This window comes from Chrysemys picta, chromosome 3 (genome assembly GCF_011386835.1).
Source record: "Chrysemys picta bellii isolate R12L10 chromosome 3, ASM1138683v2, whole genome shotgun sequence".
Taxonomy (NCBI): Eukaryota; Metazoa; Chordata; order Testudines; family Emydidae; genus Chrysemys; species Chrysemys picta.
The window spans coordinates 170,048,504-170,192,682 of NC_088793.1; the positions used below are offsets into that span (position 1 = coordinate 170,048,504).

The 144,179-nt window shown below is 43.3% G+C and overlaps 1 long non-coding RNA gene across 2 annotated transcripts; it reads right to left on the minus strand.

Annotated features, from left to right (window-relative positions):
- Positions 1-34,698: 34,698 nt before the first annotated feature.
- On the minus strand, positions 34,699-113,234 carry LOC135982514 (uncharacterized). 2 transcript variants are annotated; one of them, XR_010599910.1, is made up of 3 exons: positions 113,113-113,234; positions 94,263-94,361; positions 34,699-34,869 (listed from the first exon to the last, which is right to left on the minus strand). It is a non-coding gene; the product is annotated as an uncharacterized LOC135982514 (long non-coding RNA). The 2 variants fall into 2 exon arrangements; XR_010599911.1 differs by lacking the exon at positions 34,699-34,869 and adding an exon at positions 94,032-94,172.
- Positions 113,235-144,179: the final 30,945 nt, after the last annotated feature.

The following is a 144,179-nucleotide window of genomic DNA, read 5'->3' on the forward strand; positions in this document are numbered from 1 at the left end:
GGGTCGGCCGGGCCCGCGGGGAGCCGGGCCGGCCGGGCCGGCGGGGCCCGCGGGGAGCCGGGCCGGCCGGGCCCGCGGGGAGCCGGGCCGGCCGGGCCGGCGGGGCCCGCGGGGAGCCGGGCCGGCGGGGAGCCGGGTCGGCCGGGCCCGTGGGGAGCCGGGCCGGCCGGGTCGGCCGGGCCTGCGGGGAGCCGGGTCGGCCGGGCCGGCGGGGAGCCGGGCCCGCGGGGAGCCGGGTCGGCTGGGCCGGTGGGGAGCCGGGCCCGCCGGGAGCCGGGGGGTGCGCCGGGCCGCCGGGGGCCGGCAGTGCTGGGCGGGCCGGGGGTGGTCGGCCGGGGCCGGCACCCCAGGGCCCGAGCCGACCCAGGCTGGAAACGCCGGGGGGCCAGCCTGGGCCGCGCCTCCTCCCCCCACACCCCCCTTACCTGCTTCAGGCTTCCCGCGAATCAAATATTCGCGGGAAGCAGAGGAGGGGGCGGAGACTTTGGGAAGGGGGCGGGGTTGGGCGGGGGTGTGGGCGGGGCTGGGGGCGGGGCCGGGGGCCGTGGAGTGTCCTCCATTTGGAGGCACAAAATATGGTAACCCTAGTCAATGGAAAGATCTACTCGATACGAGTAAGAGTTGAGATTTTTAGTTTTGCCTAAGTAAAGACTGAAGGATTTGGCCAGTACTTTATTTGTACTGCACTCACCCTCTTGCCAGAGTTTGTGAGATATTTTCTTGTTTTATTTTAAACAAAATATAAAAGAGTCCCTTATATTCGTTGTGAATACACAATTATTCATAGGGAATGTAAAACATCCAATGCAGACTGTTGACAGAGCTACTCTGCTTTACCTCCCTGTCCTTTCAGCCTGTATATTTATCTCATTGGCTTTCTGAGACATGTTGTCTCTCTTTGTTCTGATAAGAATAATCCTTTGATTCTTGTCCTTCCTCTGCAGTATTCACACAAAGGCTGGTGTGGGCTAACATCCATATAGCTTTCATCCCACTGAACGACAGTAAACACGCTGCAGTACTATGGAAGGGCAGATCAGCTGGAAGGCTTCTAGGAAAATAGGCCTGTATCACACCGCTCAAACTGCCATTTGCTTTCATGTTACAATGTATTCAAGTTTTAATACTTGAATATATACACTTTTTCTAATGCACCCATTGAGCCACAGTGAGAAAGGCTCTTCTGCTGGAGTGTTTAAGTATCCTCCCCCTTGCACAGTCCATGCTGTGTTTAAGCATCTCAACCCCCCCACCCCCCCACCCCGAGTTCAGCATGGCACAATAACAAATTCCTCCCCGGTGTAATTCTGCTGACTTGAATGTCCCCATGCACTTTAGCACATCCTCTTGGAAGCCAAGAATTGAAATGTATTGTTAACTATTCTAATATTCCTAACAGTAGGGTTAGGGTTATACAGGGTAGGGCTTCCCAGCCTACGGGCAGGGCTATAAACGGTAGAGCTACTCAGGCAAGGGTGAGTGATATAAAGGATAGCGCTCCTCAGGGTAGAGTTCAGGTTATAAAGGGCATGGATCATCAGGCGAGGGTTAGGGTTTTAGAAAGTAGGGCTCTTTGGGCAGGGATTAGGCTTTCGAAGGACAGAGCTCTCCCGGCTAGGGCTAGGGTCATAAAAGGGCAGTGCTCTCCTGGCTAGGGCTAAGGTCTCAAAGGGTAGGGCCCCCACTGATAGGATTAGGGATGTAAAGAGTAGGTTTCTAGGGCAAGGGTTAGGATTATAAAAGGTACAGCTCCTTTGGTTCCGGTTAAAGTTATTAGGGGTAGGGCTCCTCAGGCTCTGGTGATAAAGAGTCGGGCTCTGCAGGCATTGGTTAGTGTTATAAAGGGTAAAGCTCTTTGGGATAGTGTAATGGTTTTAAAGGGGAGGGCTCCTTGGGGTAGGTACAGGGCTATAAAAGGTAGGGCAGGCCAAGCTAGGGTTAGGGTTATGAAGGTTAAGGCTGCTCAGGCTAGGGTTAGTGTTATAAAGGGCAGGGCTCCTTAGACTAGGGTTAGGGCTTTAAATGGTAGGGCCCTTCTGGCTGGGGTTAGGGTTATGGAGGACAGCGTTCCACTGACTAGGGCAGGGGTAGGCAACCTATGGCACGCGTGCCGAAGGTGGCATGCGAGCTGATTTTCAGTGGCACTCACACTGTCCTGGCCACTGGTCTGGGGGGCTCTGCATTTTAATTTAATTTTAAATGAAACTTCTTAAACATTTTAAAAACCTTATTTACTTTACATACAACAATAGTTTAGTTATATATTATAGACTTCTAGAAAGAGACCGTCTAAAAACGTTAAAATGTATGACTGGCACACGAAACCTTAAATTAGAGTGAATAAATGAAGACTCGTCACACCACTTTTGAAAGGTTGCCGACCCCTGGACTAGGGTAAGGGTCCTCCTGCTACTGTTAGGATTTCAAAGGGTCGGGCTCCTCAGGCGAGGGTTAGGTTTTAAAGGGTACAGCTCCTAAGGCTACAGTTAATGTTATAATGGGTAGGGCTCTTTGGGCAAGGCTTTGGATTTTCAAAGGGTAGGTATACTCCTGCTAGAGTTAGGGTTTGAAATGCTAGGGCTCCTCGGTTAGGGTCGCAAAGGGTAGGACTCCCCAATTAGGGTTAGAGTGTCAAAGGATAAGGTTCCTCCAGTTATGGTTATGGTTTGAAATGGTAGGGCTCTCCTGGCTAGGGTTAGTATTATAAAGGATGGGGCTCATCTGGCATGAGTTAGGTTGTCAAGGGTAGGATCCTCAGGCGAGGATTAGTACTAAAAAGTGTAGGGCTCCTGCAGCCAGGATTAACGATATAAAGGGTAGGCTTCTTAGGCTAGGGCTATTGCTTCAAAGGGTAGAACGCCTGTTGGGGTTAGTGTTACGAAGGGTTGGGATCCTTGGGGCAGGTTTAGGGTAATCAAGGACAGGGCGCCACTGGCTAGGTTTTGGTTTTCAAAGGGGAGGGCTCCTCTGGCTAGGGTTAGCACTTCAACGTTTACGGTACCTCCAGCTAGGGTTAGAGTTTCAAAGGGTGGGGCTCCTCCAGCTAGGGTTAGTGATATGAAGGGTAGGGCTCCTCCAGCTAGGGTTAGTGTTGCACAGGATAGCGTTCCACCAGCGAGGCTTAGTGTTATAAAGGGTAGGTCTCCTCTGACCAGGGTTAGGGTTTCAAAGGATAGAGCTCCTGTGTTAAGGGTTTCAAAGGATAGGGGCTCCTATGGCAAGAGTTAGGCTTTCAGAAGGTAGGGCTCCTCCAGCTAGGGTTAGGGATGTAACTATTAGGTTCCTGGGGCAAGGGTTAGGATTATAAAGGGTATGGCTCCTCTTGTTATGGATAGATTTATTAGGGATAGGGCTCCTCAGGCTCCGGTGATAAAGGGAGGGCTCTGCTTGACAAGGTTAGGGTTTCAAAGGTAAGTCTTTGTGGTGCAAGGTTACGGTCACAAGGGGCAAGGAACCCCTGGCTAGGGTTAGGGTTATAAAGGGAAAGGCTCTGCAAGCTAGGTTAGGTTTTCAAAGGGTCAGTGTTTTTGGGGGAAGGTGAATGTTATAAGGCAGTCTTTCTCAAACTGGGGTCACCACTTGGGTAGGGAAAGCCCCTGGCGGGCCGGGCCAGTTTGCTTATCTGCCCCGTCCGATCGCGGCTCCCACTGGCTGGGTTTTGCCGCTCCAGGCCAATGGGGGCTGCTGGAAGCGGCGGCCAGTACGTCCCTCAGCCCGCGCCGCTTCCAGCAGCCCCCATTGGCCTGGAGTGGCAAAACCCAGCCAGTGGGAGCCACAATCAGCCAGACCTGCGGATGGGACAGGTAAACAAACCGGCCCGGCCCGCCAGGGGCTTTCACTACACAAGCAGCTGCCCCAGTTTGAGAAACACTGTTATAAGGGGTAGGGTCAGGGTTATAATGTGTAGGGCTCCTATGGCTAGGCTCAGTACACACTTTCTGCAGCAAACATTTTCGCATAAAACTATGGTGGTGAAATCATGTACATTGCACCTTTATATATAGCTCTGGCTATATAATTAGAGCTAGCTGAAATAGTTCAAACTTCCATGAAAACTGAAATTTCAATAAAAGATGGGAGAAATTGAAGCATTTTTTCTTTTTACTATCTCTTAAAAAAAATCCCTGTCACAACTATGCTACACATTTAGAACTCAGGAAATGTTTAGCATAACTACCTTAACTCTGCCCCTTGTTTATATGCACTACAATACAGTCTTTAATTATATCATCATATGCTATTTCCCCAATAATATGAAACACCAGACAAATTATTTCTACACCCTTACAAACAATCAGAGCAACATTCACTGTTTAATAGCACAGTCAAATCAAAATCAATGTTCAATATTTCCATGTCAATATTTCCATGCCAAATTTCAGCTTTCTACTGTTGCTTCAGCTATTAAATAAATAAATACAAATTATAATGGGGAAAGTGTTTTTCTACCTCTCCTCATATTCCCTGGACAATTTTTGCTGAAACTTTAAAGAACAAATTACAAAACATGTTTAAAATCCTAAACTACTTACTTACGTATCTAGCCATTTTGTGCTACAGCAACATCCATATATATACAAGACAAAAAGCTTTTGCTAAACAAGTTTGGTTGTTTTTTTTTAACTCATTTTCATCAAAATTTCAAAACACTGTGACCACTTCTGGAATTTACTGGAAAATAATATGACTCTACCATTTTAGGCCCTGATCTTCAAAGTTGATGGGACTACTCACCTGCTTAAAATTAAGCACATGGTAAGTGTTTGCAGGATTGGGATAAATGCTTTACCCTCTACTGCTTATGTTTAACAACTGATATTTAACAGCCTGAACCTTGTAATTACCCATTTACAATATTTAGCTGTATAGCTACATACTTATGTACTTGTAAAGCTGTTCAATTATCCGTTTCAAACAATGTACATGTTGAATTTAACCATGTTGGAAACAGATTTTTTCCATGTGCAGACTATCTGTTAATATATCAAAGTTTTCACCATCTTTCCCTCTGACTGCTGCTTTTGCTGGTGTTATTTTTTTTTATTACTGAGAAAGCCACTGTTCACAAAACACTCTTCTAGTCTCTCCCCACTCCCCAATACCATCACTCCCAAATACTCAGAAGTATTTTATTACAGGTGGAACAGGTAGCACGACTTCTCGTTAAGGTTGTCCAATGCTTCTCATTGTAAGACCTTAATGTCAGTTCCTTAAAAAACTTTGCCAAACGATAACTGTTCAAGCTACAATTTTTCATGCCAGGTGTCTGCCTCAGGCTGACTTTTTAAAGTTTCAGCTAAAACTGTTCAATTATTTCCAAAAATGAGGTTAGAGAAAAATACTTCCCCCCCCCCATGTTAAAGAATTCTTCCAAATATTTCCATTGAGAGGCTCTAGTGCCCTCATGCATTGGAACAGGAACTTGAAATTTGGCAGGGGAGTTTCACTGGTGCCAGTGATGCGTCTCTTCCATTCCTGTGAAAGTCTTCCTAAAATTGGCCAAGTTATAAGCCTATTGTTAGAATTTGGCAGTTAAATTCTTCAAAGATTCATCTGTACTGAGCATGCTTCAGTCCCACACAGCTCCTGCATGCTGACTGGACTGCATATGTGCCATCCCCACAGAGCAGCTGAGCACGCTCTACCTGGGGCTGCAAAGGCTGAGCAGGACTTTCCCTGCATCCACTCCTTGGGGGCAGCCATGGCTCAGGGCATCAAAACTGAGAGCAGGCAGACTCTCCCAATGCTCCTCCTGCTGGTGCCTGGGCAGAGGAGAAGGAGGAAGCCACCTGAGATGAAGAGCAGAAGGCAGGAGGGCAAAAAGTTGAGTGAGAGAGTTGAGGAGCAGAGTGGGAAATGGACAGGAGAGCTGGGGAGGCAGTGATAGGAACAGAGGAGCATGGAGGGAACAGAACCAGAGGGAGGTAGAGCCAGGAGAGGGGAAACAAAGACAGGAGCTGGAGAGTGACCAAGGATAGAAACCAGAAGGACGGGATGGATAGGAGCAGAGGGAGTAGAGGCAGGAACGGGTACAGGTGGATAAGAGTGGGGGTGGAGTGAAAGGGGAAGGGGGCCAGGAATAGGAATCAGTGATAGCGTAGCAGATAGCAGCAGGAGACGGAGACAGGCTGCCGGTGATGGTGGGGGTCAGGCAGACAAATTTATAACACCTGCAGTACACTCTCCTCCAACACCTGGAATTGTACCAAAGGCTTCTGAGTCTCACCATTCCTCTGCTGTCAGAAAACAGCTGTGAAATCCACTGGAAAAGAGAGAGGATAATAGACTACTGCTATCACTTACTCTTTTAGCTCCAGTGGTAGAAGCCAATGTCATCCATCTAAAGGTCTCAATAGCAATGTAGGGGGATCAATATGGTTCCATATTATGAAGTTCTATGTGTTTCGATTTTCTTATTAAAAACACTTAGGACATTGCATAGTATGTGATTACAATTAAAGACTGGGTGCAGTATGATATACCTGGAGGAGTGGGGTGGGGGTCTTAATTCTGGCTTTCATAACTTTTCAGTGTTTGACTTCACATTAACATTATTTTAGCATATTTTATTGTCAGTTATAACTGTGTGTGTGGGAGAGGGAGGGAGATAATCACTTCCAACACCAAAACATGTGCTTACACACAATAAGCTTGTTTCTGTGTATATAGGTCAGATTAGATGATCACAGTGGTCCCCTCAGGTTTTATAATCTATGAAGGTGAATACTTGTGTTTGCACAAACACAGTCTCCTCCCAAGCAGTTGTGGAAACAAAATCTAGTTTGCACAAATGTTCAGGGAAAAGCAAAAGCCAGGCCAATTCTAAAAGCCTTGCCGAATTTGCTGCAATATTCCTCACTTGCTCAGCTCTTTACCACGCTGGCCCTACTCTCCTTCCTTGCACATTCGCTGCTTCACAGCATTAAATTAACACCCTTTTAAAACACAAATAAATAGATAAAACAGAAGGGATGTGGATTCTTTTTGTCTTTTGGGATTGCGATGCTCTACATTCACATGGTCCCAGAACAAAGATAGTTGATACTATAATAATTCAGAGTGCCAAAGCTGCCGTAATTGGGAAGGGATAACCTTTTAACCCGTATCAGGAATAATATTCAGGGCAGCAGGTATCTGTCACAGCCAATGTCCCTTGGAACTGACTGTATGACAATCTGGGTCCTTCTGATGGAAACACCAACTCAATGTCCTCATTAGCACAAAGCACTTTGGTAGCAGCTCTACAGGATATTTGGCTTGGCTGGTGCATCCAAGGTAGCTGCATGGATCAGCAACCTGTGGAACTAGACCTGGGACCATGGAGGTTCTGGGCTGCCGATGCTCATGCATCACAATTGGAAGCTTAGGCCAGATTTCTGCTGGAGGACCCTGTGAAGCTAGGTTTCAGAGGGTAGCCGTGTTAGTCTGTATCAGCAAAAAGAACGGAGAGTACTTGTGGCACCTTAGACCTTTGTTAATCTCTAAGGTGCCACAAGTACTCCTCATTCTTTTTCCTGTGAAGCTAGACGCTGCAGGAAATACCATCCAGCAAGGTCCGAGTGGCAGCCCACTGATTGGCTTATATAGGTATATAAACTGGGATGCCATCCTGGGGAACTACCTAAGCAATGATGCAGACTACCTGCTTGCTTCTCCTCCAAACCTTGTGTAGCGGGGTGGTCACCTGCTCCTGCCCTGAGGGGTATAAAGACAGCCTGGGAGAGGGCTGTTGCAGGGGGAAGCAGCTACTAGGCTGATTGGGGAAGCAGCTGCAGCTGGGCCACACCCCAATCAGGCCTCAGCTGGCCCTATATAAGAGGCTGGGAGCCAGGAGCTCAGCAGTCTCTCTCTAGCTGTAGAGGGAGACAGACCTGGCTGCAGGGACCTGAGCAGAGTAGCTGAGTGGAGCAGGGCTGGGGAAAGGCAGAGGAGCTGGGGAGTCTCCAGCCTGGAAAGCCCCAGGCTGCGGCCTAGCAGAAGGCCAACGGGTACTGGGGATTGCAGAGGGCAGCCCACGGGTAGGCAGAGGCAGCAGGTCCAAACCCTCCTTGCCTGCGATGAGTGGCTTATACTGCAGTCTGCCCCAGGGAATGGGGGCTAGTTGGTGACTGGCAGTAGCCTACGACTGAGGCGAGGTGGGGATAGGGGGTGGGGGTTCCCCAGGGAGGTGAGACCCTGAGACTGAGGCGTGTACGGTCAGGGGGCAGCACTCTAGATAACAGGGCACCGGGTCCAGGAGGGATACTGGGGCCAAGCGGCAGCGGGACACCGGCCTGCAGAGGGTGCTCTGGAGGCTGGACGAGCTAATTCCCAGAGACAATCAGCAGGAGGTGCCGCAGGGGTGAGTCCTGCATCGCTACACCTTGCCTTGCTGTGGGCGGCCTCTCAACTCCACCTTCTGACCTTGGTTCATCTCCAACTCTGCTATTTGCCTCCTGTCTGTAAGCTGGTGCCTGACCCTGACTTCCTGGTATCCTGATCTTGCTAGATCTCAACTCTGCTACTTGCCCCCTGACCGCAACTTGGTAACTGCTGCACACAGGCCACCCACAGCCTGGCCCCGACAATGCCCATCCTCCCACGTGGTGTGTATTGTGCCCCAAGGGGTGTACAGAAAGAAACCGCAGGCAGTGCAGTTGTGTCATGCAGCTCTGCAGGGCACCTTTTCCCAGACAATACTGCACAGCAGATAGCCCCACCCTCATCGGCTCAGTCTATGGATCCCTGAACATTGTGTCCATATTGGAGGTGGAAGGGAGTATAACCAATGGATTTATGTGAGATCTTCTTGCAGTCAAATACTTAACCCAATCCTCTCAATACTCATCTGCAAATGCTTTGAGCACAGCCTAGAGACAGGGCAAACCCCTGAAGGCCCTTTGATTGGGCCCCCCCTCACTGAAAGGTGCAAGGATTCAATGCACATTTTTCTTCCTAAACCATCTTCTAGTTACTATTGCATGCCAGGTTAGGGGGAAGGAACAGAGACATAGGTGATGCCCCCAGAACTGCATAACTGAGATGTGCATGGATGCAGGCCTTCAGGGCAGTCATAGGGTGAGATTTCCAGTTACTCTGGAGAAAGGGAGGAACCGGTGATGGACCCCAGACAGGGGCACTAAAGGCACTGATTCCTTACAGAACTAAAGTTATCATCACCACAAAGCTTTGTCTGCACACGGCAGCTCATTCTCCACACCATGAGGTGCTGGATTATGAGTGATGAATACCAAGCTAGTGCTGGTGGGCTGTTCTATAACCTGGGGAACTCCTGCAGCTACGGGTTTAGCAGCATTGTCTGAACTCAAGAGTCTCATTGCCTTACTCCTTCCAGACACTGCTGACGAAATGCCCTTGAAATGACTGCGAGCATAACAACGTTTTGGATTTCTCCTATATCAGTGTAGCACATATCTTTTTGAAATTAAGAGGTATCATGTTAATTGAAATCCACATGGGTAAAATAAGCTTACGTAACTCTTGTTTCACTCATGACTCGCTGCAGGATACAAGGAGTCTTGGCTCGTGATGATGGAGAGGCTCAGAACAGCAGTGGTTGTCATTTTCTAAATCTTGCTCTCATAATATGTTTTCTGTTTACACAGTTGCAATGAACATTCTCCACCGGCTTTAATCCTGCCTGATAAATAAAGCACAAGTCTCCAGCTAACCTTGGATACTCTCACAGATAGTGCTTGGTTGATCTGACCTGCATTTTTTCTTGGGTGCCTTTGGAAACTGTCCAAGGAGCTCTCCCCAGGGGTTAGGAAGCATTGATGTTGATTGCTTAAAATTTCTCCTAACAGTTATTGGCTGGGTGTGATTTTTTAGCTACATATTTAGCTGGTTTCTTTAAATCTATATACAAAGCTCAGAGTTGAGAGATAAGCAATATAGAAAATCCTTAGCCATAAAGAGAGACAGACCCGAATTATGTTTCAATCTCTGCCTCTACATTGCTATGTGCCTTTGTGCAAATCACAACCTCTGTGTCTCAGTTTTCCATATATAAAATGGAAATAAAGGGCCTGATTCTTCTCTCACATATACCTGTGTAAAACAATAACACCACCACTGGAATTAAACCAGTGCAGGGACAGAATCAAGCCTTCTCCATTTATCTACCTCACATGGGTGTTGTGAGACTTAGACTGGTCTACACTAACCCCCCAATTCGAACTAAGGTACGCAACTTCAGCTACGTGAATAACGTAGCTGAAGTCGACGTACCTTAGTTAAAACTTACCGCGGTCCAAACGTGGCAGGCAGGCTCCCCCGTCGACTCCGCGTACTCCTCGCGGCGAGCAGGATTACCGGAGTCGATGGGGAGCACTTCTGGGTTTGATTTATTGGGTCCAGACAAGACGCGATAAATCGAACCCAGAAGTTCGATTGCCTGCCGCCGAACCAGCGCGTAAGTATAGACAAGCCCTTAGACATTCATGTTTGTAAAATGATGGAAAGCACTATAAAGCCCCAAACAGAATTGCTATTATAATACCGTTTCTGATACTCTGTGGTGCTAATGTGCACTACTAGTAGATTTTCTAGGCATTTCAGAATAGTGCATCATCATTGTCACAAGAGAAACATTCCAATCATCTCAAACTAGCTTGTGCTATTGCTATGATGCTATTAGTAAGGTGCACCAAGTAAAGTAATTACTCCAGGGGAGAACAAGGAGGGATGCAGCCTCAATGACACACAACACCTACCACAGTTCCCAGTTGCACTGGGTGGAGTGAGGGGCAGAGAATAATTTGCAACATCTCTTTATGTGCAGCAGCATATTTCTGCTTGTGTGCAGGGAGGTGGGGCCATTTCCCATCTAATCCCTATCTCTCCTCCTCCACTTGTTCCTGCCAGGGGAGTATCTGGTGCACAGCTATTGTGCTCCTCCAGATACTCCAAACTGTGATCAGAGCAGCTCTAATGCTAGCTGGACACGGTGGGGATCCTTATACCCTTCTGCTCCCCTAGGTGATCCCCTGAGGTGGGGAGCACAGCCCCGGCTCCAGCAGCCACAGCAGGGGGTGCAACCATGGGGGGCACACAGGGCCAGCCCACTACATTTTGGCACCTAAGGTGGGGAGCTCAAATGACGCCCCTATACCCCCTCGCTTGGGCCAAAACTTTGAAAAGTCTCATTCTGCCTTCTTCCTGTTCTTCTCCTCCCATGGTATTGTTCTGCTACCTACCCCAATAAAGGAGAACTAACAACTTAAAATGCCTTGTTCAAAAATGTTAAGTAACACTTAACTTTCAAACACCTGAACAGCAAATGTAACTTTTCTTGTCTGCATAGTAAACACTGGCATTTTTATCTGTTTGAATAATCAAAGTGGTGCTTTCTGTGCCTTCTGGGTTGCTAAGATTTGAACTGCTTCCTAATGAAGGTCCACAGTCTGGGCCAGCTCATGCTCTATTGAGATGGTAGCAAGGCCCACCAGTCTCTCCTGTGTCATTGTGGAGCGTAGATGTGTTTTTATTAACTTCAGTTTGGAGAAGCTGCGTTCTCCACTGGCAACTGTTACAGGAAGTGTTAGAAGTATGCGCAAAGCAACCAAATCATTTGGAAAGAGGGTGGTCATCTTATTTGTGCACATATATTCCAGAACAGCCTTTGGAGTTGATCCTGCTGAAATGTATCTTGAAAGGGCTTTCAGTGCATCACCTATATCACTTGCATCAATATCGCTCATGTCATCATGTGTCAACACTGTCTCTAGTGCCCTGCATTGCTGGTGTAGGTCTTCTTCAGGTATAGTGAGGCGTTTTGGAATATCATACAACATCCCAAATATACTGCTGTGTTCCTTGAGCTGCATGAAACGTTTTCTTCAACTGACTGTATTGCACAATCTAGCACCTGATTAAAGAATTCAACTTTGAATTGTTGTTTGGGGTCTCTTATGGGATTATCCTGTGCCTCGTAATCAAAATTTTGTCTTCTTTGGTGACTCTTGTATTCTTGAATGGGTGGGAAAATAGCTTCAGTGTGAAGTTCTTCTGCCAACTTCTGTGCACTCTTCAGAACGTTTTGAAATCCCTCATCTGACTGGTAAGACTGTAGGTATGACTGTGCTTTGTCCAGTTGTTCCATTGCTCCAGATATATCAAGGTCAACACCTTGGAGTCTCTTGTTTACAATATTTATTTCAAACAGTATATCATGCCACAACACTAAGCCACACAGAAATTTGAAGTTATGTATGTTTCTGGTGATTCCATTTCCCTCTGCCACTGTTCTCCAATGAACAGTTTCTGTCATAGCATTATCCTCCATAATGGCAACTATGGCATCATCTATCTTCCCAATTTGGTGTTTGATAGGCTATATCGCCTCCACTCGACTTTCACATCATGTGGCACTCAGTGGTTTCAGTGTCAGAGAGGATGTTCCCAGATGTTGCTTCAAAATTTGCCATCTATCAGTTGATGCAGAGAAAAATACATTGATGTTCTTAATTACATTAAAAAATTCTGCAGCCTCACTAGAAGCTGATGCTGCATCACTGACCACCAAGTTCAATGAATGAGAACTGCATGGGACAAAAAAATCTCGAGGGTTTAACTCTTGGATCCCTTTCTGCACTCCTCTGTTCTTTCCTCTCATGTTGGCACCATTATCGTAGCCCTGACCTCTCATGTCAGCTATCGCAATTCTCGTATTTTCCAGCTTTTTAAGAAGCACATTTGTCATATCAGCTCCTGTAGTATCATCAGTGTCAATAAATTCTAGAAAATGCTCTCTGACAGTCACCATTGCAGGGACATTTTCACTAGGTTCTGTTGTCGTTAAAAACACTCCATTAAAGTCATTTGTTCTGTATGGCTGATGTCAGATGTGCAGTCCAGAATAACAGAGTAATATCAGCTCCACAATTTTAAGGAAGTTTCCATTGTTTGGCACATACAGCTGATCCGAAGTGCCTTGCAGTGCTAGGTTTTGGGTAGCAAGCATTCTCACAATGGCAATGAGCCTTTTCAGAACATTTTGCCGGTAAAGAGACTCTGATGCAATCTTCTCTTGATGCTGATCATCTATGGTGGCCTTTAACCTTAGTCTCATCTTAAGCTCTTTCCACCTATGGAGTGCTCTCTGGTGATTTGCTGCCTTCTCATGGCATGCCAGATTTCTAGCCAGATTTTTCCAGTCCTTTGTTCCTGTAGAACCCAATGTGGCTGGAACATTAGACTGGAAGAGTTTGCAACAAAACCAGTATGCAGCATTCTGGGTTTTTGAGTACAGAAGCCATGGCCTCTCCACTTTGTCACCATTGGGGATTTCACGCCAGAAATGTCTATTTTCATTGTCTTTGGGGAAAATGAAGTTTTTCACTTGCTGTGGCCCATGCAGTACAAGGAAGTCCCTCAGACTACTGCTCAAGTGGATCCACAGTCCTGGATCATCTAGACTTAAGGAACTAAACTCAGCAGCAGCTGTTTCTTGTGCCTCCACCACACTCTTCTATGATCTACACTTTTCTTCAGGAATGTGCATGGTTACATCCATTTGAGATGGAGATATAGATGCTGCAGTAGCTGCCAGGTCACCTGCACTCTGACTAACTGGACGATCAGGCATCTCCTCACCACTCACATCCTCACTGGGGCCGGAAGGCTCACCGTGAACATTTGTGTCTATGTATCTCAGGAGAGCTCCTTCCTGCTTAGATAGAAAAGCTTCCTTTGCTTTCTTTCTTTTTCTGAATGCTGCCCCAGAGGGACGTTTTCTTCTTTCACTCATGACTGCTGTTCTGTGCCAGCTATAGTGGCTCTCAACACTCAGTTGAAGGGGACAAATAAGCAGGCTGGTAGCAGGGCCTGAGTGAGGGAAGATATCAGCGTCTTAAGGGCCTAACTGGCTCCTACTACTTCAGTTGACTGCCTGTTCTCCTCAAGTGGGTTCAGGGAAGCAGCAGGAAACAGGAAGCTCCCTGAGAAGCTGGTGTTAATCAGTCCAGGCTCCTGGAGATGCTAGAGAGGTACATAAGAGACTCCTCCTCTTCCTCTCTCTCCCTGCAGGTCCTGCATCTTTCTGTTATTCCCTCTCACTTTATCTCCTGCCTGCCTGTTATGTCTCTTATGCCCTCCTTCCTCCAGCACAGCACTCCACCATCTCTGTGCATCTAGAGCAGAGAGAAAACATATGCACCACCAGCAGACACAATTTTCTACACTCTGGGTCCTAGTGGCACCCCCGCACAGTCTGGCACCTGAGGCATCCGCCTCAGTTCGCCTCATGGTAAGGCCAGTCCTGGGGGCACATAGCCCCCGCTCCGGAGCTGGCCACTGCTGCGGGACAGGGATGCACAGCCCAGCTGCAGCCCCTGCCAAGCCTGAGTGGCAGCTGGGGGGGAGAGCGGCACACAAAGCTCCAGGAAGCCACGAGGGGGACACGTGGCACCTTCTGCAGCTGCTGGTCAGGGGCACATGGCCCCAGCTGCAGCCCCTGGCGGAAGCTGTGGGGCTTGGGCACAGTGGGGGCAGGGCCGGCTGCAGGCACCAGCCCACCAAGCTTGTGCTTGGGGGGGCATCTGGAGGGGGGCGGCGGGCTGCTCCGGCTCCGGCCGCCGGGGAGAGCGGGGCCACGGCCGGGGCTCGCCGCCAGGGAGAGCAGAGCCCCGAGCGGGCTCGCCGCCCTCCCCACGGCGCTCTGGCCGCCGGGGACAGCGGAGCCCCGACCGGGACTCGCCGCCCTCCCCCCGGCGCTCTGGCCGCCAGGGGGAGAGTGGAGCCCCGGCCGGGGCTCGCCGCCGGGGAGAGCGGAGCCCCGACCGGGACTCGCCGCCCTCCCCCGGCGCTCTGGCCGCCCTCCCCTGTGGGGGTGGGGGGCGGCCGGAGGCTTTTTTGCCTGGGGCGGCAAAAAAGCCAGAGCCGGCCCTGGTGGGGGACACAGCCACAGAGGGCATGCAGCCCCCACTCTAGAGCTGGGGCCCTGGGATGCTGAAAGGGGGGGCGCAGGGATGCTGAAAGGGGGGTGCAGGGCCCCGGCTGCAGTCTCCAGGGGAAGCTGCAGGGCTGGGATGAAGGGCCCCGACTGCAGCCCCCGGTGGAAGCTGCGGGGCTAGGGCATAGCGGGGAGCTCACAGCCCCTGCTCAGGAGCTGGCAGCAGCTGCGGGACAGAGGCACACAACCCAGCTCCTGGTCCCCCTCTCCCCACAAGCCTCAGGGCAGGGGCTGCAGGATTCTGGTTCCAGCCATTCAGCCCCAGTTGCAGCAGGACAGGGGCGCACAGTTCGGCCTCCAGCCCCAGCTTCAGCTGCTGACAGCTGAAGTAGAAGAAGTCACGGAGGTCCGGTAAAGTCACGGAATCCATGACTGCCCTGACCTCCATGACTAAATCGTAGCCTTACTCATATGTTCTGAAAGCAGACAGAAAACACAGCCCTGGCTTCATTTCACTCTGCTCATCTGAAAACCTGATCTTTTCCACATGCAAAACTCCTAGAAAACTCACACCAATTCTCCCTAAAGAGGAGAGGAAGGATGGGCCAGTAGTTAGAGCACATTAGCTCTGCACTTGGGAGCAAAGAATTCAGTTCCCTGCTTTGCCACAGATTTCCTGGGTGACTTTGGACAAGCACTTGGCCTCTCTGTACCTCAGTTCCCCACCTGTAAAAATGAGGATCATTACCTCCCAGGGATATTTTGAGGATAAATACATTAAAGATTATGAGGCTTTCAGATACTATGGTAATGAGGGTCATATAAGTACTATAGACAGAAGAGGTCCTGCATTGCTAAAGTATTTTCCAAATAGACTAGCACACATTTGCTACTATTCAATGAAATACCACCCCAAAGAATTCATTCTAAACCAAACATACAACATGAGCAAAGTATATTGTTTGCAATACAGAATGGGTACTTATGCTATAATTCTGGCACTTATTCTATAACTTGCGAAATCCAGTAACCTGTGGTGCCTTTCCAATGTCAATTAACCCATTTCTACTGTAACTGGTTTCATTTTGCAGAAGTGAATCCAGGATATCAGCCTCCTTCCTTTCCCCTTCCCTTGTCAAAAGGCCTTGTACATATGAGGCACATGTATTCTTCCTTTTCTATTTGTAACCTCTTTATAGCACATAGTTTGCTAACAAAGAAAGCTGCAGATCAAAAGCATGACAGTTGACACCCATGAAAACAAGAGATGCTGTTGCTGGAATAAAACCAAAGAGCAAAACTGATTCAAATCTTCCACTACGCAACGGGCCAATGATAATCAAAGCTGGCTGCAAGAGTACAATAAAGTGGGAGATAAAAAGCAGAGAAGCAGGAAGGGCTGTTGAAAACCAAGAGCTGCAGACTCATGAAGAAGGAAAATCAGAAGCTGATGGCTGCAGACTTGGGTTTTATCATCAGAAATATTGTAATGCATTTAGAATTTAAGAGAGGAAAGCATTGGCTGCAGTATCAGCCAAAATACAGCAAGAGAAGTTTAAACTGTATTCTGGGAAAACCGAATAGCTTCAGGGATAGGTAATAGGGTAGCAGAACTTTCACCTCTAGGTCACTGGTCTGAATGTTGCCAAAAGCAGGATGGATGGATTGTTGAACCCCTGGTCTATTGTAAGTTCTGGAGCTGGCTGGGCAGCCCGGAAACTGGGTAGGACCAGCTGGCTGCACAGCATCTGGGACATGTGCTGATTCAGTGCATCCGCCAGACAGTTTCCACTGGCAAAGCTCCTACAGAGCTCAGGCTGGAATATTAAAGCTACTCCTCCATGGTAGAACCAACTCCTTGGAATTCCCTGCCTTGGGACAGCTTGCACTGGGGGTGCAGAAGATTCAATTGCTCCCCTTTTATCCATGGAGGTAAATCAGCCTAGTGAGTTATTTGAGTGCTAACACACACTTTTATTTGTTTATTAAAAACCACCACTTCACAACTATTTATGCTGTGTGGCAGAATCAACAATAGGCCCCAGGAATCCTGATTCCTACACCCCTACTCTAACACTAGACCAGACTCTTGCCCTCCAGTTTCTAGGAACTACATAAAATGTGGGTAAACGGGCTTTTTTTTTTTTTTAAATACTACTGTAAAAAACAAATGAAGTTAAACCACAAATATGGTCTGCTTAAAACCACAAAACCAACGGAATTCAGAGATAGGGTTAAAAATTCCATCTTGCATTCTGCCTGTAATTCTTCCTATTGTCTTTAGGTGCTGTAAGTGGTGACCTTACCACGAGAGCTGCTATGACTCAGAACAACGGACTGAGTTAACAACACAATGACATTGCGATGAGGTTTTAAGCACATTTTAATGCCTACTTCTTTAATTCCCGACTTAGCAAAAAAGAGGAAGAAAGTTAAAATCACTAAAGCTTTGGATGACTGAGAAATATGTAGAAGATGAGACTATGTTTGACATCCAAACCCAATGTTTATACCACATACATCCAGTTAATAAAGGATGATTCATTTAAAATGTGAACTACCTGTTTAAGTGCTCCATTCTGCTCCATCGGAGACAACCGTTTTGAAACAGACTTAGTGGGAGCAGAATCAACCCTGAAACTGTCATTCCCTGAATCCAATTCACACAAACTTTTCTGAAGATTTTAAAATATTCAGTGAAATACCTACCAACCTCTCCCCCAGACCGCAAGCTTCCAACATGGTCACAATACCATCCTACTAAACCCTTTCTTTCTACTTCAGTCATGGGTGATCTGAGATGACTACGCCCATTCCAATGTTTTTAGAGAGTATCTGCTCTTTGCTCTGGGACAGAAGAACTCAGTAACTTCTCTGATGAGTTGTGGTGCTCTACCCATTTCAAATTTTAGAAGCTCTCTCAATTTCACGCCTTGTGCGCTCTGTGAGATGCAAAGTCTAGATGATCACAGTAGGACCCTCTCTCACTTCCATCTCATAAGAAGCTCTGATTGTGAGGAAATGGAGAGATTGATTTGAAATATCTGAACCCTGATGTTAACAGGGTTTCATTGCCCCAGAAACAGGTTGCTCAGTTGCCTCCACAAAACATCCAGAGGTTTCTCTAGTCTCCCTTTCATCCAAACTCTCAATTTCCAGTGATATTAATGAGAGTTACACACAGGCACATAAAATAGATCCCTATGGCTTTAAGCAGAAACACAGCCATTTGTACTACAAACAAACTGGCCGGTGAAAGAGAAAGTGTAGTTCATTTGTAATACATCCCCAGTGATGACACATCCAAAGGATGGAATGTGGCGGGGACGACCGGAGCAAGACAAACAAAGAGAAAAGAATACAGATCTGCACTACTGGATCAGATAAATGTGATGAAGTGATCACTGTAGCGATAGGTGCACTTATGTATCTCCTTTGTACAACTATAAACTCTTTTTTTCTTAGAAAGTTTAGATACATTTAAACAGGTGGGCATCTATACCATCTCTCTGTGAGACACTGGAAAAGCTTAAAAAGCGATTTAAGGTGACATAAAACCATGGTACGGTTCACTCACCAGAGCACTGTAAAAGGTGAACATCGGAGGCTCATTCACCACTGCACTACTGCAGTTTTACACTATTGTTACTCCACTGATGTCAATGGAGTGAGTCCAGCATTCAGCTGGACATAGCACACTGGTGAACCAGGTCCATCTAAACAATATGTGTACAATGGAATCCTCTTATAAAGCAGCCCCATTTTTGATCATTATAATTGAATGATCGCCCAAGGTGAATCCATGAAACAGGGAGTTTCCCTATAACAAACATGCACAGCGAAGCAAAATCATCATGATGCAAGGACAAAACAAGTTCTAATATATATTTCAATGCCAAAGTGGATCAGTCATATTATTGTTGGCTCCAACTGGTTCTCTCATAACCTGTAATACACTTTAATCAGAACACTTTAAAAGGTGTAAGACTTTTTCCTGTCTTTGAGACCATCAGAGGCCAAGAAATTATTTCCATCACATCCTTAATAACAAATGCTTACTTATAAGTAGAAGTGAAGGGCAAAAGTATCAGACCCCTGGCATTAAACAAAGTTTTTCTTATTTAAAAGTGGGGAAGAGTGTTATGTTTTAATACCATGAGTGTATCCCTCTGCTCTTCTCCAGAATGACATATTTTTATTTTGTTCAGCTCTCAGCAGTAGTGACTTGTGTACAACCCTATACAAATTTAGCTTGCCTTTGCTGACTGGCTCTTTGCGCCAATCTCATTCTGCTCCTTCCCTTACATCCATTCCAAGCCCCACTCTCACTGCTCTCCATGCCCCTGGCCAGCCTTTCTTTCCACCATTCCAATCCCCAATATGCCTCTTATTTTTCTGTGGTCTCTTCCATTCCCTTGCTCCTACAATGTCATATTCACTTGTTTCCCCTCTCATCCTACCCTGACCCCACATAATACATTAAAAAAGTCAAGCACACATATCACATACATGGAGTGAGCACCATGTAGGACCAGGGCTATGGAACATAAACTCCTTAGGTCAGGGACTGTCTTTTGTTATATGTTTGTACAGCACCTAGCACAATGGGGGTGTCTTTGGAATACAAATAAATAATTATAATAATTCTGTATATTATATATATTATTTAATTATATTCACTGTAGGATTAACCTTTGTTTTGAGTACTTATTAGCTCTGTCAAAACTGGTCTAGGGTCCAAATCTTACAAAGTTTTGGGAGTATTTCTGTTGGAGTATTTATCATCAACAGAGTTAAGGATAACAAAAAAGGAGTTTTTAAACTATATTAGGAACAAAAATAATCCTAACAACGATATCGGCCCACTATTAGATGGAAATGGGAGAATTACCAATAATAATGAAGAAAAGGTAGGAGTATTCAATAAATACTTCTGTTCTGTTTGGGGAAAAGATGCATGATGTAAGTGATATAATATGACAACACTCCATTGCACTAGTATTTCAGGAGGATGTTAAAAAGCATCTACTAATGTCAGACATTTTTAAATCAGGAGGTCCAGATAACTTGCATCCAAGAGTTTTAAAAGAGCTGGATGAGGAGCTTGTTGGACTATTAAGGTTGATTTTCAATAAGTCTTGGAACACTGGGCAGTTCTGGAAGCCTGGAAGAAAGTTGTGTTTTGCCAGTATTTAAAAAGGGCAAATATTTGACATCAATCCCAGGCAAGGTAATGGAGTAGCTGATGCGGGATTAAAGGAGAGTAATATAATTAATGCTAATAAACATGGGTTTATGGAAAATAGATCTGTCAAACTATCTTGGTATCTTGTTTAGATGAGATTACAAGTTTGGCTGATAAAAGTAATAGTGTTGATGTAATATACTTGGACTTCTGTAATGCATTTGACTTGGTACCACATCACATTTTGATTAAAAGACTAGAATAAAAACATGGCACACGTTATATGGATTAAAAGCTGGCTAACTGATAGATCTCAAAATATAATGGTAAATAAGGAATTATCATCAAATGGGTGCATTTCCATTGGTTTCCAGAGGTTTATTGGCCCTACACTACTTAACATTTTTATCAAGGGTCTGGAAGGAAACATGAAATAGTCACTAATAAAGGAATGGTAAATAATAAAGAGGACAGGTTACTGATACAGAGCTATATGGATCCTTTTGTAAACTGGGGTGAGAGAAAATGTGTTTTATTACAGGTAAATGTAATTGTGTACATCTAGGAACAAAGAATGTAGGCCACATTTACAGGATGGGGGACTCTATCCTGGGAGACTGACTGAACAAGATTTTTGTGGGGGGAGGGGCAAGGAGAGAATCTGCTGAACACGAGCTCCCAGTGAGACTCTGTGGCTAAAAGGGCTACTGCGATCCTTGGGTGCATAAACAGGGGACTCTCAAGTAGGAACAGAGAGGTTATTTTACCTCTGTATTTGGCACTGGTGCGACCAATGCTGGATTATTGTGGACAGTTCTGATGTCCACAATTCAAAATGGGTGTTGATAAATTGGAAAGGATTCAGAGAAAAGGCACAAGAATTATTAAAGAATTAGAAAACATGCCTTATAGTGATAAGCTAATCTGTGATTGAGCTCCTTGTGTCTAACAAAGAGAAAGTTAAGGGGTGATTTAATGACAGGCTATGAGTACATACATCAGAACAAATATTTGTATTGGGCTCATCAATGTAGCAGAGAAAGTAATAACATGATCTAATGGCAGTAAATTGAAGATAGACAAATTCAGACTAGAAATAAGGTGTACATTTTTAACAGTGAGGATAATTAACCGTTAGAACAATTTAGCAAGGATGGTTTTAAAATCAAGATTGGATGGTTATCTAAAAAAATCTGCTCTAGGAATTATTTTGGGGAAATTCTATGGTCTGTTTTATGCAGGAGGTCAGACTAGATGACCAAAATAGTCCTTTCTGGCCTTGGAATCTATTAATTACTCCAGCACTTCTCAGGAGGCTCTCAGAATGCCACGGGAACAGGCCTCTACAGACTGAGCCCAGGTAGTTTTACAAAGACATGCACCAGCTGGCATCTGCTGCCAGGGGTGGTTGCCGTACAATGAATACCCCTCAATCCTGACAGATGAACAGCAGACTTTGAGCTATAGTCTCAAGTCACAGTTTTTGCTAGATGAAAATTGGAGACCTTTGATGATTTTCATATGCCATCTGGACATGGCCTAACTATATCCCATAGGAATGGGAAATTTTAAAAATTAATACTTCCACCTTTTGAAACTAAAAGGCAAAGTCTCTAGTGTGCCTGAACACAGCACGAGCTCAGGAACCAGACAGCTTTAATGTGGTGTCATTAATTTGACTTGACCAGAAGGATGTATGGTGTACTATATTGTATGCCCATTGGGCCATATAAATAAAGAGATTTATTTATCAAGCGAAGTCAGAGAAATTCCATCCTTTCTAAGATGTCTCTTCCCTGACGCCAGCCATTCTGTAGCCTCACAGTTAGTCCATGTACTTGTTCACAATTTGAAGTATTTTGCTTTGCTTAATTGTCATTTGCTAAATACACCATTTACTTATCTTGGTGTTGCTTCCCAAATGCCTTGGAATTTCACTAATAAGTCCCTGTATAAATGAAAAGCTAATGAATATTAGAATCATTTGTACTGAATAGTTTGTGATAAATTTAGTCCCCTCATCTTTTTCTTCACATTCATGACTAGATAACAATTTTCTCTGAAGCATTCATTTTATTTTATGAAAGTTTCTACACTCTTCCTCTATTCTATGGCATACTATTTAAATAAGGCTGCTGAGTTGTGATTGGTCACATAGTATTCTGTTAACTACTAAGATTATCAATTCAGATAGGTTTAGGTTTTTGATGGGAATGCTCACGGACAGTCAATTTAAGAAACACTTCCTTTTAGTGATCAAGCACAACAGATTAAAATTCACTTTACATTAGGCTTAATGCTAGTACAACTGAATCCAGTGAGTACTCATGAGAAAACAAGAACACCACAATCATGGATAAGCCACATTCTTTTAAATATTCAAACAAACCTTTGCAGAACATTTTTTCACAGTACTGGCCAGGTTCTACTTGGATCTATTATGATAGGTTTCCCATGTTTATTACTTTGAAATATGATTATGTGTTTAGGAACAGCAAGAAAATACATACTATGGTCTTCAGTACATGAAGATTAAACATATACTTTCACTCATAATAACCTTGACTTTAAATTGAGAAAACAATAAAAAAGAGAACTAAAGTAACATCTCTGTGTCCTTGTCTATACTAGGAAATACAGACACCTACTTAACCACTGGAACTGCTCGATCAATTGCAGCAGCAGCCAACGCCTCTATGTAGACAGGACTCGCATTCTTTACACTGTTAACCCTACTGCACCCTGTCATATAAGCCTTCTGAGAGTAATAGACACAGTGATAAAAACTCCTGAGTAGAGCTGACCAGGAATTTTCCATTTAAACAATTTTTCAACTAAAACAAGTTTCTGTAAAATCAAAATTTTCCACCGTAAAATTCCGATTTTTCCAAAGTTTGATAGTTTTCCATCTGGAAAACCTAAAGTGAATATTTCATTTCATGTTGGTTCAACCCGAATAAAAATAGTTTTGTTTGTTGAAGTGAACGGAAACATTTCATTTTTGACCCAGTTCAACATTAATCTGCCTCTGCCTCTGGTGCTGCTGTGCCTCATGGGCACTTTATGCCCCATTCTCCCTCAAGGGGCAGGCTCCTTGGCCAGAGTACATCTCCCGGGATGCACCATGGGCTTCCCTCTAACCGAATTGCGCGGTGTATCACAGAAGTCAGATCACGGCAGAAGACGTAGCCCAGCCTGGCCCATAGAGAAGAATGGGGCATTAAGCTCTCAAATGACAACTCTCATGAAGCATCATGGCACCAAAGGCAGATACAGTTTAGTGTTGAACTGGCTCAGAATGAAGCATTTCAGTCCAGCAAACCCAATGTTTTGATTCAGGAGTGTAGAGACATTTCATCTCAATCAAAAATGTCAAAACAAAATGTTTAGACACTTCTAAGTCAACATTTTTCCAAACTTTTTTTGGTCTGTGAAAAATTTCAATGTTGTGACTTTTTGTTCTGATTTGGGAGGGCTAGCTCGGTGGTTTGAGCATCGGCCTGCTAAACCCAGGGTTGTGAGTTCAATCCTTGAGGGGGCCACTTAGGGATCTGGGGCAAAATCAGTCCTGCTAGTGAAGGCAGGGGGCTGGGCTCGATGACCTTTCGGGGTCCCTTCCAGCTCTATGAGATAGGTATATCTCCATACATTTAAGCATCAAAGAGTCAAAATTCCTGCCGCATGGAAATCCTGATTTTCACGCAGCTCTATAGCCTCCAGAGTTGCTACACTATCGGTGCTGCTCCGCTGGTGGTGTTATGCTTCTCTATGTTGCCAGTGAGAGAGCGTATACTGTATGTGTCTCTCCGCCCTGGAGCAGGCTGTATCTGAACAAAACATTGCAGCAGCCTTTGTAGCAGGGAGTAGGAGTATTTCCATTTAAAGAAGTACAGAGAAAACAAGTGATAACAAAAATAATCTACATACAAAAATAGGGCTAAGTTTGGGAAACAGTGTAATAATTGGCAGCTCCCATTTCTCACACAACATCTGCTCCAGTGGGTGTATCTCGATGCGGATGGTTAACATGCTTGCTCAGTATGATTCAGGAAGCATGCTCTCTGTTTCACTGAAGGAGCCCTGCTTCAAAGTGCAAACTACTCGTCACAGGAAATAAGAACCTGAAACTTGCAGAGAAAAGGATGTGGAATATACAGAAAGTTGGCAGATGTAACTGCGTGCCAGGGATGATCCCACAAATCCATAAATATTGATGACTTTGCAGTCTCTGAACGTGGATTATTCAGAACAGTGAAGCCTGCAGCTGCACATTCACAGCTTGTTATTCTCAAAAAGAACATTCCTAACCTGGGAATGTGCATATCTTTTCTGTCTCTAAGAGTTCCCCACTGTTCTTTTTAACAGAGCTAAAACAATGCTTTCCCCTCTGTCTCCCTGAATCGATACTTTATCATAATAATGAAAAGGGACCCAAAAAAAGGCTCATGTTCAAAGACTTTTACCCCCTTATTACTAAATACTTCAGAGAGTATGCTGTAAGAATGGGGAAAGAATGTAAAATGTTCAGAATCACCTTTTTCCAAAAGTATGTTTCTTGTGGATAAACAGAGATGCATGATGTCACAGTGATCACAATGGATATGTTACATGTATCACAGATAAATTGGATAGGTAAGATTCAATAATGTCAGAAAACATCTTCTCAATTCATGCACTTCGAAGATGGAACCCAACCAAACCTTTAGATTCAGACACCCCTTAAAACTTTATTCAAGTAAAATTCAGAGATCATGGCTAACTTTATGTAGCCAAAAATATTTACTGTACCATTATGCTGTGGATACCACTCCACAACTGGGTACCTGACTGACCTAATCAAGGATTTCTTGCCTCTGAAACAAATTACATTAGAAGGTAAACTGATTACAGCTCTGAACATTTCAAATGGGCTAGAGATAGCCTGAGCACAGTACTGATAGCCCCGAACTCCCAGACTCTGATCCTAGCTCAGACACAGATTTGTTGCACAACCTTAGTCATATCACTTAAATTCTCTGGCCATGTCTACACTACTGAGACTATAGCGGCATAGTTATGCCAGCATAATCCTATAGTGTAGATGCAGCCTACAACAACAGAAGGGCTTTTTCATCTCTGTAAGACCACCACTACCTCTGGGAGCATTGTTTCATTGACCTTGCTGCTTCTACACAAGGGGTTAGATCAGCATAGCTATGGTGCTCAGGGGTGTGGATTTTTCACAAATGGAAGAAAAGAGAGGAAATATTATATGAAGATCCACACAACTGACCATGAGTGAGGGTTCATTTTGGTGCCACAATGGGTAACTTTTAGGAGGTACCACCAGTCAAGAAGATGGCAAGCCCAAGTTGTCCAGCAAAGCATCTGAGACAAACCAAGATGAAGACAAACCAAAAGGATACAGGGCTGGCAAGTCCCCTCCCGAGTGATTCCCTCTTCCCTCCCCTCCCGAGAGCACACAATCATATTTTGAATGTTTACACACTCTACTGAAAGTGATATCTAATTTTGGTGACTCCAGGGGGTGGAACTTATTTTGTGGCTGGAGTTTGGAAGAGCACCATTGACTCTCCAACTTGACCCCTGGCAAAATGTGGATTAAAAGTACTATCTACAGTACCTACTTCACAGTGGTGGTAAGTGTACTAATTGGATAATGTTTGCCTACTGCCTTGAAGATAAAATCATTAAATAATTAATGTTCTTTTATTTTAATTTCTCACCAGCAGGCTATCACAACCTAAGACTTACAACCTTATCTGGCCACATTTAGTAGTGACTTTCTCTGTGAGTACTCCCACTGAATTGAGTGTGCTCAGAATCTGCTGTGCTCCAAGGAGGTAGGTTCGGGACATCATCTCTCCATCAGTGTCAAAAGCACTTAGGGCCACAAAAGGACGGCCCTGGGTGCTCCAAATATAATCATGTGGTCATGTTTAGGACAGCACTTAAATATGTGCTTACATTTATGCACGTTTAAGCCATACTGACTTTTATGGGACTTAAAATAAGTACGTGCTTAAGTGCTGTCCTGAGTAGGGATGCTTTCCTAAGTCAGGAATTGCAAGTTACAGTACTCAGGAAAAAACAGGGGAGTGGAACTGGACTCATGCACACACCATTAGTGGATATGCAACTAAGCATGTATGGTAATCAATATCATCATACCATAATTTCACCTTAGATATTGCTCCAGAATGCATCAGATAACATGGTTCATTTAGCCACAGTGATTGCTATTACCATGTTTACCAACAGTGGTATCACATATTGGTGTATTTTCATGCATATAGACTAGAAACAAACAGTGGCATCTCAGATACTGTGGTGTGGCAACTGTTGGTAAATGTTGACTTGTAAAGGGAGATCAATATATAAAGAATCACCAATACATCCTGCCTAAGTGGCAGGAAGTTAGCTCATCCAGAGACTTCATTTTAACCATCTTCCAAAATGTGAGGCAGAATAGAATGGATTCTTTGGACTCGTTTTTTGGTGGGCAGATGGTGGTGCTGAAATAATTTTTCATGTTGAAAAACAGATTTTCCATTCCAATAATGAGTTGTGTTCTGTATGAAATCCCAACTAAAGCAGTAGTGATTAATTGGCAGAAAAGTTAATTCAAAATGAGAATGCAGACAGAGTGTCCCCTTCATAGGCAGTAGTGTCTGTTTTAAACTAAGACAGATTTCTCTTTTTAGATTGCCAATCAGTCTTTTAGGGGAAGGTAGTGCTGCTACAGGTAATAAAAACCTTTCTTTAATTATATTTTTCAGGTTTTAAATGTCTTCAGATGTTTGAAAGGAACACCTCCATACAGATGTCTAAGGCATTTGTGTATTATGAATCTTTCTGACTTTTGTTTAAATGAATCACAAATTTGATAGTGAGATTTAGTCTGACTATTGGATTAGCTGTCATCAAGTTGTAGATTTCCTATTATGAATTGCAGGCAGTTAAAACTAAAATGGCCAGCATCAGGATCAACATGAATCTGGGATAGTTTTGTGTAATACATATATTGGGCAATTATCTACATTTTAGAATTTTTAGCATTATATTTTATGTCTGTGGGTATATTCCATTTCACACAGACTTCATGGTATGTTGCTCCCAGGGCACTTCCAGCTCCTTGCAGGATCAGACTTATTGTCTGTGTTTAGAATAGTCATTAATAATGTGGCTAGTTTAGGTTTCTCTCGTTCTGTGCTTCATTGTTCTGATTTTCTTTCCAGATGAGTGGCAGGAATGAACTTAGAAGCTCTTCCTTTTGAGCATATATATATTCAGTGTGGGATTTATATAGGCTATAAAGTTGAAAAAAACACCTTCCATGGACTCACTCCAGCTTACTTCAAACTCTCGCTCTCCCCCCTTTCCCTGCTCCCTTTGCTCACCTTGCCCTAATCTTCTCTGTCACCCTGCAGAAGCTGGCCACTGTTGGTACAAGAGCCCGGTGAGCTACTGCACACCATCAATCCCACTGAAGCCACATGGAGCTGCGGTTGCTCAGGTCTAGAAAGAATACATAATATGCAGCAGATATGCACAGATAACAGACATGGGTCAAGACATGGGGCCTCTAATTTGGGGTGTTGTAATAGTGCACACGCTACTTGGACCCCTGGCATCCAAAAATAGAATCCACTTTTGAAACTTTGGGCCACAGTAATTCATAGTCATTGCCATTAGACTATCCCTCTACAAAAGCCTGACCCTGACATCAATGGGAGCTGCAGGAGCTCAGTACCTCTCAGGATCAGGCCCTAACTCAAACTGCAACCCTTATACACAAGTCTGGAAAAGAATTACTCATGTGAGTAGAGACTACAAGATTGGGCTCTAGCTTTTAATAAACAAACATTCTTAAGAATATAATCACTCTTGCTTTGCACAGTAAAACATTGCGTCTTTCCTTTTATTCCTGACATTTCCTTTGTGCAGTTGCATTAACATTAATTAACGTTTCCTCCATTAACACTCTAGGGCTTACTTAACATATTCCAGCACCTCCAATGAGAGTTTTCTGTACGGATCCAGATGCTCAGATTTGCCTGATGGTAAATGATTAATCCTTTTTTCCTTTAATATTTATTTCTACATTAACTTCATAAGATCTGACACCAGTGTGTTACCATTACAGATATATAAACACAGAAAAATTATTACACAGACTGAATCAAACCTGTGCATAGTGTGTGTGGTTGAATTTTAAACGCAAACAGCTTCAGAGAGCTTATCCACATAAAAGTAATAATTAACATTCCTAAAGTAATAACTAGTCAGTCGGGTTTCGTTCAAACATTTGCATGCTTTCAATATGTGCGTGATATGCTTCAGTCTTAAAGCTGACAAAACACAGCAGGTTACTCAGCATGCATGAAAAGAGCTGACATTACAGTCAACGGTGACATTTTGTTTGAATGATCCTTCATGCAAGATTATTGCAGCATTCTGTGTGTTTCGTTTATGCAAAGTCAGAAGGCAAAATAACGGACATAATTGCACTATTTAACACTGCCGTTGCTTTCTTGCCTTCTGTCCCAGTACTTGATGTGTTGCTTTAGGTGAAAATTGCCACCACTGGATTCAAGTCAACTCCATTACAATCAATGGAGTTGTTCAAAAAATGACTTTGGGCCTTTGTGTTACTACCTTGGACATTAAAGGGGAAAACCCACAAAATTCTGTATTTTATTCACCTGTAATAAAGTCATAAATATTACTGTACATCCCTAGGGCACCTTTTAACCAAAAGATCTCAAAATGCTTTACAATCTCCCACCCTTTCCCTAAACTGCTACTGGTATCTTTCATGGAAAAATTCAAAGCCCCGTGGTGGTTTTTTCAAGATTATCCTCCTTATTCAGCTCCCATTGAAATCAGTCAGGCACTACAAGATGCTACAAGATGCTAAATGTATCTAATCAGGAAAGAGAAGCAATGATTTATGGTAGATTTAGTGGGAGTTAGATGCCTATTTGTCATTTGTGCCTTTGAAAATCTCCCCCGTTATGTGCTCAATCCAGGCAGTTAAAAAAATTGCAAAACACTTACTGAGTGGATTTGAATAACACATACATATCTGGAAATCATGATGATCTGATTGCAGAAAATTCATAGCAGAAAACCACCATAAGTAATAGTAAATTATTGAGTGTGAATTATTCAGTAAGTTCCAGTAATAATCTCTCCGGTTGCTGTTTGATGGAAGAGTTAGAAATAATATCTAGAAATCTTTGATACTGAAATAGTGGGTCCAGGAATTAAGAATCAGTGCCTTTATTATTATGTAAGCTACCACAGCTCCCAGGTTTACTGATTAAAGAAAGCATGAGAAATGTTGACAAATACATATGTGGATATACAAATAAGTATGGGAGACAAAAGGGTAAAAACGGTTTTTTAATACTCTAACATATTAAGCTATTCTATATCAAAGAGTGCCTAATGATTTCATTCCACCCTTATTTGTACAGTACTAAGCCCAGTATCTAAGATGATATTTCATTTTACATCATTTGTTTCTTTAGATGTATTCCATAAAGACACTGTTTCAGCAAGGTCAGCAGGGCTCAGCTATGATTAACAATGAGTGAAGTTGCCAGCTTAATTCCCTTGCCCAGTGGGCTGAAAACTGCAGTGAGATCAAAACTCTTCTGCCTCAGGACCTACATCTAAGAGTCTGCATGTATCATTACATTATCCTGCCCACGCTTTCAACAGGAACAATGGTTCAGTTTTATGTTTATTCATCCTTGGCAGTCAGTTTAAGAAAAGGGGTTTTTAATGTAATCCTCCCCAATTGGGCCAAATCTTGCAGTTGTAATTTAGCTCATGCAAAAATCCCTTTGATTTGGGGGAAGCTCTGCCTGAGTCAGGAGTGCAGGGTTTGGTCCTGTTCTCTTCCACTGTGCTCAATCACGGAAGTATCTGAGCACCTTCCAGCAATGTGGCTAACATCTGTCACGAGTTGTTCTCTCATCCTCTCCCCAGAGGGAAGAGTGTGTGCCCTGGAATATCTTGGACACACTCCTTGTGTCTTGATGATGCATGCTTAGCCAAGTTTGTCAGTGGAAATTTCGACTTGGAAGATTATTACATTTTGCAGCTCAGAGTGAGTTCAGCTATGTATCACTCTCACTATAAATTAGTCTATTGCAGGCGCCTCACTCACAAAAGCACAAGATAAGATGGAAATTAAAAGCAAACAACACATTTTTGAAGGATTAATTAAGATTGCTTTGGGACGAACAAGGACGAAATAATACCACTGAAGTAATAAAGCTTGCCAATAGCATTTTAGAAAAGCACAGGGTAAGAGAAAGTAATTCAGTCATTAGATAACTGATCAACTCTTTCCCACTCTTTCCCCTCTCTTCATTCAGCTCCAGAACACCCACTTCCTACAGGAAAAATCCACAAGTCACTAGCCAATTTAATATATTAAAAAAAAAAGCAACAAAAAACCAAAAACACTTTTACTCTGTCATGCTGCATGCTTGAAAACCATATGATCTTATATATGTTCCTCCCCTGCCTTTTATGGAATCGTGTCTGTTATTAGTTTGCAAGCTACTTGGGACAGGGACCACATTATTATTATTTCTATTGTGGTAGCACCTAGAAGCCCTAGTATGGACTAGGCCCACCCTTGAACAAATGCTCTACAAACAGAACCAAAAAATGGTCTGTGACCCAAGGAACGAGGTTTTTAAGGTCAGGCTTGACGAAGCCCTGGCTGGGATGATTTAGTTGGGGATTGGTCCTGCTTTGAGCAGGGGGTTGGACTAGATGACCTCCTGAGGTCCCTTCCAACCCTGATATTCTATGATTCTATGAATGTATTTCTATTATGAGGTGCCCAGCATACTTTCGGGCATTATTAAAATAGCACAAGATAAATAATAATCCAAAACCCAGATTAAATATGGTTAAAATGATGTGTCTGAGGTTTTGGGACTAGAGCTAGTGAGAAAAATTCTCTTGAAACAGTTCTTTTTCTGTCAGAAAATGCTGTTTTGCTTAAATTGAATTTTCCCAAAAAAATAATCATATAGGTTTCAATGAAATGTCCAACAAATTCCTCCCTCCACCCGCATTGAAACAAAAACATTTCATTTCTGAAAATTTCATTCTAGAAAGTTTTTATTTAGAAATTTATTTTATTTTCACTTTTATATTACTTTTATATAGTTTCTTGATATGTCAGCAGTCGAAGTCCATAATATGATATACCATATCATATCATGTCAGGAATAGTGCATAACATGAAATAACATCATTTATGTACTACCACCACTGCCATATCAAGAAATTATAAAAATACAAATATAAAAAACATTAATTTAAAAATGCAATATTTATTTTTAAATGAAATTTCAAAAATGTTACTAAATAAAATTTTCAAAATCAAAGTTTTTCAGAATTTCCATTTCATGGGAAATTTTAAAGTATTTTTTTGTTTCAGTTTGGAATGAAAACCCATTTTGAAATTTCATAGTTTCCCACAAAGTGAAAATTCTGAGTTTTGACCAGCTCTATTTGGGACATACCAACAAATCTGATTAATTCCAGAAAATGTTATCAGTAGCCACTGGAGTCAGTTAATGGCAGCCCTTCTTATACGATGGGAAAGTTAACCATTTGTAACCAGTGTCTGATGATTAGGGATAGTAAATAAAGTTCAGTCTTACCAGCACCTTTGTATGTTACACTTTTATTAAAGAAATAATCTGTGAAACAGTAAAAATTCATACAGCATCTGCATTGAAACCTGAAATCTGATTGGCTGATGGGAACAGAATGGCTGATAGTGTTTAACCTTTCTTTCTAGGATATCTGAAAAGAACTAACAGTTCTTAGAAATTGTTTATATCTAAACGGCAAAGATAAATTACTAGTGTCCTACTGTAACAGCAGCCAGTTTCCATATTTACATTGGTTGAAAAAAATTGTATGGTGCAGCTACTGCTATTTCCTGGCACCATATCTTACTTCCGTTCATTCGTTTTGTCTTATATTTTAAAACATCCAATTAAATTTTATGCTTCCCATGAAAAAAATCCAAAGAGGGAAAACAAAATATTATTTCTTACACTGATATGCTATTTTCTCTAGACTGTGATGTTATAGACTCATGGGGCTAAACTGAGCCCAGTGGAGTTATAGCAGGGATAAATATGCACCAAAAACGGCATTACAGTGTGGTTCTACTCTGAAAGAAACTAAAAATGACACATTCTCACTCAGATATTATCATATTTATTTATTTGTATTACCATAGCATCTGGAAGCCCTAGTCATGGACCAGTACCCCATTGTGCCAGGTGCTGTATAAACACAGAACAAAAAGATGACCCTGCCCCAATAGACTGACAATCTACCCCTGTGTGTCACATCTGATTGCTTTAGCAAAAAACAGTAAATCTTTTCTGCTTCTTACTCCTGTCCGAGAGCAAGTTGGATTCTGTTCCTTCTTGTGCATCAAATGTGTTTATTAAATTCCAGTCACTTACACCAGTGCAAATCTATTCAAGGCAATGGGATTGCACAGATAACACTGAGGGCATCATTGGGCCTACAGATTATTACTGTTAATGATGACCGAGGGGCAGAGCACTGCTCAACTCCCAGACACATGCATTGGTCAGGGTGGCACTTAGCAAGATCACCTTTTAATTTGAAAATTGAGCACAGTTGATATTGAAATCACTGGGAGACAACAAAGAATCCCACAATGCCATTTTTATAGTCACTTTTCCAAGCAGAACAGTATTTTATGGGTCTGATCCCACTGAAGTCAGCGGGAGTCTTACCATGGACCTGAATGGGCTTTGGCTCTGGTCATAAAAACCCAAGACAAAAGAACAATCTGATGCTAAAAGAGGGCAGAACACCCAGTGAAAACATTAGTGTATGCACAAGCTAGAGATAAAGTTGAAATAACACAACATTTTAATAACATTTGCAACTTCTATCGCAAAGCTGCCCTCTTCTTCATAACTGAATGCAACCCCAGTTTTAATAGTAGTTTTCCCTCAACAAAAGCAGCTTTCAGCTACCAACTGGAAAAAAATCAGATTTTGTTTTAATAAAAAAGATATCTACAGTACAGAAAAATATGAATTCTGAAAGCCAAGCCTCTGTTTTCCAGCAGGAGGAAGTTCAAGTGTGCCAGTTTCCAATAGTTCTTGGTTTGGATGCTGTAAGCATGCATGGTGTTTATTGACTTCTAAATTAAAGCAGTCAATCTGAAGACTGAATTGAAAAAAGAGGATAATGGAGGCCAGTCTTCCGTATACATACTGTGTGTGTGTAAAATAGCAATGATCAGCAAAGCTTTACCAAATGGATGCCACCAATTCAGATAAGATATTTTGAAAACAGGAAAAAGTATCGAGCCAAACATGCCAGTCCTTCCTTTTGTTTATCTTATTCTACTTTCCTGCTTTTTCACCATATCACTCAATCAATCCCATCCTTCTGTACAAGCAACCCTAGATGTCTCCTGGATTGATTTATACTCATTACTGACTTCAATCGTTCTCCTTCATTTGCTTATTTTTTCCAGATGTCTATTACTAAAGCCGTGTGAATAATTCACTCGGCAAATTTACCTTCTTTTTCTGCTAGGGTTTTCTCAAATGGACTCATTGTGAGAAATTATTCACCACTTAATTACTATGAATAGTTCATCATCAGAGGATTGCTTGTGAGTATTCATGGAACTGGTGAACAGTGGCACTAGCCAGGGAATGGAAACAGAGCTCAAAGTTTTAGTCTTTACAAAGCCCTTTTCTCAGGGCTTTCTTATTATTTACCAACAATCACAAAAGCAAATCAGCTAAAGAAACCACTGGAAAATAATTCCCCAGAGACTTTCCCCCACCTTAGTCAGACGTCTTCCCTTTTGACCTAGCTTCCTTTCCTTTTATACCCCACCCTCAGAGCAGCCACATGACCAAATGGTGCCTATTAACTCTTTACAGGCTGCAGCACCTTCACCTTGTATATCTAACATTTACTAGCATTGGCGTGACTATGCAGCTAAGATGATGTAGTGTTCTTATGAGCGATACAATGCTGCTATATAGGTTAAGCCTCTGAGCATGCCTTGCGTGTATTCAATGTTTCCAGAGGCCTGGGCAGACTAACTGAGCGTAGTGCTTATTCAGTTAATAAAATATTGTACTTTGTCTCCTCACAAACCTCACTCTTGAATGCTTATTAACACACACTGTTGCAGCAGCTTCCCCCTCCCTGCTTTATTTGAGTCCCTGATACAAGCCAAAATTCCTGAACATTAATTTACTGGATTTTATTCATTAAAAATCTATATTCAAAATGAAGCAAATGTCCCAGTGCCAATACTTTTCAAGGCAAGTAATGTATAAATTCACCAGACCTACATTCTAAGCACAGTTTGTCAGCACAAAACATCATTTTATCCTTGTAATGCCACAAGCACATATAACCGTCAGCCATGAAATAAAATCAAAATAGGTCTAAAGGGTGAGTCCATAGCGGGTTTTTTTTTCCCTGTTAAAAAAGTATTTATTGGATTGCACAAAAGCTCCACTGAGATCTGCACTGCTGCAGTATCAATGGGCTGGTGAATTTCAAGGAAACACACAATTCTTTATTTTAACCATCCTTTCCTGTACACTACTTACCTCTATAAGCATATTTGATTTGGAAACACTCAGTTTTCATACCTCCATCAATAATCTGAAATGAACACTGGAGAGCTTTGGGGAAATATGAGGATGACATCATTACCAGGATCCTGAAAATAATTAAAAGTGACAGGTGAGCACAGCTGGGAAAGAGAGCTAAATTGATAACATATTTTGTCTGACTAATTATAACTTTTTAACCTACAAATCAGCATGGAAATATTAAAATACTGCAGTGTAGTTACTCTACTGCAAGTATGACTTCAATGTTCAACTATACCTAAAGGTAAATGCAATAGACCAAATGTTGATAAACATGGGCCCTATCTGGCAAAATTTTAGTTACATAAGTAGGCTTTCCTCATGCAAGTCATCCTACTGAAATCAATTTTACTCATGTGACTAAAGTTTTAAAGGATCCGATCCTATATTTGTATTTCTTGTGTCCCTGAGAGGATACTTAGCTGCATGACATCTTTGTGTTCATCATCATGTAGTTCTAATTTCTTCTGATTGAACTGACTGCGTATCTTGAGTCAAGTATCAGGGGGTAGCCGTGTTAGTCTGTATCTACAAAAACAATAAGGAGTCTGGTGGCACCTTAAAGACTAACAGATTTATTTGGGCATAAGCTTTCGTGGGTAAAAACCTCACTTCTTTGGATGCATCCGAAGAAGTGAGGTTTTTACCCACGAAAGCTTATGCCCAAATAAATCTGTTAGTCTTTAAGGTGCCACCAGACTCCCTGTTGTTATCTTGAGTCAAAACATTCAGAAGAAATACCTACCCAGTATGGACGGTAAGAAAGTTTCACATACAAGGAAATTATTCTGTTTATATGGAAGCAGTATATTACACCAGGCAGTATGAATTACAGGTCATTGAACTTACATATAAACAAACACATTTTTAATTAAACTAGTTTATACTCCTCTTATAAGAAACATTCATGAAGTCATTTCTGATAACTCCTATGGAACAGTTGATCCATCCTATTTGGAAATATATCTGAAACCTATCCAAGATTTTATGACTTTTCCAGAAGAATAATACGTCCTAGTTTTTCCAGCTGGAAAGGTTGGGCAAGTTCCATTTAATGAGTGTTTTTAAATCTCCCAAGTATTAACATCAGGACTAAAGCAAGATTCGTTAGTTGAGTATATAGTATATTTCACAGGTGTGTTTGATGAGACATTTTCATCAGTGATGTTTAGGAGACACGGCAATATAACTCTTTATTCCTTTACATTTCCAAGTGTTCTTTGCAACAAATATCAGGAAACCGAAGAGTCAGCAAGAGAGGGTTAGGACAAAACTGTGTCTGAATGAACACTGAAGTGTTAACAATCTGACATTGCTCTCAATTTTCTTGGTTTTTCATCCCCCAAAGCAGTGATTTAACAACTAAAGCCTCTATTCAGCAGAAATGTTCCACTGCTTTTGCAATGCTCAAGCCAAGGAGGTCATGGAACAGGCTTTGGCACCCAGATGAGCTATTAAGCAAGAAACTTAGCTGGGCCACAGAACCAGATGCCTCCTGCAGAGAGCCTTCAAGAGGTGGAGATTTCATGTTTATGAGTGTCTCCATCCTTGCCCTCCTCTTATGCCCGATTCAGGAATTAAAACTGGTCTTGCAGATGGAGAGTGAAGAAGACAATATACTGAAAAACCAATGATCTTCCTTCCAAAGTGTGGATTACCAATTAGGTGTCTCTTTAGCTCCCCTTTTTACTAAAACAATCCTATCTGTTCTTTTGCCATTGGGATTCCTTCTACAACTGACTGGGGTTATTTATTCTCCACCAACTTTCGTTTTACTTTCAAATATTAGGGTTAAGTCTCTGCAGTGAGGCCCTAATACAACACCTACTAAAGTCAAAGGGAGTCTGTCCATTGAATTCAGTTTGGCATTGGATCAGGCCTTTAATTTTCAGCAGCCTCAGAGACCTGCTTCCCCTTGAAGCTGAACTTGGTGCATGCTCAGACTGTTCAATAGACTCCATATGGTCTTCACAATGGCCAAATTTCATTTGGCCATTAAGGGAGGCAAAGAGAGAAGTTCCTTTGACTAAAAGGGAGGGAGTAGAAACCAGAGATTGAGTTCAACATCCAAGCAGGAAACATTTTTTTGTTTTCATTAGAACTGGGAGAATTCTTTAAATAATTTTATGCAAACATCCTTACAGTTTTCTAAATGAGTCTGCTTTGATTATTTATACAAACCCTTTGTTTGCCAAAGGAGTGGATTTTGAGAATATTGCAGAATATTTGCAGAAAGACAATGTCAGATACCTAATCTTGAATATTCACATAGGAAATATGATTCTAAGAATTAGGCTCAATCAGAAACAATAGGAGGTGTCCCGTGTCTCCACTGAAAACAGCTCTAATTCTGAATTTCAAATACTCACAGCAAACTGGTGCTGAGTAATCCTTACACCAAATGTTAGCTCCTAAATTACTGAACAACAAAATTAAATTCTGCTTGTGAATGACTCATGAAAGAAAAAGAGAAGGAAATTTTGTTGAATGAATTATACATTATGAATTATTTGCTCAGCTCTATTTTTGATTCTTGGAGTCCCCCAGGGCCTGAGCTGTGAAAGATTGAGGAATACAAAATTGATTTAGTACCCTCATTATACTTTTGATTTACTGATGATTTGCATCTTGGCTTGATAAGACACTTATGGTTCCAATGTAGAAGACAAACATGCGGTGGTTTAAGGGGACCATCTAGATACATCTTCTGTTCTCTGTGGAAGAACTGTGATCTTAAACAGTGACACCAGCAAACAGTTAAGACAAACTTCTGATGCACTTTCTAAATAGGTATAATATATTGGGGAAATGACCTGGAGATTCTAAATAAGTTCCAGCTTGAAATACACTGCTTTGTCACTGAGAAAAGCAATCAAACAGCCATGGAGATTGGTGGATGGGACTCAATATCTGACAAAATAGGAAAGAACAAAAGTTGGAAGAGGAATTTATTTAAAGTAAGGCCTGATTCTTCATCAGTGCAAATAATGAGTAACTCCACTGAAGACAGAGGTGCTACACACGTGTAAATGAGAGGAGAATCAGGCCCATAGTCTTTAAGTTTATATGAAGATATTGCTAACAATAGATAGTCAAGTTTCAGGGTAGCAGCCGTGTTAGTCTGTATCCTCAAAAATATAATAGATAGTCAAATTTAATAGATAGTCAAAATACTTTAAAGCAATATTTAAGTAAAGTAACGCAATTGGTTTATCTTTGGATATTTATTAGCTGTAAGAACTCTACACTGTTGAAATAATTTACAAAACTAACATGTTCACAAGAGCGATACATCTCAACAGCTCAGATCCTATGATCAAAATAACGCATTCATTTCATCATCATTCAATTGTCATGAACAGAACTAGCTCCTAATGAGTTTATGGTTCCATCATAGAAAGATCTGCCTTCAGGTAATAGAAACAACTGTATTTTCTTGACGCAAGCCCTAAATACTCTTTGCTTAGACACTCTTTTGTTGTGAACATCAAAATTATGTTTCCATTGTTTAGAAACACTCTGAAATGGACCAAGTACGAAATATTGCCCACCAGACTTTGTTTCCTGTTCAACTCTTCCTTACTGTTGAGATTACATGCACATGGAGCTCCGAAGCATAAAAGGCTCATTTTGTAAGTCTAATGTTAAAGTTATGTGCTGTTGCTCACTAGACCAGCTCCTAAAAAGCATATAAAAATCAGAGGAGTAAAGGAGCCCAGTCTGGCAGCTGTGAAAACTTTCACTGCTAGCATAGCCAAGCAGATGCTTCAGCTTAACGTTTACCACCCGCCCCTTTAGAATAGTGGTCAGCAAAACCATCTCAGAATTCGGAGTCCTTTGAAGGACAGAACCATTGCAGGCTGCCAATCAGCGTAAAGGTGGCTTTATGTTCAGTGGTATTTTCATTTGTGGATATTCATTTGTATTGTATTTGAGGTTAATTTTAAAGCCAATAGAAGTGGTGAGGCATAAGCTGATACACCTGTCATGTTCCAATAGAAAGATGTATGGAAAGAAGAGCACACAACAACTTGTATCATTAGACACACGGCACCCTCAGTCTCAGATGAAGTGTAAAGAAGACACCAAAACCTGAGGGTCTGTTACCCATACAAGGAAAGAGTGTATTCCCAACTATACTTTTTGTTCTTTATGTATGGACTGTATCCTGCACTACTAAAGTCAACAGGAGTTTTGCTACAGACTTCAACAGGGCAGGATTCAATAGAGCTGGATATACTGTTTATATAAAACTATTCCTCGAGGGACTGATACTCCAGTCTATACTCCCCACTGATGTAAGGGTTGAAGAATCTAAAAGAAGTGCAACATGCCAACAGATTTGTTTGGTTTGAATGGGTATTATCTACATAGTTCAGAATCCTCCTGTGACCAGACAGCAAATGTGAAAAACCGGGACAGGAGGTGGGGAGGGGGGGTAATAGGAGCCTATATAAGAAAAAGCCCCAAATATGGGGACTGTCCGTATAAAATCGGGACATCTGGTCACCCTACTGCTAGGCTTTCACCTCATCCAGATTATATTAGCACCAAAAATACATGTGGAATATTAGATGTGTGGATGCTGAATATACCTTTGTATGCAATGAATTGGGAGGGCTGCATATGGTAATTCACAAATGGCAAAACCATGAGTGAGTTGTGCTAAATCATCTCTAGCTCATTGAATAATAATAAAAAAACCCAGCACATTTACTGTCCTTGGATGGAGTATTCTGTTTATAGTGGGACATGCAATATATTCTATTTTTTCCATTACTTTAATATCAGCGGGCTTCTGGGCGGTTGTTTGTGAAGACACCAGGAAGAGTCTAAGAATTACACAACCAAGTTAGTTTGATTGGGTTATAAGAGTTTGAAATTCTGGAAACAACTTGCAAGAATAGTTAACATTACAGTGGTTGCCATTAAATAGTCAATGTTAATCTACAGTTTCTACAGCACAGTTATCTCCTGTAACAGAGAAGGAAACAACTTAGGAATCTCAGATAGTGTGTGCTGTAGAAACTATTGGTAAACATTGACTTCAGAGTGGCTGCCATTAAGTTGTCTATCTGCCTTTGGTACAGATATAAAATAACTCATCACACAGGAAATGAATAGCACAAGGGTGGATAACAGAATGTAAGTTTTCCATCCTCTGGTTAAAATGTGTCCTAGATACTTAATTAATGATATTAATTAATAACAAAAGATAGGTAGTGAGTGACCAACAGGATTGGATGCCATCCAGTAGCTGGCCATAGGATCACTGCTTGTGAAACCAGATGTAGATTTCAGTATATCTTTTAGTGGAGAAGTGTCCACATCATGAAAAATACAATCCTTGATAGAATCAGACTTACTAGAATTTCAGCTGGAGTCTCAAAACTTAAATGACATGAAAAATATGCAACTATCCTTCCCTCTCCAGATGTGGATGTGACAGAATAGGGGTGATGCAGATCAGGGAGGCAGTGTTGTTGCTACTGTGGATAAAATGGAAGACTTCAGTCACCATCAGCCCATCACAAAACTTTCACCAGTACTACATTCACAGAGATCTGTTCTGGGCTCAGTAGGGCCATTTATGCAGTGAAGAGTGGCATCAGGAGAAATTCTGCCTTCGGGACATAATCAATTGTGTCATGCAGCATACGCAAGCCTGCACAATAGTCCCGCTCCTGGCCCATTAGAAGGAACAGCATGTAGCACTCATCAACACAATACAGCTGGGAGAACAAAAGGATGAAGACTGAAGACACACTGAAAATAGTTCAGTTCCTGTTAAAAAACAAATAAACAGTCTGAGAAGTTTCCATCAGTGCTATCAGATTAAAAAACTTCAGTCTTTTTTCACAATCCTGCAGAGGAATTCAGGTCTGTTTAAAACTCCTCAAAAGAAATACCTCTGCAATGATTTAATTCAGCAACCTCTCACTCCATGCCCAGCATTATATCTGCAGACTCCACCCACCACAGAAGAAATCTAATAGAGCAGGAGAGATATACTATGCCCTGGGGAAGGCAAGGCTGAGCATTATGGCTCACATATTCAGTAGAGCTGGGCAGAGGACAGAAGTTCCATTTCACAAAGGATTTCAAGATTTAGAAATTTGTCTTTCTTCTAAATCAGAGCAAAAACTGACATTTCAAAATTCTTTGAAAAATTTAAAAACAATTTCAGCTTATTCAAAGTGTTTGATTTTGATTGTTTTATATAATACAAAACAAAAACAAAATAAAAGAACAAAATAATTTCAAAATGGAAAATTGAAACATTTAATTCCCACAATATCATAACACCACTATATAAATCCATGATATGCCCACACCTTGAATACTGCATATAGTTCTGGTTGCCCCATCTCAAAAAAAGATACATTAGAATTGGAAAAGGTACAGAGAAGGGCAATAAAAATGATTAAGGGAATGGAATAGCTTCCATATCAGGAGAGATTAAGGAGACTTTGATGTTCAGCTCAGAAAAGGGATGACTTAGACTTAGGAAGGATATGATAGAAGTCTATAAAATCATGAAGGGTGTGAAGAAAAAGTGTTATTTACCCTTCACATAACGCAAGAACCAGGGGTCACCCAATGAAATTAATAGGCAGCAGATTTTAAAAAAAAACATAAAGAAGTACTTCTTTACACAACTCACAGTCAACCTGTGGAAATTATTGCCAGGGGATGTTGTGAAGGCCAAAAGTATAACTGGGTTCAAAAAAGAATTAGTAAGTTCATGGAGGATAGGTCCATCAATGGCTATGAGCCAAGATGGTCAGGGACACAACGCCATGCTCTGGGTGTCTTTAAACCTCTCAACTGCCAGAACCTGGGACTGGTTGATGGGGGATGGATCACTCAATAGTTGCCCTGTTCTGCTCATTCCTTCTAAAGCACTTGGCATTGGACTGTCAGAAGACTGGATACTGGCATAGATGGACCATTGGTCTGACACAATATGGCCATTCTTATGTCAGAACTTTTTTCCCCCCACCTGAACAAAACTCCAGTGAAAATAATCTGATTTCACTTAAATCAACCTGATGGAATGGCATATTTCTCATGGAATATGACTGTCAAAGTTCTCTGATTCTACTCTTCTGCTACAGCCATCTGTTGGGGGTGGTGTACCAGTGCACTGTCCTGGCAGTTGCTCTGAGGGGATATCATGCCTAGAGCTCCAGCAAGCACAGATCTCAGTGCCACCCCTTCTAAAGATGAGGCATCTGCTCCACTCTATGTCAGCTAGTTCTATGAGCCAGAATGGGGCCTATTACCTTGCCTCTCTCTGCTAACTTTGAAGAAACTAGGAACAACACTGGATCAAGCCTTGTGTATTCTTGTTCTCAGAGGAGCACAAGGATGGTCATTTTGCCTGACTCCTGCATGGATGGGCAAGGGGGAAACTCTTTATATTTCTCTCCAGCTGCCCATCCATACATGGTCTTGCCCTAAATATACAGTAGTAAAGTTGCTAAGAGATACTTGGCTGTTAGTTCAGTATAGCAATTTATACTAGGATGTAATGAATGACCGTTTTGTCATCAATCTGTCACAGTACAAATATTCTGACTACCGTAAAACAGCTTTAATAATATGCCTTTGGTTAGTGGCAAGAGTGGCTAAAAATGAATTCTTGTTGTTGGAATATTGCATTTCTATGAGGTTAACCGTACTTTGGCCAAAATAAAGTTAGAAACTAGCCTTACAGTTTCATGAGAATGCAGCATAGTACACAACTTTGATAAGGAATTCCTCAATGATCCTTGCTTTCTGGCCCAATTCAGACCTGACGTAAGTGAGCTTAATTCCAATGGACTTTACTAAAGTTACACTTGCTTAAACTAGAACTGAAATTGGCCCTCTGTGTACAGGTATGTCTACTGATCTCTCGCTCAGCCAAATGTCATCCTCAAAAGAAGGCATATAATTCCTATGGATGTAAACTGGAGTCATGTCTGAAAAGAAGAGGTCAGAATTATTCTTATGGACAGAGCTGATAGCATCACCTATAGTTCAGGTTGCCTGACCATTTCCATTATAAGAGCCCATTTCAACTGCTTATAACTTAATTGAGACTTCAACCGTTCAGACAGAAAAGTCTCAGGCTGGGGTTCTGCCTTAGCCTGATTTTTTTTTTAAATCTAAAACCAATTCAGATGTTTCAGAGAATGAGATACGGGGCGAAGAATTTTTGCCCAGGTTAAAACATTTGTACAACCATTTATTTAACCGAGAAGCTCTAGCACCTCTATCTTTTGAGCAAGGACTTGAACTTTGGAAGGGTGGTGGCATTTGTGTCAGGTGTACCTTTTTCTACTCCTGGGACAATCTGCCCAAATTTGACCAAGTTATAAGCCTGTGAAAAATGAGTTGGCACATGCTTAGTAGAGATTTAAGAGTTTGGCAGATAAATTCGCAGAAGGTTCCATCTACATAGAGCATGCTCCATCCCCTCATAACTCCTCTGTGTGCCCAGACTGCGTATGTGCCATCCTCACAGAGCAATCAAGCATGCTCCATCCCAGGGATGTAGGGTTAGAGCAGGATTTTCCCTGAAATTGCTCTTCCCATCTTCTGAAGGCCACTGTGGTGCTGGGCATAGGAACAGAGGAGGGAGACATGCTACCCTTGCTGGCACTCAGATACCCTGGACAAGGAGGCAGCTGCCTGACTGGAATATAGAGGGGCAAGGAGCAGTTGGGATGGATGGAGAACAGGAGTGGGGTGGCCAGGGCACAGCTAGGAAGGGAAAATAGGACCACAGTAGGGTACAGAAGAAGGAATGAGAAGATAAGAACTGGGGAGACAAGGAGTAGATGGTGGAGACAGGAGCTTGGGGGAAGTGCAATAGAAGCTGGGGGTAGGAACAGATGCAGTATCTGCGGAGCGGGTGGAACAGGGTGGGGGCACAGAAGTCAAGGGAGAATACGAAAAGGTGAGAAAGGGGGTTCAGGAGCACAGTGGGGGGCAGGGGCAGGAGAGTCAGGAGCGGGGATAGGAGCAAGGGGAGAACAGTGGCAGAAGCACCAGGAAAAAGGATAAGGATTGAAGCAGATGAGGACAGGGATAGACAGGTTTATAACTAGTAGAGAACACTCTGCTCCAGAATCTGGAATTAAAGGATTCCTGAGTCTCAGCCAGGAGAATACACTATATCTATATAAATTTATTTAAGCAATTATATAGCTTTACTTACCTTTGTTCAGATTCTCAAAGTTTACATTTTTTAATATATTTGAAAATGGCGAATGATGCATTTTTATTTACTAGATTTAAATTTTACTTGTGATTTGTGTCAATCTCTATTAGGATGGAAATTAAAATTCAATAATAAATGCACAAAAATAGCATTTTTAATTAATTAAACTACCTTGAATGTGCTGGACAAACTTTTTTCTCATCAAAACATTTTGCATTTAAAACAGATTTATTAAACAACGGAAGTATCTGTTAGTGAATTGAATTGAGGGTTTCTAGTCACCCTGTTCTTGAAGAATTTAGAACTAGTAGATCTGATCCTCTCACACTTAGTTTTTAGTCATAGATTGGAAGAGGAAAACAAGCTTTCCTGTTTTTTCAACTTCCAATTGATTTCTTAACTTTGAATGAACTAGTCATTAAACTGAACTTGATGAATAAACTGAAATGAAGAAAATATTCTCTTGGCACCTGCAGAAGGGGCCACTGCTCTCAAAAGCTGGTTTAGCTTTTTGTATTTTGATTCCAACGATTTTAACAGATTATAATAAATTTAGGCCTTACCATACGCTGTCAATTTAAAATTTAATTTTAAAGTAGTTTTTAAATTTAAGTCCTGATTTATTTAGAAAAGCACAATTTAAATAAAATAATCCCCCTTTTGGATTGAAAAAAATCTTCAACTTTTTATTCAACCTGTTGCAAAGTCAAGCACTCAAAAGTTAGGAAATACCAGATTTAAGGTTGCCCTTCATTCAGCCCCCTTGTGCATATGGATTATGACAGTCTTTAATCACATGATCACATACTATTTTTCCACAGGAATGCTGCCTCATTTGTGCACAGGATGGCTGGTGCTCAGGGCACGAATCAGGGATGCATGGTGAATGAAGCTGTTGTTTCCAAGACTCCTTCCTCGATTGTGGCAGAAGTTGGAAGATTTGTAGGGAATGAGGCAAGGGACTGCAGGAATAGAAAGGAAGGTCTTCTTTGCTAAGACAGTTGAGTGGCATCCTGGAAAATTGGATTCTATTCCTACCTCTGCCCCAGAGTTCCTATGTGAAGCTGGGCAAGTCACTTAAACCAAAATTTTCATAGGTGATCACTAATTGTGTGTTTCTCGTTTTCTGGGCACCCAGTGGAGATACCTGTAGTTTGCTTTGTAGAAGTGCTGAGCACAGCTGCAACTGAAGTCAATAGGTGCTATGCTCTGAGCATATAAAGGGCTATAAAATGCTAAGCATTCTGGAAAAGAAATCTGGCCTCAGTGATCTCAAATTACACCCACAAAAATAGTGGACAGTTGACAATTTTAGCCTCTGACCCTCACGTGAAAAAATGGGGATAATTCTACCACCTTATATCACAGGGGAGTTGTGAAGATAGATTCATTAATTTTTGTGAAATTTTATAGTTCACATACTATAGCGATAAATAAGGCTATGTTTTAGTCACGGAGTTCACGGCAGTCACAGATTCTGAGACTTTACCAGACCTCCGTGACATCTAGGACATGAGGGACTCTGCGCCCCTGCCCTGCAACTGGGGCTAGCTGGAGTCAGGAACCTGCAGCCCCAGTCCTGCAATTCCACTGGGGGCTGCAGCCAGGGCTGTGTGCCCCAGCCCCACAGCATCCTGGGTTTGGCGGGGGCTGCAGCCGGGGGCTGCAGCCGGGGCCATGCCCCCTTCACGGCTTTCCAGGGCCATACACTTCCCCCAACCCCCAGCTGTGGCTGGGGCTTGGCAGAAGCTGCAGCCAGGGCCATGCACCCCTGTTCCGCAGCTGTGGCCAGCTCTGGAGCTGGGGCTGTGTGCCCCCCATGGCTGCGTCCCTCACTGTGGCCGCTGTAGCTGGCCTGTCATCCCCCTACTCCCCCCGCATGGGACTCGATTCCTCCCCTCTGCCTAGCCGAGTTATTTTTAGCAAAGTACGGACAGGTCACAGGCTCTGTAAATCTTTGTTTATTGCCTGTGACCTGTCCATGATTTTTACTAAAAGTAACCGTGACAAAATCTTAGCTTGAGCGATAAGCACCATAGAAAAAACCCATGAGGAAATTAATAATTTTATGGTTTGTGGTAAATAAGATATAGGACCACTCAGCAAAAGAACTCACATGGGGGAACACTTACTCATATGAATGGTTCCAATGGCCAGTGAAGCACTTAGGCGTGTGCCTAACTTTGAGCATGTAAATAGTTCCATTCAACTTCAGCAGAACAAACGTGCTTAAAATGAGGCCACATGCTAAAGTGCTTTTTTGAATCAGGGCAAACTGTAAGTAGCCGTTGTGCAGCCTAGCCCCAAGAATAGTTTGCCCTGATCTACTCATTAATTTATACTAATGGGTATGAGGTCCATTGCAGATTACTGAATATTGTGAGTAAGCAAATAAACATTTTTGTAATGACCCCCTTCCCAAACAAAACATAATAAGGATATTGCATTCCAAAATACACTTTGTTTAATGCCAAATAGCGCTTGCAAAATAATGTGGAAGTAATGTGAATAATATGCCTTACCTAGAATATCTGGGACCACTCCACTGACCAAAGTGAATAAAGGTTTGCACAGTCAAGCCCTTAGAAAACAATGTATCCAAGGAATTTAGCTCATTTCAGGGATGATTCTGAACAGGAGTACAAGCTTCAGAGTTTGTTTTTTAAAAAAAACACACTTATGTGTTATTTGAACTCATTCTAAATGCAGGGAATACCTGTTCAAACCAAAAAAAAAACCCTTAGTTAATAGGAAAAGAAAACTTCTAAAGAGGGTCAACTACTGTACCCCATATTCATGCAAATATACCCTGTTCAACTCCTACGCTTAGCACTTATATAGAAATTCACATTTTAAAATCGTTGCTTACACTGTAACTAATTAATCCTTGCTACATCTTTGTGAAGCAGGTGAGTATTCTGATCTGTCTATGAAAGACAATTTCCCCATTATATTGTATTTAATTGCCTGAACACAATGGGTAAAATCCTGGACCCAGTAGACCCAAATCCTGGACCCAGGATTTCACCCAAGGAGTTTTTAAATGTCCATTGCATGATCCATTTCCTTCTCCTCTAACTTCTAATGCTAAAGGCTGAGCTGACATGCCTTCCTCACCAACCCTCATTGAAATCAGTGGGAGTTTTAGGGTCACAAGACATGCAGAATCAGGCTCCTAATTGCCATATGTTTACTTAGTAGTCCATTAATTTTTCAAGTAACATTTACAATTCCTCCCCCCCACCCGATTTTATCTCTGACTCCTATTAAATCATTAATAAATGGTAACAAGAGGAACATTATATAATCTTTGTTATTTTAATAACCAAAACTGTTTAAATTAGCTATTTAAAGTATTTCTCCAACTTTTTCTTCCATTTTTGTGTTTCTGCAGCTATTTTCTTACAATTGACTTGGCTAGACATTGCATCAGTCTTTTCCTAGACAAGCTAAAGAGTAAATGGCCATTTCAGTGTACGATTCTGTATCTGAGAGAGATAAATTGTTTATTGTTACACTGACTAGTCTCACAAGCCTCACTTTTTCTAGTAACATTAAAGCAACTGGTCCAACCACTTTTGCTATTTTCTTTTTTCAAATATCTCCTCTAATAATACAAGAGCAAAAAGAAACAACATGACTATGTTCAACAACAAAAAAATCATTCCAACTCCCCTCTTCAATAATATTATTTCATGCCTTGCTATGTTTTATTTTTACTTATTGTGTAAGTCAGTTCACAGATTTCTCTTTAGCCACAAATGACTCAATATTATTTCAGAGCTATTATATAAATGTGCACAGGGGCCTGGACAACATACAGAGTCTCATAATTAATTCGGAGCCCTCAAACAAAAGCAAAGGTAAATGGCTCTCTCCAGGATAGACTATGAATATGATTTTTTTTTAAATACAGTAAATGAAACAAAATAAAATGGCAAAGGCTCTACCCCTGCTCCCACTGAAGTCAAAGAAAGCTTTACCATAGCTTTAACCAGGACCTGGCTGATGGTTTATTTTACTGAAATTAAACATGTTTCCTCTTCTAAGTATAGAACAATGTAAAGCTGCGGTTCTGAAAAGCCACAGTGGGACTACTCACAGCACATAACATTAAGCATATGCATAATGCCTCACTCTAGGCATCCAGGTGCCTAAGTCCCAGAGCAATCCACAAACCAGGGGAAGATGGTTGTTCTCAACTCATGTGTGGGGTCCAACCAGGTAGGCATGCTTACAGGCTGCCAAACTCCATACAAACAACTTAAGGGAGGAAGAACCTCCCTTCAGCCCAGTGGTTAGTGTACTCAGTCAGGCGGTGAGAGATACTTACTCCAGTTCAAGTCCCACCTCTGTCTGATTAGAAGGGATTTTGTATAGGGAACTTGCATCCGAAGAAGTGGGTATTCACCCATGAAAGCTCATGCTCCAATAATCCGTTAGTCTATAAGGTGCCACAGGACTGCTTGCTGCTTTTACAGATCCAGACTAACACAGCTACCCCTTTGATACTTGTATAGGGAACTGCCACCCCTCAGGTGAATGCCCTCAACACTGGGCTATAGAGCAATTTTCTTTCTCTAAGGCCCAATTATTTGATTAAATCATGGATACAGCTGGGCTTTACTTATATCACGTAAACAGTCTGTACAGCCATAGCCTCAGAATTTCTAACACTGAACTTAATCAGGTAAAGTCAATTCTGCTTCAGAATTCAGTGCATGTCATGCTTGACACCTATACTAGAGAGGCATATAATCAGTATGAAAAGATGCCAGCCTAAGCACAAATATTTTGAACTACAAAAATCAGGAAAAAAAAGTTTAGGATGCAGCATGTCCCCAGCTAACATGTATGATCCTCTCTTCACATGAATGAGGGGGAAAGTGCATTGTCTATTCTGACACTGTCCAGGCAGAGGTATTTGCTTGTTGCATAATGTTACCTTGCTTCTAGTGAGTTTGCGGAGTTTATACCCATAGACTATACGACAGCATAATGATAAGTGATATCTAATGGCTCAAACGTAAAGGGGAACAGACACCTATTTAGAAGAAATGCTCTCTTAGCATTCAGTTCCAAATGTCTACATATCTGAGCCTCACAATAGCAAATTATTTCAGAATAATATATAGATTCTGCCGGAGGGGTGGAAGGGGCATGATTTATGTTTCTATCACATTAAAGTTCCTGCCATCATGAATCTTAAAGCCACAAGGGCTACTATTGTTCATATCCTTTCCATTTTCATCTCCCATCTGAATACATTCTTCTATGAGGATGGGGAAGAAGGCCTAGAAACACTCTGGGATTCAGTGAATTTAAAAGAACAAAATTTGTTTCTTATTTTTTTCTGTTGTGAAGCAGGAATTGCTTTTATATAAGGTTGGTTGTTTTAACAGAGCGAGACTAAACATTTATAAAATACAAGTAGGGGTTGAAATATTGCATTGTGGTCACTAACATTTTGCAGCAGCATATCAAGTTTCATGTTTCATCAGCTGAATAGAGTCTGTGTGCTGAGCTATTGTGGTTCGGTAGCTGACAGCAGTCAAGTAAGTGCTACTCTCTTCCTGACTTAATCATTTCTATTACACTTGGTGTCAAAACAATAATGTCAGTGAAATGGGCTTGCTGACATTACAGATTAGAATTGAGTGATTCTGAATGTCCTGTGACTGAAATGCATTTTATTTCTAGAAAATTGCACATTACAATTGCAAATTAAAGAGCTTAGATCTCAATAGGCTGTATCAACACATATGTAGCATGGACTCCAAGCTGCCAAAGAGATGATCAGTCATGAAATCCATGCTGTATAATGCATACTAGCAAGTTAGGAAATTCCTAAATGCTCTCTCTGTGCTGTGTTTGGAGATGAATTTGAATAACAATCATTCAACTGCACAAGCAGGAGAGGTGGAATGGTCTGATGGTTTTCACTAGGGCTGAGAGAGTGGCAAGTGTTCCATGAACAGAATAGCATCATTGCTTTATGCCTTCCTTTCCCCATCCCCAACTTCCACAACCTATCAAAACATGTTCACAGGCCTTCACTTTAGAAATACATCCACGTCTTATAGCAGCAGCTGGAGTAGCAGTCTGCAGAAGGTCAGAGAGTGATTGAAAGCTACCAAGTGACAAGCTGTGGCTTTCAATGACAGCAGCCACCAGGTGGTCCTATTAAACGAGGATGGACATTTTCATGGCCTGAGGAGTTAATTTTGTGCCACCCGGAGAATAGCCTATGCTATAGGACTCTCCTACAGTCCCTATAATATCCACATGCAGTGGTGTTTACAGGAATACAAAGAGCTTTATAAAAGCAAGAGTTATAATGGCTCCCTCTCTCTTCCTTAAAAATCAGCAAAACAGAAGACATGACAAGGGGAAAAAAGTGAGCCCTCCTGTGAGATGCTAGTAAAACTCATCTCACTAACATTGCCATGATCAGCTGTTTCTTAGAATAAAGCAGAACAATTGAAGCTCTCATATGTATTTTACAAGGAAATGGTTTGCTGCCAAAATAATGGTGTTTGTTTCTTTTACTAAACCAAGTTTTCAAAATGTTGGAACAAACCGGAGAAATCTGTGTATGCTCCTCATTATTAAGAACAAGAGCCACAATAAAATACACTCATAAGGCACTCACTATGTTTAAAGAATTGTTTATCCCCATGGGGAAAGAAAACCCGCACCAGCAGATCTCTAAGGTAGCAAGAGAGAGAGAGAGAGTGTAGCTGATGGACAGTGATTTACACCATCATCATGAAGTGGATTACACATAAGGCTACATTTTCACCATTGTCAGGGGTAACTGGATGCTGCACACCCTCTTCTCCTTTTTTGCCAAAGTTGGTGCATAGAGTGAATGGGTTTGGGGAGGAGTGGGATGGAATCTTGGTACCACCTGTTATTTTTCCTGGCACGGGTGGTGCTGCAAGTGTTTTCTTTTCCAACAAGATGCTTAGGCAGTGGAGGTCTGTAGTGCCGAACACCCATGGCCACACTGTGAGGCTTTATTCCAGGCATCTAAGAGGTCCACAGGATTATTACTGACCTGGTGCAGCCAAGTTAATTATTGCTGATGGTGTAACTGCCACCAGTCGTTACTGGGCAGTGACCTGTCATGACTTCAAGTCCAATCTTCCAAGCTCGATGTCTGGGGACTTTGTCTCCAAGGTGGGCAACATGACCAAAAAGGGCCAGCCGGCAGTGGCCAATGATGACTTCAGTCCTCTCCAGGCCAGTTCTCACTGATACATCCCTATTGCTGATAAAGTCATACCATCTTATACCCAGTAGTCACCACTAGCAATGCATGTGAAATGCTTCCAGCCTCCTGGTGTCTTGTTTAAGCAATGTCTATGTTTCAAATCCATATAAAAGGATCGCAGGTACACAGGTTTGCTAAATCCATACTTGGGTATATAGTTGAACCTTCTTTTGGCTCCAAACCCTATGCAGCTCCTTCATGGCTGAGGCTACTAAACCAATTCTCCTTAGGATGTCTGGCTGGCTGCACCTGTTGGATGACAGTTTACTGCCTACTTAGGTAAAGTCAACCATTACTTCCATGATATGTCTTGCATCACAACTTTTGCACTGACACTCAAGATTTTTGGTTTTGCCCAAGAAACCCTTAACCCAAGGACAGCTGCCTTGTGCTGTAAACTCTCTAGGACATCTTTGAGATTGTTTGTATCCGGACCGAAGACGACATCATCCACATAATCTAGGTCAGTAAAAGTTTAACTGACAGTTATACCGATATTTGCAGAGATATGTTCAATGAACCAATTCATTGTGTGACAGAACAGGGCTGGGTCTAGGATACATCCCTGCTTCACCTCAGATCTAGTGTGAAACCTGTCAGACCTGTGTGTCCCCCAGTGCTCCCATGCCCCAAGTCATTAGTATAGGACTTGAATTAGCTTCAGGGGAATGTCAGGAAAACAGATACCTCCCCTCTCCCTTTAAGAGGAGCATGGTGCTTTCTATTCTAAGGGTTCTCGTCTCTCTCTCTACCATCAGCATTAGGTAACCTCTCTCTCTCTCTCTCTCCTCACTGAAATCTCCCCATTTTTCTGTCTATCTCCCCACCCCCACATTTCCATGGCCCTCTGTCTCTATCTCCCAACTGTCTCTGTGCCCATCAGTATTTCTCCATCCTTCAAAACTGAGTCTCCAAGCAACCCAACTGCCTGTCCTTGTTCCTTCCTCCATTCACCACCTCCCTCCACACACATAATTGAATGTCTCTGGAACTCCAGCAACTCGTTCTCTCTCCTCCCTCTATACACACACCGCAGAATGGTTTGGGTTCCCCCACCCCCACCTCAAACACATACCAGGCAAGAGTCCCATTTTGCCTGAGAATGCCCTGGGTTTTACAGACATATCCTGGATATTGACAGTCTCAGCTCACAGAAAAATGGAGGGATTTTCAGCTATGCAACTCTTCTCGTTCCTCATTAGATTTCTTTCTTTTTCCACAGCAGCTCACTCTCTCTATTGCATAGTCAAAATTAAATGACTAATTTCAGGTAGTCAGCACACTATCAGCTAGGCAAATAAATTGCAAACATCTATTTGAATAAAAAAAGTGAATTTTCTTCAGAAGCATCCAAGACACTTATTTACTTACTGCCAACATGTGGATTACTTAATTTTGTTAGTAAGTACATTAATGCAAAGAAGAAGTGTCACAAATACTTGCGTGAATATGTATTCTGAAGAATACTTGAGCCAGAAGTAGTAGGCTGCCATCTTGAAAACTCTTTGGGAGTCATCCAAGTTTAAATGAAAGCTGAGATTTTCATGTAAATCATCTGACTCCATAAGCAGGGGCTTTAAGAAAAATGCTAAGTATTGTGAAATTTGTGATTCAATCATGAGAGTTGGCAACATTAAATTCAACATCTCCAATCTAGGACCAGCTGGAATCCCAAATGAGTAGTGAACTAAACATTAGTGAACAGCTGGTGCTGGCAGAGGGCACATTCACTGGTGAACTGTGAATTGGTATGGGTTCTTCCAGGGGTGGCAGAATGGGGCAGCAGTGGGTGCTAACACCCCCACAATGAAAATGAAAATATTGTGGGGGCTCATCTATGTTTCCACCTACACAATATTTCCTCTCTACCTAGGGAGGGTGTGGGATGGGACAACCTGGGTCCTGCTTTGCCTCCTGCCAGTTCCCTTGGCACTAGGGAGATGGGGCACGGGGGGGTGAAGAGCAGGAGGATAGGGAGGCAACTGCTCTGGGGGCCTGGGGCGGGTACACCATGCCGCCGCAGCTGCCCTGACCATGCCATTCCCTCAGCCTGCTGTGCATCTCCAAGCTCAGATGCCTGCCCTGCTGCTCACTCCCAAAGCAGCCCCTGGCACTGCCTAAGGCCCCTCTGGGCTCCGGCTTCTTGGTGCATACCTCCAGCCTGAAACCTCAGCCCCCGCCCCTGGTTTCTGCTACAGTTTCTTGTCATTTTGCTCCAAGTTTCATTACTGTGCTGCCACAACTCTTCTGAGTTATGTGCCTATCAGCTTTTCTTTGTTTAACTGACAGAAAAAAATTCTGCATTTTCTATTCAGCAGCAAGTCAGCCATGCACATATTGGAGCCAGAGATGTTGGTATGGAATTATGGGTGCAAGACATAGCAAATATTTATGTGTGTAATCACAGGACATCTGTTCCTTTCCCACTATGGGTGGTCTGACTCAAAAAAATCCAGCAAGTTTACACCTTTGGCTATGCAGCCCAGCCAAAATAACTCTATATTTTACAGGACCTTGATTACGGCTGCTTGTTATTTTCCCTTCACTAATATTGATTTCATGCGTAACTGTACAGAACTAAAACAAAATCAGTCATCTCAAGTCAGAGAGAGAAACTGGAAAAGTAAGTGTAGCTAGAGATACACAACTAGCCCACCATGCCAATATATTTACCATTGATGAGATTTATATATATCAAGCCTGCCATAACACATCCCCCTGCCAACCCCTACACTTTATCAGGGCCGGCTCCAGGCACCAGCTTAACAAGCAAGTGCTTGGGGTGGCCAAGGGAGAGGGGCGGCACCTGCGGCAATTCTGGGGCGGCAGGTCCCTCACTCCCTCTAGGAGTGAAGGACCTGCCGTTGAACTGCCGCCGCCAATCGCGGCTTTTTTTTTTCTTTTTTTTTGCTTGGGGTGGCAGAAATGCTGGAGCCGGCCCTGCACTTTATGCCGGGGAGTCTATGGATTCTAATGGTAAGAACAAAGGACCTAGAGCCATGAACATCCAGGTTGAGTATCCAATGATTTACAGTTTGACCTTGGGTAAATCATGTAACCTTGACCTTCTTATGCTATAGTCTGCCCGCTGTCCTATTTGTTAAAAGAATAGGACCTCACTGGAAACCAGATGCTGCATCTGAGCTGAGCTTTCCATGGTAAATAAATGACATCCATCCAGATACCATGTAATGCAGTCCATCAGGAAAAAAGGTAAATCATTTTCCAACAGGGAGTTTCAAACCCACACTCTGCTCTAAAACTATAATGAAAAGATTTTTTTTTTAATGGGAATACTGCTGCCACCTTCTAAATAGTTCACCTTTCACTTTCATCAGCTGTAGAATGCAGGTTCCTGTCCAGTCCAGGTCAGTGGCATGAATTAAAGTTGGTAGCATTTGATGGCTGTTTGGTGGTCTGATAGTTCTTTGTAGACAGGTGTTCATCCCACAAAACTCGCCATAATTGGCAGTAGTTAACACCATTAGTGGCAGCCTGCGAGAGCCCAGGGACTGAACGGCCATGGAAAATTATTTTCCTCTGACCTCTGGAAGTTGTCCCTCCAGGAATACTGGCAGGCCAGTGTGTGAATCCTGCACTGCTATTATTTGTGCTGTACAGTACTAGTCCTCTGGACACCGAGAGAATATGAGTCTCTGAAGCTGCCAATCCAGCCCCTAGTGGGAGCCTTAATATCACAATTCTAATTTAATTCAGTTATTAAAATATGAACACTTGGAACTTTGAATCTGAAGTTGTGTTCAAAGTGAACTTCCCTTTGAAGCGTCTGATGTCTCCACGTTACTACAGTGAAGTTCCTAAGTAGATTTTTATATCAGAAATGACACCTTTTTCCCCCTCCCTGGATACATCCTCCAGGTGGATCTGATTCTATTTCATTAAATGTCACAGAAGATCGCTAGACAAACACACATGACATGATTCTCATGTATGAGAAGGGGAGGGCCTCATTTTATATAGGACAGATGCAAACCAGATGGACTTGAGCTTTTTTGGGGGCGGGGCGGGGGAAGCTAAGGAGGGCTTGGGGAGTATCCTGCTGACTGTAAATTACCAAATCCGCAAGGTTACATGGCTCTGTACTTCCCAGATTTCATCACTGGATTGAATTAGATCTTTCAGAAAAGAGCTGCTTCTTTGATAAAAAATTACAAAGATAAGATGCATACAGTGGTGACTACCTTTACAATAGCAAGACAAAATCCCTCTGACTTCATTACTGGAAGGAAATAGAACTTTCTAATAAACTCAGGAAAGCTCATGGTCTTTCTATACAGTGGAAGTGGCCTGTTTGAGGAATCAGGTCTCAGACTTTCTTAAGAATAAGTGTACAAATATCTCTGCAGGTATGCAAGGCCTAAGAACTCTAATATTTTGCATCTGCATAATCAAATTACAATACAACCTTTGAGCCAGGTGTTTCTTGCAGCTCATTAGAACAGGGTTCAGTTCTCTGTCTTGGTCTTGGATGCCTCACATTCATCAAAAACAGCACATTCTGCCGTCCAGGCCATCAAAAATTAGTACTGATGGCTTTTTAAGTTTCTCCTCATACAGGTTGGCCAGGAGTATGGCAGCCACAAGAAAGGATGGCAAATGGGTGGAGGTGGGATAAACAGGAGAGCCTTGGACCTTAGAGAGTGAAGGTTCTTATTCCACATCGGGAAGAAAAAAAAATGAAAGGGAATAGTAGATTAAAAACTGATCAGACTCAGAATTCAGAGTGAAATTCTGTGATTAGCTCAATTCCTCCTACCGGGCCTGGCTGTTGTAGTCTCAAAATGCGTTCTGTGGCCCAGGAAACACCTGTGTGTTGGTAAAGTGGGGTTAGGACAAGAGGGAAGGGGTACCTAAAAAGAAAATACATATTTAGAAGTATTTGAAAAATCAAGGGCACTTTTATAACTAAAAAATATGTAGATAGACTTCATTTGCCAGTTTGATTTATGTGAATCCTGATTACTTTTAGCTATAGCTTTATTAACTTAATACAGTAAAAGCATGTTAAGGTCAAGTGCATTAATTAACACCACCACAGTTAAAATGTTGCCATATCCATTTGCCATGTGGTGCATTGGATTCCTATGGCCAAAAACTTTATTAATTTAACAGCTTTCCATTTTTGAGTGCTCACTGCATGAACACATTGGCAGGTCCCATAACATGACACAAAACTTGGGAACCTACAAAACAGAGGATTATATAGTCTATTTAAATCTGAGCTAAAGAAGTGTCTGGAGTTCAAAAAGCACAAAGTCAGGAAATGAAGCTAAGGTTGTCTTCCTACCTTCACTCTGTTTCTTTGTGTGTATGCATTACAAGCCAGTCTTTATGGGCAATGTTTTCAAAAGAGCTAATTGGCTTAGGAGTTTAAGTCCTATTGAAAGTCAGTGGGACAGAGGCCCAGCTGACACACAGATATTGTACCGGTATAACTATTGTGCATAGGGGGATGATTTTTTGAAAAAAATAACAGAAAAACAGATTAGTTATACTGGAACGACCCCTAGTGCAGATACTGTTATACTGGTATAAGCACCTCCATGCTAGTATAACTGTGTCCCATAGGGACCTTTGCACCGGCTGAGAAGATGGCAGACAATTGTACACTCAACCCTGCCCCAACACATTCTTTTACCTCCCACTGTCAGGAGTAATCCTCAATTATTCCTTTATACCATTTTCTAGCCACTTCGTGCAGCTGGAACTAGGCTGAGGATCTGGACCTCAGTGACTTGCCCAGGATCACACAGGAAGCCGGTGTGGGAGCAGAAATAGAACCCAGATTCTTTGAATTCTATTTCAGTGCCTTGATCATCCTTCCTATTTCCACAAACTCCTGCCTCATTCACTACAGTACCCAGCTGGTGGTGAATGAAGTGGGGCTGCTATTGGCTGAATAAGACAGCTGTCTGAGGAAACATTAGTTTGTGATCATGTAATAGACTCTATTGTATGCACAGAGAAGTACAGTTAAGGTTGTACACCAAACAAACGAAAGGCAGATTTACAACATAGAGGTGCTAGAGTCATTCATTTTAATGTTTTCTCTCTTAGCAGAAAAAAATGCTTTTGTCACTCTCCTTACTTCAAAACAGCTCAGCCCCCTCCCCCCCCTTTTTTCTTAAGTCAAAGTTTCAGGAAAAAGTTTCTCTGATTCAGAGCAGCATATTAAATGTTATCTGCAAAGGTAACACTGAGAAAAGTTATAAACAATTGGAAACAGTCTTTTATAAATGGCAATACGTACTGTACTGCATAGTAGCAAACTGAAATCCTGCATGTTATACTTTATAAAAATTGTTTATAGAGCTCAAACGCTCTCTGGACATGAATGAATAATGATCATATATGTTTGCATGTTTACTCTGGGTATCTACGGAACGTGACTTGATTGCTTCAAGTCATCTGGGGAAGAGTTAGCATCTGCCATTTTTTAAACATAAGGGCCCCAATCTTCTACTGAGCTACACTGGCAAGCCCCAATGTTTTCAACAGAGTTTCAAGTGGGTACACAGGTCTATCTGCATGGTGTTCTGTGCAGGATCAGGGCCAAAATAAATATACTCCATTACTGAGTGCAATACAATCTAAACCTCATTTAGGAGGGCACATTTCCTGTAAGCACCACAGCAGAAGCGGGTCTTGTGGAGCAATGTGAAAGAGGAGACTGCCTGGCTATTTGTGCTAGCCCTATAAAGACACTGCAAGAGGCTATGAGTGTTATTCATTTATTTTAGGCCAGATTCTGCAACCTTCCTCATGCTGAGTTACTCTGAGCAGTCAGACTGAAATCAATAGGGCTACTCACAGGGTAAAGAACTTCTTAACATGAATAAAGGTGGCAGGATATATCCCACTGATATTTTCTCTTTTCTCAAGTGCCCATTGCTAGGATATAAAAGGCCAAAACAGTGATTAAAATTATTCTTGGTTATTGGTTATAGCTTAAGACAAGCCACCACAAATAAATGAAAAAATAATCCAAACAAAAGAGCGATGATGAAAAGGAGGCGAATAAAGCCCAACACATAGCTGGCTCAAGCCTCTGAACACAGCAACAGAGAGATTCTAGTTGACATCTGCAGAGAGATCAACAGACAGATTCCCTGTAACAAGAAGGGCCTGCCTCTAGCCCAGCACAGATCGAAACTCTGGATGGAAAGCAAAGATAGCACAACTGATCTCAATAGCCTGGGAGAGGCACTGGGTGGGAGACTGGAACTCAATGGACACAGGCCTTATTTTTTTAAGAGCTTTATGTTAGTGCTGAACAGATATCTACAAAACGATCTGCAAACATTCATCCAAATACAAAAGTCAGTTACCTTTGCCTGTGACTAAGTGATCATTTTCCAACAATATTCTAAGAAACTGGCCAAGGGTTATTTGGTGAATAATTCTGAGAAACAAATGTACTCAAGAAAGCCATAAAGACTGTTTGTGGACAATTCATAAACAGAAAAGAGGTGAAAAATGTCAAGTTATTTGCTAAGCTCCACTTTCTACCAGCTATAAAAGATCAGGCAGAACACAGAAGTGGATATGGCACTCTTATTATCAAGCCTTTAGAGCTGAAGAGGAGAGACTCAATGACAAGAATTAATGTTGCTTTGGGGAGAAGCAGTGGAAATTGAAAACATACAAAGATGCTGTTCTTAGTGGGAAGGAGGTATGCTGCTTTTGTGAGCATTTTATGGCAGCTCCTGAAATTAAACTTCTATCGTTATTATGAGCTCAGAAAGGCTGTGCAAAATAAAAACCAGAGCTTGCTGCAGAATTTGGCCTAGAAAAATGTGATGATCTGCTCCCCACATTTCCTCTTCATCCTACCCCCCAAAACCTCCCCTCTCCTTTCTCTCTCTCTCCCCCCACCCCCAACTAGCAGTCCTGAAAAGTTGGGTGTTGCATAGCCACATCCAAGCACTGAGGTTACAGGCTGTTTAGGTGGAATTGTTTTAGCTTCTCTTGTCACTAGCAGATCCCAAGATATTGTCATTGTCACTTTGGAGTTCTTCAGCAAAATACACTAATGAAAGCTACACTAACTCCCAGCATCCAGGCAGTTAAAAGGTTAAATACTGTTGTATCAAAGGGTACCCCTCCCCCACCCAGGACTTTTTGGTTTTCTCCACAGCTTGTCTGTAGGCACAAAGAAAAATGACTGCAAACGCTTGATAGTGAGCATAGACCAATATGTCATTCACACGTGTGAGAATAGTTGTTCCTTTATAAGAAAAAAGATTTCCTAAGAATTAGCTGAGTTCCATAAATCAGCTTCATGTTGAAGCATGACATATGGCATTCCTCTCTACTGTCCAGTCAAAAGCTCTGTCTGGAAATGGATGCCTGTGAGAGACTTTTTTTTTAGATGCAAACACAAGAAAAACCATGGTGTGATCTTTTCACGCTCCTGGCAGAAGTAGTTATGGACTTAGATATAAGTAAGCCACGTGAAAGAAGTGTTGTATCAATCCAAAGGACTGATCAGTGTCGGTGATCCCTCATGGAGTAAGGCACTAAACAATCAGTCAGGTATCAAAATTTGGGCCAGATTTGGGGGGAGCATCAAGACTTGCACTTTTGTTTCACTGAGTGAACTCAAATGCCATTGTAAGAGTGGAAAGACCACCACTAGAGAGTGTTATGGGTCAGGGCTGAACCCAATGATTAACTCATAAATATAACAAAACCTGCTGTAATGCAAGAAACAAAAATGCATAAGTTATTGAATGCAGTTGCTGTTACTTCCATGCTGTGAAGAGTTACTGACTGGTGGTAAATATTTATATCACAACATTTAAGGCCTACTAGTTTGCCAGTTAATTCTGGTTTTTTCCTGCTCTGCTCTTGAGATTGTAAGGGGCAGAAGCATAAACAGCAGGTGGTATATGCAAGATCTAGTGCTTTGTAAAACTGGCAGGTGGTTCTAGTAAAAAAATCTAGAACAACCCAAATTTGAACTAAGTTCAAAGTTATACCCACTTCAAAATGTTTGAGTGACAATGGCATGTCCATCGTCAGGTCTGAAAAGGATCTCCCCTAAGGCCTTAATCCAATAGGATAACCAAAAAGGGAAAGGACAAGTGTTGTTGTACTTCATTTATACAAAAGAGTGTGATAAAAAGCTCTCTCTTTACATTGCACATCTTTCTGTTTTACTCATAGTATAACAAATAAGTACGTTGTAATCATATAGCACCTTTCAAGGGATCTCAAGGAGCTTAAGGCAAGACTATAACAGGGTTCAAAAAAGAACTAGATACATTCATGGAGGATAGGTCCATCAATGGCTATTAGCCAGGATGGGCAGGGATGGTGTCCCTAGCCTCTGTTTGCCAGAAGCTGGAAATGAGCGACAGGAGATGGATCACTTGATGATTACCTGATCTGTTCATTCCCTCTGGGGCACCTGGCATTGGCCACTGTCAGAAGACAGGATACTGGGCTAGATGGACCTTTGGTTTGACCCAGTATGGCCGTTCTTATGTTCTTGTTAACAAGGGTAACTATTCCCACTTTGAAGACAGAGACAAGACAAACAGAAATTAAGGCTCAGAGGGGTAGCCGTGTTAGTCTGGATCTGTAAAAAGCGACAAAGAGTCCTGTGGCACCTTATAGACTAACAGACTTATTGAAGCATAAGCTTTCGTGGGTGAATACCCACTTCGTCAGATGAATGTAGTGGAAATTTCCAGAGGCAGGTATAAATATGCAGGCAAGAATCAGTCTAGAGATAACAAGGTTAGTTCAATCAGGGAGGATGAGGCCCTCTTCTAGCGGTTGAGGTATGAACACTTTCAGAAGTGCCTAAGTGAGCTAGGAGACTAAGTCCCATTGATTTTCAATGAGACATAGAATCCTAAGTCTTTTTTGAAAATGTTACCGTAAAACTCTTGCCAAGGTAACATTACATCAGTGTTAGAGTTGGGAATAAAACTCAGTCTTGAAGTACAATCACTCTGGCGCAAAGTGTCTAACTATTAAGCAGCCAGATACTCATAATGACCACATGCATGTGTATCTTTGCTGGGAATTCTTGGTACAGGAAAATTAAGATTATATGGACAAAACACAAATTCATCCATCTGGTTCCCAAACATTTTGTTGAATGCCTCGCTTTGGAACTGTTGAAATGCAGTGTTGTAAGAAATGCCAATGGGGTTTGGGTACCTAACTGCCTTACACTGCTTTGAAAAGCCCAGCTTCATTTCAAAGATGCCTAAGGGAAGCAGGTACCCACTCCCACTGAAATTCAATGGGAATGGGGTGAGTCAGGCACCTTTGAAAGTCTCAGCCTGCATAGTTATCTTTATATCTTTATGTAACCTGCAGGACTCTGGAGCAAGAAGTCTAGCAATTGACCTTGGAGCATAGAACTTGCTGCTTTCATTTGCATATTTTGCCCTTTAGTTTAGAAATATTTCCCTGCAAGCACTTGAGCCAGTGACGTTATTTACAGCTCTCTGAGCTGCATGCTTACTGAGTTAAATTTATTTAATAAACTCTGTTCTTTAATTAAATGTTTACTGATTGCATTGCAAAGCTGTTGCATTTTTTGCTTCCATGTGTTGAAAACCTGCTTCAAAACTGCAATAAAACCCATAAATTATGTGTTTTCAATTTAAACAAAAGTCATTAATTTTATCACTCAGATGTCAGTACATATCTTTCTCCTTTTATTGCAATTTTAGACCTTTTTCAAAGTAGCAGAACAGATAATACATCTCTTGCTTAATCCATGGTGAAGTATCGGGCTGTTGGAATTCTTCTGTGTTTTGTAGTTCACTGTAACTTTGTCCACCGCTCCCCTAACTCAAAGAGACCAGGAAATGGAAAACAGTTCCAAGATACAGTGCTGAGAATTGGTGAAGGCTTGCCAGTTCCCTATTCACAAATTAGAAACAGTATCTGGGCCTGAGGTTTGGAAGGCATTTAAGAACAGGAAACAAAATTCAGCTTTTCATCAGTCTCTTTCAGCTGTCAGGACAGACCTAGTGTAGCTGGTCAAGTATTGCCATCTCATGGTCAAGACTGGAAGTAACAGATTTTAAGAGAATATGGGGCCTGTTCAGTATAGAACCCCCACCGAAGTCCAAAAAGTGTGATTCTCCTTTCACCTGAGTTATTCCAGTGTCAATGACTGATCCAAAGCCCATTTAAATCAAGGGAATCCGTCCATTAACTTAATGTGAGTTACACCAGTGAAAGTAGAATCAGGCCTATTATGAATTTCAGCAGGGATTTTATATTCCCCGCTGAACTGCTTATTTTTAAATTGAACTCTAGCTTTCACAACCAGCTTCTGTAAAAGCATTAAAAGTAAAGAGAAGATTATATGTTGCTGCTGCTTACAGTTCAGGACACTAATAACCGTGCTTTCAATCACAAATAGTTGCAAAAGTCTGGCTTATCCTGAAGAGTTTGATTCCATTTCAACCTCAGATGAAAGAAATTAGGGTCAGAGCTAAAGAATCTCTACTCTCAGTAATAAGTTACACTGACTTACAATTCTCACCCATATGTTATGCACCTACACAGCTGCAAATGCACATGCTTCAGTGAGATATCTTTTTAGATGGCTTGCTTTGAATGCCAGAATTAAGTTAGTGTTACTTGCCTTGTTGGCCAAAAACGCCTCTCCACTATAACAGTAAAATGAAGTACTAGAAAAACAGCTCTTCATGACTATGTGCTCCTGCCAGCATTTTTAGAAATATAGTGGACAAAGCTAGCCCAGTTCTGATCAGTTACATTGGTGTCAATATAGAGTAACTCCACTGGTGACAACACAATTGCTCCAGATTTACCCCCACACACACATAACTGATAGCAGAATTTGCCCCCAGGTTATTTTTCTTTTGATAGCTACTGGCACTAGGGCTAGACCGAGGCTACCCTATTGTATGCGGGTATCAACAGTGATACAAGGAGCAAGGAGCTTTCTCCCAGTCTTGTACCATCACACAGGGACCAACCACAGTCTGACTGAGGAACAGAGTCACTGTGCCCTGCCAGCAGTCTTAACCAACCCTGTAGAGACTGGGAATGAGCAAGGTCGGGGCCATGGCTCCACTCCCCGACCAGCTGTCCTGGTGTAGGTTTGAGGGGAAAATATATGCTGCATGCCTTCAAAGGGTGGAACATCTACTGCAGCAGCACATGGACTACCATAGTGCCAAATCATTACTGATAATTACTTCTGGGGTTCCAAGTGCATCATGGTCCCCCAGTATCCTGCTCCAATGCAGTCTGTATCTTAAAAGGCTCTATCTGCTCTTGATTACCCAATACAATCTGATTGATTGGCTGGCTAGGTCACACTCACAGCTAGTATTCCACCCCCCACACCCTGTGGAACCTGGGTATGACACAGCTAAGCTTTGGCATCCCATCATTTCATTTGCATACTAGCCTGAGCCAGCATAGGGGCTTGGGACCCGAGTTTGCATCCATGCTCTCTAGCAAGCCCTCTTGGAAGATGCTGAGAATGACACTGATAGACTCTGAAGAGAGCTGTATCCCTGAAGAGAGCTGCCTGTATCCTCCCTGTATCCTCTGAAGAGAGCTGCCTCCTGGGTTAACAGGAGATTTGTTGCATGATCAGCCATTGATGAGGGAACAGAGCAAAGGAAGAAAACCAGGAGATGACTAAGGCGGGATATGATGGTGGACTATAAAATCATGAATGGAATGGAGAAAGAGAATAGGGAAGTGTTCTTTACCCCTTCATAGAACACAAGAACCAGGGGTCACCCAATGAAATTAATAGGCAGCAGGTTTAAAACAAATGTAAGGAAGTACTTCCTCACACAATACACAGTCCACCTGTGGAACTCATTGCCAGGGCACGTCAGGGGATGTTGTGAAGGCCAAAAGTATAAGTGGGCTCAAAAAAGAACTAGATAAGTTCCTAGAGGATAGGTCCATTGATGATTATGAGCCAAGATGGTCAGGGACACAACGCCATGCTCTGGGTGTCCCTAAACCCCTGACTGCCAGAAGGTGGGACTGGATGACAGGGGATGGATCACTCGATAAATTGCCTTGTTATGTTCATTCCTTCTGAATCATCTGGCACTGGCCACTATCAGAAGACAGGATACAGGGCTAGATGGACCAGTGGTCTGACCCAATATGGCCATTCTGGTGTTCTTAGTGGCACATGGGGCTCAGAGAATCCTTTCAAATAAAGATAAACTGAAGCCTCTCTTGTATTAGCACCGCCAGCTTTCCCAGCTATTGATGGCACCATTCACAGCTGCATTCTGGATTATACATTACCTATAGAGTTTTGCCATCTGCACAAAATGCAGCAACAGAGTCTGAGCTCACAATCTTTGACTCCAAGGGCACGTCTTCACTACCCACCCGGATCGGCGGGTAGAAATCGATCTCTCGGGGATCGATTTATCGCATCTCATCTAGACGCGATAAATGGATCCCCGAATCGATGCGCGTACTCCACCTCGTCAGGAGGAGTAAGCGGCGTCGATGGGGGAGCTGCGGCGGTCGATTTGCCGCCATCCTCACAGCGGGGTAAGTCGAATAGGATACTTCGACTTCAGCTACGCTATTCGCATAGCTGAAGTTTGCGTATCTTACATTGCCCCCCCCTCTAGTGTAGACAACCCCAAGACTAAAGATCTCTACCCAGGGAACTGAAGCATATTCCCCTGAAAATCATTAAAGGCCAGGTTGTACCTTTAAGGAACAGCTTACAGTAGAAGGCTGAGCTAGAGGTCTCTATAGGAGCTCAGAGAAATACGGTCTGAGGCAGGCAGTTATGGAAGAGCACACAGGCTCCACTATGCTTTGCCACACTCTTTTACAAATTGCAAATTTGCTCCCTTACTAGGTCAGTTACAGCTAAACTATGGCTCAGCCTTGGCCTACCCTTTTAGGGAGGCTGGCTCTCCTGTTGGTGTTAGCATTCAGTGTGCTCCGTGAGTGTAAAAAATTGGGATTTTGTTTGGCCCCTGTGCAGAGTTGAAAGAGAAGCTTCAAGGAACTTTTACCCTCTCTTCCTCTCCACCTCTTGCACGCTAGCACTGGAACAGAGACAATCTGGCTGCAAGAACAGTACCTAAAGGAGCTTGACCAGAAAAGAATGCTGAGCCAAGTTCTCATCCCAATGAAAAGAGATGAGCCTTTGAAGCAATATAAAGTAAATACTCGGCAATTCAGTCACTTTCTCTTTATGAGAGCCGCCCAGCTATCCTCAGTGCATAAGCATAAAACTTACTTCCAAAAGAAAACATCTGTAATTAAAGGGTTGCTCCCAGGCATTGGGTGGCACTTCCATCAAATTGAGGTTTCTATTTAAAATGTTAAGTGAGAAGCATTACAAACTCACATCTGAAAGTTGCAAGACCCTTGATGGAAACATCCTCATAGGATATAACAGAGAATAAGTTTTCCGTACAATTTTTAAACCGACATGTAGAATTTTATAGGCGCACTGGAATGCTCCAGGATTCTAGAACAGGACTCTTCAGCTGAGTGACCCTAAACCTGAGTATCAAAATCCCACATTAAGATTCAGCTTTATACTGCTAAGTCATTTTGGTAAGTGGGTGCAGTTAGCTCCAACTAGAATAAAGGGGTGAAAGTTTATCTTTAGGCCCAAGGGAAACAGGGAGTGGGGAACCCCTTTGGAGGGCCAAACTCAGGGGAAAGCATAAGCTAAGTGTTACAGTACAGTCTTCTTTTTGGGTTACCAATAAATCCAAATTCCAGAAAGGGAAGTGTTTGGACACTACCTCAGACTCCCGGTGCTCAGCCCTGCTTGAGAAGTGACTACATCTGTTCACACCACTAGTTACAAGCTCTACAGAAGGGATACCATCCTCTGGTCTTTTCTGAAATCTGCACAAGGGCCATGGTTAATGCCAAAAGCCAATGCCCTCATAAACACTAACCGTTTATTCTTTCATCCATACACCACCTCCATTTTCAGTTGTTTTGTTTTGTTTTTTAAAATTAAGTTTTTGAGGGAGTATGGTGTTCTAGACTCCATAGCACTAGAATTGTGACTCTTTGGAAATTGATCCTGACACACATGCAATATCTAACATGTTAATGGTGCCCAGTCTTTATTTCTTTGAGTCTTGCATTCTGCTAAACCACCCAGCCCATTTTAGATTAGACGTGCAACGGTGAATACCACATCCTCTGAGTGACCCATTTTGTTTGTTTTGATTGGCCTGATGACAATACATGGGAGACAGTGAAGACTAACCACATTGTATAAAGATCTGGCAATTAAATAACAAAAACAGCCTCAAGCTCTAACTATTAAATTTCCTCCCCCTCCCCCTTTAAAAAAAAAAAAGCAAAACAGGAAGGTCTTTAGCCCGTTCACTTTTAAACTCAACAGATCTCAGCCTTAACTGATGATGCATCATAAATTCAACAAGATCTCAGTACATGTTTTGTCTTCAGATCCAGCCCTCGACCCCCATGTATTTGTAAAGAATGGATAAATGTAAAGTGTATGTGTGTGTTTATATATATATTAGGGCTGTCAATTAATCACAGTTAATGCATGTGATTAATGCAAAACAAATTAACTACATTTAAAACTGTGATTAATCATGATTTTTTTAATCATACTGTTAACAATAATAGAATATCAATTTACATTTATTATAAGTATTTTTGGATTTTTTTCTACATTTTCAAATATATTGATTTCAATTATAACACAATACAAAGCATACAGTGCTCACATTATATATTTTGTTAAATTACAAAGTGAGCACTGTGGACTTTGTATTGTGTTGTAATTGAAATTAATATATTTGAAAATGTAGAACAACATCCAAAAACAATAGAATATCAATTTAAATTATAAGTAACAATGTGATTAAAACTGCGATTAAGACTTTTTTAATCTCATGATTATAATCTGTAGCTATAGCTATGTAGTCAAGATCTGTTTATAAAGAATTTTTCATCCAAGATCACTGCTTCCCCTTCACTTCATCTCAGGTCACACCTGTGATGCCAGCACAGATGCCAACCCTACCGTGTACTGTGTATAATTATTCTATCAGACAGAATATTTATGCTTAGTAAGCAAAAAGCAAACATGCAATGGAGTATACGTTGATAGAACCTGATCCCGATCCCATTTACACCAATGACACCCCCATTGACTTCAAAGTCATTATTTCAAGTTTACACTGGTGTGATTGAAAGGAAGCCAAAAATCAAGTGAACCCATTTTAATTATTGTTGTTCATTCAGTTTTGTATTCCATTTGCTGTTACTGAAGTGGTGTTTGCTTGATACAAGGACATCTGGTGCATCTGCCTCCTATCCATTTGTGAATTGTCTGCGAGTAGCGTACAATTTTCCTCACAAGTGATAATGGGCCAGATCATGCCCCCTCACCCCCATGTAAAAATTGCACTGGAGGAATAAATAGGAATAAATAAATAAATAAGAAAGTTCTACACTGGGTCCCCTTGCAGAGTTTTCTCCAAAGTGTTCTGTCACAGAGTTAGGGGAAAGGTAGTGAGAAATGAGCAGGAGATTCATAGGATCAGTATAGAGGCCAATTGCCAATACACTGGCTCTGAGAACTCCTAACGGAGTGGGAACCACTGTCACAGCTTTCCCTACAGGCCAATGCCATCAGAACCATCTGTAATGATCAATAGCCAGTAGGTGGTATCTTTTCTTAGTACTGAATTGTTGTCTTGTTTTGATATGAGGTTGTTGTTTTTGCTAGGGGGTGCAGAGAGGTGGCGCTAGGGTAGGATTGCCAACTTTCTAATCACATAAAACCGAATACCCTTGCCCCGCCTTTGCCCTGCCCCTTCTACCAGGCTCCACCCCTTCCCCACCCCTTCTCTGAGGCAGGGGTTTGGAGAGCAGGAGGAGGTGAAGGCTCCAGCTGGGGGTGCAGGCTCCAGAGTGGGGCCAGAAATGAGGGGTTCATGGTGCAGGAGGGGGTCAGGCTCTAGCTGGGGGTGTGAGCTCTGGGGTGGAGCCAGGGATGAGGGGTTTGGGGTGCATGAGGGGGCTCAAGGCTGGGGCAGGAGGGGGTGCAGGAGGGGGTGCAGGGTCTGGGATCCGGGAGGAAGTTTGGGTGAGGGAGGGGGCTCAGGGCTGGGGCAGGGGGTTGGGACATGGGAGGGGGTGGGTTGCGGGCTCCAGGAGGGAATTTAGGTGCGGGGGGGGGCAGGGCTGAGGCAGAGAGTTGGAGGGGGGGAGTTGATTTGGCGTGCAGGTTCTGGCCAGGCAGTGCTTACCTCAGGCGGCTCCCGGAAGTGGCTGGCATGTCTGACTCCTAGGCGGAGGAACCACGGGACTCCGTGCACTGCCTGCACCTGCAGGTACTACCTCCGCAGCTCCCATTGGCCACGGTTCCTAGCCAGTGGGAGCTGCGGAGTCAGCGCTCAAGGCAGGGGCAGCATTCAGAACCCCTGTGGCTGCCCCTGTGCCTAGAAGCTGAACATGCTGGCCACTTCCAGGACCTGCAGGGAGCCTGCCTTAGCCTCACTGCACCGCCAACTGAAATTTTAGCAGCCCGGTCAGCAGTGCTGACCAGAGCTGCTGGTGTCCCTTTTCGACTGCGTGTTCCAATCGAAAACTGGATACCTGGCAACCCTACGCTATGGGGAAGTTAAATCCTGCCTGTATGTGCTGATGTTGTTACTTGCAATGTTCCAATGAGTCCTCTGATTTCTAATAAGCATATTACACATCCTTAAAGAGGGATTTTACAGTTAAAAGGGTGTGTAACAGGGCCCAGTCCACTCCTGGCTTCTTGTATCACAGAAACGTGCTCAGATGCCACTGGCTGGATAGCTACACTGTGCTGTTTATTTATGTCCCCTCCACAACACCTTTACAGTTTTGTACAACAATACTAGTTACAACATTCTTTGTATTCTCAGCCTTTCTTCCAGAGCCCAAGAGGAGAGGAGATCTCCCTTCGGGGGATTTGAGTCTAGGTTCAACTAACCCTGCTCCCACCCCTTGTATTTCCTTCCTGTGCCTTTTATCAGTCCTCAGCTGATGGGCTAATTAATCCTTCAGATCACCCAGCCTGCTATCCTGATTAGCTAATTACATTTCATTCCCAGACCTCTTGAGGGAGCCAATTAGTGCCAGAATGAAGCTCACCTGTTAACTCCCAGCAATCTGTCACAGGGCTCTAGGGAAAGGATAATACAGCCCGAATCCTATTTACCTCTCTCAGTAGACCCTCCACTGGATGCTTGAATGGGAGAGGAGAAATAAAGTGCACAGTGCTCTCAATTCCCCTGCCCCCACCTCATATGCCTTTTGCCCATGGCCAGCTCCCTCATCGCATGCAAATCCCTGACTCACAGCAGGCTTATACCAGGGGAAGGATTCTCTTCATCTTCTACTGTGTGCTCCCTGCTTGAAATCCCCCTGCCCTCCAGCTATAAATTGTGTGCTGCCCTCATTCATCGACTGAAGTAGAGGAAGATGGCAAGTCACATTCTGAATAGGCCCACCAAATATTAATTATATACATCCTCCTATCTCTGCAGGAAGAACATAAAACCAACACACTACAGAAGTGACAAAAAAGCTACTTGCCTTTTTATTCTGCTCCCATGTTAATTTGTCACCATTATCTGCCTATATCCATTTTACCACTGTGCAACCAAACAATCACCACAATTTAGAAGACAATGTGAATGGCAGCTAAGCATTGGTGGTAATGCTCCTTCTTTTCTGTATGTACAGTAAATGGTGACTTTTAAAAAACACCCAGCTATTAAAACAATATATTTACACAAGGAAGGACCACAAGGAGCCTTGAGCTAGCAGGCAAAAGGAAACAGCAGCAACAGCTACTGAGAAACAGATTATTTTGTAGAGAAGTTGTTCAACCTGCCATTGGCAAGCATCCACATTCTGAATTTAGATGCTGCTGAATCCCATCCAGAAAAATGTCTACACTTACTTACAAACACGGCCTGCAAGCCAAAATAATTGTTTCTTATAATGTGAATCTTGAAGAGCCATTTATTATTACGAATCAAAGATTCTATAAAAAGATTACATTGATGCAAATCCAGACCGTCAGGACCCCAGGTTGCCTGGGTGCTGAGGGCAGAGCTTATCATACTAGAAATCAGGGGTCGGCAACCTTTCAGAACTGATGTGCCGAGTCTTCATTTATTCTCTCTAATTTAAGGTTTCGCGTGCCAGTAATACATTTTAACGTTTTTAGAAGGTCTCTTTCTATAAGTCTAGAATATATAACTAAACGATTGTTGTATGTAAAGTAAATAAGGTTTTTAAAATGTTTAAGAAGCTTCATTTAAAATTAAATTAAAATGCAGAGCCCCCTGGACCGATGGCCAGGACCTGGGCAGTGTGAGTGCCACTGAAAATCAGCTTGCGTGCGGCCTTTGGCATGCATGTCATAGGTTGCCTACCCCTGCTATAAATTAAACCTAACTATTCCATCATAATTTAATGAAACCTCATTTTCTTGAGGTTGAAGATGTGGTGTTCAGTAATCACACCCAGACAAGAAGTCTGATACGTCTGTTTCATTAAATGTCTGAGTTCTACCTGATCAACATTACTTCACATGAGCCGTGACAACTGGTTCCAACTAGCTCTTTCCAGAGGTTCCCCACAGAAGATAGTGGAAGCCTACTATTCTTGCAGGATTTCAAAAGTTGTATAATTCCTGTACACATATCAGTCATATGGACACAAATGAGAAGTGCTAGAACTTTCCAGCAAGACAAAATATTCAGTGTAAATGGGCCTGAGATGCAAGTTTCAATTTCACAAATAGAATGCTCCAAGTGTAGGGAAGGTCATCCTTAATTCCAGGTATTACAGAGACACTATCGGCCTTAGTAGCAAAGTCCAAATTTGAACAATAATTGAGGGGGTTCATAGCCTGGTCTGCTTTTTGGATCCATCCCTAATACTTGAGTATTTGTCATTATTTTAAGGAAACAGCCTACCTTAAAAATACTATATACTGAATACCTTGGATCAGATTCGCCGGTGTGCCAAGTTCACTTTGCATGAACTGCTTTGTGAACTTAAAGCAATCAGAATTTGATCATGGAGACCACCCTCCACTGTGTATTGAGAAACTCAGCTGGCATAAAGATGGTACAGGACGTAGCTCTGTTGCTGGTTCTGTAAACAACTTCCCCCAGCAAAAGGGGAGGCAGGTGTGGTGGCTAAAGGATGCATCTGGAGTGTGGCAGGGGACAACATGGCAGAGCAAGGCTCCACCATATCAGATTCTCCAGTTTTGTAAATACAAGCCCCACCCCGAGTTTTAAGGTTTAGACAGGGACCTGGCAGCTGAGAATCAGGGAGCCATGAGAAGCTCCCCTCCACTGTACCTGAGCAGAGGTCTTCTCTCAGACCTTAATCGGGGAAGTTCTTTCGGAGTAAAATTTGAGGCCCATATCTTTCTCTCACAGGGTAAAAATCACTGGAGGATCTAAGGTGGAGGAACCCTTGTTCCATCCAGGGACGAAGATTCTGCCTCATACAGAACAGGGTCCAGACCCCATACGACAAGGCTCTTCTGGGACCTTGTGATTTCATGTCAGCAATGAGCACCTAGGAAAGGGGGCAACCATATCTGCATTTTAGGGGAGTTTTCCAGAACAGGCTGCAGAATAGGAAAAGAAATGTACCCCTGGTAATCTGTGCAGGGCTGTTTGGAGGGAAATATGTGCCTGCTGCCTAGCTCCATCCACTAAGGGCCTGACTACACTGACTTTCAGTGGGACTTATTACCTATGATTTCAATGGGACTCCTAGATCATTTTTGAAAATGGGTGCTTTTGAAAATTTTACCTTAAATCCTTGCCCATGCAAAATTTCCACTTCAGTCAAGGAGAGTTTTGCCTGAGTAACCATGGAATAAAAACTGGGTAAGGACTTTACGATTTGACCCCTAATCATTATATTTAAAAAACCCATGAAATGCTATTTGTATCAAATACTCAAAGCCAGATTTTCCTCCTCTTGCTGGTCACTCAAGTCAACAGTCATACTAATGCAAACCTCATGCAAGTGAGAGGAGAATCAAACCTTGCATATCTGAATGATAAATGACAGCTGTTTACAAGTCTTTTAGGATCTAGAAGGTAAATTCCAAAGAGCTTCTGACATGTAACAGGGGAGGTACTGATTTTAGAGCTGTAAACAGTTTCCAAAATACAGAAATAGATAGATGTATTGTATCATAGTTTATTTTCATATTTAAAAACATATACATAGCATACATTTTGTAATCCTAGCAAAACATTTTGAATACACTATTCATCTTTAACATAGCCAAAAATGTATCCCTGTATTCTCTGATCAAACCCGCAGATGTATGTCAAAATTGTCTGTCCTTCATGTATTAGTCATAGGTATTTTGCAACAAGAAATCTAGTAAACTTCAAATCTACTGTGACAGCATACATTTAACTCTACTAACAGAAGTTGGTGGTTTTCTCTTGGCCTGCAAATATTATATTTCCTTGTATACCAAATAATTAAACAGACAACATAGCTGTTTTGGAATATTATTAGATACCTATTTCTTGCAGAAAGATGTTAAGAATAAAACACCACCCTGTATACTCTTTCTTACATAATTCTTACAAGAAGGAATATGGGAACATTCCTTGTTTTACAAGTCTAGTAGCGCTGTTTAAAATCATGTCAAGAGAAAAGACAGTGTGAGGGGGTTTGTAGAGGGACTGCTATAATTACAGAATATTCAATCATTTAAAAGTTAACACAGAGTGGTATCAACTGATGATATGATACCACAAGTACTATGATAATAAAAGCAGCATTTAAGAAATGTAAAAGAATTTCTGAATCCTCTAACTATGAAGGTCTGCATTGACAAGAATATGTAGTATCCATCTACTTCTAGGTTCTACTGTTTTGTATAGCCGATACAGGGAACTAGAAGGTTGATTTTCAGCAGCAGTCTATATTTAGACTTGGAAAGATGCCTCCTAGAAGCCATACTAAGGACAGAAAAGGTCAGCATTTTTGGCATTCAAATCAGAACTAAATGAGAAGGATTCAGTACTCTTCAACCCCTTTAATATGCTGTCAGCTCCTTAGCAGCTAGGAAAGACGCTATCAGTAGAGAGACAAGAATGAGGTCCTTTAAGGAATGCAGAGAATCGCTCATGGAAGGGTAATGGGGTTAAGGGGGGTGGGAAACGCATCACTTTGTACTGGAATGTCTCTCTTGGGATCTAGGGGATGCCTTCGATACACAGTTAAATTGTCAAAGCTGGGAGCCTCAACGGTAAAAGTTATCCTGAAGGAAATGAAAGAGATAAACAATGGCCTTATCAAGATTCACGACATCAACTGGAAAATAAAACCCACTACAGTCTGCAGATCAAAAAATATTTCTTGTGACTTTTTCAATTAAATTTCCAACAGTGCACAACATTTTCTATCCCTCAAATGATCCGTTTCTCAGATCAGGAAAATAAAGCAGATAGTTTACCAGACAGGCCAAATATTTTCAACACCCCCAAGGTCCCCGGGATGGTCAGCCTGACTGCTCTTAATTGCTCATTTCATTAGTCTTTCCATGGTTTGACAATTGCCCTACACAGAGCAATAGCCTTAGGTTAGTTCCTTGTTGCTTTTCAGAGTGGAAGGATGGTCCAGTGGTTAGGGTGCTAGTCTGGGACTCAGGAGACTGAGGACCAAGTCCCTCGTCCCCCAGACTTCCCATGTGACCTTGGGCAAGATACTTTCCCTCTCTGTGTCTCCCTGTCCCATCTATAGAATAGGGATATTAGCCCTTCCCTACCTCACAGTGATATTGCAAGGATAAATACATTAAAAACTGTATACTATATTCTGGTCATTGTCATGGCAATGGGGTCCATATAAGTAGATACATTCACGGTCAGAGTCATCCCTTGAGTACGGTGAATCTGGGCAACCGCTGAGTGCCCCGTGGGCTGGTGCAGTTGGTCCCGGAAGTTATGGATTGGTTCCAGAAGTGACAGATTCGTCACTTCTGCCCCAGGCCCCGCATCCCCCTAGGGACGGCCCTATCCATGGTATCTGGTTAAGTCTATTATGAATACACAGTGACTAACCCAAGAGGAAATATTTTCAGTAGCATCATTTGCAGAACTAGCGATAAGCAGCAAAAGTGATTTCTCCTGCATTTCCTTGGAGAACACAAACATCTTGGTTCATGGAGAAACAAATTAACAAAACTGCATTAAAAATAGTGGCCACCAGTCTGGCATCATGTAGCAGTAATTATCCTAATGATAGAAAAGTATATTCTGATATTCTATAGTTAGCACCAAAATGACCCAGAACTTGTATTCCAGCCATTTCCCATAAATGGACTGCACAGTGCATTACAACAGCTAAACCTTTGCTTCTATTTTATTGCCTCAGTCACAAGGATTTAAGCTCTATTTACACAAGTGGTTTGAGTTATAAAACACACATTATTACTTATAAGTAATTGAAAATAGCCTCCCAGACAAACAGAGATTTGGCCACCTGAATTGTAAGTTTGCCTAGCAAAACTATAATTTGATAGGTGTGCAACAAATGGTAGATATCCGGCACTAATTCTTCTGCATGTCATTGGATACAAAGATGTAAGGGAAACAGTAGCAGAGGTATACCCACATATTTTTTCTTTAAGTCACTAGGAAAATGATGTGAAAATTGCAAACGTCTTCCATTAACTTTTTAAACTTTATTAATATGTTTTCAATTTAGCTGACAACTTCTCCTTTGCAGTTCCTCAAGGAATGTCTAGAAAAATAAGGTACTTGATAAAATGATTCCTTGTAGAATTTGGTTTCAGCTGTGCACTAAACTGTACAATAACATACAGAACCCAGTGCAGACATAGGCCTTTTCCTCCGTAGGCTGGTGGGAACTAGAAATATTATATAATTGCTGTTCTCTCCTGCCCACAGGCTGAACAGCCTGGTTTAACAACACACCTTACAGGTCTGAGGGGAAGGAGAGCAGAGAAGAGGGCAGGGATAGCTCAGTGGTTTGAGCATTACCGTCCTAAACCCAGGGTTGTGAGCTCAATCCTTGAGGGGGTCACTTAGGGATCTGGGGCAAAATCAGTACTTGGTCCTGCTAGTGAAGGCAGGGGGCTGGACTCAATGACCTTTCAAGGTCTCTTCCAGTTCTAGGAGATAGGATATCTCCATTAATTTAGTTTTAAGAGAATACAAAAATATTTCCAGTAAAAGATGTAAAAAAATTCCTGAATCTTTAACCAGAGTCTGATCTCACTGCCATTGAAGCCAAAGGCAAATCTATTAAATTGAATTGGACCTTCTTCTAAGAAAGTAATAAGGATAAGTACATCTGGCATGACTTGAGAAAACCTACCCAGGATGCGTGGGATTGTGAGGCTACAAAGAACATCAACCACCAGCGTCAAGTCTTTAGGTTTCTGTTAATCCTGGGTAGCATTTTCAAAAGCACCTAAGTGACTTTGAAGCATTTTAGTAAATTTTACTACTACTTCCAAATCATTGTGTGTGTGTGTGTTCTTTCCAACACACACATGCATAGCATCCTTTTAAAGGACATGTTGTACTGGAATGCAGGAAGCTGTTATGCACTACAAATAGCAGCTTTGCTTAATTACAAAAGGAAAGGGGTTTTGTGTTTTTTGTTTTTAATCATATTAGGAGTCTAAAGGAGCAAGCTACAGGAAAATGTGAAGTCTGAATCATGTAAATATTTCTAATTTTAGATACCAGTAGATAAAGAATGAATGTGAGATGAGCTTGTTCAACAAAAGATAGTTTTTCTGCTGACCACCAATAGTGGGTTGAGATAAAATTTTAGGCAACAAATGTATTGCAGCATAACATCATTAGGTGACATCTTGCTAGATTTGTTTTAAGCAGGACTCCCCTCTGATTTCAATGAAAAATTCTGCCTAATAATCTTTGGCATTATGTACCCTTGCTTATCTGATAACTTTTACTTGAGCATTTTAAAGTAGTTGACTGATTAAACATCACTGAAGTAAAATGTTGTTATCCTCATTATAGTTGGTAAACTGTGTCACAGAAAAATGACTAGCCCTTACAGTGCTCATCAGTGCATTTTAAAAATCAAACACATCTGATTTTTGTTTTTGTTTTTTGCAGTTCCATAATAAGATTCTACACCGTCTGGAGTGAAATTGTGTGCATGTACTAATGATTTAAGATCTCTCTCAATCAAGAATAAAAATGTTTTTCCATTAGAACAAAATAAGCATCCCTTTCCTGACTAGGATTTAACTATACAATTAAAACCATTAGTATCATCAATTGTTTTACCCTACATTCAAAAAGTAGTTTACAGGTTATCAAAAGCAGTTACGTAATTGACTCTCACACAAATTTCACTAACACTGTGCAGCCCTTTGGCGGGGGTGGGGCCTATCCAGAATGAAGAATTGCTCCTGTTTAGAATAATTTATGGCCTAACCCTGCAGTCTTTGCTCAGGCAAAGCTCCAATTAACTTAATTTGAAATTTTGCCTGAGTCAGATTTCTAGGGCTTTATAGGTAATGAATACATTTTAATTATTTAAAATTTGCACTGCCGAAAAAATGAATGTAGTCTTTAGGACCACCTAGCGGAATACAAATACAATTGCAGCTACATGCTATTTTAGTTGATCTTGGGCAAACTTGTTCAAACAAAATAACTATCAAGTCTTAAACTGTTTCCTGAGCCTCAGCCAGCTTCCTGGGAGCAAAATTTATAAAATCTTTTGTGGCAGGATGTTCTTGTAGTGCTATCAAAGTTCTGTTCTCAAAGCTACCGTGTTTGCCTTCTATAATAGCTCTCTGAAATCACTGGAGAGTCATAGTGCCAAGTCTCCATAAGGAGATAAAAAGTCTATAATACACACATGAGAACACAACAGAACCACATTTTCTAGTAAGAGTATTCTGTATCAGAAATCAAACTCTGTAATGGAGTCCAGTCCCCTATCATCAGAATATGATCCTGAGAACAGTACTGAGTGAAGCGGACAGCCTGATGCTGAGTGTCACGAATGCAGGAAAAGAGCTTGTTAGTGTTGCAAAACAATTCTGAACCGCTCTGTTGTGTTGCTAGCTCATGTGAAACATGTACTTTCAGTTACTATGAAGTGGCAACTGCATTTCAGTTCTGGAGCTCAACTCTTTCAGTAAACTCTAGATCTGGGAGAGCCTGTGACAAAATACTTGGATCAAATGGCATAATACTGCTCTCAGTTAGAGTTGAAAATCTGAAGAGATTCAAAGGAAGTCTAAAGAGTTTTTTTTAATATTGGCGTAAGAGAATAGAGTTTGGCTCCTCCTAGAGATCAGCGATAAAGACTTCTTTGATCATGTTTCCCTCCCTCCTTTCATACACCCCAACCCTGCATTCTACCAGCACAGGCTTGTTCGCTACTTTCTGTTCACTATATTTGCAAACCTAGGTGTTAAAATTAGGCTCCTAAATGCATATGTAAGGCCACTAAGAAGTAGAGGTGTCTTTGAAACTCCCATTGACTTGATTGGCATTTGTGAGTTCTCAGCAATTCTATAAATCAGCTATTTATGTAGATGCCTGTTGTGTTAATGAACACAACATGCATCTATTAATTTAGGAGAGTAATTTGAGGCACCCAGATTTGAAAACATCGACCTGCATCAATAAGTGTTTTGTCCAATCTATTTTTAAATGACCACAAGATGGTACTTGTCCCATCACTTCCCTTGACTGTTTCTGCAGCCTAGAAAGCTACCCTTTGGAAATTCTTCCTGATAGTCTCTCTCTTTCCCTAAATGAGGGAGATTTTCACAGCACAAATGGCAATTAGGACTGATTGGTAGTGAACTGTCAATTGTGCCTTCAAAAATCAACCCCAATATACATAAATGCACATCCCACCAAGCAAGCCTAAGCTGAACTGAAAAGTTTATTTCCACTAAACTGAAAACAGCATATTGTAAGTCATTTAAAAATAGTTTTCTCTTCTCTGCACACATCCATCCAGATCTCTTTTTGAATGCAATAAAAGCTATAAATTTATCTAAAATGAAAGGTAGTCCTGAGCTTCCCCTTTTTGTCATCCCATCCTCATTACAGGTCCTTTCATCTCACTCCTCTAATTTGGGCTACAATTCACAAACACACACTCAGCCAACCAAACTTCTAGTTGCCCACTCACCTGGGGTAAGTAACTTTTTGACAGGCAAGTAAAATATCATTGGTGTTTTCAATGTTATCAACAATCATAGTAAAGGGGTGTTGAAGGAATGTTGTAGCTAAGCTGGTAAATGTTCACAACAATTTTGCACAGTTGGCACAACATAATGCAGCCACCCATGTTAGACCTTTCCTAAGCTTCAGCCTATAGAAATCCTGAACAGCAAAAACAGAACCTCTCTAACAAATCTGGGTCCAAAAGGGACTGACACAGAGCCTTAGGTTCTGTTTAACATCTTTCCCTGGGCTCCCTTTTATTACTCACAACCAAACACTGAACAAAGAAGGCTCTGCAACCTCCGTTAGTCTTTATGCATTCTCATAGAATATCAGGGTTGGAAGGGACCTCAGGAGGTCATCTAGTCCAACCCCCTACTCAAAGCAGGACCAATTCCCAACTAAATCATCCCAGCCAGGACTTTCTCAAGCCTGACCTTAACCTCTAAGAAAGGAGATTCCACCACCTCCCTATGTAACCCATTCCAGTGCTTCACCACCCTCCTAGTGAAAAAGATTTTCCTAATATCCAACCTAAACCTCCCGCACTGCAACTTGAGACCATTACTCCTTATTCTGTCATCTGGTACCACTGAGAACAGTCTAGATCCATCTTCCTTGGAACCCCCTTTCAGGTAGTTGAAAGCAGCTATTAAATCCCCCCTCGTTCTTCTCTTCTGCAGACTAAACAATCCCAGTTCCTTCAGCCTCTCCTCATAAGTCATGTGCTCCAGCCCCCTAATCATTTTTGTTGCCCTCCCCTGGACTCTTTCCAATTTTTCCACATCCTTCTTGTAGTGGGGGGCCCAAAACTGGACACAGTACTCCAGATGAGCCTCACCAATGCCGAATAGAGGGGAATGATCACGTCCCTCGATCTGCTGGCAATGCCCCTACTTATATAGCCCAAAATGTCGTTAGCCTTCTTGGCAACAAGGGCACACTGTCGACTCATATCCAGCTTCTCATCCACTGTAACCCCTGGGTCCTTTTCTGCAGCACTGCTGCCTAGCCATTCTGTCCCTAGTCTGTAGCAGTGCATGGGATTCTTCCGTCCTAAGTGCAGGACTCTTCACTTGTCCTTGTTGAACCTCATCAGGTTTCTTTTGGCCCAATCCTCTAATTTGTCTAGGTCCCTCTGTATCCTATCCCTACCCTCCAGCGTATCTACCACTCCTCCCAGTTTAGTGTCATCTGCAAACTTGCTGAGAGTGCAGTCCACGCCATCATCCAGATCATTAATGAAGATATTGAACAAAACCGGCCCCAGGACCAATTCTTGGGGAACTCCGCTTGATACTGGTTGCCAGCTAGACATGGAGCCATTGATCACTACCCGCTGAGCCCGACGATCTAGCCAGCTTTCTATCCACCTTATAGTCCATTCATCCAGCCCATACTTCTTTAACTTGCCAGCAAGAATATTGTGGGAGACCGTATCAAAAGCTTTGCTAAAATCAAGGAATCCACTGCTTTTCCCTCATCCACAGAGCCAGTTATCTCTTCATAGAAGGAAATTAGGTTAGTCAGGCATGACTTGCCCTTGGTGAATCCATGCTGACTGTTCCTGATCACTTTCCTCTCCTCTACGTGCTTCAGAATTGATTCCTTGAGGACCCGCTCCATGATTTTTCCAAGGACTGAGGTGAGGCTGACTGGCCTGTAGTTCCCCGGATCCGCCTTCTTCCCTTTTTTAAAGATGGGCACTACATTAGCCTTTTTCCAGTCATATGGGACCTCCCCCGATCGCCATGAGTTTTCAAAGATAATGGCCAATGGCTCTGCAATCACATCCGCCAACTCCTTTAGCACCCTCAGATGCAGTGCATCCGGCCCCATGGATTTGTGCTCATCCAACTTTTCTAAATAGTTCTGAACCACTTCTTTCTCCACGGTGGGCTGATCACCTCCTTCCCATGCTGTGCTGCCCAGTGCAGCAGTCTGGGAGCTGACCTTGTTCGTGAAGACAGAGACAAAAAAGCATTGAGTACATTAGCTTTTTCCACATCCTCTGTCACTAGGTTGCCTCCCTCATTCAGTAAGGGGTCCACACTTTCCTTGACTTTCTTCTTGTTGCTAACATACTGAAGAAACCCTTCTTGTTACTCTTAACATCTCTTGCTAGCTGCAACTCCAAGTGCGATTTGGCCTTTCTGATTTCACTCCTGCATGCCTGAGCAATGTTTTTATACTCCTCCCTGGTCATTTGTCCAATCTTCCACTGCTTGTAAGCTTCTTTTTTGTGTTTAACATCAGCAAGGATTTCACCGTTAAGCCAAGCTGGTCACCTGCCATATTTACTATTCTTTCTACACATCGGGATGGTTTGTTCCTGCAACTTCAATAAGGATTCTTTAAAATACAGCCAGCTCTCCTGGCCCCCTTTTCTCCTCATGTTATTCTCCCGGGGATCCTGCCCATCAGTTCCCCGAGGGAGTATCAGTCTGCTTTTCTGAAGTCCAGGGTCCGTATTCTGCTGTTCTCCTTTCTTCCTTGTGTCAGGATCCTGAATTAGACCATCTCATGGTCACTGCCTCCCAGGTTCCCATCCACTTTTGCTTCCCCTACTAATTCTTCCCGGTTTGTGAGCAGCAGGTCAAGAAGAGCTCTGCCCCTAGTTGGTTCCTCCAGCACTTGCACCAGGAAATTGTCCCCTACACTTTCCAAAAACTTTCCTGATTTTCTGCGCACCACTGTATTGCTCTCCCAGCAGATATCAGGGGTGATTAAAGTCTCCCCTGAGAACCAGGGCCCGTCATCTAGTAACTTCTGTTAGTTGCCAGAAGAAAGCCTCGTCCACCTCATCCCCCTGGTCTGATGGTCTATAGCAGACTCCCACCACGACATCACCCTTGTTGCTCACACTTCTAAACTTAATCCAGAGACTCTCAGGTTTTTCTGCAGTTTCATACCGGAGCTCTGAGCAGTCATACTGTCATACAATGCAACTCCACCACCTTTTCTGCCCTGCTTGTCCTTCTGGAACAGTTTATATTCATCCATGACAGTACTCCAGTCATGTGAGTTATCCCACCAAGTCTCTGTTATTCCAAGTCTCTAGCTCATACTCCTCCCCCCCCCCCCCAAGGTTCAGGTTCTTTTATTCTACTTTTTAATCGCTTGAGCCAGAGACCCCCTGCAAAAGCACACTGCCTCCTGCAGTGTCTGTTCCAGCACTTCCAGAGACGTCTGCCTGCTCCAGATAGTTCTTCTCTGTTCCTAGGGGGTGACCTGCAGAATTCTCCACTCTTTGCAACTTCCTCTTGTAACTGAGCAGGGCACTTCCTTTTAACACCTGCTTCCTGCTCCAGGTGTCTCACTTTCGGTTGAGTAGCTCATTCCACTTTCTTGGCTTCCAAGCGCCTGATCTCCTGACCCCAGATCTGCTACCCTGCCCTTAACCAGGCAAAGTCAAACTGTGACACACTGTACTTCTTGTGAGTAGATGGATACTCACTTATATTAAAAGCTGCTCTAAATTAGGAAGGGAACCAGCCCAACACATAGTCGGTCCAAGACTGGGGCACACACAGGCCACTGTTGAGCTGCATTGTGCATTCCTCAACTGTAGCTGGTGATCTGGGCCCCAGATTGTATAGGAGCAGTTTTTAGAGCTGTATTTTTAAATTATAGGAAGCTCTCAGTATCAGTGGAGATAAAAATGGTCAGTGCCCAGAGTTAATATAGCTTTGTTACAGTGACATTCTTCCACTGCTGGTAACAGAAAAAAGGATTTTCCTTGTATATACACTCTACTGTGGCAGGGGTTCTTAATGTATCTGTTTGGATTATTTCTGGGTGATATTTTCTGGCAAACAGTAAATGTCAAAATGATAATTTTTGTTTAGAGACACAAGGTGGGAGAGGTAATATCTTTTATTGGACCAACTTTTGTTGGTGAAAGAGACAAGCTTTTGAGCTTACACAGAACTATTCCTCAGGTCTGAGAAACTTAGGCTATGTCTGCACTACGTCATTTACAGCAGCATCGATTCAGCTGCGTCACTGTAGCACAGTAGTTGCCAACCTTTTTACACACAAGATCACTTTTTGAATTTAAGTGCAACTCAGGATCTACCCCGCCTCTTTCACGAGTCCCCACCCCTTCCCCAAAGCCCTGCCCCACTCACTCCAATCCCCCTTTCTCCCTCACTCACTTTCACCGGGTTGGGGTGCAGGCTCTGGGCTGAGGCTGAGGGGGTTGGAGTGTGGGAGGGGCTCCAGGCTGAGCCTGGGGGAGGGGGTTGGGGTGCGGGAGGGGGTGGGGGTGCAAGCTCCGAGAGGGAGTTCGGGTGCAGGAGGGGGCTCCGGGCTGGGGTGTGGGCTACCACCGGGGGGCACTTACTTCGGGTGGCGGCACAGTGGGGCTAAGGCAGGCTCCCTGCCTGCCCCGTCCCCACTCAGGCATATCAGCACCTCCTCCCCATCACGAGCTGGGCTAACCCGCACCCTGCGAGCCAGTAGTGCACCACGTGGCCACGCCACTCCCGGAAGGGGCCAATGCACCCCTGGAGGGGGACACGTGACTCTGCACACTGCCCCTCTCTGCAGGCACCGCCCCCACAGCTCCCATTGGCCACAGCTCCCCATTCCCGGCCAACGGGAGCTGCGGGGGCAGTGCTTGCAGGCAGGTGCAGTGCACGGAGACCCCTTCCGGGAGTGGTGTGGGGCTGCAGCAGGCAGGGAGCGTGCCAGTGCCTTTGCACTGAGGTTGGAGATCGCGATCAACTGGGAGAGTCTCCAGGATCAACCAGTCGATAGCGATCGACCGGTTGGTGACCACTGTTCTAAGTCAATGGGAGACAGCTCTCCCATCAGCTTAACAACTCCTGCCTCCACGAGAGGCAGTAGCTACGTCTACATCGGCACTTAGGCTGGCATTACTTTGTCACTCAGGTTGGTGAATTATTCAAACCCCTGAGCAATGTAAATTATACCAAAGTAATTTGTAGTGTAGATTAGCTGTGACAGTCAGAGCTTAATAGGATTGCCAATTTTGGTTGGAGGTCTTCCTGGAGATTCCATCACATGACAATCCTGGAGGGTTGGCAACCCTAGCTAAATACAAGATGGAAAAGATTTTTAGCATAAGTTGTTAGTACATTTCAAGGGACCTTTCTAGGTGAAGTGGCCCTGTAACACTCCTCAAGCCATAGTGGGGGAAGTAGCTAGTGTTGGGAAGGGTTAGTGGATTATAGATTGTTGTAATAAGCCCTAAATCCAGTGTCTCTATTCAGTCCATGGTTTTTAGTGTCTAGCAAAGTTATGAATTTAAGCTCCCACAATCATCTTTTGAAAATGTTGTGCAGGTTTCCTTTAAGGATGAGGACTGAGAGGTCAGATACGGAGTGATGGCTTTGTGAAAAGTCTTCACCCACAGATAGGGTGTTTTTGTCTTTTAGCATTTTCCTGTGAGAGTTCATTCGAGAGCATGGTGATTGTCTGGTTTCACCTACATAGTTACTATTGGGGAGTTTAGTGCACTGGATGAGGTGCACCACATATTGTGATAGGCATGTGTGGGACCCATGGATCTTGAAAGATGTGTTGAGGGGTGTGTTTATTATTGCAGTAGCGGAGATACATCTGCAGGTTTTCCATCTGTTGTTCTAGTATCTTGTTCTGTGTTGCTTTCAGTTGGCATGTCCTGGTCTGTGGGCAGCTTGCTTCTGATGATGTGCTTGGAGAGGTTGTGGGGGTTGTTTGAAGGCCAGAAGAGGGGTTTCAGGAAATCCATAACCCAATAACAATCCCTCCCCAGCTGCTTCCCCCGCACCTTTCCTCCCTATGACTGGAGGGTTAACAGGCCACATCAGCTTGAATGGCCCCTCAAAATATGTGTTAACTACTTATGCTGAACAATCTGTTCCATCTTGTATGAAGAAGGCTCTGTAAGAAGTCTCATAGTAGCAGAGAGCAGAAAGATATTTATGTACTAACAGAAGCAACAATTAAACTAGAAAAACTTTCAGTCTGGGAAGATGATATAGCCACAAATAAGTAAAAAAATTAATCACCATCCTGACAGATTGAATAAACCAGAAATTTTAAAAGGGACTGGAGAACTGGTTCTGGCAATATAAGAACTGAACTTGGGTGTGCCATTGTCTGAAACATTTCTGGAGTTTTAGAAAAAAGTTTTGATAAAAAAAATATTTTTAAAGTTAATTTTTTTTTGCCTATTCCTGTGGTCCTGATTCCAACCAGTGCACAAAGTGCCAAAATGCCACGAAAGACTTATTCATGGTATTTCTGGCTGATTGCAATCAGGAAATACTAGATATCTCATGAGAGCTTGTTCTCACAACATTTGCAGACTGAAGCAGCATAGAAAAGCATCCAAGCTTTTCGATTAATTAACCAAATCCAAACTTTGAGTCACCCATCATTAGTTAAAGTCAGAGCAAACCAGTTTCCTCTTGCTAATATAATAATAAAGATGAGAGGCAGTATATCTAGTGGTTAAAACCCAGGATTGTGAGTCAAGCTCTACGTTCTACTCACTGTTCTGTCACAGACTTGCTGTATGATCTTGTGGAAGTCACTAAATTATGTGCTTCATCTGTAAAACTGGGAAAACGATATTTGCCAACCTCTCAGGGGTGTTGTGAGCTGAAATACATTAATGTCTGTGAAGTGCTTTGAGTTCATTGGATACAAGGGGCTATAGAAGTGTTTGGTGTTGAAAACCAGTGATGCTGAAACAATTTTTATAGTGGGGATGCTGATGATGGAAATCATGCATTTGGTGTTTCTTATTACTACTTCAAGACAGGGGGTGCAGCAGAACCTCTAGTTCCACCACCACTAGTGAAAACAAGAATCTCTTTTGCTCCAAGATCACTACAACAGGCAATTTTTATATAGAAGCTTTAAGCTAAGCTTCCCCATCAAATCGTACTTAAACAAGAAAGGAGGTATTCCCTTTAAAGCTAAAATTCCACCTAACATTTCTGAGAGAGCAATACAGGCCTGCTAATCACAAAAGTAACCACAAGGTGGAGTCATTACAATACTTTCTAGGAAGCCAGATCATGTTACCTCATATTGGTTTTTGCCCATTTTAAAATCTTTTGACTTGAGTTGCCTCTAGATCGACATATCAGGAATGAAAAAGAAAAAGAAAATACAAAAACAGGCTAAGTAATTTAAAAGAAGGACCTTAACTATTTCTATACTGATTGATTTACGCTAATGAGCTAGACTCTATTTGCTAAACCAGAGCTAGATTGAGAATCAGGCGTACATGGCCATACTGGGGAGTAAAGGGAAATTAGCATCCCCTGTGGGGCTGCATAGGACCTACCTAGACCATGAGTGCAGACATGGAGGGGGCAGAGAGCAGAGTATGGGTTGTACAGCTACTACTCAACACTGAGCAAGCGGACAGAGCAGCAAATGGAGCTGGCTGGACCTGAGGGTGGGAGTATGCGGCATGCATCTGGTAATGGACTGATAAGCATACACCCCACCCCACTCAAAACAGGCACTCCAGAAGAATTGAGATTCCTCCCTTCCTCTTATGGTATCCCGCTACAGTGTGCAAATTCCAGATATATTTCCACAGACAATAAGAATATCCCAATGGAACTATGGATCCTTTTTTCATCTAACTAAGGGCTTGTCCTCAGTAATATCTAGGGGCAGTAAATTCCACTGCCAAATGGATTACGTAAAAAAGTATTTCCTTTGGTTACAGGCAGATGGAGGAAATAAACTAGAACTTTAAGCACTGATTTTGTTAAACCGATTTAATCATGAATGACTAACACATACATGCAAGTTTCATAAAAGGCAGTGATAATTAGAGCTGTGCAGGAACTGAATTACTGTTTCATGGGAAATTCCACTATATTGTAATTTGTTTTCATTCCAATTTGGAAAGAAAACAAAGAATTGTGAAATTTCCCCCAAAATGAAACAAAAAAATTAAAAAATGTCATCCAAAACAATTCTCCATTGTGTTTTGATTTTGCCCTTTTCGGTTTAGGTTATAAAAGTAATTTATGATGTAAAATACATTTCTAAATCAGTGTCCAAAATGTTGAAACAAAACGTTGTTACAAAGCGTTTTGATAGTCAATGTTTTGAAAGAAAATGTTGATCAATAGACACATTCCTGCCGAAAGTTTTAGTTTTGATGAAATGGCATCTTCCAACAGAAAAGTGTTCCGTCAGACCAATTCTAGTGATAACTTCTTCAGAGAAGACATGCGTCTAAATACTTTTGTAAGAGATAGCTTATCCATTATAATATCTGATAACATCTCTAAGGTCAGCAGTATCACAGCTTATATCTGAGAGCAGGATTTAAAATAAGGGGGATTAAGCACCAGAATGTAAAACAGAGGATATTAGAGAGGGAGGAAATAATTAATTCCTAGAAATTTAAGTTATTTCCTTTTAATTTGTGATAACCAAAACAAAGGGGAGTTTTTGCACTGTCAGACTCAATGTGTTATGCAGATAATTTATGTTGTTTTAATCTGAGGTCTCTCTATTCCCAATAAATCTCGATGTTAATTACACCACTTTAGTCTTAATCTGTTTGGAAAATTCACATCAACTGCCCCAAAGGTGGTAAAAGTTTCAATCTCTACCTGTGAGCAGAAATGCAAAGCCTTAATGCCATTAACACAGAAGAACTTGCCAAATGCACTAAATGCGTGACAATCAGATGTGCTGATCTATTGACATAACTGATACAAAAGCAGATGAGGCCACTGTTAAGGTTTTCCATTAGACTGCAAGTTTTAGGAAGCTGGGGTATGTATTGCTTTTGTATCAGAGGGGTAGCCGTGTTAGTCTGAATCTGTAAAAAGCAACAGAGGGTCCTGTGGCACCTTTGAGACTAACAGAAGTATTGGGAGCATAAGCTTTCGTGGGTAAGAACCTCACTTCTTCAGATGCAAGTAATGGAAATCTCCAGAGGCAGGTATATATCAGTGTGGAGTTAACGAGGTTAGTTCAATCAGGGAGGGTGAGGTGCTCTGCTAGCAGTTGAGGTGTGAACACCAAGGGAGGAGAAACTGTTTCTGTAGTTGGATAGCCATTCACAGTCTTTGTTTAATCCTGATCTGATGGTGTCAAATTTGCAAATGAACTGGAGCTCAGCAGTTTCTCTTTGGAGTAGGTGTCCTCAGCTTAAACCTCTCCAACGCATCATCAGTGATCTACAACCCATCCTGGACAATGATCCCTCACTTTCACAGACCTTGGGAGGCAGGCCAGTCCTCGCCCACAGACAACCTGCCAACCTTAAGCATATTCTCACCAGCAACCACGCACCGCACCATAACAACTCTAACTCAGGAACCAACCCATGCAACAAACCTCGATGCCAACTCTGCCCACATATCTACACCAGCAACACCATCACTGGACCTAACCAGATCAGCTACAACATCACCGGCTCATTCACCTGCACGTCCACCAATGTTATATATGCCATCATATGCCAGCAATGCCCCTCTGCTATGTACATTGGCCAAACTGGACAGTCACTACGCAAGAGGATAAATGGACACAAGTCAGATATCAGGAATGGCAATATACAAAAACCTGTAGGAGAACACTTCAACCTCCCTGGCCACACAATAGCAGATGTAAAGGTAGCCATCTTACAGCAAAAAAACTTCAGGACCAGACTCCAAAGAGAAACTGCTGAGCTCCAGTTCATTTGCAAATTTGACACCATCAGATCAGGATTAAACAAAGACTGTGAATGGCTATCCAACTACAGAAACAGTTTCTCCTCCCTTGGTGTTCACACCTCAACTGCTAGCAGAGCACCTCACCCTCCCTGATTGAACTAACCTCGTTAACTCCACACTGATATATACCTGCCTCTGGAGATTTCCATTACTTGCATCTGAAGAAGTGAGGTTCTTACCCACGAAAGCTTATGCTCCCAGTACTTCTGTTAGTCTCAAAGGTGCCACAGGACCCTCTGTTGCGTATTGCTTTTGGTATCAGTTGGAGATGGGAATTAAAGCCTTATGGAGCACTGGAATTTATCACCTCATGCGAGCGGTAAGAAGATAGAAAGGAAAGGGAAGTTTTTCCCTTTAACTTCTTTTTTTCCAGCTTTCAAGTTTTAAGTGGGTGGAGTGTCCTGCCACAGCCTTACCTATCAATAAATGGTTTCTGTTTGCTAACTTCCTAGGGACTCAAGCCTCTATTCTAGGTGGCTTTCCTCTCTAATCACATCTATTGGAAGGGATTCATCCTCCCTTCACTACAGGGATTCTGAATGCAGCCAGGGATAACTGCGACACTTCTCTATATGGCCTTTTGAGTCCACCCATTTCTTGTTACATTCTGTTCGCTTTTCAAAGCTATAAAGCTTCAGCAGTATTAACCCTGGCTACTGGAGTAGGAGGTGGGTGGCTAGTTTCAGAGCTCTTCAGGGATTAAATGGTTGTTGCCCCCCTCAAGAAAGGTTCAGCTCAGCTCATTTCAGCTGTGCACACACCATATTCCTCAATAATTCAACCTCCTCCTCCATTTCTCACATGGAAACAGTAGAGGGGGAGCAAGACTGCTCAGCTGAGATCTACTTAGCTTGATCATCAACATCTGAAAGAATGACAGAATCTGAATTCTCCTCCTCAAAAGACTTGGAGAATGTGAACTCCATCAATATCTGCTACAGTCACTGCTCCCTTTTGGAGTACCCTACAAGTAATTTCTCCAGCTTTGTCACATCAGAGAGAGCTATAAGAGTGATTTGAACCTTGGAAAACATGCTGTACAATGAGTATGCTGTACTGTGGAGCTCAATCCACTTAGTTTACCAAAGAGCAGCTAAGGGGCCCTTCCACACATGTGGGTAGGCAGCAGATGAAGACTTGGCTCCACCCCACGCAGCATGCCACTGAGCCTGGGGAAGTAATCCATACCAGGACTAAGGGGAAACCAGGAAGCAAAAGAAAGAGGTAGACTCTACTCTGGTTCCCAGTCTGCTCCTGACGTAGTACAACTACACACTGCCTCTTGCTCAGGGCTTATGGCAGAGAGACAATTGAGCTATTTGGAAACAGCCCACCTCAATATACATTCCCTCAGACCTCCTACACCAACCCCTTCCCCACCCCCAACAATCCCCTCCCTCTCGCCTACTGGAAAAGCTAATTTCCCTTCTCCTTCATTCCCTAAACGCCCCCAGTCATCCATCCCCCACCACCTGAGCCGTTCTTCCCTCCACAGATAGCTTTCTTCTGTTGACCCCTTAAGGTCCCTATGTCCATGTCTATCTCACTCAATCAAACAAACACATAACCTCACTTTGCCTCCAGCCCACCCTCATGGTCCCACTTCGTTTCACCAAGGTCCCCACACACCCAGCATTCTTCTCCTTAAGTTTGCCTTCACACCACCACCCTGAATCCATCTCCTAAGCGAGGGAAGCAGCACAACAAGCTGGAGTGTTGCTGAATGGGCAAGTGGCAGGATTCCTGCTCAGCTGGTTCTGCTGCCCCCTGACTGGCCAGGCTCCTCCCTCTCCCATGTTCTCAGACTCTCCAAGCCAGCAGGGAGGGGCTCAGTCAGAACTAGGAGGAAGCCAAGCAAACTGCAGTGTGTCTTGCTTGTTGGTCAGGAAGGGGATCAAATGGTCCCTGGTGGCAGGAGGTTGCTCCTGCCTCCTCAGCCCAGCAGTTCAACAGCTATTTGTCAGCAGCAGATGGAGGCAGGAGAGTTGTCCAAGGGCTGCTGCAGAAAGAGCAGCCTCTGGCCCATGCTACCACAGCAGAGCTAGCTCCTTCGCTGCTGCTGCTGCTTCTTCCCTCCCCTCTCAAACTGGACTAGGCATGGCCATCAACTTTTTAGAATGTTAGCTCAAGTTGCAAACTGCCTTTGCAATTTTGAGACATCCCGAAACATTCAAATAGATCCCCTTTCCAGAGGCAGGGGGTATTCCTGACATTACTACAACAAATTCATCCACCTACAACTTCAGTTTTCACTTGGCCACACAGCGTGACTACTCAGAACTTCTAGGCAATGGCAGGAATGAAATTTGGATTCCCAGGCTACCTGAGCACAAGAACTTACCCTTTGGGGTTGTTGGAAAAGACTGAGGCTTGGACACCAGCAGGGTGGTTTTCTACAATTTTTCTCTTCCTTCATGGTATTAGAAATTCCATCTCTATTTTATAACTCCCCAATGGGTTGATGGGGTGTGACCCACAGATCTTCCAACAAAAATAATGTGCTATAACTCCCAGCAATCCCTCTAGTATCACAACTTCAATAAATTTTGTCTAAAGAAGTGTAACACTTTATGACTTAGAAGAGCACAGGATATCATCCTGTACAGTTTCTATCTGATTGTCTTGAGACAATTAAGCAGTGTGAGATTAAGTAAGTCTTTGGTGAGCAGTATGGTGTTATCAGCATCAGTTAAAGTTAAGCCTTCAAGATCTATTAAAGTTAGGCATGATTCATCTCTGTGTCTGGAGATGGAATATGATGCAGAAGGAAGTTAAAGAAGATTTGAGGAAAAAACAGTTCTGCTTCTCCCTAAAACATGTTACAGAACTATAAAACTTTTGGCTAGGAGCCATATACAGGTTACATATTTGTTGCTGGGAGCTGTAAATTTATGTACAGCCATGTTTTTTTTTTCCAACCACATCCTTCAAATCAGCAAACATCATCCCTGCTAGAGTTCTCATATTACAGAAAATGTACAGCAATAGGGATTAGATCAAATATGCTTCTGTATCTCACACATGTTGCTTTTGTTTTCTCTTATAATTATATATCAGTTCTCCATCTGAGCCAGGATAATAGGAGTGTATGTGGTTTCTCTCAAGAAGAGCTTGTTCCCGTATAATTTTTCAAAACATCTTTAAAAGTCTTAGAGTTTGCTAAAAATTTGATTTAAAGGTGGTGTTTATATTACAAATATGTTACACAGCTTAGTATTACCCTAGGAGCACCTTTCTACAAGATCTCTGACATCCTGAATTTGCACTTAAAAACTGTTGGATTTTCATTTCTCTGGTCCCATCTTTTCTGTCTATAGTTTTAACTTCAAAAACTGGTGTGCAACAGTTAAGGTAGTTCCCCAGGTCCCAGATACCACTATTTTGCACTTCCCTGTAGCATTTAGGACTATTCTGTAGAGCTCCTGTCTCTCCTTGACCTGAATAGATGTTATAACATGCCCATCAGTCCATGCACACTTTACAAAGTGAGTGTTACTGTGTCAGACGGTAAGCCCAATTTTTGTAAATAGAGCTGTTCTTGATTATTCTTATTATAAAAGGAAATTAACTGTATAAAGTTTGCAATCAAGCTGGGGGGTTTTGAGTTAATGGCTCCCCAAAAAGTTGACAGTGACTAAAATTCTTTCACATTTAAGCATCCATAACTTAAAATCAAAGCTGGTTGAGGATTTTCTGACAGAATATTTTTCCCCATCAGAAAATGCTGATTGATTGAAAGCAAAATGTTTTGCAGAAACTAGTTGATTGATAAAATCTCATTGGGGGGGGGGGGGGGGAAGCATTTTGATAGGGGTGAAACATTTATTTTTCATTTCAAAACAACTTATTTAAAAAATTTACTTTATAAATTAGTTTGTTTAAAGTCAAAATTGCAATGAAACATTTTGATTCCATAGAAACAAAACATTGAGCCCCCCAAATTATTAACAACACTTAGTTCTGGAACAGAAAGAGTTTCAAGCTCACAGGATTTCCTGTGAAATTCCCACCAGACCTACTTAAAATGTTTTGATCAACAATCTTTCATTAAAAAAATATCTAGTGTACCCTTAAGAAATCACAATACTTCACCCAGTCATTGTAATAAGGGGAGTTGGTAGAGAGCTTGTATAATAGAATTCTCGTTGCAACTGTAACTATAGAGTTTCAACAAATTATCAAATCAGAGTAATTTGTCGATGACCTGCAACTCAAAAACAATATGATCAGTTTTCCTCAAACTGTGGAGATTTTCTTCGCTTTCAGAGTAAGTAACAATTTGTCAGACCAAACCAATTTTGCTAGCTAAAATTAAGAATAGGGTTAAGAATAGGGCTTAAAATGGAAGTTGGCTGCAACTGTTCTGAGATTATCCCTCTATAATATGTTCAAAATATGGAAGATGTACAGCTGTTTGTTAGCTCACTAAGTACTTTCCATATTGCTGAGAATGGGTCTTCTGCTCAGCATCGTATCAATCAATTTCTTCTGCACATTTTAACTGCATAACTGAAATCTCATGTCAAAAGTCCTAAGAAAGATATGAAATATGCAAACAAAAACAATTGCATAACATTGGAGATGTGCAGTCTAGTGCTGTTGAGAGAGTCTTATTACCCACTGGAGGTGAAATTCAGACGTGTGCAAAGAGCCAATACCAGCATAAGGACCAATTTCACTCTATAGAAGGGATAATCTACCCTAACAAAGAATTGAGGACCTACAAATCCAGCGAGTCTAGGGTGACCAGATGTCCTGATTTTATAGGGACAGTCCCAATTTTGGGGTCTTTTTCTTATATAGGCTCCTATTAGTCCCTCACCCCCCCCATCCCGACTTTTCACATTTGCTGTCTGGTCACCCTAAGTGAGTCAGAGATGGAAATAAGAAGTTATAAAGGCTACATTTTCAGCAAGTCTCCATATCTGTACTAACATTTTTTCAAGTCAATTACTGTGTGTATTTAGTGCTGTCAATTTTCTTCCATTTGTGTGTAACTGGGTTTGTGAGCACATTCAAGATCTCACTGAACATAAAGATGGGGAGATAATAGTTTGCACACAAAAACATGGGGTTTTGTGCATGCAAAAGGGTCCACTCACTGATATTGCTGGCACAATTAAGAAGGCTCACTGAAAATGTGCCTATGTATATTTGCATGAAGAAAACAAACCTTACAAGGCAGCAAATCCTTAACATCAACAAGGCCATGAGCTGGTAGCTACTGCAGCTGCCAGCCATAAGTCAGCTAACAGAGAAATAGTGAAATATGGGTTTTTTTTATTACTGCTACAAGGGACTACAGTTAGGTTTAACTAAAGAATATAGTGCTCAAGGGAAGCCTCATAAACACTGACATAATCAAGTATTGGTTTTAATACAAAAGCATACATTTTTATAGGTGTCGAATTATCAGGAAGATAATATATGACCAAACTCTGGATAAAGTATACAGAAAAAAAGCATTCCAGAAGGACTGCAAATGTAACATGATACAGTGCAATGCCATGGAAAACTGAAACTTTGCTGGGCCCATCACTGTGATTTAAGGAGTGTGAAACCATCTCTAGAAAGTATGTTTGAAATAGGAGTTTATTGTGCAAAGTTCTGCTTTATTCCTGCAGATCTCTAAAAAAGTCAAACAAAAACACAATGGTTAACTGAGAAATGTGCACACTAAGTAGAATTGACATAGTACAGCTTCACATAAATAAAACCTGCACTAGAGGCAACACTTACCTTACAAAGAAATAAGAATGGGAACTGATGGCCTATGGGATTTATAATAGGAGGCTATGGAGCCTTTCACCTGGAGGCCACTGGTTTGAATGTAGTTCGATTGAGTAGTGATCCACCCTACCATCTGATGGCTTAGTGGTTGCCAAATTTGGTCTGTCTCCAGTCCCTAGAAAAATATCACCTACATCACACAAAGCACTATCAAAGATAACACCTTTGTGGAAATTCTCAGCAACAGGGCCAAAGACTGTCTTACCTGTTGCCTTTAAAAAGGTAGTCTCTCCAGCTCCAAGGTCAAGGGACATGGATAGAAAGTGCAAGGGAAGCCTGTCCTGCTGCCTGTGTTGTACCTGGTCTGTGGATAAAGAGAGAACACCAATGTTCAGTGCTATCCATCTGGTTTTTACATAAGCACACAGTTATCTTTAAGAAAGGTAAAAAGAGTGCAGTTAGCTGTAGTGTCTCCCTTGTTTCCTTCTCACTCTTGCATTTATCAGAAGAATGCAGGGGCCCTATTTCCTTTTCTGTTATATAGCTGTTTTGGTCCTCTGGTTATCCCCTCTTCAGTACTTCCATTTGCTGGCCACTAGCCACTGACCATCTAAAGATGCCATCTCAGAAGGAGCGGAATGCCTAACCAATCATGAAACATTATATTCTGTCACAATACAACCGTGCCTTTTAAATAAAAACACACACATTTTGGGAAGCCAAGTGGCTAGTAAACCCCTCCCTAAAAAAACCCACCCTGGATGGGGGAAATCTAGCCTCGTTGAAGTTAATGGCAAAATCCCACTGACTTCAATGAGGCCAGGATTTACCTTGGGTATTCATATACCCTTACACTTCTACCTGGGTTTTAGTTTGAATATGGATTTGCCAAACTACCTTTGTGCAATGTTTCACAATCTTAATATAATCATTCCTCCCACCCCCAGTGATTATATTTGGAACACTTATTGTATTCGGCACAAATCTCCATCCCAACAGAACAGTTCAGATAAATCAACTGTTCACTCAGGAGTTTCTGGGAGGATGGGGAAGAATCATCTGTCTCTTTCCATGCTGGCTGAGAAGAGTTAACATGGGAGCTTTGTGGCTGCAGCGGCCATCTTAGGGTGCCTATATCATAAGCTACTCCTGCACCCCTCTTCCCACTCACAGGGAGGAATAACCAGTGGATCTGTGTAGTATGGAGCTACGGTCCTCAACCTGCCCCAGAACTATCCCCAGGTCCCCCTCCATGCAGCACATCCCCATGGAGTGATGGTTCACAGCACATTAGCGGTAAACCCTCAATATATGCACCTTGAATCCTGCCTCGCTTGTGCACAGTCCCTTCCCATTTGCATACAACATAAAAGACACACTTAGTCCTAAAACTGATGCTGTGATTTCAACCCAAAAATTACTTTAAATTTTGACAGGTGTTAACCCTGTTATAATATATAATCAGGGCTGGTACTGGAATGAAGCTTTGTTATGCACAATTACATGCATACTATTTTACCCCATTCTGCTAATTCCCTGCTAGTTTGGTTGTAGTTTGCATTTTGTCAGGCACAGAACTCTATTAGAGGGGTTTGACTTCCCATGCACTAGGCTAAAAAGTTATCCCTAAATATTGGAGAAAATTATGCTTCCTACTAGGGCTGTCAATTAATCAGTTAACTCATGCGATTAATTTTTTAAATCACAATTTTTTGAGTTAATCATGATTAATTGCATGGTTAAACAATAGAATACCAATTGAAATTTATTAAATATTTTTGGATGTCTTCTACATTTTCAATTATAGCAATTTCATTACAACACAGAATACAAAGTGTACAGTGCTCACTTTATAATATTTTGGATTACAAATATTTGCACTGTAAAAATAAGCAAAAGAAATAGTATTTTTCAATTCACATATAGTAGTGCAATCTCTTTATCATGAAAGTGCAACTTAACAGATGTAGGGTTTTTTGTTACCTAACTTCACTCAAAAACAAAACAATGTAAAACTTTAGCCTACAACTCCACTCATTCCTACTTCTTGTTCAGCCAATCGCTAAGGGGAAACAAGTTTGTTTACATTTATGGGAGATAACGCTGCCCACTTCTTAATTACAATGTCACCTGAAAGTGAGAACAGGTGTTCGTATGGCACTGTTGTACCTGGCGTCACAAGATATTTACATGCCAGATATGCTAAAGATTCATATGCCTCTTCATGCTTCAGCCATCGTTCCAGAGGACATGCTTCTATGCTGATGACGCTTGTTAAAAAAATAATGCGTTAATTAAATTTGTGACTGAACTCCTTGGGGGAAAATTGTGGGTAAAACAGAGCAGAAGACATACATTCTGCCATATAATTCATGTTATAGCAGTCTCGGATGATGACCCAGCACACGTTGTTCATTTTCAGAACACTCTCACTGCAAATTTGACAAAATACAAAGAAGATACCAATGTGAAATTTCTAAAGATAGCTACAACACTCGACCCAAGGTTTAAGAATCTGAAGTGCCGTCCAAAATCTCAGAGGGATGAGATATGGACTATGCTTTCAGAAGTCTTAAAAGAGCAACACTCTGATACGGAAACTACAGAACTCAAACCACCAAAAAGAAAATCAACCTTCTGCTGGTGGCATCTGACTCAGATGGTGAAAATGAACATGCATCGGTCCACACTGCTTTGGATAGTTATCGACCAGAACCCATCATCAACATAGACTCATGTCCTCTGGAATGGTGGTTGAAACATCAAGGGTCATATGAATCTTTAGTGCATCTGGCATGTAAATATCTTGCAACAGCAGCTACAATATGCCATGCAAACACCTGTTCTCACTTTCAGGTGACATTGTAAACAAGAAGCAGGCAGCAGCATCATCTGCAAATATAAAATTTGTTTGTCTGGGCGATAGGCTGAACAAGAAGTAGGACTGATTGGACTTGTAGGTTCTAAAGTTTTACACTGTTTTGTTTTTGAGTGCAGGTTTTTTTTGTACATAATTCTACCTTTGTAAATCCAACTTCCATGATAAAGAGATTGCACTATAGTACTCGTATTAGGTGAATTGAAAAATACTATTTCTTTTGTTTTTTACAGTGCAAATATTTATAATAAAAATGTGAGCACTGTACACTTTGTATTCTGTGTTGTAATTGAAATATTTATAATAAAAATATGTGAGTACTGTACACTTTGTATTCTGTGTTGTAATTTAAATATATTTGAAAATGTAGAAAGCTTCCAAAATATTTAAATAAATGATATTTTATTATTGTTTAATCGCACAATTAATCACAATAATTTTTAATCGCTTGACAGCCCTACTTCCTACCTATAGTAGCTTTGGATGGGAACAACAATGGAGAGAATATTGAATAAAGTTAAGTGATCCTTCTGCAATACATCTGGCACTGTGCTGTCTTCAGTAGAGAAGGAAGAGCAAATAATGCATCCCTAAATTTGTGTCCTTTAATAAACCAGTTCATCTGATCAATGTGTACTTTGGGCAGGGTTTAAATTTTTTTTATTTTAAGCTCTCTCCTGAACCTAATATTCTATACTCTTAAAACCAGACAACTTTATAATTTATGCCAACTAAACATACGGTATATTAGAGCTAACATAAGCCCTTTGTTTTTCTTCAGAACCTTATTTTGCATCACTAAAATCTTGCCTTTTCCCCTTCGCTCTGGTACACACACTAGGGCTCTGGAGCCATGCCAAGAAAATCAGCATATACCCATGGAGGTCATAAAGAAAAAAACGTTTGACATCATTTCCTTCCACTCATTAGCAGATTTAGTCTGGCTGGACACCATTTATTTTTCAGATAGTGTGCTAGTTGAGTACTGTTTCTCACCTCTGTGGATTCATAGGCAAGATATGCTAAAAGGTTTTAGCATATACTTACACCGGGTAAATATTTGTTACTCTACAAATTATGAAAGCAATGTTGATTACACAAGGGCTTTTTTCTCTTAAAGCAATGAAGTAGGAAGTGCTATTATGTATGCTGAAGATCATTCTGCAGAGAGAACAGCAAAAATAATCGTGAGTTGTAATTCTTCAGGGATTCCTCACAGAAAGTTTGCAAAGTTTAATAAGCTCATGTATTTTAGGACTGAAGGAAAATCACTCATATGAAACACATGTTCTGTACCTAGGCTGCAGAGTTAATTAAATGTTTCACACACAACTCACACAGTATGTTCTTTTTCTCTTCCTGTGGGGGACTATTTCTGCTTACAAGGCTGCCATTTTTTTTTTTTTAAGTCAAAAGGAAGGTATTCAGGTGTGGTGTAGTCCGCTTCAAGATATGATTTTTTTGACTGAACATCCCAGAACTCCTCTTGTGAGGGCCTATTCCTGCTCCGGTTAAGGTCAATGGAGAAAACTTCCTTGGTTTTCAGAAGACTATTCGGGCCCCAGACTAGGTGGGGAAACAATCAAGAAGCCTTGTGAGACACTGATTGCTGGAACTCAGCGTTCCACAGCAAACAGTCTGCAACTTGTAGGTTATGACCAACACTAAATCAGTCAGGGCTTGTCTTCACTACTGGGGAGATCGAAACGGCAGTGATCGATGCAGTGAGTGTTGATTTAGCAGATCTAGTGAAGACCCGCTAAATCAATGGCAGAGTGCTCTCTGGTCGACTCCAGTACTCCAGCTCACCTAGAAGAGTAAAGTAAGTCAACCGGAGAGCGTCTCCTGTCAATGCAGCACGGTGTAGACACCAGGGTAAGTCGATCTAAGCTACCTTGACTCCAGCTATGTTATTTATGTAGCTGGAGTAGCGTAACTTAGGTCGACTTACCCCAGTAGTGAAGACAAGTCCTGATTGATTCAGTGTCACTGGAAGTCAATGGGAGTCTTTGCACTGAATTAATCCAGAGTGCAGGATTAGGCCCATAGGTCCTGATTCAGAAGAGCATTTAAGCACATTTGTTGTAAATCTGTTCTGAATAATGATGGATTTAAGCATATGTTTAGATTTATTTTAAAATCAGGGCTGTAGATTGCAACACAACGAAAACTCCACAGGATAGGAAAATAACTATAAAACATCCGATTTACAAGATTACACCTCAATTGTTCTAGTCACCTGCTTTAGTTAGTAGATTTTTTTCTTAAATTAATTACAAATTACGGACTAATGGAACTTCAATTAACATGACAGAAAGCTACTCTATTCTGTTGTGAAACCTAACATATTTGAACCTCATTGTGGTATCCACAACACTTAACTTCATAAATGAGTAACGATGACCTTGTTAAACCCTGTGATGAGGGTTAATCTCCATCATCTCTAAGATAAAAGAGAAAACCTAATTAGGGGTGCTCCACACCTGGCAGTTGAGTAACAGATTGCCTCTTGGTCAGGCGAGGTGGTGGTAATAAGGAATAGAGAGAGAGAGAGAGCTCACTTCAGGCAGAGACCCAGGAGAGGAACTAGGTAGACTTCTCACTCTACTTGGGAAAGGTCTTAGAGGAAGGTCTGATTGTTTGGGACTGGATGAGGGGAAGAGCAACAGGGGTTGGCAGGGTCAATGCCTGTGGCAGAGATCCTAGCAGAGGGGAGCCTGGGGCTAAAGTTTGTGAAACCCAGGCAAAGAGGTAGAAGCCCATGATGGCAGGGGAAATCAGGTTAAAAAGGTACTTAAACTCCCAGCAGGGACAAGCCTGGGTGGCCAGCACCTGATAAAGAAGAACTGGAGATAAACTGAGCAGGGCAAAGGACTTGTGTGGAGGTAAGCCCAGTAAAGGAGAAATACCTTGTTTGTGTGAAGCTGAGCCAAGGAAGAGTGAAGGACTTTTTGGTTTAGGACTTAACCCCGGAAGGGGACTGAGTTGTGTATGACTTGACACACTTTGTATAAGATTTGTTGCAATTATATAACAGTGGTAGCAACAATGATCTATCTACATGGTCCTATTTTAATCAGATATCGTCACAGGGTCAGGACCCGAAAGTGGGTCACAACCCCATTTTAATGGGGTCACTAGGGCTGGCTTAGGTTTGCTGGGGCCCAGGGTCAAAGCCCGAGCCCCACCGCCTTGGGCCAAAGACAGAGGGCTTCAGTCCTGGGTGGCGGGGCTCAGGTTACAAGCCCCTGCCTGGGGCTGAAGCCCTTGGGCTCTGGCTTTGTTCTCACCCAAGACGTTGGGGCTTGGGCATTGGCTTCCCCCCGCCCTCCAGGGTACCAGGCTCAGACTTCAGTCTGATGCTGTGTAGAAATTTTTGTTGTCAAAAGGGGGTCATGGTGCAATGAAATTTGAGACTCCTGCAGTATCTATTATGGCCTCAATTCTGCAAGGTAGTAAATCCCTCTGTGGGATGCTGAGCACTCAACTCCCTTTTGAAATCAGTCGGGGTTGTGGGTGCTGCTCTGTAGCCTACAGGATGACACTCTTCACACTGAAAGACAAAGCACTACCTGCACTTATACATATTTGGACGAACCAGTTTCCAGCTATGAATTACAGGCGAGTCTCCTCTTACGCGGGGGTTCCGTTCCGCGGTTAGCGCGTAAAGCGAAAACCGCGTATAGTCAAAATTACATTGAGTTGAATGGCGGGAGGAATCGCCTGCACTACAGGTACAGTATTAAAATTGTTATTTTTCTCTTTTTTTGTTTTTGCCGACCATGTAAAGCTGAAATCGCGCATGTTAAATGCGCGTAAGATGCGACAGACCTGTATTCCACTTTGACTATTCAGATTGTGTTGGTCACATGGTAGTTTCCTTCTCCTTGACTGGATGACTTAACAGTTTAAACAAGAGAATAATGCATAATAAGCAAAAGATAATGCACCAAACACACTGAAATCAGTGGGGCTTTGTGCAGACTTAAGGATCTGCTCCCATGGAACTCATTACAGGATCAGTCTTTAGAATGGCCATTCCTAACATAGCCAGCTCAGTTTCTTTGTTTACTTACTGCATCTTCCCCCCCTCAAAAAGAAACCTGCTGTGGAAAGGCAATTTTTAAAATGAAATAAAATATACAACCAACTCATTAGAAGAGGGGAAAAATTTGCTTCCCCTCTCTCTCTCTCTCCCCCCCCCGCTTCTTCAGAATGACTGGATATCAAGCAAGCTGTTTTGCTTTAGCTGTGTGGAGAGGTCTGCTTGGATTTATTAAATAATTTGAATGATGCAAAAATTAGTGATGTAAGAGTTTTTTGATAATGTCTCTCTCAGAAGATTGGTTGTGGCACAGCATGATTATCTTGGAACCAGCAGCGGTCTATTCATTTTACACATATGCTTGCCTTTGTATGGTTTCTTGATTGGTACTTAAATGCTTAATCCCCTTAAGGATACTGCTTTCATGATGAAAGACACCAGGCTACAGAACCATTCCAAGAACTAATCAGTCCAACAACATTGTGTGGCAAGTGCACCTGCAGATTTCGAAAACAGCATGGTTTTGATCAGGAATAAAATGTTCATAAGGGAATAAAAACATCTAATTAAACATAATTGTTACAGGAGAGAGAGGAACAATTTCTTTCAAATGGAAAACATGATATGCAGGGACAGCTGAGTGAATTCTATACAATAGGTAATTTACCTGACAAGCTTAGTCGCTTTCTGCAGCTAGTCATGATTTCCTCAAAATTATGCAACACAGAGGTTTCTGCCTGTATTTGCTATTCAGATACTTGTTGTACACTATGCAAAAGGCTGGGCAAGCCACATCCATATTACCATCCTGGTCCTAACCTTTACTCATCTTTGGGGTTCCAAAGAGGGTTATTTGTGGGATCAGAATTGGCAGTGTAGGCTTGGGAATTGAGGGTTCTATATTGGACACGTGTAGAGCAATGGGAGATATCTTTAGTCCCAACTATACATATAAAATGATGGGGTCTAAATTAGCTGTTACCGCTCAAGAAAGTTCTTGGAGTCATCATTGAGAGTTCTCTGAAAATATCCACTCAATGTGCAATGGCAGTCAAAACAGCGAACAGAACGTTGGGCATCATTAAGAAAGGGATAGATAATAAGATAGAAAATATCATATTGCCTCTCTATAAATCCATGGTACACCCACATCTTGAATACTGCGTGCAGATGTGGTTGCCTCAAAAGAAAAAAAATATTGGAATTGGAAAAGATTCAGAAAAGGACAACAAAAATATTAGGGGTATGGAACGGCTTCTGTATGAGGAAAGATTACTAAGACTTTTCAGCTTGGAAAAGAGATGACTAAGGGGGGATATGATTAAAGTCTATAAAACCATGACTGGTGTGGAGAAAGTAAACAAGGAATTATTATTTACTCCTCATAACACAAGAACTAGATGTCACCAAATGAAATTAATAGGCAGCAGGTTTAGAACAAAGAAAAGGAAGTATTTCTTCACACAGCGCACAGTCAACCTGTGGAACTCCTTGCCAGAAGATGTAGTGAAGGCCAGGACTATAACAAGGTTCAAAAAGAACTAGATAAATTCATGGGGGACAGGTCCATCAATGGCTATTAGCCAGGATGGGCAGGGATAGTGTCCCTAGCCTCTGTTTGCCAGAAGCTGGGAATGGGCGACAGGGGATGCATCACTTGATGATTACCTGTTCTGTTCATTCCCTCTGGGGCACCTGGCAGTGGCCACTGTCAAGACAGGATACTGGGCTAGATGGACCTTTGGTCTAACCCAGTATGGCTGCTCTTATGTTCTTCTTCAGCTCCACAAAGTTTAATTCGAAGTTAATACAACAGAGGATTTTTGTGCAGAAAGCTCCCTTTAGGTGGTGTTTGCAGGCAGCCATCGTAAAAAGAAGCCCCATTAGCACAATCCAATGATAATGTCTCATGACAACACTTCTAGATCTCAAGATATGACCCCAACAGTAGCTCATTGCAGAGTTCATTGCTTAGTCTGTCTCCCCCATCTCTTCAATCACTCCCAGTTCTAGTCACTAGAACACCTGTTCCTGCCAATGAGCTCTCCAATGGTGCATTACCTATTCTTGCTGGAATTCTGCAACTGTTGCATTTGGAGCCGTAGCACTGCTGCAAAATTCCAAAGAGGGATTACAGTATGTTATCAGAGCAACTGTGCTGCTGGCTGTAAGAAGGTTACTACAATGTATATCTTCAAACCATTCACATTTGTCAGATACCTGAGTGTCATCAGGTTGAGGAAAGCTCTGGTATGTCTGTCCTTGGGCAGACAGATGTATGCTTTCCTGATCAATGTCTGCACCAAACTACTTCTGTTGGTCCAGCAGCATCTGGATTGAATCATTAAGGCCAGTAGACAATTACTGATCCTATCCACTTGGCTTGAATGGGAAGTTTTGCCTATATGGGAGGATTGGGTGCTTAATAGTTCTTTCATTCTTTGCACTTACCATGTGAAAGATCTTATGCATGGTGGAAAACTTCTAACATTGAGTTTTATATGCAATACAATTACAGGACAATGAAAATTTGGAAATAGCAAACATCAGAATTAGAGATAAGATGATATTACCATTTTACTGAGAATTAACCACAGATAAGGTGATCAGATGTCCCGATTTTATAGGGACAGTCCTGATATTCAGGGCTTTGTCTTATATAGGTGCCTATTATCCCCTACCTCCAGTCCTGGTTTTTCACTTGCTATCTGTTCACCCTAACCACAGAGACTATTACTAGAATATCTATGTACCTGCCACCTCAGCATAAAGAAGGAAGCACTTCATGTTATAGGAGGGCATTATGGCACAATGTAAAACTGCTTGTATACTTCACTACTGATAATTTTAGTATGTTTCTCCTTTTTGGTTTAGATTGGCACTTGCAATAAAGCAAAAGTAAGAGCCTAAATCTTGTTCCTCATTCTCAACTGAATAGATCTGTTAAAAATCAGCCTGTGTGGGGCAGTGGTGGACCATGACCCACATATCATCATGAACTACTGCAAGGTGACATGGACTTCAGCTGTCACTGCACAACCAAGCACTGTACACACTAACCAGTGGCTGAGGGAGCTTTTATCTGGAATTCAGTGGAGCCAAAAACTAATAGAATATTCACATGCCTATTCATTGTGTAAGATATACAATTCTAAATATAGGGTATTGTGAGGGTTTACGCCCCTCATTACAGGGCAGCATGGCCCAGTGGCCGAAGTCCATATAACCGCCCCTGGTTGCAGGGCAGCACGGCCTAGTGGCCAGAGTCCATAGAACAAGCCCTCGTTACAGGGCCGTAGAACCTTACTACTGGCTCAGCAGGGGGGTCCTACCAAAACACACTGAGGCTTACCGGGGTCAAGGTACCAGTCCGTCACCTCCCCGGTCACTTCCTACCGGCTTGGGAGTTGGGGTCTCCCACAGATCCCAGTGTTCTCTGTGAGTCTCCGGATCCATCGCCTCCTCTGGTTCCTCCTGCAGTACGGGTTCGTGCCGTAGAAGCCTCTGTTCCTGGCAGCTTCAAGCACGTCGGCTGGTCCTCTGCAGGAGCTTCCCAGTTAGGTCCTTCCCCTGCGGCCGCCAGCCCCGACTGAGCTGAGTTCCCTCCTTTCATACTCAGTGAGCATCTGGAGCATGCCCAGTATGAACGGGGCGGGACTTCCTCCATCAGAGCTACTGGTCTGATGCCGCTGGGGCTAGTGTGGGGCTGCCCCATCACATATCCTCCCCCTTAAGAGGGACCCCTCCTCCCCCTGCCTGGAAAATAAGTCCGCATTAGCGTGTGCCTTACCCGGGCAATGAAATAAGCGGAAGTCATAGGGTTGAGGTACCAACGTAGTATCTGTAAATCATCCTATTTATCCATCATAAGGGGGCATGGTCTGTGATCATGCCTGAAGTTATTCCCCAACAGATAATAACGTAGGGCGTCGATGGCCCATCTCACTGCCAGGGCCTCTTTCTCTATTGTGGAGTACCGTTGTTCCCAGGGGAACAGTTTACGGCTTAAATACAGTATCGGGTGTTCTTCCCTGTCGAACTCCTGGGAGAGTACGGCCCCCAGGCCTACTTCCGAGGCATCTGTCTGAAGTATAAATTCTTTTGAAAAATCTGGGTGTCGCAGGACCGGTTCAAGAATGAGTTGTTCTTTCAGAGCTTCGAAAGCTTTATTACACTCTTCTGACCACTGCACTTGTCGAGGCTTTGAGTTCTTTGTAAGGTCTGACAGGGGGGGCGGCTATGGATGCAAAGTCTGGCACGAAGCGACGGTGATATCCAGCTAGGCCCAAAAACTGGCGCACTTGCTTCTTCGTCTTGGGGACGGGTAAGTCTGAGGGCTTGCACTTTGCTGATTAAAGGCGTCAGTTTCCCACCCCCTAATGTATATCCAAGGTAGGTTACCTCCTCTTGCTCGAGGTGACACTTCGCCGGGTTGGCTGTAAGGCCGGCTGATCTAAGGGCCTGCAACACCCCAGCCAGATGGCGTAGGTGGTCCTCCCAGTTGTTGCTATAGACTACAATGTTGTCTATATACGCCGCCGCATACTGGTCGTGGGGCTGCAAGACCTTATTCATCAACCGTTGGAACGTAGCCGTGGCTCCGTGTAGCCCGAACGGCATCGTTATAAATTGGAAGAGGCTGAACGGGGTTCAGAAGGCAGTCTTCTCCCGGGAGTTTGGGGTGAGGGGGATCTGACAGTATCCCTTGGTTAGGTCTAAGGTTGATAAGTACCTCGCTCCCCCGAGCCGTTCCAACAATTCGTCCACCCGCGGCATCGGATATGCGTCGAAGCGGGAGATAGCATTGACTTCCGAAAAGTCAATACAAAAACAGGTAATCCCATCAGGCTTTGGGACTAAGACGATGGGGCTGCGCCACTTGCTCTTTGATTCCTCCACAACCCCCATCTCCAGCATTGTCTCCAGCTCCTTTCGGATGGTGTCCCACATCTTCCGGGGTAACGGCCGGTGGTGGTCTCTTACCTTCTGACCTGGAGTGGATGCTATATGACGACTTGTCAGGGCAGTGCGTCCAGGGTAGGCAGATAAAACGTCGGGGAACTCCCCTGTCAATTGCTGTATTTGCTCTCTCTGTATAGGGGCGAGGCCCACCCCTAATGTCACCGGCCTCGGATCCAGGGGTTCCCCTACTAGGGGTCCGAGTTCTGATTCCGGGGTGGATGGGCCGATGAGCAGGGCTTCCCTGGTCTTCCAGGCTTTCAGAAGATTTACATAGTATATGCACGTCTCCCTCCGTCACCCCGGTAGCCGGACCTCGTAGTCTACTGGTCCAATCCAGAGGATTACCTCGTAGGGTCAGTGCCATTTGGCTAGCAGTTTTGATTCGGCCGATGGCAACAAAAGCAACACCTGATCCCCGGGGCCGAAACTCCGTCCCCTAGTTCCTCGATTGTAGAGGCGTTCTTGGTTCACTTGTGCCTGTATCAGGTTCTCCCGGGTGAACGCACCTCGCGTTCGTAGCCGTTCTCGGAGTTGCAACACGTATTGGGTGGTCCCGAGGACTCGGGTCTCCTGGGCTTCCCATTCCGCCTTCAGGAGGTCCTGGATCCCCTGGGGCTGCCTGCCATACAGGAGTTCAAAGGGCGAAAATCCCGTTGATGCCTGGGGTACCTCCCTGATGGCGGACAGCAGGGCTGGCAACAGGGTGTCCCAATGCGTAGGGTCCTCCTCCACAAACTTCCTTAACATGGATTTGAGTGTACCGTTGAAACATTCCACCAGGCAGTTTGTCTGGGGATGATAGACAGACATCCAGAGGGTTCGTATATGGAGGAGGCGGCACAATTCCACTATCAGTTTAGAGGACACGTTCGTGACATGATCTGTCAGGATTTCCACTGGTATCCTGACTCTAGCAAAAATCTTCACTAGTTCAGTAGCAATCACCGGTGCTGTGGCCGTCCTCAGGGGTACGGCTTCAGGGTAACGCGTCACGTAGTCCACTACCACTAGGATGAAGCAGTTTCCTGTCTTACTTCTGTCCAGGGGTCCAACCAGGTCCATCCCAATCCTTTCAAAGGGTATGCTGACGACTGGCATAGGGATCAGGGGTACCCAGACCACACCTTTTGGTCCTGCCAGTTGGCATTCCGAGCAAGACCCGCAGTAGTCTCGCACCTCCCGGTGTATGCCAGGCCAGAAGAACCAACAAGCTATCCTCTGGAGGGTCTTCTCCCGCCCCAGTGCCCAGCCCAGGGGTTAGCGTGGGCTAGACGGAGAAGGCTTTGTCGCAGCCTCCGAGGGACCAGTAGCTGACGGAATGTCTCCTGGGCCTGCGGTTCCTATACTACCCAGTACAGGCGATCTTGCCATATTTCAAAGCGTGGACCCTGTGGGGGCCCAGGGGTCGAGCCTTCATCAGGACCAAGGCTGGTGGCCTGTTCCCAGGCCCTACTTAGGGTCAGGTCCTCTCTCTGTTCTTGCACAAAGTCCACATCCTGTTCCAGTTCCATTTGAGCATCCTCGACTGACCGGGGCCTTACAGGGGGGTTGGTCGCGGGGGGCTCTCCCGGTGCCGATGTCCCTTCACCAGGGTCATCCCAGGGCATGCGTCTGAGGAGCCCCACTCGTGGGGGCCTCAACCCGTCGGTTCATGGGTCAGGCGGTTAGTACTGCCGGACAATCTCCCCGAAGCCCGGCCAGTCTCGTCCCAAGACTACCGTGTAGGCCAATCTGGGGGCCACGCCCACGCGAAGGCCCTCCTCCTGGTGGCAGACTTCTATCTTCTCCCAGGCCAAGGGGTAAGGGCGGATGTCCCCATGTACACATTGTAGATGTATCTGAGTGTCAGAGAGTTTGAGGTTGGGGACCAGCCCCTCACGTATGAGGATCTGGCTGCACCCCGAGTCCATGAGGGCATTGGTGAGGATTCTCTCGACCCAGACGGAGACCATGAGCTTTCCCAGTCCTCTCTTATGGGCCCTTCTTCCGGCAACCCAGGCTTGTCCATAATTGCAGTCCATAAACGGGCAATCCCGCTGAAAGTGCCCCTCTTATCCGCACTCCCAGCACCCCTCTTGGGCCGTGGCGAGTCCCAAGCCTCCACCCGGTGGGCTCCCTCGCTCTCACGGGAGCGGGTCCCTGTGGGTCGTTAACTGGGCTGCCCTGTGTCTGGGCTCTGGACTGGGGAGCTTCGGGGTCACGGGGCGGGTGCCAGACGGTGGCTCCCGAGTCCCTGCTCTCTGGGATTCCCTTTGCCCAGTCCGCCCCTTTGTCCGTAGCTTTCTGCTGCCCGGGGTGTCACTTCGGTCCCCTCGGTGGACAAGTAGTCTTCCATCAAGGTCACTGCCGCTGAGAGGGTTGCTAGTCAATGTTGGCATACCCAGGCACTTCCTCCCCGGGGTAGGATCTGGGTAAACTGCTCCAGCATCTCCGCTAGCTGGGGTCCTGTTAAGTCTTCCGGGTTCAACCACCTCCAACAATGGTCCCGTATCCATTGGGCCACAGCCCGGGGCCGGGCCCCAGGAGGGTACTGTTCTTTGCGGAGGCGTTGGCGATAAGTATCCTGACTAATGCCGCTGTGGTCCAATCCGGCCGCCTTCACCTGGGTGTATTCCAGGGCCTCCCAGGGGTCGAGGCTACGGTAGGCGGCCTAGGCCTGTCCCATCAAATAGGGGGCTAATAAGGTGGCCCAGTGCTTGGGGGCCCACCTGGCGGCGGTCGCCACCCATTCGAAGGTCACCAGGAATGCCTCCGTGTTGTCCTCTGGCCCCATCTTAGTGAGGCTTACCGGCAACTCCCCTACATTTTTCCTGGGTCCGGCCCCGGCAGGTACGGGGGCTGTGGCTCCTGCCGGGTGTAATAGTGTGGCCATGTGCTGCACCAGGCGTTCTTGTTGCGCCTGCTGTTGGATCGCCAAATCCCGGAGGAGCTGCTGCTGGTGCTCTTGATGCTGGGATATCAGCAGCTGCTGCTGGCTGGCCATCTGCTGCATCATCTGCACCTGTTGCTGCTGCTGTTGGGCCGCCTGCTCTTGCTGCCATTCCAGCATCCACTTTAGAGCTTCTCCGTCTGCATCTTGGGGTTTAATGGGGTTCCCACGGTTAAACCCTGTTCTCATGGACCTTTCAGCAGGCGCGGATCACTACCCGCATTCTCCACCACGTGTGAGGGTTTATGCCCCTGGTTGCAGGGCAGCATGGCCTAGTGGCCAGGATCCATATAACCGCCCCTGGTTGCAGGGCAGCACGGCCTAGTGGCCAGGGTCCATATAACCGTCCCTGGTTGCAGGGCAGCACGGCCTAGTGGCCAGGGTCCATGGAACAAGCCCTCGTTACAGGGCCATAGGACCTTACTACTGGCTCAGCCGGAGGATCCTACCAAAACACACTGAGGCTTACCGGGGTCAAGGTACCAGTCCGTCACCTCCCCTGGGTCGCTTCCTAGCGGCTTGGGAGTTGGGGGTCTCCCACGGATCCCAGTGTTCTCCGTGAGTCTCCGGATCCGTCACCTCCTCTGGTTCTTCCCGGAGTAGGGGTTCGCGCCGGCCTGTAGATGCCTCTGTTTCTGGCAGCTTCAAGCGCGTCGGCTGGTCCTCTGCAGGAGCTTCCCAGTTAGGTCCTTCCCCTGCGGCCGCAAGAGCCAACTGAGCTGAGTTCCCTCCTTTTATACTCAGTGAGCATCTGGAGCATGCCCAGTACGAACAGGGCGGGACTTCCTCTGTCAGAGCTACTGGCCTGACGCCGCTGGGGCTAGTGCGGGGCGGGGCTGCCCTGTCACAGGTATCCAAATCCAATCTCAGTTACAGCGATGTAAACCCAGAGTAACTCCTTGTAAGCAAATGGAATACTATATAGCACACTGAACGAAAAAATTCTCTTGCGCACAGATTGAACTATTTTATTAGTACTGTAACAGTCAAAACAGTCACTAGCTCTTAGGCCCCCTTCATACTATAGTTGAAATTCTTCCTCTACTTTCAATCAAGAGGGCTGTATGGGGTGTAAATAGGGTCAAATTTAGTCCTATCAATCCCAATATAGGCAAATGAGTCTTCCCACACCATCCCCCATTGATTTCCTAACATATAAAACTCCATTCACATGCCTCTGAATATCTGCTTATGATTGCCTTTCATGCAACACAACCAACTCAATTCCTGCATAAGACATCTCAGTGTAATGGTAGCTATTTCTTCTCCTTTTGTTTGACTATCATTAACATCTATGAAATTGGGAAGAGGAGAAGTTCCCTCCTCTTTAGGGGGTGGATATAATACTATACAAAACATAGTTAGTCTGCTGCATCTGCTTTAGATTGTAACAGACTTTTAAAGTTTGTTGGCCAGTGCCACATTATTCTTAGCTAAATGGATTAATTGTAAAGAAGAAAATCCTGCCCCTGACCTCTCTGCATTTAGGGAAGGTTGTAAAGATGCCCCACAGGGAGTCCTTACTGCCTGTGCCCCATAGAGCACAACTCTACAGGGGTGCCTTGTATCTCACCACAGGGAAGATTTGAGGAGCAGGGATAGCAGCTCTGTGGCTTTGATGATACATTAGCCAAACCCTTATGCAGAGGAGTTGAGGGTACAGCAAGCATGGAGGGCCTCACAGATCTGATACTGCAATAAGAGTCACAAAGCAGCTCTCTTACCTGTGACCTAGGGATGAGGCCAGTAGTCCTTGCCCTCGTTCTTTCAGAGCCCATCTGCCCTGTATGCACTGGGATGAAGATTTGGACACAGTATTGTTTAATATGGCTTGACTAAAGTACTTAGAAGCAGTTGGCCTTTAATAAATATTAATGCTATTCTTTAAAAATAAGTGAAAATATAGGACAGCCTTACTGTAGATCCTATAACTTCTAAAAATCCAGAATGGCCTTTTTGCTTTGGACTGAAACCAATTCTGTAGTTCCATACACAGAACGTTTATTGAAATACTCGTGTTATTCCCTTTAACAGAGGTCTGACCACACACCCCGCACAGAATGTTCTAGTGCTACTTTTACAAGCTTTTTCTTCTTTGCAGCCAAACAGATTGGCCCCAGTTTGCACTGATAACTGGGCACAGTAGAGTCAAAGAAAGCCAAGAATCTGCCTGTTTTAGCTCCAAATTTTATTTTCATCGCTTGTAAAGCCAAGGATATTTTGAAGACTATCTCCCAGCTCACAGGAGAGAGGGAAGCACCTAGTGGCTTATAAACACAGCCTGTTAAAATGGATGTTTTTACTTCTATGCGCACATTGTGCTCAGTTTGCAGCCATGCCAGTGAATGTTTTCTTCCGATTCTCAGTAGTTTCATGGTGATGCTGGTATAAGAGCCCTGGGGAAAATCCAAGAAGCATGAATGTCTGTGTGTGTGCACTGCCATCTCCTCTGCAGTCTGTTTTACACTATGCAGTATAATTTTAATATGATCTCTACTGCCCAGTATAGGCCATGTTGGCTGAATTATTGTAAAAACAGAAAGTGATCTCAAGAACTTCATAACCATAGCAGGGCTAAAACTAACTAGTATAGCAAGTAGATAAAGCGTAGCCTTTTGTAACACCAGACCCACTTCGCCAGGCAATAAAAATAATTTTCTTCCTTCCACTCCTGTGTCATACTATTACTAAAGACCCAGATTGTGCTAATGGAGATTCTCCTGTAGCTCATGGGAGAAGGCTCTTCTGCTTTTAGAGCAGGCAGCTGGGACTTACAACACACATTTGAGCAGTTCTAATTACATCCAGTAGAGGGCAGTGGTACAGCAACATTAACCAATTACAGTACAAGTGTTTCTAGGACTAATTTTTATATTTAAAATGTCACATCCAACGTCAGTCTTCACCATTTTACACTTACAAGATATGCACTATCAAGAAAATCACTGCTAATGCAAGAAGAATCCCTGTGTTTGCCTGCAAGCATCCCATGCCAATACTCATCTTAAAACAAAAAGAGGCAAGGCTAGGGCCTTGAGGATCACATAAGCCTAGTCATGAAGAAAACACTAAATACTCATTGGGGTGGGGGGGGGGAAATTGTACGCTTCAGGATGGCATTCCACAACTCACCCACCTGCAGGCCTGTCAGTGTCACATCAGCTCACTGTTTATAGGTAGTAACATCACAATAGAAACTGCTGGTGCTTCTCGTTGGGGTTTACTGCCTCTGACACTAGTCAGAGTAGAGTCTGATAGCTAATACACCGTCCCCAAACTTCATCTAGTACATAAACTGAACCTGAGGTTTGCAGGTGTTCAGTTAATTTTTGTGTTTTATATGAGAGAGAGAGAGAGAGAGAGAGAGAGAGAGCGAGCGCGCATTCTGCAGTTGATAGTTGTAGTCATTCTGGAAGCAGGAAGTATTTTTAACAGACATTTTCACTTCTGTCCTAAAAAGTGGACATTTGCCATAGTTTCATGGTTGCCTACAATTCGCCTCCCCCCCCCCCCCCCCCACACACACAGTTTTTCAGTCCAAGTTATTATGCTGTATTAGGCACTGAAGAAGTTTTGAAAGCCCAAAAGGGGCTGGCTCTTATTTGTCCAGTCCTGTAGACTTTTCTTCACAGTACTGTCAAGAGGTAGTTTTGGAAGGCAGATTAATGTATCATTTTTCCTACAGTTTAAACAGCACATTCACAGGAAACAATTTCTGGAGAAATAGTAAATCAGAAAAAGAGTTCACTGGACCCCCTCCTGTTTTAAGCTTTCCCAGATGTTATCCAGGTGTCTTGGTCAATACATCACTCAGTGGATTAAAGCTAGTCTTTGCATACAAAATATCATATCACTTGCAGATAACTGATGTATCTTCTTATTAGTGGTTCAATGGCCACACAAAGCAACTAAATATGGTACTGCCCAAAGTAGCACTGTCACGGTGCGTGACTCACCGTTGCAGCGCCTCCTGCTGGTCGTCCAGGGAATTAGCTCGCCAACCTCCAGAGTGCCCTCTGCAGGCCAGTGTCCCGCTTGCCCCCGTGTCCCTCCCAGACCCCGGTGCCCCTTTCTTTGGGGTGCTGCCCCTGGCAATACCCCCCCAGTCTCAGGGTCTCCCCACGCAGGGGGACCGCCAACCCTCTATCCCCACCTTGCCTCAGTCATGGGCTACTGCCAATCACCATCTAGCCCCCACTCACTGGAGCAGACTGCAGTGTAAAAGCCATTCATCATAGGCAAGGGGGGTTTGGACCTGCTGCCCCTGCCTACCCATAGGCTGCCCCCTGCAACCCCAGTACCTAATTGGCCTGCCACTAGGCCACAGCCTGGGGGGTTTCCAGACTGGAGCTCCCCAGCTCCCTTGGTCTTCCCCCAGCCCTGCTCCACTCTTCTCAGCTCCCTACAGCCAGGTTCCTCCGTCTCAAAGCTAGAGAGAGTCTGTCTCTGGTGTCTAGCCCCAGCCCTCTTATAAGGGCCAGCTGGGCCCTCATTAAGCCAGCCACAGCTGTGGCTGCTTTCCAATCAGCCTAGCCTTTCCCCTGCCACAGCCTGCTCCCAGGGCTGTTTTAAGCCCTTCAGGGCAGGAGCTACAAGCACCAAAACCATTCCATCAAGGTTCTGCAGCATTCCCCCCTCCCCCTTAAGGATATATGAATGAGAACACTCTTCTAATGCACGTGGGGTTTTTTCCTCCAAAAGACACTTCACTTCTCTCTTTCAGATCAGAATCTTCTGCTGAACAAAGAAAGGAGAAGAGAGATTTCCTGCCATTCAAAATTGAAATAGGCCTCCCTTTCCCTCTTGCTACGTCAAACACAAGGGGGACACTGTTTGAGAAGGTTGTACGTGTTTGTCATAGCCTTCTTGTGCCCCCCCCCTCCCCCCCGCACCCTCAATATAGGCCGATTGCTGCTCCCACTGTAGTGGATAGCAAACTCCCAGAGACCTTCCTAAGAGCAGGATCTGGGCCTTTTAGGTGTGACATACCATTGTCTTATTATTTAAAGTTTGTTTTCTTTCTCATGCATCTTGTAAACACTATAATAAAAACATATGATTGTAAGTAACTTCACATTAAAGTTCTCCAAAGTTCATCCTTCATTCTAGCTACCAGATCATTCTCTTGCCTGGAACTTGGCATCGGGTTTGTTTAGTCTCAAAAAGAGAAGACTGAGGTGGGACATGATAACAGTTTTCAAGTACATAAAAGGTTGTTACAAGGAGGAGAGAGAAGAATTGTTCTTCTTAACCTCTGAGGATAGAACAAGAAGCAATAGGCTTAAATTGCAGCAAGGGAGGTTTAGGTTGGACATTAGGAAAAACTTCCTAACTGTCAGGGTTAGGAAGCACTGGAATAAATTGACTAGGGAGGTTGTGGAATCTCCATGATTGGAGATTTTTAAGAGCAGGTTAGACAAACACCTGTCAAGGATGGTCTAGAGATAATACTTAGTCCTGCCATGAGTGCAGGGGACTGGACTAGATGACCTCCCAAGGTCCCTTCCAGTCTATGATCTTAAAACAGTAACTTTTTCAGCTGTATGAATTTGAGTGTTGTTGAAATCCCTTTAACATTCAAGTCACCTCTCTCTGATGCAGCACACAAAAGTGCCTTAACTATTGTACATCGGTCAATTCAAGCTTAGAGCTACCATTCATTATACAATAATTTCTGCTCTGTATGTCTTGTAACATGGTGTACTTATTCTGAATAGTGTGAAGTGATGAAGGGGAAAAAATCCTTCCAAGGCTAGGGAAGTTCTCTCCCTCAAAGAATTGGCTCAGCTATCAGGAAAGGAGACAAGTTGCTCCTGAAGAGAAAGTAGATGACTGGGGTAGCCTAGAAAGGAGGCAATCATCTTGGATCAATTCAGATAATCCCAATAAAAATGTGAGGAGGCTGATTAGTCTTAGGCAAAGAGAGTCCTGGTGAGCAGGTAAAGAAAGAGCTTTTGTTACACCCAAGAGAAAAACAGTTTGTATCATTCATTTAAGCCACTTGGCTTTATGGTTTGATGATAAAGACCAAAAAGTCATGTATAATCTGAACTCTTCCATGTACCACTTTCGTCAGATGATACGGGGTAGCTTATTTTTGCTCACATAGCTAGTCTGGGGAATTTAATTTTACAATATCTTCCCAGTTATCAAGAGTTTAGGAAACTAGTGTGGTACTGAATACTCTTGGAACTATAGTATGAATTCATATATCCCTTGGCTGTGTTCGAAAGGCAAAACAAGAGTCTTTACTCTGAGGGCTAAGGCCAGAGAATAACATTTCTCCATACACAAGGAGCAACCATATACTTTCAGTTAAAGAAATATTTTAGATGAAGGGAAACAGTCAGAAAGAATAAAAGGCAAGTCACCAGGAGGGAGCACAATGGGTGTGTTTCCTGTATGATACACTACATCAATTCTGCCTTACAGAATGGCAAGCAGGCAGACTCCTTACTTTGAAGAGAAAACTCTTTAAAAGTTTAATAAAAGTTAATTTTTCAAGTTTATTACGATAGTGCCAAGGGACCAACCAGAACCAAGGCCTCATTGTGCTAGCATAACACTGACAGACCCCAGTCGTCAGCGGGCGGGATTGAATCTGGGACCTGTGGAGCTAAATGCATGAGCCTCTACACTGCATGAGCTAAAAGCCATATGCCTCTTAGCAAAGGCTGTAGCAGACTCATTACTCTCTAAGTGGGTTCATTGCCACTAGAGGGGGACAGAGCACCACACCCAGGAGGTGTGTGGGTTACACTAGGCTCTGTATATATACACATTATAACAGACGGTTCTTGGCCTAAAACAGTGGTTCTGAAACTAGGGCCGCCGCTCGTTCAGGGAAAGCCCCTGGTGGGCCGGGCTGGTTTGTTTACCTGCCACGTCCGCAGGTTCGTCCGATCGCGGCTCCCATTGGCCGCAGTCGCTGCTCCAGGCCAACGGGGGCTGCAGGAAGCGGTGCAGGCCGAAGGACGCGCTGGCCACCCTTCCTGCAGCCCCCATTTGCCTGGAGCAGCAAACCGCGGCCAATGGGAGCCGCGATCAGCCAAACCTGAGGACGCAGCAGGTAAACAAACTGACCCGGCCCGCCAGGGGCTTTCCCTGAACAAGTGGAGGCTCTATTTTCAGAACCACTGGCCTAAAAGGTTTACAATTTAAACAGACAAGACTGACAAGAGGTAGGGGGAAAGAATACAGCAAAGCTAACATACCTATTTACAGTAATCTATTTGCAGTGTATAACAGACCATTTTCTCAAACCGCCAGAAGCTGTTTCTCTCAAAAAGATCCTCCAGCCATAGCAAAGTTTTAGGACCATGTGGCATGTTAGAAAATGAAACATAATCCAGGCCAAATAGCTTAGAGAATTCCATAAGTTGATCAACTTATTTGGTCCTGCCATGAGGGCAGGGGACTGGACTCGATGACCTCTCGAGGTCCCTTCTAGTCCTAGAAGCTATGAATCTATGAAACAGGCAAGAAGTTTACAATCACTGCATTGTCCAAGATCTGTAAATAACCTTTGGCCAGTTTTCCTGCTGGTTCTTTGTCGTCAGTTCAACATGTGAAGTAATATTCTCATTCTGTGAAATATATCACATTTCTGAACAATGAGTTTTCCTGTGAAATATCACTATAGCTGTATCAAAACAATCCACAAAAATGTAAGTACTCCATCTTCAGACAGAGGGGGCATTAGTATTTTTGATATTCTTCAGGATACAGGCATTCATCGGAAGCACATGCCCTCAATCTTGTTAATGCAATGCTAAAGTTGAAAATATAAACCTCCAAATGAGGGCATGAAAATGTTATGGTTCTCATAGCAATGTTATCTTGCTCATATTGCACATATTTGGCCTGCTAAACCCAGGGTTGTGAGTTCAATCCTTGAGGGGGTCACTTAGGGATCTGGGGCAAAATCAGTACTTGGTCCTGCTAGTGAAGGCAGGGGGCTGGACTTGATGACCTTTCAAGGTCCCTTCCAGTTCTGTGAGATAGGTATATCTCCATATATTATATTATGGGCTACATTCAATCCTCTGCTGCTTTGATTTACAAGGGGGAGCTCATAAGGACCCTCTTCTCATCACAGAAGCAGCCAGGCAAAATGCCTTCGCAGTCTTTCCACTGACTTCAATGGACATTAGATCAGGCCCTAAAATCTCTAACTTTGCTTAAAAGGAACTCTTATGTTGCCATCGGCTGCAAACATTGGGCCAAGTTATGTTTTTGGGGTTTCGTTGATGTTAAAACATATTCCTGAAATATTTCACAGGCACATTCCACAGTTTTGGGTCCAGGCCAATGGAGAATTTTTCAGAAAGTTACAAGCGACTGAAAGTAGGTTAAAGCTGTTCTGTGATGACTCCAATACATAATACTTGTGGCATCTTACATTTATACACTGAAGGATTCTAAAACACTTCAGAAGTTATCAGTCAGACTCACCATTTCATTACTTGACTTTTACACTAGTATAATTAAGTGGCCAATCAAGCTCCATTATACAAGGAATCACTTACTCCACTACTGAAATGTAAGCACATACGGGTAGGACTAGCAGATGCTTCAGAACACTCACAACCATCCAGGGTAGTGCAAAAAGAATACAATATCCAATTCACATTTCATGATGAATTTAGATAGCCTCAGTGCAATTGTCCAAATAGCAATCTGGCTAAAACACTAGAGTTGATATCCTTGAGAAAAGTGCTGTGAGGTCATTAATGACAAGGGGCCTGGAAGGTGGTTTGAAAATTTAGCACCATGCTGCATATGTAGTTCAGTACCGTTTCAGTGGAAAGACTGTTCACCTAATGAATCAACCACAGCCCTGCACAAGGGCTGATTAAAATATTTTCCAGAGAATATAGGTTAACTGTAGAGTATGCTAACGAGAAGAAACTCAGGCCAGTGATTCTGTGTACACTTTCAAATAAATTGGCATTTACATATTCTCCCTTCTATCACAGAAGGTATATAAGCACTCCCTGCAGACAGGTGTCTTCTCAGGGGATGCCCTCATGGCCTTGTGCAGGCAAAGGTGCAACATGGGAGGGGGCAGGGGGCCCAAGCCATTCCCTGGCCATAGACAGGGCGGGGAGGAGAGGTTCTGGCTGGTCAAGGTCTCTCTGGTGGGGGTAGATGCAGGCAAGACGCCCAGTCTCTCCAGTTTGCGGGGAAAGAGGGAAGAGAGAAGAGATCCCAGCCAATCAGGTCTCTCTGGTGAAAAGGGAAGGGGATGGGGGGGGGGAAAAGAGGTCAAAGCAATGTGAAGTGGGTAACCCCATTCAAAAGTCTGCACTTCACTGGCTTCTTCATTAGGAAAATTGTAGTTGCACCCCTGCCTGCAGACACCTTGGCACAGTTTTCCTCTGAGTTCCCAGAATAATCCAGTCACAGGCAAGATCTTTGAACCAGTACTCCCCACTTTCCTGTGGTCTAATTTATTAAATACCATTCAGCTCCCCCGAAAATATCCCTTCCTAGGGTTGCCAGGCATTCGCTGACTGGGCCATTAAAAGTCCGGTCAGCAGTGCAATGGGGCTAAGGCAGGGTCCCTGCCTGGCCTGGCTCTGTGCAGCTCCCAGAAGCATGAGGCATATCCCTGTGGCCCCTAGATGGAAGGGCAACCATTGAGGCTCTGCAGTCTGCACGCTGCCCCCGCCTCAAGCGCCGGCTTCCCAGCTCCCATTGGCCAGGAACCGCAGCCAATGGAGCTGTGGCGTTGGTTCCTGTGGGCATGGGCAGAGCACACTACGCAGAGCCACGTGACCGGACCTCCACCTCGGACCGGACATGCTGGCCGCTTCCGGGACCTGCAGGGCGCCTGCGTTAGCCCCACTGCACTGCTGCCCGGGAGCCTGAGGTAAGCGCCACCCGGCCAAAGCCAGCACCCCGAACCTCTTGCCTGAGGTTTGAACCCCCCTCTGCACCCTAACTCCCTCCTAGACCCCAGACCCTCCACCCAGACCCCAACCCCTGCCCCAGGTTGGAACCCCCTCCCACACACAAACTCCCTCCCAGAGCCCAGAGCCCACACCCGCTCCCACACCGCAACTCCCTGCCCCAGCCCTGAGCCCACTCCCATGCTCCAAACCCCTTGAGTCCAGCCCAGAGCCCTCTCCTGCACCCCAAACCCCTCATCCTCAGCCCCACCCCAGAGCCTGCTCCCCCAGAAAGACTTCTCACGCCCTCCCGCACCCTAACCCCCTACCCCAGAGCCCCCTCCTTCACCCTGAACCCCTCATTTCTAGCCCCACCCTGGAGTCTGCACCCCCAGCTAGAGCTCTCACCCCCTCCTATACTTCAACCCCCTACCCCAGCCCAGTGAAAGCGAGTGAGGGTGGGGGGGAGAGTGAGTTACAGAGGGAGGTGGGCTGGAGTGAATGGGGGGTGAAGCCTCAGAGAAGGGGCGGAGCAGGGGCAAGGATGTTTGGTTTGTGCAATTAGAAAGTTGGCAACTCTACCCCTTCCCCTCACCCCTCAGGTTTAGTCTAACAATCCTCTTTAGCACCGTGTTTCCAGTCCTGGTCTCTAGGCTGTGCCCTCAGTTTGAGGGGTGTCACAGCCCTCCTTCCTGGGGCTGGGGCTGGGGCTGGGCTGAGTTCTCTCCACCCTCCCACCACCTCCCACCCCTCAGCCACAGCCAGCTAAACAACATTGAAAGTTACCTTTTAAACCAACTTTTAGACAGAGCTAAAGCAAGGTTTTGGCAAAGGACTTTCACTTTTTAATGCTCTCATGTCCCTTGATGCTATAATGCCATATTACTACTCAGAGTGCATTTGAGCTTAAGGGTGGGTAAGCTCAATCACCTTGCCAAAATACCCTGATGTCACTTAAGAGGTCAATATATTATTTAAATTGATTACATGCCTACTGTCAAATGTTCTCAAACTGTGGTCCCCTAGAAAGCACTTATTCCTCCCCACACTTTGGAAGCCTCTTCATACATCAGCATGCCCATTATTCATAGTAAACCTCAGGGATTTCTTTCCTCCAATACAGAATACTTGTAACGTATTGGACTTTCCATTACTGAAGTTAGTGTTTCTAGGCCCCTCAAAGGTAATGAGGATTACACACTGTTGCTTTGTGACTACTTAGAAAATGTCTAGCTCTCCTATTTCAACACTACTCACATAATGTGCAGCCCAGGGGGACAGATTGTTTGTTCAGTTCTATTTTGCAAACTCCCCTAGTAGCATAGCTCAATTCTTTAGTGGCTCCCACATTCCTGAAAGTTGGAGTGGTACAGACCTACACATGAATCTAATTACTTCATTAAAGGAAAACTGGGATGACTAGCTAATCGTTTATATTCTATATATTAACTATATCCTATCCTATCTCCTAGAACGGGAAGGGACCTTGAAAGGTCATCAAGTCCAGCCCCCTGCCTTCACTAGCAGGACTAAGTACTGATTTTGCCCCAGATCCCTAAGTGGCCCCCCTCAAGGATTGAACTCACAACCCTGGGTTTAGCAGGCCAATACTCAAACCACTGAGCTATTAAGGGCCAAATATTTCACCGCGCCTTTATTGGCCTTCCCTATGGGCTATGCACGAATGCCTGAGTCCACTCATGCACATGTCATTGCAGGATAAGAGTCTTCATGTGTAAAATTGCACCCACAATTTTAATTTTGCCCTAAAAGTATATGATACATACAGTAGATACACACACACACACACACACACACCGTTTGCTAAGGCTGATGAGAAGGGTGTGGACTGTGACAAATATGATGGGGCAGTCATTTAGTTTATATTGTGACAATTTATAGGCACTGGATGTGCATCTCTAGATATATTTTTAAATTTTGAAGTAATAAGTGATTACTCCTATTTAAATAGATATCTATAGAGAACACACATATAAATATCTATTTTACAAATACATATTTCAGTAGCTTCATACCTACATTTCTCAGTGAGAACTCCCAGTTTGCCAGAGCCTTTCAGCAGGAGGTCCAAAGAGACCCAGGAATTGAATTTGAGCATGCTGCTCTCACTGCATCTGAGCTGCCCTACTGTCCCCATTTTAATACTACTTCACATCTTTACATGAGCTGAAGGGCAGGGTGAACATGGAAAAGATCTTTAAAGCAGAAAGAGGGATGCTTGTTTCTTGTGGCAATTGCAGTGCTATGTAAGCTACCCTCTTCTGGGGTAGCTACCCTACTCATTGGCTGACAAACAGCATACACCCCTTTCTGCTAAAACGACACAAATTCAGCTGGATTGTGCCCAGTTGCTGAGTCTGTGTGTGTGGGGGGGGGAGGGCAAGGTACATTACTCTCCCCTCTCAGTGGCCCACTGCTAGTAAAAGGGGAAGTACCAATGCCAAAGCTTTGGGGAAGACCAAAGGAAGGGCTTCCCATCCTCAATAATATAAGTTTTGTTTTGTTCTTAAATGAATAATCCCTTATTGCCCCACTGAAATATTTGAAAATACTCTTGGCTGGAAACAGCATCTAAGCCATGACACTAAATTTGCGTTGTAAAACCAAAGTGAAAAAATTTGTCTTGAACGAAAGAAAAGCTTGCAAAAAACAACCCCCCCAACATTTTCTCCAAATGGCCTCTTTCTGGCAACATGTAAAACTACAGAGGCAGAGCCTGCCCCCAGTTACATGGGGGTAACTCCTGTGTTAGTGAGAGCAGGACAAAAAAAAAATTTTGGTTTCCGCAGGGTAGAAAGGGCAGGCAGCAGAGCGACATTGGGGAGGAAAGGAGGAACGGAGGTTAGGACCACACGGACACCCAGGTCCTCCAGCGGCTCCAGGGGGACGAACACGCCCCCCACCGCCAGGCCTTTCTCCACCGCCTCCTGGGCGGCGGCCTCCGAGGCAAGGAAGAGCAGGACAAAGCCCATAATCTTCATTGCCAGTTCATGTGCAGTTAAACTACAAAGGGCCAATTTGCACTGCGTTATACACAAGCAATCCAGCTGGCCTCAATGAGAGGACACAAGGAGCAGTGTTTCGCCCAATAAGTGTTTTGCAACATCTCTTCCAGGAAACCCCCCACCCTCACATCTATCAAAGCAAGTATCTCACTGCTGCAGTTGGAGAGGGCAAGAGTAAAGAGTTTTTCCTGGAAAGCATTTGAAAATTGCTACAAATCACATAGCTTCACAGAAGCATTAAGAGGAATTTGGATTTTATTTTATTTTAAAAAATGCATTCTTTTTTCTTTTCTTCTGTCTAGTTCCAACTTTCCAGGACTATATGTACTGCAAATGGACAATGATAAAGAAATCAAGAAGTTATCTGCTCCCGTGAAGTGAATTGATTACTTTTTTCTATATAATATTTTTGACCAAGCTCATGAGCTGGGGTACCTCACCATCAAAGTCCAGGATTGAACAAAATCTTTATGAAAGATGTCTCATAAAACACAACCATATATTAAGAAAGGGTAACCACTGTTAAGAAGTAACGAAGAATGCTTTCGGATCATTTTCTTTTCTGGTCATCATTCTCCAAGCAAATCCTTGCTCGTATCTAGTACCTGGAGGATTTTATTGAACTGCAAAAGAGTTATCTGGGATTTTTAATTATGCTAGACTACGTAGGAATATAGTCAAGGATAGACTGACCTCATTTTGCAACCTGTACTTCACATGGGAAAGAGTTGTAAGTTTCTCCAAATAGTCAAATACCAATAACAGTGGAGTAAAACATGCCTCATGTTAGAGGAGAAGGACCTTTTAGACTAACTTAATGACACCAGCTCTCCAACGATGAGGAGGATATGGAAGAAACACATAAGTATCAAAGTCTGCTGAATTATGTGTCTATTAAAGAAAGTAGAGACTGCTGCCCAAATGGCGCAAAGCACAAATCCACAAAACTCATAGCTTTGACCACGTTCAGATCTACATATTTAAAGTGAAAGCTTCTTGCACTGATTTGCAATACATTCTTAGCCAGCCAAATGTGTGTGGGGGTGGGGGGCAGAGAAGAGGAGGCTGGTTTTAAACAGATGTTCTCCTTTCTTGGATTTCATTCATAAATGAATGGGAAACGGAAGCGAAAGTGAGTAAATGTATCTTGCGTGTAGAGACAAACATCAATTCAATGACCATTAGACATTGTGACAAAGTTCCTCCCCCATCTTGGTAGGTCCTGTGCTTATTGGCGGATTTTCTTGCCTCAGAGATTCACCACGTGGGTTGGGGAACAGCCCAGAGACCTTTCTCTCTGGGAGAACCCACAATCCAGGTCAATTGGGAGGTTTGGGGGGAACCCGGGCCTGCCCTCTACTCCGGGTTCCAGCCCAGGACTCTGTGGACTGCACCTGTCTGTAGTGCCTCCTGTAACAGCTGCATGACAGCTACAACTCCCTGCGCTACTTCCCCATGGCCTCCTCCAAACACCTTCCTTATTCTCACCACAGGACCTTCCTCCTGGTGTCTGATAATGCTTGTGCTCCTCAGTCCTCCAGCAGCACACTCACACTCTCAGCTCCTTGTGCCTCTTGCTCCCAGCTCCTCACACTCACACCACAAACTGAAGTGAGCTCCTTTTTAAAACCCAGGTGCCCTGATTAGCCTGCCTTAATTGATTCTAGCAGCTTCTTCTTAATTGGCTCCAGGTGTCCTAATGAGCCTGCCTGCCTTAACCGGTTCTAGGAGGTTCCTGATTACTCTAGTGCAGCCCCTGCTCTTGTCACTCAGGGAACAGAAAACTACTCATCCAGTGACCAGTATATTTGCCCTCTACCAGACTCCTGTACCCTACTCTGGGTCTGTCACAACATCTAACAATGTAATACATTTTTCCCTTAGGGCTGCAGCATTGCAAAAGGAAGAATCCTTTGTCAGACTCCAGAAGCGTAATGAATTTAAAGATGCTGACTTTATGTCAGTTTATCAGCTCAGATACTGAACAGGTTGATGTTAGCTGAAAAAAAAATTAACCTTGTCATGATGCATCTTGCAGCTCAATTTCTTTGTGCTGTGCTAGCCAAGTGAAAAGTGATCCTGCAGTGTAAAAGGTTAAATGGCAGAGTGCAAAAGCTACAATAAAGAAAGCTTAGATATGATGTTTAAGCATCAGGAATCGGAACCACACACCCATGCCCACACGGACATTTTTTTTAAATGTCTTACCTGGCTTTTATCACCTAGCATTAGCTATATATTACTTGTACCCCACCTTCCACCCAACATGTCTGCAGGCCAGTGCCTTCCTCTTTTTATAGTCTTCTATAATCTTTTAATCCCCTCCCCTGGTGTCACCAGGTGAGGTGACTGCCTGGCTCTCCCACTCACAAGTTCCTATGTTGCTCCCATCCTGAAAACAGAAGCGTAGCCATGGTGGAATGAGGGGCTAACTGCCCCAAGTACTACCCTGTTTGAGCCCTTGATATGTACTAGAGCAAGCAGAGCAGGATTAATATAAAGTCCAATGGAAAGCATCTGACTTCTCTGCACCAAAAATGAATAGTATTCATATTTCTTTACCTCTTGAATACTTTATATACTGTTCTGAGTTTCATGAACAACAAAGAGTCTGGTGGCACCTTAAAGACTAACAGATTTATTTGGGCATAAGCTTTCATGGGTAAAAACCTCACTTCTTCAGATGCATAGAGTGAAAGTTACAGATGCAGGCATTATATACTGACACATGGAGAGCAGGGAGTTACTTCGCAAGTGGAGAACCAGTGTTGACAGGGCCAATTCAATCAGGGTGGATGTAGTCCACTCCCAATAATAGATGAGGAGGTGTCAATTCCAGGAGAGGAAAAGCTGCTTCTGTAATGAGCCAGCCACTCCCAGTCCCTATTCAAACCCAGATTAATCGTGTTAAATTTGCAAATGAATTTTAGTTCTGCTGTTTCTCTTTGAAGTCAGTTTCTGAAGTTTTTTTGTTCAATGATAGTGACTTTTAAATCTGTAATAGAATGACCGGGGAGATTGAAGTGTTCACTTACTGGCTTATGTATGTTACCATTCCTGATGTCTGATTTGTGTCCATTTATTCATGGACTCACAAGAGAAGGAAAGGTGGAATCTGCCATCTGGAAGTGATTATGAAGACTTACTGTACTGCAGAACTAAGCTATTTTTAGCGAATTCTAACAAAAAAAGGTGCTATTGAGATAAATGCCAGACTAAAGAGTGGATACAACAATACAAACGCAAAGTTTGCCATCAGCGTCCCAGGCACTCAGCCTGACTAACGAAAAGCACAAACTGGAATTTATGAATAATCTCAAAATGCTGAAGTGACTTTGCCTGGGGCCCAATTCCCCCAGCTGGTCCTCTTTTGGCTGATCAGGAACTGCTACTTGCTTCTTATGTCTTAAATATCTTTATTTGTTCAAGTACATTACTAATTGCATAATTATTTCCTCCTATTCCCCCTGCACAAAATAAATCCCTTTCCATATTACCAACTAGAAATAACTAGATTTTCCTAACATTTTCACCATCATCATTTGTATTACTGTAGCACCTAGAAGCCCTGGTCATGGGCCAGCATCCCATTGTGGTCTCTTCCCCAAGTTGTTTACAATCACCACTTATAACAAATTAGAAAAAAATTCATAATGAGGATTCCACCAGGGGTATTACAAACTGACCAGTAAAAGGATAGGGCTAGATTTTAAACTGGGCTTCAATATGGCTTATATTTTTTGTACACATAAATAATTGCACATTCATTGTGTGTCCCAAATTTTGTGGGTGCAAAGTGATAGGCACATCTATCTGTGAGGGTGAAACTGTACCTAGAAAAACTGTGCCCATCTAAGAAAGCCATACCTAATCTGAATTTATAATGGACAACTTGATTTAACTTTCTCTGTAGCCATAAATATAAAAGTCCATAGTGACTACATGATCTGCCCTGAGCAAAAGCACCGCATATTATTGTACTACCTCTGGAGCAGCCCAAGAGGGAGACTGACTCATTCTCCCTCCCAGTTTCCCCACTGCTCTAGGGAGGATGTAAACTGATGAGTTTATGTTCTCCAGCATGCTGATACTCCTGGGGGAATTCTGCGCCACTGTGTGTGCACAGAATTCATGTCTCCCGCAGATTTCTTTGCTTCCCCACAGAAAAATGACTTCTGACGAGGAAGCAAAGGGAGGCCACAAGAGTGGTCATGTGTCCCTCCACAGCAGCATGATCACGTCATTTTAGGTGCCCAGAGCAGCCAGTGGAGAGGTAAATCACTGCAGAGGGCTGGGGACAGGAGAGTCAGGACTTCCTCTTTCCCTGCAAGGAGTGGCCAGTGCCAGGTCAGACCCCCATGAACCTCCACTGGCTGCAGGAAGCTTCATTCCCCTCCCTGGTTCCTGCCCCATTTCTCCTCAGCCTTGCAGGTGGGTGGGGGGTGGAATGGTCACTGTACAGGGAACTGCTCCCGCATCTGCCCAGCCCCTCCATACCCAGACCCCCCACTGACCCTCATCCCCCATACCTGAACCCCACCCTGACAACCCCCACCATCCCCTGCATCTGGACCGCCTGTGAGCCCCACCCCCCAGACCACCCACCACTGAGCCCCCCCCCCCCGTGACTTGAATCCACACCTCAACGAGCCCACCCTACCTGCACCTGGACCACCCCGATGAGCATCCCACCCTACTGAGCTCCAACCAGCTGCACCTGGACCCCTACCCCACCAAGCTCCACTCCCCCAGCACCCAGACTCACCCCTGCTGAAACCCCAGGCCCCCCTGCAGCCAGACCCCCCAGCGAGCCCCTATGCATCCAGATCCCCACACATTCAGATCCCTCACCAAGCCATCTGCACCCAGACTGCCCCACACAGAACCCTTTCAGTCCACACCTGGATCCGCCCACACTAAGCTCTTCCACACTTGGATCCTTCTGGGCTGAGCCTACCTGCCCCACACCCGGATCGGGGGCCAGAGCTGGGCATGCGTGTAAGACTCTGTCTCTCTCACTTGTCTTGGTGTGCCTAGCATGGAGGGGTAGGGCCCTGGGAGTTTTCTGGTGCAGGTCCAGCCCTTGCACTGTCAGGGTCAGGTGTAGCCTCACCGGTGAGTCTGTGTCCTGAGGTGGATGGGGGGCCTGCAGGATCATTTCCCACCTCCGTGCAGCCAGTGGCCTGTGCTCCCCACTGCCATGGTGGAGCCTCCACATTTATTTATTGACAAACAAAATATGCAGAATTTTGTTGAATTTTAAAATATTGTGCACAGAATTTTTATTTTTTGGTGCAAAATTTTTAATTTATTGGTGCAGAATTCCCTCTGGAGTAAATGCTGATTCATCTACACAGATAAGTACATTGCAGGGTGTAGAGCTACGGTCCCACCCCCTCCCAGCCACCAGCACAGGCAGGGAATGTGTAGCCTGCTTCCCCTTCCATGCTACTACTCCTGGTATAGACTAAGGAGGTGTCTTACACTTTATCACTGCCTTCCACAGATGCACAAGCTAGGTGACAATTTTGCCTTTAATTGCTTTCCACATGCAAGTCACAGTATAGAGTAATGACTTCTCCAAGTCACAAAGTTATCAAGTGTCGTTTCGCCTAGAAGAAATACATTTATCAAAGACTTTAGACTAATAGCTCGGCTGATACAAGAGCAGCCTACAGGATCCAATATAGAATTTGTATTAGGGTGCTATACCATTTAGTACTGATCCAAATAAAAATTGCATGTGCAAAGACTGAGTATTTAATGACTCAGTAAACCATAAGTAGTTATGTTCCAGATTCAGCTTTGTCACCTGAATCACTGGAAGGGAATTTAATTATATTCCATTATTTCATGGTTTGTTTAAATGCTAGTATGAGGGAATTTTCTGAAATTATACAGAAAGTTACAGAATGTAAAAGTATAGTAGAACTAAAGTTTCCCCCGCCCCTAGTCTTGTCTTTTTTCCAAGGCACATAGGAATACCTAAATTGATTATGAGGCAATGAACATAACAGGAGATGACACTGGCTACCTTTTGCTAATCAGAGGACAGAAAATAACATAATTAAGAAATAAGTGTACAATTGGAATCAGTAATTTGCTGTCTCAGATTATTCCATTTGTTAATATATAAAAAAGGTGTAAGTCAGGCACGTTATCAAGTAAGCTCTACAGCAACTAACCTAAATCAGTATATGGTACAGTTATCCTATTGTAAAATATAAAATGCACTGAAGTTCAAAAGTTAATCTGACTTTCAGTGAAGGAAAAGAAAAACATTATTTCTCCCAATTTGGGTCAGTTCAATTTTTTTGGAAATGACTGATTGCAGACAGAATCAGGCAGGTCCTTTAACACTCACACTCTTTCACCTTCAATTTGGAAGGAACAGTTGCTTTCTGATTTCTTTAATAACATATATATAAATAAAGTAATACAATTTCCTACATAAGGTGTTGCAACAGAGCTATTACAGAGATGACTCTGGGCTCCCCAATGGGCCTCATGGCACAAGACTAATGCAGCTATGTTTGACTCGCATTGGGTGGAAACAGAACATTGTCACAACACACAGACCCACCTTGCTCTTATTCACCTCCTACTAACCGGCTTGATGACCTTCAGCCCCACACTAAACTCCACAGCTAATTCCTCCAGAATAACCGGCCTAATTTATTTGTTTCTGCCATGGCTGTTCCAGCTTTCTCCAACCCCTCATCAAGGCACAGCAACACACACGTGCTCAACATGTACATTCAAGATTCTAAACTTAACAACTTAAACTTAAACTTAAACGCTATCAAATTTGCATGCATGTAAAAACTTTTTTTAAAGTTCAGGCTATGCCTAAACAGAAAACTATGCAATATTTTTAAAGCTAAGCAGTCCAGTTAGAAAAAATATTCACAAAAAGCCTCCAAGTGAGGTTATCAAATCCCCATCATTGGAGGTTTTAAAGAACAACTTAGTCAAACACATGGTCTAGGTTTACTTGATCCCGCCTTGGTGCACAGGACTTGACTAGATGACCTCTTAAGGTCCCTTCTGTGAAAGTAAAATGAATTATATTAAAGAAATAGAATGAATTAAAGAATGCTATATGTACCTTTAAGTAGAAATGAGAAATGCTGCAAGCCAGGGGGGCAGGAAAGCAGACATTAACTGCTTAACTTGCCACTTAAGGGCAATTGGTGAAGTATTAGTCTTAGATCGATAAGAGTTAACAAGGAAGCAGGATATGCATATTGTGCTCCATGCAAATTTAACAATTTTGCTCTCTCTGTCCCTTTGTTTAGTTCGCACCCTTTTATCTGTATAGATAAGACTGTTTGTTTGAATCTTGCATGGAGGCTCACATTATCTGAATGTATTAGCAGAGCGCTGTGCTAATAAAACAGAGTGGTCTGACAAACTATGAGTCCTGAGTCTAACTTTGACAATTTGGAGGTTCCACCAAGAGGGCAACCGTCTTCACTGGGGCTGTGTGATTTCTGACCGTTTTTGTAGGACGACCGTGGTAGCCGGCACCTGGGCATTTGGCCCGAGCGGTCCTCCTCCTGAACGGAAGGGCACACAGCCACAGTGAGGTCTACGCCATTGAACCTGTTGGTTCCCACTCTGTTCTGGTAGGGATCCCAGGATCTGGCATCAGGAATCTGGTCAGGTAATTATTTCTGTGTTTTGTCCGGACTGAGGACTGTCCTGTCTCTGTGTCTATCCGTCCTCCTGTGGAGTGTTTGAGTCTGGGTGCCATCTCCATCCGGGGATCGGCTGACCAAGGGGTTCCTGTCTCCGCGGTCTGAGTGAGTGAAATCTGCACAATCGCAGCCGCACCGCACCTTGGGTAAAACCCTTGGTGTGAAAGCAAGGGCGATTGAGTCAGTAGCCTGTGGCCTCCTTTTGTGTGCTGCACTGGGCATCGCTCTGACGAACCCTAATTTCCTTCTTGTGTGATTAGTGTGTGTAAAGTCCTCCTGTATTGGTAACCAGACGTCTAAGTCGGGACAGTTCCCTAAAGGAACGCCGGCTCAGTTTTAGGAAGGGTCCGGACTCCTGTAAATTTCTGGAAAAATGGTCTAGGCTAACTCAGGGAGATCCCAAAACTCAGTGGCCACTGTTAAAACCTTGGAACAAGGACCGAGTGGACATCTTAAAAAACAAACTCGGCCAGCCTAAAACTAAATTGGCTAAAGGAGAGGTTAATTGTTTCATGCAGTGGTGGGAAGAGGCAAATCGTAGGTGGACAAAATCAAAACTCGCCTCTCTCAAATATTCAAATAATAAATTAAAAGCTTTATTAAAAGCCTCCTCTCCCACCACCAGACTGAGCGCTCCCCTTCACCCTGTTCTCTGACAAAAAAAAAAAAAAAACACAACAACAACAACACAACCCCGGATCGATCCCAACTCCCTTCATACTCCCCTCTCATTGTAAAAAGGATAAAATGCCCCTTGTTCTGTTCCCCTTCGTTGTCTGCCTCAGAAACTGATTCTTTAGTGTTCCACTACCAATTCAGCAAGGAGGGTGGGCTCCTCAACTAGCCCCTACCCTTCCTGGTCCCTTTCCTTAAGCATTTCTTTCAAAATTGTGAAATGACCACAATATCACTCACAAAAATGGTTCATTGGAAAAAGCAGGATTGGGCCCAGACAAGCAGGCAAGCAACAGATAAAGAAACTAAAAAAAAAAAAAAACAGGTTGGAAGCCCTAAGGGCATAGTGTCAGGAGTAAGTGCAAGTATGAACCCCTGGAACAATACTTAAAATGGTGAAATCTGAGTTGATAAAGGTGTCATTTTGGGAAATAAACAAGTGATTTAAGGAAAGAGAGTGAAAAGTTAACTCTACAGAGGCTGGAGAGAATTAAACAGTTAAACTTTGTGAAAATGTTAAAAAGGATCTTGTTAAAAGAATTCTTGGTTTCTTTGCAGCCATTCTAAAGGAAAAATGGGCCCTTTTCCAGAGGAATGTCTGTAAATAATCCAGGTAAAGAGACTATCTAATTAAAATCATTTGACTATGGACAATTGAGTCAAATTTGCTAAAAGAACATGGGGGGGGGGGTTCTATTGGAACTTAACTGCCCCAAATGTATAAAGGTAATGTAATCTATGTACAGCTATGTAAAAACAAAGCAGTGTAAGAGGGATGTTAAGGGAGAGAAAATGTGTATGTATCTGTCTGTCTGTGGGAATATGGGAGGTTTGTAAAACTCCTGTTTTGTAAGTTTAAGATAAATTGGTTTTGTTTTGTTTATAATGCCACTAAAAATCCATTTGACTCTTTAATTCAAAGTTGCAAAACTGACAGACCTTTTTGCCAGACACAGGTAATCAGTGTTGGTTGACTTTGAGATTTGGTATTTAACCCTTAAGGGGTAACTTGATTCTTTACAAAATTTAAATGTTTTCAAATAAAGACCAAGTCATGACTGCAGCAGGACAGTCAAAATCAGAAAAATAGGGAGAGATTCTGGATTCTGTTTGTTTGTTTTTGTAACAAAATAGCAAATGAAAGCTGTAGGAAAAGAATAAAGACAGTGGCCCTCTGAAGCAACAGCAGGGGTGAGGTGCACAAAACAAAAAGAAGCAATGTTAGAAAGACTGAGCCTTAAAATGGCTCTGTGTAATCAGACTGTCACTTTGATAAGGGTACATAAAACTCTGTAAGAACAAAAGAAACAGTTACACCTTATGTAAAAATTAATATGGCTAATGTTTTAAAAGTTAAAGTATAGAAGGAATGTGCAGACGTGTGCAGTGTATATTATAGAATTGGGTAAAAGAAATGCAAATGAAACATGCTACTTAATTAAAATCCTATTAGGGCTCCAAAGGAGCCACAATAGACTGTGTTTTCTTTTTCAGATCTGTGTGTTTTGGAAGCAAGAGTTAAAAGTAATCAAAACTCTGGTAAAAGTTAATTGTGTTCCTTTTAAGACAGAGTCTCTGAGCTCTGCTAATGGTTTTGAATCCAAAAGCCAAGCCTGTGTGGATGCAAATTATCTAACTGATAAAGGAAGTGAGAGAACTGCCAGCACAAAGAAGTTGCAGATAAAGAACATATCTGGTCAGCAAACAAATTGTCTAAATAAAAGGCACGGTACAACAAGATACCTTTAATTAAAATAAATTTAATGTTAATAAGTACCCCTGTAACAATGTATAGTGTGTATGATTTTTGAAAAAAAAATCCTTTATGGTAATGATGCTTTTCAGCTGTTACCTGTGAACAAACCTAAAGCTTAATACAGCAGGAAAGAAATTGTTACCTTGGTCTGCTGTAAAGGGAAAACTGAGGTACACCACCTCATGGATTTAATGACTGAACAGTGGGATAATTTCCCCATAACTCTTAAAAGATAGAAGCCATTAAAACCTGGCCTGCCTATAGAACAAAAACACAGGAAAATATGGAGGTAATTCCTCTTGTTTTGCCTGCAATCAGCAAGGGTATTTGTAAAAGAAAGGAATATTTTAAGCAATAATGAATGCCACCCCAAAAGGGGTAGAAAAATGTTATTTTTGTCTTTCAGAAAAAGCTAATATCAGCTGCAGGACAACCTAATAAGAAACAAATAAAAGTGGGTATGCTTATCCATGCCTGTTGCTCCAAAGCCCTGTAGTAAAGACATCTCACTAGGATCCTGTATGTGGGATAAAATGAATAATGAGACCAAAGTACTGTATAATGGGCTATGTGTATGTGTTAATTCTTGGGGGGGGAAGTGTTTTAAAAGAATGGAAGTGTTAGCAACCTTCCAATAGACAAATGTAAATGTAATGTAAGTACTGTGTTTACAAAAGGTAACATAGTTCCGAACACAAACAAAAGGGCAATGTGGGAAACCGAACCATTCATATTATACATGCAAATGGCAACATGTTAAGAATTGCCACTGCAGAAAGACATAACAGCTTACCATTGGTATAATATATTTTCTGAATGGTCTCCCACAACTAATGGCGTACTAATGTTACTAACCCTAATTGTTTTTGATTTTAAATTGTATGTGGGTTTAATTGGAATGTTTGAAATGTGCTGTTGGATAAAACAAATGTATGCAAAGCTAGAGCCACAGGCCCAAATCACCTCCCAGTATTTTCTATTACGTGGACTAAATAAGAAGTGACATTGGCGATTAATAATCTTAGTGTCAAAAGGGGGATATGTAGGAGCAGGATTTTATAATGTCCCATAAGAATTAATGTATGATTTGATTTCATCCCTGTCAGCCACCCTTTTTGAATAGCAGAAAGGAATGACAGACCAGAACAATCCTTATGACTGATTATGGTCACCCTTTTGTTTTAGAATAAGTTATAATGTCTACTATGGTTTCCTATATGTATTACAAAGTAGGCCTCTAGTTAAATATACATTTCTTTGTTTTAAGGTTTAGTAAGTAAGAAACAGGATTCTCTATTGTGTCTATGTTAAGTAGATTAGAGGAACATTGAAGGCCTGGGTCTCAATGTAAATTGTCTTGGTTATTGATTGTAAAACTTAGCAAGGTTTAATTTGCAATGTCTTTTTGCTCCATATAAAATACTACTGTTTGTATTCTCAATCTGTGTGAATAAGGAATGTATGCATCAGGAAAAGATAAGGTGTGAAGGCCATTGTTATAGCCAGAGTCAAGGAAGAAGAAGTAAAGAGACTTAAAGGACATCAAAGAATCATCAGGTACTGCTTACTATCCAGATGGCTGTTAAACTGTCTGGCATCACAGCGTGCATACATGCTTCGCAGTATAAGAAGGCACCCCCAGCAAACCAATCACCTCAGGACCACGCAGAGTCAATTTTGACTCTAGAAAAAGATGTAGAGGAACAGCCTGCAATACCTTACCATCTATGCTCTCGTAAGGGTTGCCAGAAGCAGACGAGGACCTAAAGCAAGGCCCAAAAAGAAGCAGTAGTGAGCCTAGCGCCTGCTGCCTGGTGGATGTAAAACCGTGACTGCAGTTCCCTCAGTTGAGGTTGTCAGACCTGGAAGGGCCTTGCCTCCAACATGAGTGTCTGGTGGCGCCTGTTCCTCGGCTGCTGGTGTCTTAAGGTCTGGGGAGTCCACAATGACAATTCTTTTATCCCGCAGCAAGTGTGGATAGCTCAGACTCTTAATATTTCTAATTGCTGGGTCTGCAGCCACATCCCAGCTCACTCTCAAGCTGGTGTTCCTGTCCTGGCAATCCCACTCAATTCCCCAGACCTCACTGGAGGACCTCGTCCGTTTAACAAAACATGGAACAATAATGACACTTGGGAAGCAGTGGGAATAAATGTATCTAAATGGATAAGTGTGATGGAGGGAAAAGGTCATTGGTGTTGAGTGTGTAATGGACACGGCTGGATCTGGGAAAAAGCCGTTGCCTTCAGCATATTGTGGTCAATGGTGTATGGGATTATTCGAACAAAACTAAAGAGTGGCGGGTGGGTACGGGGATATGAATTTTTCTCGACCTGGGATCAAACAGAAAAATCAATCTCATGTTCCCCCTACAGTAATCTTAGTGAAAACAATACAATCTTTCAATGCCATGCAAATAACACCACTCCTCGTAAGGAGAATTACCCTGTGCCCTTCGGAGGATATTACTCCTCCTTTGTAGGCACCTATGTGACAAATGGGTGCAACCGACCCTTCCCAGCCTTAATAGGCCATCATTGGGTTTGTGGGACCAAAGCTTATACTGTGTTACCAGCTAACTGGTCAGGTATCTGTTATCCCGCCCGACTCTTCCCACAGTTCCGAGTGCTAGGGTCCTTCCCACGAGAACGCCTTCGTAATTTCAGGCGAAGAAGAAAGGACTTATCAGATGCCCAATGGTATGTAAATAACATAAGCCCCTTGACCTGGGAAGAGGCCATTGGCGGTTCCCTTATCCCACTTGGGGGAGTAATACACCATGCAAAAAGGCTCCTAAGGTTACAAGCAGTAGTTGAAATAATGGCAAATGAAACCGGAGAGAGTTTAAAGACCCTGGCCAAAGAAACAGGGGCGATCCGACAGATGGCCCTCCAAAACCGTCAGGCACTGGACATAGTGCTGGCGGCCAAAGGAGGGACCTGTGCTCTCATTGGAAAAGAATGTTGTGTGTTCATACCTGATGACACCAATGAGGTAATAGATCGCGCTAGTCACTTAGAACAAATTGCATATCTTCCCCATGAAGAGCCAAGTTCTTTATGGAAGTGGCTAAGTAACCTATTCAATTTCTCTGGCATAGGAAACTGGTTGTTTCAGGGAGCCCTGACTATCCTGTGTGGAATCCTAATGATTTTTGTATGTTTTCAGTTAATCTCCTGTTGTATCCAGAATTGTGTAAGGTATGCCACCCAGGTGACTGCCCCAAAACAGAGTGCTAATATGATGATGTTAAATATCACTGATGAACGAAGAGATAAAGAACTATTAATATGTGGAACCCAGTAATTGTTGGTCTTTGCCTAAGCTTGACCAAAAGGAGGGATTGTGAAAGTGAAATGAATTATATTAAAGAAATAGAATGAATTAAAGAATGCTATATGTACCTTTAAGTAGAAATGAGAAATGCTGCAAGCCAGGGGGGCAGGAAAGCAGACATTAACTGCTTAACTTGCCACTTAAGGGCAATTGGTGAAGTATTAGTCTTAGATCGATAAGAGTTAACAAGGAAGCAGGATATGCATATTGTGCTCCATGCAAATTTTACAATTTTGCTCTCTCTGTCCCTTTGTTTAGTTCGCACCCTTTTATCTATATAAATAAGACTGTTTGTTTGAATCTTGCATGGAGGCTCACATTATCTGAATGTATTAGCAGAGCACTGTGCTAATAAAACAGAGTGGTCTGACAAACTAGGTGCCACAAGTACTCCTGTTCTTTTTATGAGTCCTGAGTCTAACTTTGACACTTCCAACCCTACATTCCTATGATTCTGGAGCCTCTAGCTCCTTCTCCTAAAGAGAACGGACAAACTTAGGCCTGGTCTACAGTACGCGGTTATTTCAGAATTAGCTGAGTTATTTCGGAATAAAACTGATTCCATCCACACAACCAAACCATTTTTTTTTATTTTAAGGGCTCTTTAATCCGATTTCTGTACTCCACCTCAACAAGTGGAGTAGTGCTAAAATCGCGATTGCAGTTCCGGGTTACAGGTACTGTGGACACAATTCAACGTTATTGGCCTCCAGGAGCTATCCCAGAATGCTCCCTTGTAACTGCTCTTGACAACACTCTCAACTCCGATGCATTAGCCAGGTAGGCAATAAAAGCCCCGGGAACTTTTGAATCCTGTTTGGTCACCATCAGCACAGGTGACCATCAGCACAGTCCACTATCACAAGCAGCCATGCAGAGTCCACCATCACAAGAGACCACACAGTCCCGGATTCACAGACGAGCTCCAGCATGGTCTGAACGGGAGGTATTGGATCTCATCACACGTTGGGGAGATGAATCTATTATGGTAGAACTACATTCCAAAAAAAAGAAATGCAAATACGTACACTAAAGTCTCCTGGACCATGACCCTGAAGAGGGCACTTCTGGTGAGTGAGAGCCTGATCAGAGCCACGCGGTGGGAGCTGGGGGGAAACCCAGCCGGGCTGGGCTGTTCGTGTTTAGTTTAAAGGGCTCATCCCTGCTCAGAGCCTCATCGGAGCCATGCGGGGTGTGTGGGTGTGTGTGTGTGTGTGTGTGTGTGTGTGTGTGTGTGTGCTGAATTCTGTTGCCCAGCCATGTGTGATGGCTTACTCGCACCAAAGCAGCAGGCACTTCAGTATAAGAGGCAAAGTGCGACCTTGTACAGAAAGAACATGTGCTATGTACTATGAATTGCCTATTTCACTGAGAAAGAGTGTCCCCCGAGCTCATGCAGTCCTCCCACACTGATAGGGCCCAGCTGAATGCGTGGAGGCAAACAATTGCGGAGTCTCATAAAGCATTAAATGAACACAAAGAGAGGAGGGACGCGTGCAATGAGAGCAGGCAGGATGCTATGGTCAAGCTCATGGGGTAGAAAACTGACATGCTCCACTGTACGGTGGATCTAATGCGGGAAAGGCAGCAAGACCACAGACTGCCGCTGCAGGCCCTGTATAACCGCCTTCCCTCCTCCCTAAGTTCCATAGCCTCCTCACCCAGATGTCCAAGAACACGGGGTTGGGAGGCTACGAGGACCCACACACTCAACCCCAGAGGATTGCACAAACAGCAGAGACCTGGCATGTCTGAAATTTTGAGTTGGTTTCTGGACTTGTCCTTCCCTCCTCCTCCACCCCCATAACCCAATACCTCCCCCCGACTCCACCCCCCAGTCTACCTTCTGATTTCTCTCAGTGTGTTGTGCAACAAATAATAAAGAACAGTTTTTAAACAATTATGATTTTATTTTCTTTCATATGTATAGGGGGCGGGTAACTTCAAGAGAAACAAACACAACTGTCACACCAGACCCTGGCCATGAAACTGGCTTTCAAAGCTTCTCTGATGCGCAGCGCGCCCTGCTGCACTCTTCTAATCGCCTTGTTGTCTGGCTGTGTGAAATTGGCTACCAGGCGAATTGCCTCAACCTCCCACCCCACCATAAACGTCTCCCCCTTACTCTCACAGATATTGTGGAGCACACAACAAGCTGCAATTACAATTGGAATATTGGTTGTGCTGAGATCTAACAGAGTCAGTAAACTGCACCAGCGTACTTTCAAACGTCCAAAAGCACATTCTACCACCATTCTGCACTTGCTCAGCCTACAGTTGAACTGCTCCTTACTACTGTCCAGGGTGCCTGTGTAAGGCTTCATGAGCCATGGGAGCAAGGGGTAGGCTGGGTCTCCCAGGATAACTATTGGCATTTCAACATCCCCAACGGTAATTTTCTGGTCTGGGAAGTAAGTCCCTTTCTGCATCTGTTCAAACAGACCAGAGTTCCTGAAGATGCGAGCATCATACACCTTTCCCGGCCGTCCCATGTTGATGTTGGTGAAACATCCCTTGCGATCCACCAGTGCTTGCAGCACCATGGAAAAGTACCCCTTGCGGTTTATGTACTGGCCGCCCTGGTGTTCCAGGGCTAAGATAGAGATATGCGTTCCACCTATTGCCCCGCTACAGTTAGGGAACCCCAGTGCATTAAAGCCATCCACAATGGTCTGCACATTTCCCAAAGTCACTATTCTTGATAGCAGCTGGTCAATGATTGCGTTGGCTACTTGCAGCACAGCAGCCCCCACAGTAGATTTGCCTTCTCCAAACTGATTCCCGATTGACCGGTAGGCTATCGGGCATTAAAAGCTTCCAGTGGGCTATGGCCACTCGCTTCTCAACTGTGACGGCAGCTCTCATTTTGGTGTCTTTGCGCTTCAGGGCAGGGGACAGCAAGTCACAAAGTTCCATGAAAGTGGCCCTATGCATACGAAAGTTTTGCAGCCACTGGGAATCATCCCATACCTGCAACACTATGCGGTCCCACCAGTCTGTGCTTGTTTCCCGGGCCCAGAATCAGAGTTCCATGGCATGAACCTGACCCAACACCACCATGATCTCCCAATCACCACATACTCATCAGTATAGTAATCGCGCAGTCGTTGCTTCCTCGCCCGGTTTTGCAGGTATTGCACCTACTGCTGGATAATGCGCAAAGTATTTACAATGGTCAAAACTGCAGCGGAGATCTGAGCAGGCTCCATGCTTGCCACGCTAATCGCACCTGCACAGATAGTCATGGAAAAAGGGCGCAAAACGTAGGAGAGCAGAGTGGCAGCGGAAGAGGTGCTGTTCGGTTCATGATAGCCGAAAAAAGGCGGGAAATGGTTGTCTTCTGTAGCTTTCACGGAAGTGGGAGCCCAGGACAGACAACATGGAGAAGCTCAGTAGCGCGGCAAGAGCAGGAGAGCAGAGTTGGTGGCAGAAGCTGTGCTGCTCGGTTCACGATGGCCGAGCAGAGTTGGCAGCGGAAGTGGTTGATGAGGAAGAGAAAGAGTAGATACTTATAGAGATTACATAGAAAGATGAGAGGAAATGCGAGGTGGATTCATAGTACTAGGAGAGAAGTGATGCATTGTACTGCACCATCTGCTGAAAGCAGTATGGAGTCTGCAAGCCAAAAAGGCGCGGAACAATCGTCTGCTCTAGCTTTCACGGAGAGAGGAGCGACTGACGACACACACCCAGAAACACCCGCGAGAATATTTTTGCCCCATCATGCACTGGGAGCTTACCCCAGAATTCCAATGGGCGGCAGGGACTGTGGGAACTGTGAGATAGCTACTTACAGTGCACCACTCCGACATTAGATGCTAGCCTCAGTACTGTGGATGCACTCTGCCGAATTCATGTGCTTTAGTGGGGACACACAAGACCGAATGTATAAAATTGCTTCCGAAAATTCAAATAGAATAATTTCAAAATAATTTCGTACTGTAGACGTACCAGGTGCAAAGCCATCTAGGGCCAATGATCCTTTACAAGGAAAGTGACTGGGGTCCGGTGGTGCAGAACTCTTTCAGTCAAGCAGAAAAGGTGCCACAACTGGGTGGGAAATGGAGTGAGAGTTGATGTGCTGGGGGTGGATAAGAGAAAGGAAATGACAGAGGTTATGCATTTTTTAAGAAGCGCTAGGCTGACAGAGAGCACAAGAGAGATCTCGGAGGGAGAATCAGAATACAATGTGGGGTGGAGGAAAGAGGAATAGATATAAAGGAATGGAGGGAGAGGGGAGAGAGAGAGAGAGAGAGAGAGAGAGAGGGACCTACACACACGCAGAACAATGCAGAGACACTGCACAATCTATAACAGGAAAGACAAAGTGGTGTGAAGCCAGGAAAGGGAAAGAGGATTCATCAAAAGCAGAAGAGTGAGTTCCATCTTTAAGGTTTGTTAAAATAAAATTCTATATTTAGATTCCCATCAGCCATAAAACAGCCCCTATCCGTGAAAGCTCTAGGCACCTTGAACATACTTGAAAAATACAGACCAACAAAACCAAATAGGGCAGCTTCCCTCAAAGTGGAAAAAAGACCTCAAACCCTGACTGTGGTTCCAGCCAAAATATACCCAGCCCAGTTCACAGCTCATGCCTCTGTCCCCGAAAGCTTTGAAGAACTTAACTTTCCAGGGAGCCCGATCACACATGTTATCGCATGTTCACTGTGATGTTAATATTTATGAGTGGAGGCACTGATGACAATAGAAGTTTTACTTGATTAATGACTAGAAGATTTGACCCTCCAACTTTCTTTCAAGAGGAAGAGCTGCCCAGAGCACCTGTGCCTGTTTATTTTCCTTTCCTGCCTGCAGTGGCCCTGATATACCTCAGAAGTCTCCAATTTTTTTCTCAACTTTAAAACCTGGAATTTTCTTGGTGTTTAGTTTAACATATTCTCCTGTGAAAACTGTAACGCAATTACTGTAGTGTTGTGTTTAAGATCCTTCTGGAAAGTAACTAGCCTTTAAACAGAAGTAGGGTGACCAGACAGCAAGTGTGAAAAATCGGGTCGGGGTGGGGGGGTAAGAGAAGCCTCCATATATAAGAAAAAGACCCCAAAATCAGGACTGTCCCTCTAAAATCGGGACATCTGGTCACCCTAAACAGAAGTGAAAGCAGTGTTGCCAACTCTCATAATGTTGTCATGACTCTCATGATAATTATGGTTTTCCTTGAAGTCCCAGTTCCTGGAGTCAAGTGATATGTGGTGATTTCAGCCTTCATTCTTAAAGAAAAATGAAGTTTCTAGTCCTTGTGGCTCTGGAGAAAGCTTCAGTGCATGGTAAAGGCTCAAAAAGCAGAATGTAAATAAAAAGAACACCAAATCTATTATTTTTTACATAATCTCATTATTTTAAAGCCAATCTCATGATTTTTGGTGAGCCTGATTCATGATTTTTTGAACATTTGGGTTTGACAATACTATGAAAGTGACTTGAAAGTGTCAGTTTCATTCCTGTTTTAAGTCAGTTTCTAGTCTCTTATTTGTATTGGGGTAACACCCCTCAAGCCCAGGCAGGTGCATATAAACCCATGGGGTTTTACCCTAGTAAGATGTTTCCAAAAGTTAAATGATCTATTCCGAGTTTGATGAACTGAAAAAAAAAGTGATACAAAGTAATCTAGATTTTTCTTCAATTGTTGTATCAAAGAGTTAGTAACAAAGTAAGAATATACATTCAATTTTTAAACCTAACCAGTGTCCCTTAAGTGAATAGACACAAGATGGAACTTGTTAGTATTAGAGCTGAGTGGGTCTAATATTTATTTAATTCTCTCTCTTTATATAGGAATTAGAAATTATTATCTGACAGGAGCACTGTATCTAAGTTATCTGCAAAAAAAACCAAGAGTTTTTGGGTACCCAAGTAGCCTCTGGAATCACAGCTAAATCTGAAATGGCACCCCTGTCTAAGAAAGAAAGGCATTTAGTAACAATCAGCCTTATATCTGGCTTGTGAAAAGAGAAGAGTCCTGAAGATCTCTTCATAGAGCTAGTAAAGCATGGGCAGCAGCAGTTGAATCTCCAGCACTGTCCTAACAGCTAGTAGAGAGACAAGGTGGGTGAGGTAATATCTTTTATTGGACCAACTTCTGTTGGTGTGAGATGCAAGCTTTCGAGCTTACACCAAGCTCTTCTTCAGGTGATGTGACAAAACCACCACATCACCTGTGGGTGAACACTTTTCACAAAGCAATCACTCTATATCTGACCTATCATTCCTCATCCTCAAAGGAAACCTGTACCAACACTTACAAAAGATGAGCCTGGGAGCTTAACTTCATAACTTTGCTAGACACTAGAAGTCATGGACTGAATAGAGACACTGGATTTATGGTTTATGATAATCTACAACCCACTAGCCCCTCCTAATCCCAGCTGCTTTCCCCCCTATGACTGGGGCGGTATTAAAGGGCCACTCACCTAGAATGGTCCCCTGAAATATGCGTTAACTATTTATGCTAAACAATCTGTTCCATCTTGAATTTGGCTGTGGCACTCTGAGGCCATGGCTACACTTGCAGCTGTAGAGCGCTTTGGGTTAAACCAGCCTTCAGAGAGCGCACTAGGGAAAGCGCTCAAGTCTGTCCACACTGACAGCTGCAAGCGCACATTTGCGGCATTTGCAGCGCCATTGGGAGTGGTGCATTATGGGCAGCTATCCCAGCGTTCAAGTGGCTGCAACATGCTTTTCAAATGGGGGGGGAGGTGGAGTGTGTGGTTTGTATGTGGGGAAAGAGAGAGAGTGGGTTTTTGGAGTGCTGAGAGTGTGTCAGCACGCAATCTTGTAAGTTCAGATCCCCCTAGGCCCCCTGCCTCACTCACTCACTCAGTAAATGTTTGCTTTGCCCCGTTGCAGATAAGCAGCCGCTGTCTGAAACGGAACTCTGAAAAGGCACTTCCGCATTCCTCAGCCAATTTCACAACAAAGAGAAGAGAGGCCACTTGACTTAAGGGGATTATGGGAAGTTTCCAGAGGTCAGTCAGACCGCTTTAACTTAACTCCCTGTTTACACTGGCCCTGGGGCGTCTCAGCCAATACGTAACAGTCGTTATCCCTCTCGTGGAGGTGGAGTACCAGGAGCGCTTTAGCCAGGGAGTCAGAGCACTCTACGTGCCTTGCCAGTGTGGACAGGGAGTAAGGTAGAGTGCTCTGGGAGGCTTTATTGTGGTATAAAGTGCCAGTGTAGCCAAGCCCTGAGTAAAGCTACATCCACACTAGAAGCACTACTGTGGCGCAGCTGCACTGTGCCACTGTAGCACTTCTGGTGAAGACACTCAATAGGAGAGAGCTCTCCTGTTGGCTTAATTACTCCACCTCCCATGAGAGGTGGTAGCTACATTGACAGGAGAAGCTCTCTCGCCAATGTAGCACTGTCTACACTGGCACTTACGTCAGTATAACTTACGTCGGCCAAGAGTGTGGATTATTCACTCCCCTGAATGACATAAGTTATACCAAAGTAAGTTCTAGTGTAGACAAGGGCTAAGTTTCCCAGACCTGAAGAAGAGGTCTGTGTAAACTTGAAAGGGTCTCTCTCTCACCAACAGAAGTTGGTCCAATAAAAGATATTACCTCATCCACCTTGCCACTCTAATTTTGTCAATTGTTCATTAGAAGTATAGTTTATGAAAGTATATTACATCACAGTTACCTTTACTTAGTACCAAATGCCATTCTGATTAAAAAAATTAGCACAATACAATATGAATAAAGCATAAATTAAATGGATCAGGAACTGGCTGACAGATCTCACAAAGTAGCTGCCAATGGAGAATAATCATCATGATTGAATTGGGCAGGGCCGGCCCACAAAACATTTTGGCACCTGAGGTGGGGAGCTCAAATGACGCTCCCATGCCCCCTTGCTTGGGCCAAAACTTGGAAAGGTCTCAATTCTGCCTTCTTCCTGTTCTACTCCTCTCATGGTACTGCTCTGCTACCTACCCCAATAAAGGAGAACTAACAACTTAAAATGCCTTGTTCAAAAATTTTAAGTAACACTTAACTTTCAAATGCCTGAACAGCAAATGTAACTTTTCTTGGCTGCATAGTAACACTGGCATTTTCATCTGTTTGAATAATCAAAGTGATGCTTTCCGTGCCTTCTTGGTTGCAAAGATTTGAACTGCTTCCTGATGAAGGTCCTCAGTCTGGGCCAGCTCATGCTGTATTGAGATGGTTGCAAGGCCGACCAGCCTCTCCTGTGTCATCGTGGAGTGTAGAAGTGTATTAATTAACTTCAGCTTGGAGAAGCTGCGTTCTCCACTGGCAACTGTTACAGGAAGTGTTAGAAGTATGCGCAGAGCAACAAAAGCATTTGGAAAGAGGGTGGTCATCTTATTTGTGCACATATATTCCAGAACAGCCTTTAGAGTTGATCCTGCTGAAATGTATCTTGAAAGGGCTTTCAGTGCATCACCTATATCACTCGCATCAATATCACTCATGTCATCATGTGTCAACACTGTCTCTAGTGCCCTGCATTGCTGGTATAGGTCTTCTTCAGGAATAGTGAGGAGTTTGGGAGTTTATCGTACAACATCCCAAATATACTGCTGTGTTCCTTGAGCTGCATGAAACGTTCTTCAACTGACTGTATTGCACAATCTAGCACCTGATTAAAGAATTCAACTATGAATTGTTGTTTGGGGTCTCTTATGGGATTATCCCATGCCTCATAATCAAAATATCTTCTTCTTCAGTGACTCTTGTATTCTTGAATGGGTGGGAAAATAACTTCAGTGTGAAGTTCCTCTGCCAACTTCTGTGCACTCTTCAGAACGTTTTGAAATCCCTCATCTGACCGGTAAGACTGTAGGTATGACTTTGCTTTGTCCAGTTGTTCCATTGCTCCAGATATATCAAGGTCAACACCTTGGAGTCTCTTGCTTACAATATTTATTTCAAAACAATATATCATGCCACAACACTAAGCCATACAGAAATTTGAAGTTATGTATGTTTCTGGTG